Source organism: Papio anubis, chromosome 7 (assembly GCF_008728515.1).
Source record: "Papio anubis isolate 15944 chromosome 7, Panubis1.0, whole genome shotgun sequence".
Taxonomy (NCBI): Eukaryota; Metazoa; Chordata; class Mammalia; order Primates; family Cercopithecidae; genus Papio; species Papio anubis.
The window spans coordinates 161577212-161721351 of record NC_044982.1 but is presented as its reverse complement, the minus strand read 5'-3'; the positions used below and the strand labels follow the sequence as shown (position 1 = coordinate 161721351).

Genomic DNA, 144140 nt, shown 5'->3' with positions numbered 1-144140 from the left:
AATGGTTTTCATTGCTTTTCTGTAACAATGATGGCAAATGTAGCAGTGTAAATCTTCCAGATGTTCTATCAGGGTTCTCTTCCATAGAGCTGAAAATTACTCCCATAGAGCACCGTGCGCAATGAGCCTTAAACGTCCTTAGACCCCGGATAGGGCACTTTCATCGGCATTAGAAACCCGGTCAGGCAGAGGCCTTTTCTTTTCAATTATTCTTTATGGCATCTGGGTACTCATCTGCTGCCTTTGGTTGATAGAAGCTGCTTCTCCTGTTACCTAGACATTTTTAGGCCAAACTTTTTTTCTAAAATTATCAACCCATCCTTTGCTGGCAATAAATTATCTAGCTTTGATACTTCATCTTCCTTTTAAGTTCCATATAATGATTTAGGGTTTTTTCTTGAATTATATTAGAGTCTATTGTTATGTTTTCCTTATAACAATCCTATGCTAATATAAGAGCTGCATTTTTCTATACGAGCATAAGGGTATGAGATTAAAAAAACATGTATTTCATGAAAAGTGCAACGTTTCTGTACCTGCTAGCATAGCTGTAGCAATTTTTTTCTTACATTGACCATGGTGCTTACACTAGTTTCATTTATTTGAAATGATGGGCAACTGCAGCTGCAGACCTCAATCGTTGGTAGGTACCAAGCAATTCAACTTTTTCTTGTGATGCCATGGCTTTTCTGTGCTTCTTTGGAGCACTTCCAGCATCAATGGCGGCACCGCATATAGGTCAGAGTTGATGAGAATTGCACTCATTTAGTGATGTCTGCATGTTGTCTGGGATAATCAGTATGTACCTTAGTCAGCTTTTATTTTTTACCTTCTTAAAACAAACCTATGTGGCACCCACGGAGGAAAACAAACCAGACTCAGAGAAGTACTACAGGGAAAGTGTCTGCGCTATCAGAACTCTAACATACAGAAATAATTCTTATGAATTTCAACACTTATTACATTGCCCATTAAAATTTCTTAACATATACAAATTAAAGAAGTCCTAGGCAACTGTAGAATTAGCATCCCACCTCTGAATAAAAAGATTATACTTTAAAAGTAATCATTTTGAAAAATATCTGTAGAATAACTGGAAAAGCCATCCTCCCACCTCAACCCCCCAAGTAGCTGGGACTGCAGGCATGCACCATCACACTCAGCTAATTTTTTTTACTTTTTGTAGAGATGGGGTCTCGCTATGATGCCCAGGCTGGCTTTGAACTCCTGACAAACAATCCTCCCATCTCAGCCTCCCAAACTGCTGGGATTATAGGCCTGAGCCACTGCACCTGCCTGTCTATCTCTTTTCAAAGACAAATTCAAAATACTTTTGAAACACTGAACCATTTTTCAAGCTATAAAAGTAAATAATGGCTACCAGATTTAATCAATGAAAATAAAAATGTATCAACGTGACAATTATTTTCCCTAATATGACCAAAACATTTCATATTAGAACAAGAGAAAACATACTACCTAAAAACCCTATACTTTTAAAATAGAAACTTTAAATAGCTTATGAATAGTCACTTTTTACCAAAATCCTAAATACAAGTACCACATGCCCTATAGACAACACCCTCACAGTACAGGTTCCTTCTCAAAATTCAGGTTTTCTCAGGTCACCACTCCAGGTGCCCCCAGTGACTCGACACCATACCTCAGAATCAACCCATCTCCACGACAGCATCTAAGGCACCACCGTCTACCAAACCTTCCTGCACTGACAGAAATGTCCCACATCTGCACAGTTCAAACCAGTATCCACTAGACATGTGACTATCAAGCACATAATATATGACAGATGCAAGTGAGGAACAAAATATTTTATTTAAATTAATTTTTTTTTTTTTTTTTTTGGAGACAGGGTCACCCAAGCTAGAGTGCAGTGGCGCAATCTCCGCTCACTGCAGTGCCTCCCAGGCTCAAGCAATCTTCCCAACTCAGCCTCCCAAGTAGCCGGGACTATAGGTATTTGTCACGACACCTGGCTAATTTTTGTATTTTTGGTAAAAACGGGGTTTACCATGTTGTCCAAGCTGGTCTTGAACTCCTGAGCTCACGTGATCTGCCCACCTTGGTCTCCCAAAGTGCTGGGATTACAGGCATAAGCCACTGCATCTGGCCTTAATTTTTATTTTAAAAATTACCCCACAGAGGAGGGTGAGAGAGACAGCGCCCTGGGGTCATTACTCACATTTCATGCGCCTGGTCCTAGTTACTTCATAAGTAGGACCAATAACAACACATACCTCCTGTTGTTAAAAGAATCAAAGGAGATAATCCATGTGCAGAAAGCACCACTGCGTCTGACAATACATGCTGAACGAACAACTACTATTAATTTTTAATTTAAATAACCCCCATGAAGTGAATGGCTGCCACATTGCAGCAGAACTAAAATTTTGTAGTTACTTATTCATTTGTTTACTTATTTATTACCTGTCTCCGTGACCAGCCCAGAAGATCCATGAAGGCAGGGCTGTGTCGTGATCGCCACTGTGACACCTAGACAGTGCTCGGAGCGCACTTGGGCATCTAGAAATGTTTGTTGAATAAATACATCAACATCAAAAGCAAAATAAACACATTAGTAGGATAGGAATGCATAAAAGTATGACTGTACGAGGCAAACAAAATGCAAACAGGATTGCCAATGTAAATCTCAGTAGAATTCAAGGCTAAACTCATGAGAAAACGATTCCCTTTGAACTAAAAAGCGTATGACCTACAAAAGATACAAGGTGTGAATCTTTATACACCAAATAACAAAGCATGAAAAGTAAACCCATAGTAGTGGCAAACTTCAATTTTCTTCTCTTCCAAGCACAGAGAGAAGGCAAAAATGAATATATTCATCAACACAGTCACATATTCAAGTATCCTAAATAAAACTAACGAAGTCAAAGTAACAGATGTATCTATCAAACTCTACACCCTACAAACAGCGACCACCGTTACTCAGTGGGAGGCTGTATAGGGCGGTGTCTCACACTCTGGAATTCAAAGTCTTGGACCTGGCCCTGGCCCTGGCCCACCATTGGAGGTGAGGGAGACAGTGGCCTGGGATAACTACTCATCTTTCATGGGCCCAGTAGGCACAACAAGTAGACCAATCATAATATGTACCTCGTGTTGTTCTAAGAATCAGGACATAATCCACATGGAGAAATTACCACTGTGTCCTGACAATTTGTGCAAAATGAGCAAGCTACTATTACTACATTATTAGCAATAGTTGACTACATTCATGGCATACATTAAAAATGATTTTATATTAGGCCACAAGGATAAATTATTAGAATTCCCTAGGGCAGAAATTATAAAGGACTCATTTTGATGTCATAAAAGGAAAAAAGTAAAAATAACAAATATAAACCAAAACGCCTAAACACTTGTGGAGTTAAAACCACTTCTGCCGGGCATGGTGGCTCACGCCTGTAATCCCAGCACTTTGGGAGGCTGAGGTGGGTGGATCACTTGAGGTCAGAAGTTCAAAACCAGTCTGGCCAACATGGTGAAACACCATCTCTACTAAAAAATACAAAAATTAGCCGGGCGTGATGACAGGCACCTGTAATCCCAGCTACTCGGGAGGCTGAGGCAGAAGAATCGCTTGAACCCAGGAGGCGGAGGTTGCAGCGAGCCGAGATCGTGCCACTGCACTCCAGCCTGGGCAACACAGCAAAGCTCTGTCTCATAAATAAATAAGTAAATAAAGCACTTCTTTTTTTTTTCCTCTTTTTTTTTTTTTTTTTTGACAGAGTCTTGCTCTGTCACCCAGGCTGGAGTGCAGTGGTGTGATCTCTGCTCACTGCAAGCTCCACCTCCCGGGTTTACACCATTCTCCAGCCTCAGCCTCCTGAGTAGCTGGGACTACAGGGGGCCGCCACTACGCCCAGCTAATTTTTTGTATTTTTAGTAGAGATGGGGTTTCACTGTGTTAGCCAGGATGGTCTCTATCTCCTGACCTCGTGATCCACCCACCTCAGCCTCCCAAAGTGTTGGGATTACAGGTGTGAGCCACCGCTCCAGGCAAAGCACTTCAATATACCTTATACATCATATTAAAAAACGAAAACTTTGGCCGGGTACAGTGGCTCACACCTGTAATCCCCAGCACTTTAGGAGGACAAGATGGAAGGATCACTAAGGCCAGGAGGTCAAGACCAGCCTGGCCAAAAAAGTGAGACCCCGTCTCTACCAAAAAAAAAAAGTAATTTAGCCAGGCATGGTGGCATGCACCTGTAGTCACATTCCAGCTTGGGGGACCCAGTGAGACCCTATTGTTTTTAGAGTGAGTCTCTAAAAATAATAATAATAAAATAAATAAACAAAATAAAAAATAAAAGGGAAAGAAAGTGTCCATATATAACAATCATGTAAGTAACACAGATCCAAACTTATGAGACATTCTCTGTCTTTAATGATTGCAGACTAAACACTTGACACTTTTCTGATCCTTCTAGAGTGTCTAAAATACAAGTTCTTTTCATTTAAATGATAATTGGAAACAAAAAGGAAGGCTAAAAGTAGACTAGAAACTTTGAGAAAATCTCAGATGACATGCACGAACAGAATTAAGACTCACAGAGAACCAACAAAGGAGTCCCCTGTCTAAGAACCACAGGTAGACAGACGTCCCCAAGGAAGCCTCAGGGACTTGGAATAAACTAAGACGAAAAGGAAGAATGAACCATAGGACAATCATCAGATTAAACAACTGCACAAGGAACAATTGTGTCCTTGTACAAGGAACAGTTGAGCCAATCAAGTCCTGTCTCTTTTCCATCTCCCTTCCCTGGTACGTAGAATAAACCCTGCAGCCCTGGCCTCCTGGGTAGACGTGGAAAATCGTTCCTACAGTGAGCAGTCCACCTTGCTCACTGGATGGATGGATGTGGGAAGCAGTGACTATCGTCTGGTCCTCCAGATATTGAAGCGGGGAAGGGGTTAAATGAGGAAAGCCAGCTCCACTCCAGAGAAAAACTCACCCTGGCAATTGCAGAGGCCTCCAGGCTGCCTACCTGATCTTCAGCCAGCTGGAATCCCAAATTAAAGTCAAACATCAACAGGCCTCACCTACCCACATACCAGCCCTTTCTTTAAACGAGAGGCTATTGGAGAAAGAGACTTAGGCAAGAATAAAGGAAACTCGTATTGCCAACTTCTATACCAATCAATTTAATCATTTATTCATAATATAAACTAAGAACCAGAGATCTTCAGGCATTTGAGAAATAAACAGCATTAAAAAGCAGGATCATGATGAAAAGGAAGTGACCTGCAAGTTCAAGAGATAAGAATACAATGTTCATAATCCTAATTTTGTTCCCTTTTTTTCAAAGTCCGGGTTCCAGGCTTATATAATCCTAATGTTTAACCTTAAATATTAATAACAATATTTAATTCTAAATTCTGCTCCAAGAAGAGAATTTTTATAATCCTAGTACTTATCCTCAAATTCAAAAGTGTACATCAAATATAGGCAGCTATGGAAAAGGACCAGTCAGAGAAAAAGAAAATGAACAAAGAGTTTCAAATATGATTGTTGAAATTAAAAAATTAACTGGAAATCCTAAATAATAAAATGAGTGGGGATTGAGAGCTCAAAGATAAAGTCAAGGAAGAGCGATACAAGAAGAAACTCTGCACGGACACAAAGAGGGAACAACAGACACTGGGGCCTATTTCAGGGTGGAGGGTGGGAGGAGGGAGAGGATCAGAAAAAGTAATGATTGGTACTTACTAAGCTTAGTACCTGGGTGACCAAATAATCTGTACAACAAACCCCCATAACACGAGTTTACCTACAGAACAAACCTGCATATGTACCCCTGACCCTAAAATAAAAGTTTAACAAAGAGAGTCTGGCAGTTCTTCAAAAGGTTGAACACAGAGTTACCATTTTGTCCAGCAATCTCACTACTGTCAGAGAAATAAAAGCGTATATGTTCACACAAAACCTTGTAGACAAGATTCAGAGCACCAGTATTCATAACAGCCAAATATGGAAACAACCCAAATGTCCATCACGACCACATAAGCAAAATGTAGAACAGCCATACAAGGATTATTCAGCTATAAAAAGAATGAAGTACTCACACTTTCCACAATATGGATGAACCTTGAAAACATTATGCTAAATGACAGAAGCTAGACACAAAAGGCCACATACCGTATGATTCCATTTATATGAAATACCAAGAATAGGCAAATCAGCCAACAGGAAGTAGATTAGTTGTTGCCAGGGGTTGGAGAAGAATGGGTACTGGGTTTCACTGGGTGAGAAAACTGTTCTGAAATTAGGTAGTGGTGATGGTTGAACAACTTTCAGTATACTAACACCTACTGAACTGTACACATTAAAATAATGAATTTTACGGTATGTGCGTTGTATCTCAATAAACAAGAGAAAGTGAGAAAGCAAAAGAAAATTTGAAAAAGAGTCAAGAAACACAAACTCCCATACCCATCCTGTACAGGTTTCAGGAACAGAAAAAACAATGAAATAGAGAGGAAGAAATCTAAGAAATAATATAAAAGCTAAAGGAGGGATGAAGAGGCTGGGCATTGTGGCTTACACCTGTAATCCCAGCACTTTGGGAGGCCAAGGTAGGTGGATCACTTGAGGTCAGGAGTTTGAGACCAGCCTGGCCAACATGGTGAAAACCAATCTCTATTGAAAATACAAAAATTAGCTGGGCATGGTGGCACACACCTGTAATTCCAGCTACTCAGGAGGCTGAGGTAGGAGAATCACTGGAACCCGGGAGATGGAGGTTGCAGTGAGCCAAGATCGTGCCACTGTACTCCAGCCTGGGTGACAGAGCAATACTCTATCTGAAAATAAATGGAAAGAAAAGAAGGGAAGGAAGGGACGGCAGAGGGGAAGGAAGGCATGGGAGGAGGGAAGGAAGGGACAGGAAGGGATGGGGGGAGGCGGGAAGGAAGGGGAGGGAGGAAGGGAGGGAGGAAGGCAGGCAGGCAGGCAGGTAGAAGCAAGTTAGTAAAAAGAGATGGCAGGCAGGCAGGCTGAAGCAAATTATTAAAAAAGATTCCTAGAGACAATCTAGTAAAACTTACAGGCCTGGTTAATAAAAAGAAAAGCTAACTCAAACAAGACATACAAAAGAGGGTCAAAAAAAAAAAAAAAAGGTAAGGTTGACCCCCAAGTTCTACAGAGCTACAGTTAGTACAGGGAAGAGAGCTCAAACTCCAAAGCATGGCACAGAGGTAAGCCACTGAGAGGCCTTCTTCAAATGAAAACAAAACAAAAAATCTACCAGCCGGCCGCGGTGACTCACGCCTATAATCCCAGCACTTTGGGAGGCCAAAGCGGGTGGATCACCTGAGATAAGGAGTTCAAGACCATCTGGCCAACACGGTGAAACACCATCTCTACAAAAACACAAAAATTGCCAGGCATGATGGCAAGTACCTGTAATCCTGGCTACTCGGCAAGCTGAGATGGAAGAATCGCTTGAACCCAGAAGGCAGAGGTTGCAGCAAGCTGACATTGCGCCACTGCACTCCAGCCTGGGTGACAGAACGAGACTCTGTCTGAAACAAAAAAAACCTATCAAATGATAAAATATAATCAACCAAGAGGAGAACTACAGCAAAGAAACAGGAAGACTGTGTTTTTGATTCAAAAATTAATGATGGATGAGCATTTACTTTACCTTACTCAAGTGTAAAACTCTTATTTAAAAAATAGAAAAATTCTTCCTAAATTCGTATCTCAAAAAGGCACTTGCCACAGTAAAAAGTAACCTGTGTAATGAGAGAAGATATTTGCAATCATTTATCTGAGAAGGGGTTAATATCTAGAATATATAAAAAATACCTACAATTCAACAACATAAACTGAATTCAAAAATTGGCAAATGACCTGACTAGAGCTTTCTCCAAAGAAGATACACAAATAGCCAACAATCACACAAAAGGATGTTCAACATCACTAGTCACAAAATACAAATCAAAACCGTGAGATACTACTTCACACCCATCAGGATAGCTGTTAGCAAAAAACAAAAACAGAAATCACTAATGTTTACAGCAGCATTGTTCACAATAGCCAAAAAATATAAAGAAGCTAGTGCTCCAAAACAGATGAAAAGATAAACAAACTGTGGGATGTACATACAAAGGGATATTATTCAGCCTTAAAAAGGAATGAAATGCTGACACATGTTAGTTACAACATGGATGAACCTTGCAAATGAAACCAACCCAACTGTCCTATAGAACTGATGTTTACAGTCCTTTGAAATAAAGAAATTGACCCTTCCAGACTTAAAACTTGAGAAAGTTACATTTATCTTATCAGAGTTCCTTTCTTGGGTAACCAACCATCAGGCCTGCCAGATAGATATCAAGGAACTGAAACTTACCAGATCACCACATCTGGACCATAAGACACCAGACCACCTCACCCATCACAATTGCCTAACCAACTACCTGCTTCCTGTCGACCAAATCCTCTTCCTCATCCTTCCCTAACTCCTGTTTTCCCATACATGGCTACATTTCTTCCCTGCTAAATAAACCCCTGGTTTCAGTCCGTTGAGGAGATAAATTTGAGATTGATCTCCCATCTCCTTAGCTGCAGCACCCAATTGAAGCCTTCTTCCCTAGCAACACTCATTGTCTCCGTGATTGGCTTTCTGTGCTGTAGCAACAGGACCTAGACCAAACCCCTTGATGTTTCAGTAGCAATATGAGGTACTCACCATAACCAAAATTGACAAAGATAGAATAAGTAGAGGATAGGTTATGAGGACTGGGGGAGGGAAAGGGGAAGTTACTGTTTAATGGGTAAAGAGCTTCTGTTTAAGATGGTGAAAAAGTTCTGGAAATGAATAGTGGTGATGGTGATACAACAATGGGAATTAACTAAATGCCATTGTACACATAAAAATGGCTACAATGGAACATTTTCAATTATGCATAATTTACAATTAAGACATTTTAAAAATTACAGTATTAAACGATTACTATATATGAACTATACCTCATAAAGTTTATTGGCAAGGACAAAAGGATGTACAATTTATAAATACTCAATGTTGGAAGTTCTAACAAAAGGCATTTTAAACACATTGACTGGGATTATATATTGCTACAATTTTTTAAAGAGTATTTCAGCAATTTTTCGGAAGTCACAAAGATATTTACTGCCTTCTACCCATTTGTTCTAATTTGTTCTAATTCTATGAATCTTCCCTAAAGGGAAAAATAAAAAGCAGGCACAAAGATTTAATCTCAAAAATGTTCACCAAAATGTTGTTTACAACATTATAATACTATCCAAAATTAGTAAACAAAATGATCAGATATTCACAACATATAAATAGTTTACCTGAATTATTATGTATTTTATTTTTAAATATTAATAACATTTAAAATACATAATATATATGTTATGGGGAAAACAAACATAAAATTATATCATGTGATTCTAATTTTTTTATATGCAAAACAAAACTAAGGAATAAATATACCTACTTCAATAATAATTATCTCCCAGACTAAGTTAAGGACCCTTTATCATATATTATCAAGGTAATATCACCTGAGATCAGAGAAAACCTCACTAGAAGTGGCTTTGAATGGAGAAAGAGAATAAAAGAAGATTCCTACCAGAGAACTTGTCTACCTCAGTATCATTTTATTCAAATTAAAACTGTTTTACAATCAAACTTCAATTTTTAAAAGCGGAGGAAAAACAGTGAATTTTAGTATCCAAGGGGATACTAGAACCAATCTCCTGGCTGATACAGAGGGATGACTGTAGTTGGAAATGATTTGGAATGTCTGTTTGAAAATGTCAGCAGGGGGCACCCCATTCAAGGATATAACACATTTTAAATAAAAGTGTTTAAATAAATATTTCATTGATTCATTTTTAATGAGCATATCATAAGCCTTCTCAAAGTATTAAGTGCTCAAAGTATTAAATCCTACTTTCTATGACCAGATTTTCTTTTGGAGAATAACATTAGAAGATGTATAATAAGAATTACCCTTATTATTAAGCATTTTCTAAACTCCTGTTGTTTCACCCATATTTCACCAGCATAGAAGAATAATTATTATACCACTGCCACAATTCACAAAATCCCTTGACCCCCATTTCTCATGTGCCTGTCTTAACAACCATGAGATAAGCAAGCTGCATGGTAAGAATTACAGCCCCAACCCCACTGTAAATGAAACACTCACTGAGAATCAGGCACTACACAACGGATCTCATATATTTACCTCATTCAAAGTTGAATAATTACCAAAAATCTATGAAGTCGTTATCTCATCCCAATTTTACAGATGAGGAAACTGAGGCTCAGCAATTAAAGTAACTGGCCCAGAAAGCAGATCTTTGATCCAGACCCAGGTCTGTCTGAATCCTAAACCTATGCCATTTCCTTGTCCCACCCACACTCCCCAGGAAACAGAGATTGAGAAAAAGATAATCATTCGGCCAAGCCTTATAGGCAACCAGAACCTAGAGCCTTCTAACACTTGATCTACAGTGCTTTCCACCTGGTATGTTGCTTCTGTAAAAAGCAAGGACACTTCCTTCCATCGGGAGTTTATAAATCATAATCTCATTAGATTATAAATAACATCATAGGGAAGCTATGTGCTACATGAGGGACAGATAAGAGTGGCCAAGGGAAACTTTGAGGAAGTATAACTAAATTAATACACAGAGATCAGGGTTTAAGTATTTTATAACCAATACTAAAAACAGTAACAGTTAGCCTGGCGTAGTGGCTCACTGCTGTAATCCTAACGCTTTGGGAGTCAGAGATGGGAGAATCACTTGAGCCCAGGAGTTCGAAACCGGCCTGGACAACATAGTGAGAGACCTTGTCTCTACAAAAATAAAAAAAAGTACCAGTTAATAAAGTTTCCAGGAGTAGCTTAGATAATCCCAGAATTGTATTTATAATATTAGGAGAAGGGCTATTTTTAAATATTCTAAAATTTATAATTGGAATGCCCATAAAAATTGCCTATGAGTAGAGTCATGATTACATCAGAAAAATTTATGGTAGTTATTCAGGACTCTGCTTTTGATAAATATGTATGCTGTAACTACCTAATAAAATCATGAAAATAATTTTTAAAATATAAATGTTACATACATATCCCAGTTTGGAGCTATCGGCAAATGCTGGATTAGCAATTGGAATTAGAATAAAAGTTTTAAATGTAAAAAAAGAAAAAATTAAAATATTTAAGTCACGAAACACAGAAAGCGACAGCAAAGTTAACAGCTCAGATCTTTATGAAAAGGAAATTTACACTGTACACCAAAAATAGTATTTACTAAATTACAGAGGCACTTGTATATGAGTAAGATTAAAATAAAAAAATAAGAACAGTACTTTTAGTTTCTCCTACCACTTTATATTCTCTAAATGACTGCCCTTACCTGATACACACACCAACTAACAAAAAAAGTCACCTTAATACTATCCTGGAAGCAAATGAACTAAAATTTTTTCAAGCCAATTCCTAAATGAGGGCCCACTACAGGAAACACCTCCAAACCACTGTAATTCCTTTCAGAGGATGCCTTCAAACACTCTGCCAATCGATGCCAAACATGAGCCAAAAAAATAAAAAATAAAAAAAACTGACAAATTCTCATGAGTTTACCAATGGACCAAGATAGTCCAAAAAGTAATATTCCCAGAGGATAGGAAAAAAATGTCTTAGAGGGTTGATGTCTTCCGTCAATGTCACATCAGAAACTTTACAGTTTACCAGATGACCCAGTAAAGGAACCAACACCCCTAACCCATTCCACACGGGCAGTTCATTCCCCTTCCCCGCCTGGGCTCGCCCTGCCCTGCGCTGTCGCGGTCCCTGGAGCAGGCCGGTGACCGAGGGCGACCGCGGTCCCGAGAGGGCTCCGGCCCAGCAGGCTCCCACCTCGGGGCGCCGCGACGGGTGCTTGGATCTGCAGAGACGCGCTCTCCGCCTCCTCCCACCCAAGCCGCGCGCGCAGTCCCAGGCCGGGCCGGGCCAGTCGCGGGAGAAAGGGGAGGGGAAGCGGGACCTCTGGGGACAGGTGCCCCCTCGTCCGGCCCGGGAGGCCGCTGCTGGACGCCTCACCGTGATGTTGCGGTGCAGCGTGGGCGGCAGCGGCTCCTGGTTCTCCTGGAAGACAGACGCTCAGCGTGGCCTCGAACCCGGACAGGGACATCTTCCCCTCATCTCCGGCGGGAGGGGCCTGTCCAGAGCCGCTGTTATGGTCGCCACCACCAGGCCGGGCAGCCGGGCGGAGCTCTCCGGGCTCTGCCTCTCCCGCCGCCGCGACCCTCCTGTGAGCACGGCTGGAAAATGGCAGGGGGCACCGCGGACTTGGCGGGAGCCCCGCGGCGGCCTGTGGGGGGCGCCCTCGGTTCCCTCTGCTCCTCCCCGACTCCACCGACAGAAGGCGGGCTCCTGTCAAGCCGCAGCTCAAAGGGCAACAGCCCCGCCGCCCCCGCTACCGCCTGGGAAAGGGCCGCCCCTGCCCCGCCCCGCTTCTGTCCCCCTCGCCCCTCGCCCCTCAACCTGGCGCCCTGCGCGCCCTCCCGGTGTACGCGCCCCCGGCTGCCCCCACTCCCTTGACCCAGCACCTTCCTGCCCGACCCATCTGGTCCCTTCCTCACACTCGCCGACTGGGCGGCACAACCACCAACTCGTGTGTGTGTGTGTGTGTGTGTGTGTGTGTGTCTCACACACGGCGTGTCTCACGCGTGTGTCCCCCACGCCCGGCAGGGAGCCAGGGCGGGCAAATCACGAGGTCACCAGATGAGACCATCCTGGCTAACAGGACGACTGGGCGGCACAACTACCAACTCGTGTGTGTGTGTGTGTGTGTGTGTGTGTGTGTCTGTGTCTGCGTCTCCCAAACGGCGTGGCTCACGCCTGTAATCCCAGCACTTCGGGAAGCCAAGGCGGGCGAATCACGAGGTCACCAGATGAGACTATCCTGGCTAACAGGACTACTGGGCGGCACAACCACCAACTCTGTGTGTGTGTGTGTGTGTGTGTGTGTGTTCGGCACAACCACCAACTCTGTATATATGTGTGTGTGTGTCTGGCACAGCCACCAACTCTGTGTGTGTGTGTGTGTTCGGCACAACCACCAACTCTGTATATGTGTGTGTGTCTGGCACAGCCACCAACTCTGTGTGTGTGTGTCCGGCACAACCACCAACTCTGTGTGTGTATCCAGCACAGCCACCAACTGTGTGTGTGTGTGTGTTTGTGTATCCCAAGGGTGGAGGTGGTTCACGCCTGTAATCCAAGCACTTTGGGAGGCCAAGGTGGGCGGATCACGGAGGTCAGGAGATAAGACCATCCTGGCTAACATGGTGAAGCCCTGTCTGGACTGAAAATAACAAAAAATTAGCCAGGCATGGTGGTGGGCGTCTGTAGTCCCAGCTACTCCTGAGGCTGATGCAGGAGAATGGCCTGAACCCGGGAGGCGGAGCTGGCAGTGAGTGGAGATTGCCTCCAGACTGAGCGACAGAGCAAGACTAGGTCTCCAAAAAATAAAATAAAAATAAAATAAAAACTCAAAGGATCACTAGTGGCTATTATCAGCGACTATGTGTAAAGAAATAGGAAAACCTACTAAAAATGGACAAATTTCCAGACACATCCAGCCCACCAAGATTGAACCATGATGAAATCCAAAACCTGAACAGACTAGTAACAAACAATGGGATCGAAGCGGTAATAAAAAATCTCCCAGTAAAGAAAAGCCTGGGACCTGAGGATTCACTGCTGAATTCTAGCAAACATTTAAAATAGAACTAATACCAACCTTACCCAAACGATTCCAAAAATAGAGGGAGTACTTCCAAATTCTACAAGGCTAGCATTATCGTGATACCAAAACCAAAAATACATCCAAAAAGAAAACTACAGGCCAATATCACTGATGAATATTGATGCAAAAATCCTCAACAAAATATTAGCTAATTGAATTCAACAACACGTTAAAGTCGGGGTGCAGTGTCCCAGGTTCACTCAACCCTTCCCGTTTTCTTCTCTGTGTGTGTCTACTTTGCCATGTTCCCTGGTGGCAGCGGCGGTGGCAATGTTGGTGCGTGGGCCTCCAAGGACAAGGGGAAAGTGAGTATGCCCTCTTTTTGCCTCCTGCCAGGCATCTGCAGCCTGGCACAAGCTCTGGCCAGGTCTTCAAGCAAGGGACCTGGAGCTGTTCTTTTCCAATTTCTGGATTGGTAACTTGAGGCAAATTCTGGGTACTAGAGTCAGAACTAAGACGAGACTGAATCAGGGGAGTCTGGGGTCATGAGAGGCAGAGACTTGAAACCATCTAGAGCATGTGATGAGCTGGGTGTGTGTTCAGGCCAGTTGCTTCTCTCTGTGCCTCAATATTCCAGGTACCCTTGGAGGCTCTGAGCGCCTAGGGATTCCTGGAGCCTGGCTGCATGACCTGGCCACCCTGATGCCTTTGTGTTCTCCATGACAGGACAGCAAAGCTGAGGAGAATGGCTCCGAGAGCTTCATGCACTCCATGGACCCACAGTTGGAGCGGCAAATGGAAACCACCCAGAACCTGGTGGACTCCTACATGGCCATTGTCAACAAGACCGTGTGGGAACTCATGGTTGGTGTCATGCCCAAGACCATCATGCACGTCATGGTCAACAACGTGCATGCACCGCCTCTTAGGGGCAGGGGGCTCCTGTGGCACTGGGGATGCAGGTGGCCATGTTCGTCTGGGGGAGATGCCGACCAGCCCTATGGGAGCAGGTCCAGGGAGGCAGGCACGGTCCAGACCAGAGCTGTCTCATAGAAATATAGCGTGGGACTGAGGACAGTGGCCCATGCTTGTAATCCCAGCACTTTGGGAGGCCAAGGCGGGAGGATAGCTTGAGCCCAGGAGTTCGAGACCAGCCTGGGCAACATAGTGAGACCTGGTCTCTACACAAAAATTTTTTTAAATAGCTGGGCTTGGTGGTGGCACGTGCCTATAGTCCTAGCTACTCGACAGGCTGACATTGGAGGATCACTTTGAGCCCAAGAGGCTGAGGCTGCAGTGAGCGGTGATCTCACCCACTGCACTCCAGTCTTGTGACCGAGCGAGATCCTATCTCCAAAAAACATTTTTTAAAAACTGAGTGGATAGGTCCTGGTGGCGTGATAGATAGATCTGTGACCTTGGACAGGTGACTTTTCCTCTGGACCTCAGTGTCCCCATCTGAGTGAGGAAAGGGCGGTGGGGAGGCAGATCTTTGAGTCTAAGCAGTGTAGAAGCCGCATCTGAAAAGCCATACTCAGGGCTCCAAGTCCAGCACACAGTCCCAGCAGGGCCCGGCAGGAGGCCAGGGCAGCGCAGGCATCAGGTCCCAACCTCCTTCCCTCTTTGCCCACTCTCAGACCAAGGAGTTCATCTTCTCAGAGATGCTCTCCAACCTGTGGGAAGCAGAACACGCTGATGGAGGAGTCAGCAGAGCAGGCACAGCTGCGTGACAAGATGTTGCGTATGCACCACGTGCTGAAGGATGCGCTCGGCATCATCAGCGACATCAACACGACCACCGTCAGCACGCCCATGAGAGCCTGTGGACAACTCCTGGCTGCAGGTGCAGAGAGTCCTTGCCACACGCAGGTACCAGGTCTGGCCCCCACGGCCCCAAAGTCCCCCAGTCCCCATGGCTGTGCCTGGGGGCTCCTGGAACAGGCTCCGTGCCCAAGCTGGCAGACGTAGGTACTCTCTGGAACCGTCAGAGAGCTCGTGGTTTATGGTGTAAGGGCTGAGAGCTTGGAGGGGGTTGTGTGTGGGGCTGTACTCTGAGGCGGCCAGAGGCCTAGGAATGTCATCCTGGGCACGCCGTACCTGTTGTGCAGTCTGAGTCATGCTGCCAGGGCACAGTATCCAGTTCCCAGTCTCGGAGTGTGAGAGCCAAATCCACTGCAGAGCAGGGGTGAGAGTCAGGGTCCCACCTCCTCTATCTGTCGGCAATCCAGTGGTGATCTAGGATAAAACCTCGAGAGTCCCATACACATGGTCAACCCACAACACACCTCACAGGCCAGGCGGTGACACACAGCCCCTTCCCTCCCTCCAGGTACCATCATAGCTGCCAGTGTGTGATGGAAGGCAGGGTCCCTGGCCCCCGCTGAAGCACTATTGCTGGCCAGCAGGCTCATGCACCTTGGCCTGTTGCTCCTAGAGGTCGCCTCTGCTATTCAGACAAGGGGACCACAGTGCCTACTGGCCTGGCTGAGCCCACCCACCTCCCCTGCCATGGACTCTCCCTCTTCTACTTTTCCCAGCAGGAAGGACCCAGCCTCACCTATGCAACCTGCAACCCCCAACAAGCTGAGGCTCCTCTCTTAGACTTATAAGTCTATAGCCAGTGGCATCTGGCTGCCTGCCCTCCCTGCCTCCCCCACGGTCCCTTCAGAGGGTCCTGGGCCTTCTGACCACCCAGAGGGTTCTCCGGCAATCACTCCAGACATCCATCCCTTTTAGCTTCATCATCCTGGTTCAAGCAGTGTTCCTTCTCTATCAGGCCTGGTGGCTGTTGCGTTGGGCTCCCAAAGGTGAGAGGTGGCCCCGAACCAGGGGTTGGAAAACAGGGTGACCAGAAAAGAGGGAAGCCCAAGGGGGCCGAGCATTGGTCTGAACAGTGGGTGCACTGCCTGGGTGCCGTGGATGAGGCCAGCGTGTGTGGGGAGGGGAGGGTGGCCACAGACCCCAGGCACCACCTGTGAAGCTCCAGCTCCTCCCTCTGTCTTCCTCCCCTTTCTCTTCCAGCCCCGCTTTTCCAGGAATCTTGCCACACCCTCACCTGCGCCCTCCCCTCCCCCGCCCTCCCACAGCTGCTGTGGCACACCTGTGCTCTGCACTTGCCTCACCAGCTCTCTGCTCGCTTTTCTCCTGTTTTCTCTCTGCTTTCTCTCCAACCGCCAGCCTATCGGGTCAGGCAAATCCATCTGGTTCTGAGAGCCAGGCCCGCCTTTGACCTCTAAACAGATCCGTCCTCTTCTCAGAGACCTCCCTTTCCAAGTCTGCCTGGGTGACTGTTCTGCAACTTGACAGTGGCTCCCCCAGCCCCAAAGCCAGCCCCTTCATCTGTGACTTGGTCTGCTGTAGTGGTGAGCTGACACCTCCAGGTGTGACTGTGGCTGAAAACGTGTGCCCCCCTCTGTGGTATGCCCCTGCCCTGTTCTATAAATATCTATAAATACACACACACACCCCTACATGTGGCCGACTGCCTTGCCTCTAGCGCTGGGAATCAGTCACCATGCTGTCCTTCTGGAGTCCTGTGTCCCAACAAGAGAAAGCTGTCCCCTGACATCGCCCCTCCAAAGTGCAGCACCTCCAGTGAGCCTCCCTGTCCTGCCCGGCCTACGGACAGCCCCCGCCATCCCTCCCGCCCCCACCAAGCATGGGAGTGCTGTGCAGGCAGCTGTGTGGCCCGGCAGTCTCTACCAGTCCTGCTGTGCCTCGGCTGAGAATCAAACCCATTTCTGGATGGCGGGGAAATGTGTCCTCTGCTGGCTGTGTTCTCTGTGGCGCTCAGGGGAGGGGAAAGGCCAAGCCATTTCTAGGGTGCTGTTGGGAGCGGTGAAAAGGACATACCCTTTCCAAGGTTCACTTTTCCTGGAAAGCCTCTGGAGCTTCCCTGGCTCTTATCCTGTGAAGCCGGCTCTGGCCACCAGGGGGCAGGGCCATGAACTCAGCCTGGAGGGAGCCTGCGGGGCAGCCGGCACTCTGGAGGGACAGACAGAAGAGGCCACCAGGTGCAGACAGGAGAGGGAGGCACGGGGACGGAATGGAAGACGCCTGGGCTGGGTGGAAGTCAGTGCCCTTAGGTGCTGGTACCTGTCTTCCCGGCCACCGCTAGATCAGGCTTCTGAGCCTGTTGGCTGTCAGGGCCGGACTGCACCCCATAGGCACCATGGCAGTCCCCGTGGAATCCCCCAGGCGCCACCAGGCAGCATACAGGTAACAGGCCTGGAAGGTCCCCAACAGCCGAGCTGGACATGCTCAAGACACTCTGGGGCTCCTCTTTCGGTGGCACAAACTCCAGGACCCAGTGAGGGAAATGGGAGCACACCAGGCCGAGGAGTATGGCTAAATCCGTTTATTCCAAAATAAAAAGCAAAATAAACAGGAGTCACATCACCAGGGAGCCACGACCCCATCCCCGCCTCCTTCCTCTGTCCTATGCTAGCAATAAGTAAGTTTCCAGCCACAAATAATTATTAGAACCTCCTCTCCATATGCCAGTTCCAACCTCCGCTAGATATGATACAGAGGCGGCCCTACCCTCTGGGATCTATGAAAGGTTACACAGACACAGTATGTACACCAGGGAAGGGGGCCACCCCAGCAGCCTGTGCCCTCACCTGGTCCACAGTTAGCTCCACTGTCCTGCCTCAGTTACCTCTCTGAATAAGAAGCTGGGAGCCCCCCTGAGGGAAAAGTTGCTATGGTGAGAGAAAGGCCATCAGGCCTCCTCCAAACAAACCAACTCCACCAGCCTCTGGCTCTTAAATAACAATCATTATCATCATCCAGAAATGTAAGGACTCAGCCCTGGTCAAGGTGGCAAAGGGTCTGTTTGTCTTTCCCCATTAGACAGAGGTCTTGTCTTGCTACCCTAATTGTAAAGGGGTGACTGGGAAGGAGTGGCAGGGACATGGTGGCGGTGGAGACTCCAGCCCCACTTCTCCAGGCTTTGCTGACAGGAGCCTGCTTTTCATTTTTATTTTTATCCCATGACATTTTTTTAATTCCATAACTTCTTTTTCATAACTTTTTTTGGTAACTTTTCATAAAACTTTTTTCTACTTTTTTGCCACAAGTTTTTTTGCCACAACTTTTTTACATTTTTTATCCCATAACTTTCACCCCATAACTTTTTATAATCCCATAACTTTTTAATTTTGTGTTCTTTTAATAAACACTTGCATAGTTATATTGCAGTTTTATAAAAATGAAACCCATTATCTCATGTCAAGCATGCCCAGCATTTGCACACTATCAATACCTTTAATACTACAATTTTCAAGACATGCAAAAGAAAATTTTAAGGCAAAAACAGCACTTTGCAACAATTTAAGAATTTATTACACTACAGTAGCATCACACCAGCAGTCCATAATGCCACTTTAGGCAAAAGTCTTTCAGTATTTCCATTATACATTCTGTTTACAAGAATTCACAAAATGGTAAAATTCATTCTAAGAAAACTTGGCAAATAAAGCTTTGGACTGGAATTGGCATTTCTTTTTCTAATTTTCCTTGCCACTGTTTCTTTCTTTTAAACTACAGTATTCATATTTTTAAATGTTTTAACTTATTTCAGAACATTAAGCTAGCAGTTACATTTTTAAATAGTTATATTATTTTAAAATGACTCAGATAAGGTTTTAGAGAAACTATGTTATGGATAGGACTGATTTACATTTTCAAATTTTCCAAAAATCAGCTTGGTTTTAGAGCTGATTTTTTTCACTTCTGGAAAACCTATCAGGTTTAATCAAACACTTTAAAATTATTACTATATATTGCAATCTTTAAATAGGTGTTTTGATTCTTCCTACAGAAATTCAGATTTATTCAGTTGAACTCACATTTTAAAATTCTATGTTTCTGATGAACTCTAACCTTCCAATGTTGCCCTCTAAGCAAATCAAAAGCTGCCTTATACTGAATGAGGAAGAGCACAAATACTTGGCTGAATGAGGTATCGCAAAAGACTGCGTGCACTTTGAAGAAAGACTTAAGTTACTGTTATATGATTTCCATTATTTGTAGCTTTTTCTTAAATATATGACAAACACCTATGCAAAGAGTGGAATTTCAGTTAATACAGTAAATTTATTTTCCAGACTGACATTCAGCTGAAATACGCCAGTGAGTGATTTAATCCATTGGCACCTGATGAACACAGTATGGTCAGATTGGTCACAGATGCTAAACACTATCTGAAGGTCATGCCTAGTCACTGATGTTTATCAGGGTAAAAGTGAAGTGATTTCAACGATAAAAGTACCTTTGAAATAATTTATCCATGTATTAGGTAAACCCAGTTTCAGAATGATAAAGAAAAAACATTACACAAAATAATGTGGCTAATTCACACTGGTCCGATTTCTAGCCTGAGGGTTTAAAATGGACCTAAAGTAACTGTCTTTAAACTGAACTCAGAGAATGCAAAAGCAGGAAGTTCAGAAAATAAAAGGCAGGAACAGGACTGTGAGTCCATTTTAAATCCATGGGCCAGAAACCGGACCCTGTTAATTAGCCACATTATTGGGTCTAACATTTTTTATCATTCTGAAACTGGGTTTATCAAATGTATTGATACATTCATACAATTCAGAAGAGTCCGTTGAAGTCACAAGGACCCAATATTTGCACTCTTTCAGTGAATGCAGGCAAATCTGTTATTCCATCGGTAAAATCATATTGTTGCTCTCCTGTTAATGTCATATTTATAAAAGTGTCATGAGGATGCCAAATGCTGAAAATGGAGATGGTCTAGTAACTAGAAATCCCACCCCAGGGAGCACACGTACGTATCTCCCCACATCCTAATCCTGGGATGGGTTTTGGACACAGACATTAGAACCTCATGAGGTTTTAACTGTTGATTCTTTCCCAAGCATCATCAAGTTATGATTTAGACAATGTGTGACTGAAATTCATTCATTCCTCATGCATAGGCACAATCACATAAATACTGCACAAAATACGTCCCTAACTGACACCGAGAGGTACAAAAACATATTTCACTCTTCGTAAAGAAGTTTGTGAGGAAATATACCTGTGATTGTATAGACACGTTTCCTGATAATACATTGACATTCACAAACAGTAGATTGCACTGCAGTTTGTAAACATTTTAAGTTGCATAAACTTCTCCTTGATTTTCAAAGCTAGTATAATACTGTCTACTAAAACTCCTTTTTGTTTCAACTAAGTACTCTCACATATATTAGTTTATAATAATGTTTGTTATTAATTTTTAAAGTGTTTTCCATTCAAGGAAAAGAAGTAAATTCCTATGTCAGAGTAACCAAGGTGTTTGAAGAATAGGTATTAGCCAGAGAGTCTAGATGGTAAAATCAATCTTCAAGCCTCAAAGAAGCTCTGTGAACAGAGGAATGCCAGGTGTCACACGGCTTTCCTTCACTCTAATTCATTCTTGACTAGAGCCTGTATGCCTGTTCCAGGGACATTTAAACTCATAAAGGATTTCTTATGATCTTTACTACATACATTAAGAAGAATGCCAGCCAGCACCCTTTTGTGAACTGGGACATGTAGTCATGTGATTAAAACAGGTAACATGAACTCTGATTTTCAAATGTATTACGGATACAAATTCTCTAAGCTAGGAAAGGTTTTCCACATCCACAGTCAATGATGGGAGCCTTTCATTCCTCAGAAATAATCCCTTTTTAGGTCATCAGAAGAGTACAACTGCTGCAGCTCCTGATGCAATATCTTCATGAGCCCAGAGCACACACGAATCCTAAGGGAACTGCCATAGTACAGCGCTCATTCTTGGCACCGGAACAAAGGAAACACACTGTATCCCGCACATTCCTGCCGGAGCAGGCCACTGTCCTCTTCTGTGAGATTTAAAAAGCTCCCCAAAAGGTTATTACTCCCATCACCAGTACACAGAAAATGGGGGAAAGGCTGTTTCCAGTTCTCGGACTTTAAACAACTCTAATGTCAGTACTCACTGATTTGTTTTGTGCGACCACCACAGCAGGCGCCAGAGAAAAGGCAAGCAGGCAAAGTAAAAAGAAACTTTATTAGCTAGCCAATGTGAAAGAAGAAAGGGCGAAGTTCACGGGTCTCCGGCATTCTGGGGCGAAGTTCCTGGGTCCGCATATGAGGAGGGGTGGAAGAAGTTCGCGCGGCGTGTCTGCCCAGAGCGGCTTTATGTCTTGGGCCTGGCAGTGGGAGGACAGTAGGCCGGACATGGGCGGGTCCGGCCGTGTGGTAGGGGCGGCCAGGTAGGTTTCGGTTTCCTTGGTCGGACATCAGGTTGCGCCTGCGCAGTTGACCTCTGTCTTTCCCCGGCGCAGGAAAGTTGGTGATGAAGAACCCGGAAATACGCCATCTTAGTCTCTTTTGTTCTTTGTTTCCCTCCTCCCGCCATCCAGACACTCAGGTGGCATATTACAAAGTAATCAACAGTGACACTTGCAGGTAAACCACATATTGAGCTAATGAAGAGCTCACTGTGATTAAGATTAGATCTAACAGTAGCAGAACATAAGCAAATTTTATCTGAATTCTGTAATGAACATACATGCTGCAATAACATTGAAAAAGCAAGGCAGCCTATTCCAAACCAGTGAGAATAGTTTTGTGCAAACAGTGGGTCCTTGTGTGTTTGAACTCCCACCACATAATGGCAAACTCAATATACATGCTAATGACCTACAATTATGAAATTAAAACAGAAAAATGCTAAAGGATGCCAGAGTGAACCTCAGTGAAAGGCACAGAGACCCACTTAACTTTTTACAAATAAACTTAACTATAAATTAGAAACACAAATAATCATTCAAATGAAGGAAATGAATTGTGTAGGAGATTAACCCCGTAACTTTCTTTTTTAAAAAGGTCTTGAGCAGCTCTTTGATGATGGTGATGTTTATCTCCTCCTCGGCAACCAAGCCCAGCAAAAGAACTGCATGGAGCGGTTCCTGCCCAAGCCTGGGTGCTCCTGGTGCTCCTGCGTGATGGTCTGTGCAGCAGGGTTGTTGTGGGGAGATCCCTCCGTGGCCTCTCCGTGAGCTGGCTCCTCGATGTCATTGAGGCTCACCTCACAAAGATCTTTGGAGAGAGTGAGTTGGGAATTTGGAGACAGTGACTGGGGGATCTGAGCACAGTGCAAGCCCCGCCCGTCCCCCCCCACCCCGCTCCTGCCTGCCCGCCCCGCCTGAGGGCTCTACTCACCGCCATGCTTGTGGGCATCCCCAGTCTCCTGGGGGGCTGGGGCTCCTGGACCGGGCTCCTCAACAGGGTTCTGGGAAGAGGTCGGGAGTTTGCCGTGCTCGTTGTTGTGGTCAGCACAAGCCGCAACACCATCTCCTGCAGCGCCAGCAGCTTCACCTGGAGGGAGGGGTGCTCAGCCCTCACACTGCTGCCGGCGCCCTTCACGCCCACCCCACCCCACCCCCGCAGAGATGTTGCACACGCTACCTTCATCTGCTCCCTGTCCTGGGCCAGCCTGATGATGTCCTCCCCGTGCTGCATCTTTAACACTGCCTCCTGGCTCATTTATAAGGTGACGAATTTTCCTGCGGGAGGAGAGGGCTCAGACGCTGGGGCCCCTCTGAGGGCCCTGCAGCTCCCCCTGCCGTGCCCTGACCTCCCACTCACTGATGGCATCTCTCCCTCCAGTAGTGGATGAATTGAACTTCTAGTTTCTCCACATGCTCTCTCAGGTCTGTCTGCTCCTCCAGGAGGTCCATAAGGCTGCTCTGGAGCCAAAATAATGGGGTCACATCTCGGTAGCAGCCTTTCCCACCCCTGCCTTTCTTGGCCCATGCCAGCACTCACTCACCTCCAGCTTCTCCATGACTTCCCGCAGGCCCCGCTGGGGCTCCCCGATCACAGACTCGCCCCCAGTCCCTGGGGCTGGGACCACAGAGGAAGCTGGCAAAATGGGTGCAGGGGGAGTCAGGCTCACCATGGCCTCCCAGCTCTTCAGGTCCTGTGGGACGCTCGGCATGGGCCGAGGTCCCTCCTCCTCCTCACTGTCCACATGTCCTCCATCTCCTGTGGGGGGTGGCCAGAGGGCTCCTCAGACAACCCAACAAGGGAGGACTGTGGGCCCAACTCTGCCTCCACCCTCACTGGGTAACCCTGAGCCAGCCCCTCCCCAGAGAGGAATGAGCTGCTGTTCTTTATTTTTTCTTTTAAGAACCAAGATCTTGCTATACCGCCCAGGCACAGTCCCACTACTGGTCGGTGCAGGAGTTCTGACCTGCTCCGTTTCTGACCTGGGCCAGTTCAGCCATCCTTAGGCAACTTGGTGGCCCCCCGCTCCCAGGAGGTCGCCATATTGATGCCAAACTTAGTGCAGGCACCCGGTCGGCATAATGACCAGCTGTTCTAAAGGTCTCTTCCAACTCCTCAATCCTGTGCTGCTAACAGTCCCCCCTTCCTCCTGGGGCTCTGTCCTCTTCCTCTGAGTGGTCTCCCCTACCTTCACCAGGGAGAGCCGTGAGGCGCAGCTGGTCCTGCAGCTGCTGATTCTGCTGCCTGGCAGCCTCCAGGTGCTCCTAAGAGGCCAGGAAAGAGTAAGAAGGCACGGAGTTTGCCAGGTCGTCCCCCTCATGGCCCCGTCCTCAGCCGCTCCCTCCCCTGGGTCTCCTATAACTTTTGGCGGGCCATCTCGGCCACCGCTTTGCCCCAAGCTTCCTGCTGCTGCAGCTGGTTCATTAGCTGGGTCTGCTGCAGTAACTGCCTGTGCAGCGCCTCCTTCTCAGAGGTCAGCTGGTGATAGGCGGCCACCTGCTGCTGATAGATGGCCACGGACTGCTGCAGGTGACCCAGGTAATGGTCTGGCTGCTGCTGCAGACTCTGAGCCTCTTGGCTCTTCAGCTCCACCTGCAGGAAGACCCGGGGCATGACGGCACGTGGCGGCTGGCTTCCAGATTCTGGGCCCATTAATAGGGTAGTGAGGGCACTGTGGGGCTCTGTCGTCTTCCCAGGCCCCTGGCCCCTTGCTCCAGGCCTAAGTGACTGCCTCCCTTTCCTAGAACACCATGCCTCCTCCCTCAGCCTCAAATCTCATACCCTCCTTCACCATTTAAACTGTAGGCCACAGACTGGTGGAAAAGCAGTGGGAGCCAGCCGCCATCTGCTAAGCGTGTTAGAGGCCTAATGCTTTCCATGTATTATCTCATTTAATCCTCAGCACCTCTGTAAGGAAAATGCTAACTTCCTTTTGAAGTTAAAGAAACAGAGACTTAGAGATGCAAAGCACTTGAATGGTGACCAGTGGAACCGAGGCTGGAATCCAGTTTTAATCTAAGGAGCCTTTTTGTTTTGTTTTGAGACAGAGTGTCACTCTGTGGCCCAGGCTGGAGTGCAGTGGTGCAATCTCAGCTCACTGCAATCTCCACCTCCTGAGCTCAAGTGATTCTCGGGCCTCAGCCTCCTGAGTAGGTGGGATTACAAGCATGAGCCACGATGCCAGGCTTTTTTTTTTTTTTTTGTAATTTTAGGAGAGATGAGGTTTTACAATGTTGGCCAGGCTGATCTTGAACTCCAACCTCAAGTAATTCTCCTGCCTCAGCCTCCCAAAGTGCTGGGATTATAGGCGTGAGCCACCGTGCCTGGCATAAGGAGCCTCTTATCCCACTATCTCTTCCCCTATGACTGGGGGGCTCTATGCCTCTAGCTGGGATGATGATGTCCAGACCTGAGGGAGCCCAGGGCTACCCACCTCTAAAAGTCAGAGGGCAGGAAGCAAGAAACAGTCTCAGGACTGCCCTGGAGGGTGGTGGGGTCACCTCCCCCAGGCTGGAGCTGCTTCTGGCCTGGCACCTCCCATCCCCAGAGGCTGGTGCCCGCCTCCCAGGCCTTCTTGCATGGGGCGGAGGTTACCGTCTCCTTTACCTCGCCCAGCTTCTCCTGTAGCTCCTCCACTTGCTGCTCCAACTGCACTGCGCTCTTGTTCTCGTTGTTCTGGACAGAGAGAAGCAATCAGCAGCCACCCACTGCAGCTGGAGACCCCAGAACTCGGTGTCTGCCTCCCATGGCACCGGGAAGGGTGGAGGCAGGTTAGAAAAATCATCCCCTCTCTCCCACAGCCACCAGAGCGGGGCTCTGGCTCACAGGTGCCTTTAGAAGTAACATTTCACATGAGGGCTACGTTGCCCCATTTTACAGGTGAGGAAACAAAGGCCTGGAGGGCTAGGGAGGAGGGCAGGCTCCCCAGGTGGGGCAATGAACCAGCTCCTCGAAGCCACTCTGTGGCTCGGCCAGCTGCTGAAGCCTCTCCTCCTGCTCCCGAAGCTTCTCCTTTTGTGCCTGGTTCAGGAGACTTACGTGTTGATGGTTTTCCACGTGGGCCTGGAGCTCTGCTGACACCCTCTCTAGTTCCTTCCTCAGGTGCTGCAGCTCCTCCTCAGGGGGCACTGCTGGGGGCTCCGGGGACAGGGGTTCAGCTGAGAAAGGAAGCAGACAATAAGGGCCTCTGGATTCTCCAAAACCAAAAAACAACAACAAAACCCCTCCTCTCGGTGCACAGCTCCTCTCAGGCTCCCCAAACTTGGCCGCACTGCTAATGATTCCTCGCACCCGGATGGTAGCCAATCTTCCAACCACTTTCAGATGGAGAGCACTGTGGGTGGCTGACAATGGGCCCTCTGTGCTGATGGGGACACTGAGGCTCACACAGATGACAAGACTTGCCATTTCCTGGCACAGACCTCTTTCCCTCTGCCTCAAAGCTCTTCCATCCACCCACCTCCCTGGGGCATTCTAAGTCCCCCACAGCCCTCTGATGCCAGGCCTGCTCCCAGGTCATGCCAGCCCCATCTTACCCATCCGGTTCTTGAGTTTGCACAAGCTCCTCTCCAGCTTCTCTGCCCGACGCATGCCATCCTTCTTGTCCTTCTTCAAGGTGCAAACCTGCCCAAAGCACAGGGGGAAAGGGCCCTGGAGAGAGGGGCTGGTGGCTGGTGGCTGCCATCTCCCTCTCTGCCCCCACCTCCACAAAGCCCAGACCCATGACCACCTCTGGCTGTACTGTTCCCATTTTACAGATGCCCAGAAAGATTCCGTGACCCATCTAAGGTCAGGGGGCTGAAGGATCAGATCTCACCTCCTGTGCCATTTTCTTCATCCTCTGCTGCCACCGGGCCCTCTCTCCTTTTAGATGTTGAACATATTCATCCCTCTCTAGATGCGCTTGTCTTAGTGACTCCTTCAACTGCAAGAATGGGCACAGAAGTTAGGAAGGGCTGTCACTGGTCCTCACCTGCTCCTGGCCACCTGGGGTCATCTTCCTTCCCTCCCTCCCTCTGCAAAACCTCACCTGGGTCATCTGTGCTTTCAGAAGTGCCTGCTCCCGTGTGGACCACTCTAACTTCCACTCCATACGTGCTTTCCTGTGGCTCGAGGACTGGATGGTGAAGAGTGAGAAGTTTCAATCTGGGGAGCCTGGGCCATTCCACACAGTGCCCCTTAAAAGGGCTAGAGCTAGGCTCTATATACAACTCGGTCAGTAAACATCAAGGCATTTCCAAGCCCATGGTCTGGGTTTTAGAAGAACTCAGTAAAGTTGGGACAGGGAATGAGATGGAATTTACAGCTGCCTAACAGAGGCCCAGAGAGATCAGATAATATTGCTCTTGTTATTACTGTTATTACTACCACTGTCTGAACGTTTATGGAGTGCTTCACCAGGCACCATGCTAGCAATCCCCTTTACTCCTCACAACCACCATAGGAGACAGTTACTATGACGACCTCTATTGTGTAGATGAAAAACCATGGAGTATTTGAGGTTAAATGCTTGCCTAACATCACTTAGGCAGAGCTGGGATTTGAACACCCAGGTCTATCTGATTCTCTAAGCCCATTTTCTTGCTGGGGTTGAAAGCACAGATAGGAAGGGGAAAAATAATCTTTTGTTCAGTTTTTGAAACGATGAGACCTTTGCATGGTCCAAAACTCAGAAGGTACAGAAGGGAAGTATCTCCCAGCCACCTTGTTGCTCTCTCCCGAGTTTTTTTGAACTGTTGCAGACGTGTTTTATGTATACTATCATAATATGTGCACACACACGCACACACACGTTTCCTCTCTACAGAAATGGTATCATACTAAAGGTAATCTTCTGTACCTTCACAGAACAAGTACCCAATACCCCACCTAGGACTTGGCCAAGACCACAGCCAGGTAAGGGCAGGGCAGGCACTTGGCCTCCAAGCTCTGCATCCAGTGCTCACTCCCCACCGCGCCCCCCAACTCACCCACAGCAGCTGACTCAGCCCCAGGCTGCCTCTAACAACCACACACAAAAGCAGCAAGACAAGGCCATGCTGCCTCCTGGGCAGGCCACTCCATCCTGCAGAAGGGACCCTTAGGCTCACTCCTCCATCTGCGAAGCCGGGCTCCCAGGGGACGGGGCAGGTGGTTGGACTCACCAGGTTCGCCTTCTTCTTCTGTGTGGCGGTGACAGCACAGAGAACCTGCTCTAACTCTCCTTTACGCTGCAATGAACATTGCAGGCGGTCGGCCAGATCCTTGGACTCCTCTGTAATGAGAGAGTTGAGATGGGGCCCAAAGGACTCCCCCTAAAGACCTGTCAAAGTGCCAGGCTGAAGGATGACAGGGTGCCCAGATTCCCACCTTCAAAGTATCTGAGCGAGCGTTTCGTGTGATACAGGTCCGTACTTAGTTTCCCTTTCTGTATGTTCAGTCTCTGGATTTGAACCTTTGGGAGAAAAGCCAAGCAAGTGCTGGAAGAGAAGGAAAGAAACATTCCCCGGAGGACGGGAGAAACCTTCACACCCTCCACTCACCTCCAGCTCCCTTTCGGCTTTCTGTGTCTCATTGTTTGCCTTCTTTTCCTACAGGAAGAGGAAGACAGAGCTCTTACCAGGGGGAGGCGGAGATGGCACAGCAAGAGACATGCCCCAGAATGCCACCAATGCCCCAGGACAGGCCCACCCATGGGACCAGGTTATCAGGGACCCTGTGGGGATGGGGTAGAATCTGAGGGGTGAGCCTTCTTCCCCAGGCTGGGAGTGGGCGAGATGAGACTGGGGCCACTACATCTGAGTGTCCCCCAAACCCAGCAGTCATGTCCCAAGCAAACAAATCACATTACTTCTTCCAGCTGATGTTCCACTTGTTTCTTCTCTTGTTTCTGTGGGGAGAGTCAAATTAAGGTGAGGGAGGGTGGCCCCTCAACTCTATTCCCCAGGCCAGGAAGCGGTAGGCAGGGCCAGGAATGGATTTTAAAGGCAGAGTTCTTAGACCCAATGGGAACACGAACTGGTAAACTCTCCTCAAGCGCCCAAGGACAGAGGATTTGGATCTTTGCTGGTTTTTGCCCACAGCCACAGAACTCAAAGTCTGAATCTGGAATCTCTTGAGAGGACAGGAACATAAACCTCTAGAGATGGAGTTTGAGAAAGGCCCCCTCTTCTGCCAGCTTGTCATTTAGAAAAGTGTGTTCATTCAATAAGCATTCACTGAGCACCTATGGGCCAGGTACGGTTCTTCACAGCAGATATAGGCAAGAAAAGGACAGTCAGGAGCCCTTGGCCCTGAGGTTTCCATTCTAGGCGGCCTTTAAATCTCGGACTCTCAGAGCTAACAGACACCTTTGATACTCACTACCTCCTCTGGAAACGCGAGTCCAAAAAGGAGAGGCAGCTTGTCCAGAATCAAAGAGCAAATTAGGGACTGAGTCACAGCAGAAATACGGGGCCCCTGACAACCAGTCAGGCTCGCACTTCCCCGAGAGGCAACAACCCCAGGGCGTGTGTAGCAAGGACTCCAGCAGGGGTGTGTGGAGAGGAGACAGTCGGCAAAGAGGGCAGCAAAAGAAGAGCCATGCTGCGTGCTCTGGGGTCCCTCCAGGTGAGGCCTGGGCACCCCAGCTCCCTATTTGTCCTTGGCACCAGAGCCCCCAGCCCCTTTCTTCAGGGCCCCAAGGGAAAACTGGAGCCCAGGATTGGCAGCGTGGAATCAGGGGACCCCACTGGACTCTTACCAAGGATTTGATGGTCTTCTTCAGTTGGCTGATTTTGACGGACCTCGAGTCCAGGGCTGCTGGTAGTTCCTGGCACGGGCTCTGAGGCGCATGCAGAGAGGAGGAGGTCGAGGAGGAGTCATGGAGAGGTAGAGAGAACAATCATTAGGGCTGGGGTGTGTGTGGGCTGTCTCAGCTGGCAGAGGGGCACCCAGTCCCTGCTATGGGAGGAGGTTGGAGGATTGGCCTGCAGGGTCACTGCACCTCCGCCCAGAGCCTCTTACCTCCAGTTCCTTCAGGGGAGCAAATGATGTAGGGCCCTCCCCGAGGATACCCGTTGCTGACTACAAGAGATGAGAGTGCACATGGAGATGTTCTGTCCCCCTCAGTGTCAGAGCCCTCTGACTTCCTTTCTTCCCCATCAACTGGCAACATTTTCTTTTCTGCCTATCTTGGACCCTTTGTCCCGTAACTCCTTTGTGCCAACTTCTCTCATGGTTTTTGTCTCCCCACCATCCCACCCTGGGGCCCTTTCAGTGAATCCTGATGACAAGTGACTGTTCTCATTATCCTGGCTTCCCCTTGAGACTGGGGATGAGGAAAATCGAACAGCAATGACCATATCCTGGGTGTCCTGGGTGTTTACAGCAGGCCATGTACTAGGGATTAGCATAAAAACAACAGTAACAAATCTCATTTAAACTTCACAAATGGAAGTCAAACAATAATACCACCTCTATTATACAGATGTGCAAAGAGAGGCCCAAAGAGCTCAAGCAACTTGCCCTAAATCATATCCCTAACAGATGGAGAGGCAGGATTCAAACCCAGAATTCTGAACTAGTACCTAGCAGTCCATCCACAATCTTAACAATTACCCTCTACTGCCCCTTGTGCCCCCTGTCCCCAGGAGCCTGGTCAGCCAAGACTCACATCCTCAGGTGAGTGGCAACCACCAGAAGTGCCTGTCTCAGGGACACTGCCATTTGTTTTCCTGTCCTTCTTCGCTCCTGCTGGACCACCAGGGCTGTTTCTCTGCCAATATTCTTTTAACTGTGGGAAAGAAGATCAGTAATCCTCATGAGAACTATCAGCTCCTACAGCCACATCCTCCTTTACAATTGTTACAAAATGCTCTTATACACCATCTGATTTAATGACACCAATAACTGTACAAGGTGTTGTCACAATCATTTAGTGACTGAGAGGGATTGATATGGATAGGAAAAAAAAGAAGAAGAAAAGAAAAAGGCAATATTGGAACTTTGAAACTCAGTCTTCTGACTCCAAACTCTGGGTTTTTATCAAGAAACAGCAACTGCCAGGGACCATAAACCAGAGGCAGAGGTAGAAAACTAAACATTAAGTAGGCAGGAACTGGATGCCGTGTGGTTTAGAGTCATACATCCTCACACGTCTGTTAATGTGAAGAAGTGCACCAGTACCTCTCAAACTTTTATATCAATGTGTCCTCATGGCAGAAGGCAGCCTTTCTGTTAAATCTGGGAATTTATCAGAAAGAGGATAACCCAAACCTCATTTCAGAGAGAAGTCTGGTATACTCTTAGAGACCTATGTGACTGTCATCCCTAAGTACATTAATGTTTTTTCTCTTGATCTCAAGAGAATCAAGGGAACCTGATGCTTCAGAAAGATGTCCCACATTTATCCCGTGGCACTCAAAGTACCGCAGGTTGAGATAATATGAGGAAGATTCAAGCTGTCAAATTCAGTTCCCCAAGATCTATTCCTCAGAAGATGAGCAAATCTCACCTCAGAGAATACTGACTGAAGGGCAGTCTGGTCCCAGAACCATGGAGAATTAGAATATGAGGTGGAGAACTCAGAAAAAAACGTTAAAATCTCTCTGGAAAGTAGAAACCTGGGAGAAAACCAAACCAAACCCATTCTCTCATTGCCACCCAGAGATACTGTCAACGTTTTGCGCTTACAGGGGAACTGTAGGCTTTTCCCTCTGTCAATGTCGATGTTAAGGGAGTGAGGCAGCCTGGAACCTCTTCCTCCTAGGTCCCATAGTCTCCATTCCCCTTCCAGCTGGAAATTTGCGCTATGACCAGAGGAACCAGAAATGGGGTGAGAACGCTTAGGGGACTGGGTCATAAGATCAAAGGCCGGTCTTCCAGTAATGACAGTTCCTAGGTGGATTGTGACATCACCACATTCTACTCCTCCAGGTTGGGGGGAGGGACCACATCAGTAGCGTGTCCAAGTCACTTCTCCACAATGGGGGAGGGAAACAGAGGGTTGGGACCCAGGTCCTTGGAGACGCCAGTGCAAAGAGCCCAGGGAGGGTGACCTTGAGGTAGCAGGAGTGGAGGGCAGAGTCTGCAGCAGGGAGCCCCAGGAGTCACCAGCGTCTCAAAGTCCCGTAGTCCCAAAGTCACCCAGGGATGACTGGCAAGGGTGGGGCCTGGGGCTGGGGGACCCAGGTTCTTGGAGATGTGAGCCCAAAGAGCCAAGGGAGGTCAAGCTTGGGGCAGCAGGAGATGAGGGCCCATTAATGGAGTGGGGAGCCCCAGGAGTCACCCGCCCAAAGTCACCCTGGGGTGACTGCCGAGGGCAGGGACAGGGCTGCTTGCTGAAGGGTGGGGCTGACTGACAAAACTTTGGTGGGGGTAGCCCAGAGGCACTGGGGTGGGGGACCCAGTCTGGTGTGCCTCAGAAGTGGTATGGACTCTGGCAGGAGTCTTGTCATCGGAGGGCATCTGTGACTGGGTTGGGGGGCCATGACCTAGTGTGTTCTTACCTTTTTCTTGGCTGCTGCCAATTTGCTCTCTCGAGTTTCTCCTGTCATCGCAGGGTGGGGAGGGAGGCGGGGTTGGGGCCACATCAGCAAAATCCCAGCGAGCACTGATGAACACCTCCAGTCACCAACCAGGTTGCTGTGCGACTGAGCCAGAGGAGGCGTAACCAGGGCCCCAGTAGAATGCGGAATAGGGGTGTGGCCTTAATGCTCCAAGCCCATTGGTCAATGAGAAAGATGAAAGGGAAAGGGGGTGTGGCCAGACAGCAGCATGGCCAGAGGGACCTGTGGCTCACAAGGAAAGTTGCCCATGCAACCGCTGTCCCCACCCAGTCTAAGACAGGGGAGAGGCCACCCACTCTGGGAGAGGGGAGGGGCTGGCTTTTGCTTTAAAAGCTTTAAAACTTTAAAAAATATATGTGTGTGTACTTTATATGTGTGTTTTTCAGTTTTTGTGTATGTATCTGTTCCTCCAGAGTTATCTTCATGACCCAGCTTCTATTCAAGGTCTATGATTTTGGCCTATACTTTTCATACAGTACAAAAATTACCAGTATTACGTTAACTGAGATACAGATCATATAAAAATGGAAAATCCATAGCATGCTTGATGGTTAATGAAGTAGACTATATTATTCAACATTCCAATAAGATAAAATAATCACAATGGTTTCTCTTTTTTGGAAAAATGTTTCTCTTATTCTTCTATGTTATTGTTAAGATTTTTTTTTTCTTAAACAAAACACATGTTTAATATCTGTAAAAACCAAAGCTTTTGGGCCGGGTGCGGTGTCTCATGCCTGTAATTCCAGCACTTTGGGAGCCTGAGGCGGGAGGATCAGGAGGTCAGGAGATTGAGACCATCCTGGCTAACATGGTGAAAACCCATCTCTACTAAAAGTACAAACAATTAGCCGGGCATGGTAGTGGGTGCCTGTAGTCCCAGCTACTTGGGAGGATGAGGCAGGAGAATGGCGTGAACCCAGGAGGCAGAGCTTGTAGTGAGCCAAGGTTGTTCCACTGCACTCTAGCCTGGGCTACAGTGCAAGACTCCATCTCAAAACAAACAAACAAACAAAACAAAACAAGGAACTTCTATTTCTCTCACTTTCTAATATTTTAATACGTCCTCCAGGGATTTCACTAACACATACTTTAGACCTCATTCTGATCTCCCTGTCCCTGCCAAGTCCACCAACTTCTGCCCTATCATCTATCCTCATGTCTCTCTAACATACTGACTTACTTTTTGCAGAGAATCATCTAACCAATTAATTCTTTCTTCTCATGTCTAATCCATCCACTGAGTCTCTTATTTCAACAATTACATTTTTAATTTTATTTTATTCAGAGAGAGAGTCTCACTCTGTCACCCAGGCTAGAGTGCAGTACCACGAACCTGTAGCCTTGGCCTCCTGGGCTCAAGTGATCCTCCCACCTCAGCCTCCTGAGTAGCTGGGACTATAGGCAGGTGCCCCATACCCAGCTATGTATGTGTGTGTGTGTGTGTGTGTGTGTATGTATATATATATATTTGTGTGTGTGTGTGTTTGTGGTGATCGTGGGGTATATTTTGTAGAAATGAGTTCTCAGCATGTTGCCTGGGCTTCTCTCCAACTCCTGGGCTCATGCCATCCTCGTGCCTCAGCCTCCCCAAAACTGCTGGGATTTCAGCTGTGAGCCACCATACCAGGCTATGTATTTTATTTCTGTATTTCATCCATTTTCCTTTCAGGTCTTCCTCATCATTTCTGGTGGTCTTACTGCTTGCTCAATTTTATGAATGAATATATATATACATGTATTAGATTTCACACATAACTATTTTCTCACAATTATAATATTTGAAGTCTGTGTTCTGTATCTGATGATTCCAAAACCTACAGTCTTTGGGAAACATATTATTCATTGTTTCTAACAATCCTCAAATATCTTGGGTTGACTACTTGAAGTTATGATTTATCTGAATTCATAGTTGCCTGCTTTTAATCTTTGGAAACCCTACAGGCTTCAGGTAGAGATAATTTCCTACAAAAAGTATCGGTGCCTGCTTTTGATGAGAGCTGTGGAGACAACTAACATAAGCCACCAAGCTTTACCACCAAGCGTAATCCTGACATTCTCTTGAATTCTCTTGGAAAATCTCAGGATTACACAAGGTTCTCAAATTTGGCTCCACAATCTTGCTCATTTACACACAGGAGACTAGACTGCTTAGTATTGTTGGTGACTCCCTTCCTCCTACCCTGGAAAAAACAAAACAGATCTCTCATCTGAATGTGATCACAGACTAGGAAATTCTGAAGGTGAATAACGGGAGGCTGTGGGCAGCAGGGAAAGACAGATGTCTTTCCTGACCACAGAAATAGGTCAGAACCTGCCCTAAAGGCTGTGTGCTCCAGCATTTCACTATTTAGCTCAACAATCAGTCCCTCTGTAAAAGTGAACAGAAGCTTCTTAGAGCACCATGTGGCCTTTAAACCAAAAATTCTTGCTAAAAGTCACGGTCATGGTAAAAAAGCTATGGCTTTGGAAGACTTTCTCAGTAATGTCCTAGCATTAAGATTACAGCCTGCATTTCATGTTAACTGAACAGAAAACCAGCCTGAACAACATCCTTCTGTCCCATGGCGTGCTCTCAGCTCCTCTCGGTTGGGCCTTGGGCAGCCAGACTGTCTGGTTTTAATCCTTGCTCTGCCACCTGTGACCTTGGATAAGTTACCCACCTTCAGTTACCTCATCTACAAAATGCAGATATTAATAATATCCTCTTTTTAAGCTATTAAGAGGATTGAAAGAATTAATAAAAAGTAAAAATTAAAAAGACTTGGTAAGCATAGGCACAGAGGGGAAAGAAAAAGTAAAAATCAATCCATAAATAAAAAGACTAGTGCCTAGCATGTAAAAGTTCATCAGAAATTAATTCTATAATATGAACTCAATTTTGCAAAAAACTTCAAAGTATATATAACTTTTAACTTACTAGGGTATACATACCAATAATAAATGTACAACTGTCGCCATGTTTGCCTACAGTAAATATAACAAAGACTAAACAAGCAGGTACTAAATCATTAAGTGATTATCAGTTAGTATCTGCAAATTTTCTTATACTTCTATCTTTTCTAGAGATCATCTTTGCAACAAGAAGAAAACAAACCAAATGAAAATGAAATGAATTCTCTCAAAAAGAATTAAATCAAGACAGGAACAAGGCTCACAAAGTAATACAAAATATATCTTACGGTTTATGTAAAATTCTTAATGAAAGTACCTTCTTTGCTCCAAGCTGCACTCTGGCTTTGCCTTTGAGTCAGGAGGCATTTCTTTGAACAATGACCAATTATCGAGTAGGCACTGCTTCAGCCCCACAGGAAGAATAAAACATCTCTGGAACACAGCAGCATTCCTGATTCCCACTTGAGTAGGCCTAACAAAATGGCATATGCCTCAACAGCAGCAGATCGGTGTTAAAAAGTCTGGAGTCAAGGGGGAAAAGTAAAAGTGGAACATTTCTAGAATCTCACAAAAAGGAACAAACCAATGTTCTAAGTGCCCAATACGAGCAAATTAGAACCTTAAATAGAGGAAAGTCTTAATGCCTATCCTGGCATAGATTCAGCACCAAGTAAAATGTCATTTTACTGGTTTACCTTTTTCATCCTCAAAAGTAGGGGCTATGAAAAAAAAAAAACACGAAAATTTCTTTAAGAGAACCTTCTACTTACAATCTAACTTACATAATCAAAACACTCTATTGAGGGTGAAAATTGAGTATTATAAGAAAATAATCACCTGTTTTGTGAGAAGTTTCATGCATAATGCTCCTCCACCCAATACACACCTTAAAAAGAAAAAAGGAAACATACAAAATTATCTCGAGAATTATTCCTGCTTAAACAATGTCTACACATCATTACTAAGAAAGTATGCACACAGTAAAGATAAAAAGAGAACATGCAAGCATGAGCGTAATTGTTAGGGATATAGGACTATGGGCAACTTAAAAACTCTATTGGTATTACTCTCATGTAATTGCTCTGAAATTGTAGTCAATTGTTTGAAATGGCTCTTAGAACAAAATAGTTTGAAATTTTTATGATGTCAAAAACTAAGAAGTTAGCCCTAAATATTCCAAAGAATAGGGGCAGAAAAACCCATTCCCTTAAATGGCACTGGAGTTTTCTTTACAACTCAAACTTTCTCTCCCATCCTGTGATGGCCAAAAGTCTTTCCTCTGACAATGGCATTGACCTTACCCTACTGCATGGTTTCATGGTTAAAATTGTTTTTACTTATTCTGTCATGAGAATCCAATGGTTCAGACCGTGCAGCTCCTCTCTGGGAATCCTCAAGTCCTTTCTAGGTCTGAAGACTGTTTTCTGAACCAAAGACAGCTTCTGGGGATGTACCAAATCTCCCCGTAGAAAATTATTTACATCAAGATGTTTTAACCTTTTAACTTTTTCTCCAACAAAATAATTTCATTTCTCCTTTACTGTTATTTTAAATTTCAAAATACACAGATAACATGCCTGAAATAAAAATAAGGGGATAACAATTTTAGAACACAAATTGTGGTAATTTTGAAGACACAAAAGCTAAGACCACTGATGAGGGCTATGTGGACACCAAGTCCACCACAACCTGTTCTGTCCTCCGGGTCTCTGCCCACGCCTTTCCCTTGCCTGAGATTCCTTCTGCTTCCTACCCTTCCAAATGCTGCATTTCCCCCCAGAAGAGTTGCCATGACCACTCTAGCCTGCACATCTTCCATTCCAGCTAACCAAAGGCATCCTTGCATTGACTAAACCAAACTATTTTGTAGAGAAGGCATCTAAAAACTTCTACTATAGACCATTCACCTTAATAATTGTTATCGTGACATTATTCAATAACAAAATGAGGGAAAGAAGTCCTCCTCACTCCCTTATCCTGGAGAATCCAAGCCAGTGTCTTTCCCACTTGCTTAGCGCAAACCCTAGGACCTTTCAAAGTAACAGTCTAATGGAAAGGAAAGAAAATATAAAAGAAAAACTCTCTAAAAAATTAAACTTGGGCAAAGAATCATGGAATTAAAAAATTTTATTCTTTGTGTATTTGATTTCTGAAACATAGAAATCTATCTCCCACTCCTTAAATCTGCCACTGGGCTAAGAGAATATTGTATAGAATTTGCAATCACTGATTTAACAGAATTAGAACATCCAGGCACTCACTGAGATTTTGCTTCCACAATCACTCAAAGTCTAGTCATTAGTTAATGAGTTAACACCACAGTTGGTCTTCACATTTTGGAAATGTTGACAGTAGACAGGGACTTGTTTCGGGAAAGGAAGTATACAGTAGACACTGCTACCCATTACCAGCCACCACCACCTTTCCTTTAAAGCACCCCTCTCTCCCTTTAAGGTTGCAGAGTCTCAGAAAGTGGGGAGAAAGTAAGTTTTTGCATTTTCAGGTCAAAAGAAAGTACATTTGTACAACCAAATTTGTAAAACCAGACTACAGGCACCTGCCACCACGCTCCGCTAATTTTTTTTGTATTTTTAGTAGAGATGGGGTTTCACCATGTTCACCAGGATGGTCTGGATCTCCTGACATCGTGATCCGCCCGCCTCGGCCTCCCAAAGTGCTGGGATTATAGGCATGAGCCACCCCTTTTAAAAGGGGCTTTTGCTTCCCGTTGTTGTGATCTCCCATTTTTCACTTCAGCATTTTGAACTTTAGGTTTCCCGTAGCTGTTTTCCTGAGCCCTGGAGTTACCGGCTGAGAATGTCTCCACCACCTTGTCACTGCAGGCAGACACTTCTCAGCATTCTATTGGGCTCTGTGTGCTTGATGCTTAAAGTGACATGGAGATATGCTACTTGCTGAGGGGCAAAGGAAGGCAAAAGGTGATTGCCTTCCTGGCATCGATGAAGGCAGAGAGAAGGGATCTTGGAGGCACAGAGCTTAAGGCATAAGCAATAAACAAGGGTTGCCAACGAAAGAACTAACGCCTCTCCTGGCAACATTTGCAGGTGTTTTTCACAGGGCCAGTGCAATTCACAATGTGAGCACTGTCCAGCACCAAAGGGAATGGCCAACAGGCATGGAGCAGCCTGCAGGGTCCAGCACCCAGGAGGATGGCCAGCAGGCACAGAGCAACCTGCAGGGTCCAGCACCCAGGAGGATGGCCAGCAGGCACGGAGCAACCTGCAGGGTCCAGCACCCAGGCAGAAGGCCAGCAGGCATGGAGCAGCCTGCCTGTCCCAGCAAAGCAGGAGTCACAGGACACAGCTGGACCCAGGTAGGCATGTATATTAGTTTCCTGTGGCTGTTACAGCAAATCACCAAAAATTTGGTGACTCAAAACAACAGAAATTTATTTTCTCACAGTTTTGGGTAACAGAAGTCCAAAATCAGTACCACTGGGCTGAAATCTAGGTATTGGCAGAGCCAGTGCTCTCAGGGGCTTAGGGCAAAATCCATCCTTTGATTTTCCAGCTTCTGGTGGCTGCTGGCATTCATTGTCTTGCAGCTCCACCACTCCGTGCTCTGCCTCCATGGTCACAGGGCCTCCTTCTCTTCTATCTGAAGTTAAATCTCCTTTATCTCCCTCTTATAAGGAAGCATGTGCCAGGATTTAATGCCCACTGAGACAAACCAGGATAATCTCTCCTCAAGATCCTTAACTTAATCATACCCGAAAAGATGCTTTTTCCAAATAAGGTAACAACTGAGGCTTGTTTTGTATTTTGCTTTTCCAGTTTCACTAATGACACAAACATGCTATAAAATGAAAATCCAGACATTCACGTTTAAACTGTATATTCTGAAATGAAAGGCAAGAACAGCACTTTACATATATGAACACTGTTATGTTGCCAGGGTTCTTACTAAACAGAGATAGTACTACTGTGTTTTAGACCAGTAACTTTTGGGGAGGATATCTTCTGAAAACAAAGCAGTAGTCTGTACCATTAGTTTAATTTGTTACTTGTCTTAATATGTAGTTTTTTGGGTTTTGTTTTGTTTTGTTTTTTGTGTTTTTGAGACAGTCTTGCTCTGTCACCCAGGTTGCAGTGCAGTGGCGCGATCTTGGCTCACTGCAGCCTCTGTAAAAGGGTGTGGGAGAGGCAAGCATCACCTTTCATCACATTCTCTGTTTTTAAAAAGACGAGTCTCGCTCTGTGGCCCAGGCTGCCGTGCGGTGCTGTAATCACAGCTCACTGCAGCCTTGACTTCTTGGGCTCTAGCGATTCCCCCACCTCAGCCTTCCGTGTAGCTGGGACTACAGGTGTGTGCCACTTTGCCCTGGTTGCATCACAACTTTTAATAACTGGCTTACAAAGAGGAACTTTAGGCTAAAACAACTAGAGTGCCTAAAGAACCAGTATTTATTTTTGAGAGCAAAAGCTGCAGGCGGTATGAGTCAACTCTACCAAAAGCTAATTTTATAACCCAAATGGTGCCTGTTGAAAAATGTTCAGCCATTAAAAAAGGTTATGGAAGGTGCTTTGAAAGCCTTTACAGATGTTAAAGGCAGTCTCAAGAAAACTTATGCTTTCATACCTTCCTAGATAAATACATGTGTTTAAAGAGCTGGAAAGGGCCTAAAGTGATTCTCAACGTGAATGGCACATCAGAATCACCTGGTACCATTAAAAAAACACAACCCAGGCTACCCAGGCCACAGCCCTGACCAATCCATCATAATTGCTGGAGATGAGATACAGGCTGCCCAGGTCACAGCCCCGACCAATCACATCATAATTGCTGGAGATGAGATACAGGCTGCCCAGGTCACAGCCCTGACTAATCATATCAGAACTGCTGGAGACGAGACACAGGCTGCCCAGGTCACAGCCCCGACCAATCACATCAGAACTGCTGGAGAGGAGACACAGGCTGCCCAGGTCACAGCCCCGACCAATCACATCAGAACTGCTGGAGACGAGACACAGGCTACCCAGGCCACAGCCCCGACCAATCACATCAGAATTGCTGGAGATGAGAGGCAGGCATAGGGTGTCCTGGTTTTTGTTTTTAACTCTCAGGTGATTCCAATGTGCAGCCTAAGTAGAGAACCACTGACCTAAGCCGTAGGCTCCCAGGGATCATCTAATCATGTCTCTCATGACTCTTTCAGTAAATGGTAGTGGAGACACTTCAATTCCATTTCCATTTAGAAAGAACATAATGAGCCAATCCCAGCGGAAACCTTTCCCTCTACCTGAACTCAGGAATGCTCCAGAAAAGGTATCACTAAACTCAGTGCAATCTGTATTACGAGTTTAGGAGAACTCAGCACCTCATATGCCTTCAGATCTGAATGTTTAATAAAGCTCCATCCCTAAGGCATGACTAGAGTTGCATCTGAAGCATTTTCCATACTGTAAATGGGTAACCACTACTAAGAGGATATATGCAAATGACCAATAAGCAGATGGAAACATGTTCACCATCATTAGTCATCAGAGAAACACAAATCAAAACCACAACGAGATACCACACATCGCAGCCACTAGGATGGCTATAATAAAAAAGACAGTAACAAGTGTTGTCAAGGATGTGGAGATATGGGAACCCTCAGACATTACTGGTGTAAAATAGTACATATACCTTGTTAAACAGTCTGGCAATTCCTCAAAATGTTAAACGTAGAGTTACCATCTGACCTAGCAATTATATACTCCTGAAAACAGGTATTCGAACTTGTACACAGACATTCAAATCAACATTATTTATAAGAGCCAACAGGTAGAAACCCAAATGTTCACCAACAGATGGATAAACAAAACGGGATATAGTCATACAATGAAATATTATTCAGTCAAAACAAGGGATGAAGTACTGATACACGCTCCAATCTGGATGAACCTTGAAAACACTATGGTGAGTGAAAGAAGGATATTGCATGAGTCCATTTATGCAGAATTCCCTCAATACACAAATCTGTACAGACGTTCTGTAGAAAGTAGATTAGTAGTTGCCAGGGGCTGGGAGAAGAGAGAATGACTGCTAATGGGTACAGGGTTTCTTTTGGGGATGATGAAAAGTTCTAAAATGAAATGGTGGTAGTAGATGCACAAGTCTGACTATATCAAAAACCGCTGGATTGTACAACTTTAAAAGAGTGAATTTTATGGTATGTTTCACTCATAGTTCTGTAAAAAACAAAAAGAAAGAGCATATTTACAGTTCCAGAACAAGCTACATATATAATATGCTAATAATCTTGTTATCTTCCCTACATTCTAAAGGCACAATTAAGCAGTTAGCTGGCTGCTCACTACAATGAGATCACATTGTAGCCAAAGTGAAACAGTGTTTGTAGTTAAAAAGATTTTCAAATATATGATCTCCTTGACTCACATAGTTTCCCTGAGAAAAAGATGTTAACAATCGTTCCCCTTTAAAGATGAGTAAATACGTTCAGAGAGATTAAATATGGAAGAGTTTCTCAGGTTAACTGGCAGTGAAATGCCGGACTAAACTCCCCTCTCCATGTCTTTCTCACTTTACTGCTCTGCCTAGAACAGGAAAACAGTAACTGGGTGGGAAGAACCTTAGAAGTCATCTAGGCCATGCATTCTCTTTTCTTTTCTTTTCTTTTCTTTTTTTTTTTTTGAGACAGAGTCTCTCTCTGCCACCCAGGCTGGAGTGCAGTGGCGCGATCTCAGCTCACTGCAAGCTCTGCCTCCCGGGTTCATGCCATTCTCCTGCCTCAGCCTCCCGAGTAGCTAGGACTACAGGCACCTGCTACCACACTTGGCCAATTTTTTTTGTATTTTTAGTAGAGATGGGGTTTCACCATGTTAGCCAGGATGGTCTTGATCTCCCGACCTTGTGATCTGCCCGCCTTGGCCTCCCAAAGTGCTGGGACCACAGGCGTGAGCCACCGCGTCTGGCCAACAATCTTATTTCTTAGTGTTGAGTTTTTCTCTGAATATCCTATAAGCAGCACTGACGTGGAGTTCATGGAAGATACATGAAATGTATGCAAGGTCAGTGCTTCAAAACTATGGTGAACAGATAACTTGCATCAACAAATGACCTGAGTATTTTTTGAGCATGTCCTACCTGCGGCAATACAAAATCTCTCCTTCACGAACCAGTCTATCTCAATTCCACAGCATATACCAGGAAAGAAAAACAAAAGCATACCCAGAGGGTTAAAGTCTATGCCACGGTAGGTTGACATTGAAAACCCTAAAGAGCAGGTAGAAAAATAAGCAAGTGCACCGATAAGTTTCTATTACGTTGTTGCAAAAGTGATTACGGTTTTTGCCATTTCACAGGGTACTACTTAGTGTCCTTTAACACATCACTTATACTCTTATAGTGCCCGTCCCAAATCTATTTAAAAGAAAAACTCACTGAGAAACTCTAGAACTGGATATTAGAAAAGCTCATACAGTCAAACTGCAGACACATGGCTCATTAAAGGCTTATTCTGATTCAAAGATGTTTGACACATACTGTGATTAAAGGGGTTTATAAAAACCTGTCAATCACTCAGGAAAAAAATAAAAGATCACTACCTGACCCCTACACAAAACTGCCCATTTGATCTGAGACTTAAATTTTTTTAATGCTATTGTAAAAGAAAAATACCACATTCTTAAAAGTTTGTTTGATGTCATTCTATTAAAAACTTAAAGTAGTAAAAGCATAAACTCTGAGCCAGGTTTCTTGGGTTCAGATGTCATCTCTATAGCTGACTAGCTCGGTGCCTTTGGGCAATTCCCTATGCCTTAGTATCCTTATGTGTAAAGTGGGAATAACAATGCCACTCCAGAGTTGTGGAGAGATGAAACTAAAATGAGAAATAAACCCAGGTAGAACTATAAAAGCAAAGGTCAAACAGCACAGGGAAGGTGAGAAGGTGAGGCTGACTTAGTAAAAAAGGAAGCAGACATTATAACATTTCACCATAGACACAAAGAAGATGCAGCATCCATCACTCAATTCCAGGAGGTCCAGATCTTCAGGGCCCACCCCTTCCTATCACTTCCTCACCCCCTTTGGAATCCTTCTTACTTTTTTAAGGGGGCCCAAAATCCTCTGCCATGCTACTCAGGACAAACTGATATAATTAGCATATTGAAAAAACACACATTAATATTAGGCAAGGAAGTGACTGTAATTATGAGCTTTATTAACACATGACAAAATTATTTAAAAGATTATATCTTAAGTTTTATACGAGATTATATTACTTCTTAAAGATAAAATGACAGTTGAAAACATTTATCCTTACGAAGAAGTAATCTCTTAATCCTCCTTCAAATGAGAAAAATATTATACGTCAAAATGTCATACATACCTTGCGACTTTGACCATCTTTGGGTTGTACTGTCTGACCAAGGAGAGCAAAGTTTGCATTGTTTTGTCAGTGTCCATAATATCCTTTCAAAAAAGAAGACATTGCTATACCTTTAAATTCAGAGTCACTATATAAACATAAAGTACCAAAACCCCCATGTATAATTGCAATACTGCCATTCTTTTCAGTGCAGTGATTCTCACCAAAATTCACACTGAGATATTCTGGAATCTGTAAATCATCATCCCTCAGCAAACAGTAAGAATGCCTGTCCCCAGGACTGGATTTTGTAGGTGCAGAGGTCAGTGACAGCAAATTTCTATATATACATGCACATTTTTTTTAGGGAGTTATGAAGCTGTTCTTCATCATAAAAAGTATTTTAGATTTTTTCCCTTAAATTCAAGATAAAGACTCTCTCCTCCCAACTCTCCAATATAGGTGGCTAACAGAACACACTTTGAGAAACACTGCTTGATACCATTTTTAAAGGAACCCAAATTAATAAGGCTATAAAATATCTTTACATTAAAGTGAATCTCAGCTATTCAGTCAAAAGTAGGACATTAAACAAACCCATCTCTGTTAGGGAAAAGATTTTTAAAACCATAACCCTAATGCTTTTCAATAAAATACTCTTTAAAAATGGAATAAAGCAGTGTGAGCCATCAGAAACACAATCGCTAGAAACTTGGGAAAAATGCAGATTTCTGGGATGTGGCAGGTAGAATTCTGATAGCTCTCAAAATTCCTGCCTCTTTTAGGGAAAAAAGACTTTATGGGGTTTTGTTTGTTTGGTGTTTTGTTTTGTTTCATTTCGTTTGTAGGACATTACTCTAAACAAACCTACCTCTGTTGGGGAAAACATTCCTGCCTCTCAAAATTCCTGCCTCTTTTAGGGATAAAAGACTTAAAAAAAAAAAAAGAAAGAAAGAAAAAAGAAAAAGAAGAAGAAAAGAAAGAAAGAAAAGAAAAATTCCTGCCTCCTGGTGTACACAGCCAGAGGAGTTCCCTCCCCTTGAATGTGACCAGGATCTGTGAAAATAGTGGGATAGCCGCTCCTGTGACTAGGTTATGTGGCAGACTAGAGCAAGATTCTCCTGATGCTTTTGAAGAAGTCAGCTGCCATTCTGTGAGAGTGTCACGGGCTGGGGCATGAGCCTTTAAATAGCTGAGAGCAACCCCTGGCCAGCAGCCGGTGAGAAAACAGGCCCTCAGTCCTACAATCACAAGGAACTAAATTCTGCCAATGACCTGAATGAACTTGCAAGAGGACTGTGAGTCCCTTGATTCAGCTTGGTGAGCCCCCGAGCAGAGGACACAGCTAACCTGTACTAGGAAAGTATAAAACACATGCATGGGAATGATACATTTCAGCTTTAAGGATAATTGTCACACTTCTGGGAACGAAGGGAAAGAAATGTATTAAGACTTTTGATTTCTTTAAAAAAATAAGATCAGAAGCAAATATGGCAAAATGTTAATATTTTGTGGTGGGTACATAGGTGTTGAGCATGCCCTTTGTTCTGAGTTCAAAATATTTCATAATTAACATTAAATGCAAGCCAGGCACAGTGGCTCATGCCTATAATCCCAGCACTTTGGGAGGTGAAGGTGAGAGGGTGGCTTAAGGCCAGGAGTGGTTCGAGACCAGCCTGGCCAACATAGAGAAAGTCTGTCTCTATCAAAAAAAAAAAAAAATCTGGGCATGGTGGCTCACACCTGTTATCCCAGCAATTTGGGAGCCTGAGGCCAGTGGATCACAAGGTCAGAAGTTCAAGACCAGCCTGACCAACATGGTGAAACCCCATCTCTACTAAAAATACAAAAATTAGCTGGGTGTGGTGGCGGGTGCCTGTAATCCCAGCTACTCAGGAGGCTAAGGCAGGGGAATTGTTTGCACCTGGGAGGCAGAGGTTGCAGTGAGCTGTGATCGCACTACTGCACTCCAGCCTGGGCAACAGAGCGAGACTCCATCTCAAAACAAAAACAAACAAAATATATATATATACACACAAAAGAAATTAGCCAGACATGGTGGCACGCACCTGTAGTCCCAGCCACTTGGAAGGCTGAGGCTTGAGAATCACTTTAACCTCAGAGGCAGAGGTTGCAGTCAGCTGAGATCACACCACTGCACTCCAGCCTGGGCGACAGAGTGAGACTCTGTCTAATAAATCAATAAATAAATGTAAAAGATCCAAGTGAGTTGAGGAGGAAAGAGGTATCAAGGAAGGTTTTGTGGAGGTGACTTTTGAGCTGAGTCTTAAATGACTTAAACATGAAACAATAAGGGAGGGAAGAAGGACATTTCAGGTATGAGAAATAAGGAGTAAACCGCGGAAACAACCTAATATCTGTCAGCCAATGAATGGATAACAGAAATGTCATTCAGATTGTCTCCAACTTACGATGGTTCAACATGAGATTCTTTGGCTTTAGAATAGATTTATCAAGGTAGCAAATCCATTTTCAACTTATGATATTTTCAACTTAAGATGGGTTTATCAGGACACAGTTAAGTTGAGGAACACCTGTGTATCATACAATTTGGCAAAAAAAAAAAAAAAAAAAAAAAAAGGAATGAGTGCAGGTCCACTCCACAACATGAATGCACCTTGAAAACATTAAGCAAAGTGACAGAAGCCAGATACAAAAGGCCACGTATTGCATGACAAATTTTTCACAAAATTTTTGGTTTCAAGGGACCAAACTTGAATACTATACCTTCATGTTCTCAGAATCAGGGAACTTAAATAAAACTTCAGTTGCCTGACAAGGACTACATCAAAGTGAAAAGCCGTGGGAAAGAACTAGAAAGTATACTTTTGACCCTAGTTCTGTAAAGTTTCCTTATGCCACAGATAATACACATCCCCATTCCTGCCAAATTTCTTCCCTCATCTCCGTCTGTGGTCTCGATTCCATAAATAGGAGAAGGGCATGAATTTGCTTTAGGTAGGTAGGTAGATAGATAGATAGATAGATAGATAGATAGATAGATAGATAGATAGATAGATAGATACAAAGATGGAGACACAGATGAGATAGAGACAGATGTGCAGAAGATAAGTTCTGTGTAAATTAGTGTCAACATCAAAGTGGTACACCTACATCTATTCTGAAGAGAAAAGCATACCTCAAGGAAATTGACTTAAATATATGCAAAGAAAAAGTTTAAGCTGAAAGCTACTGCCCTCTTATATGAGACACTTTAAGAAATTACTTGGGGGGCAAGTGAGAAAATGGAGAGACGTAGCTCAGAGGATACAAAGTAGCAGATATGTAGGATGAACAAGTCTAGAAATATAATGTACAACATGAGAAATATAGGTAATAAAATTGTGCTGTATTTGGGATTCACACTAAATGAGATTTTAAGCTCCTCTTGCCACCAAAACAAAAAGAAAATGGGTAACTATGTGAGTTGAAGGATACGTTAATTTGCTTCACTGCAGTAATCTTTTAACCATCTATATATATCCCATAAAATCATGTTGTATACCTTAAATATACAGAATACAATTTATTTAAAATAAAAAACTACTTCAATATTTTCTGCATTTTTAATATGCTCACTCAAAGAAAGTATTAATTTGCATCTTTGATATTAAACAGATATACACGTGTGTGTGTGTGTGTGTGTGTGTGTGTGTGTGTATATATATATATATATAAAGTTATAGTTTTGGCCAGGTGCAACGGCTGACACCTGTAATCTCAGCACTTTGGGAGAAAAAGGCAGAAGGATTGCTTGAGGCCAGGAGTTTGAGATCAGCCTGGGCAACATAGCAAGACCCTATCTCTACAAACTTTTTTTAACAAAATTAGCCAGAGGTGATGGTATGCACTTGTAGTCCCAGATACTTGGGAGGCTGAGGCAGAGGATCCCTTGAGCCCAGGAGTTCAAAGCTGCAATGAGCTATTACTGTGCCACTGGATTCCAGTCTGAGCAACAGAGCAAGATCTTGTGTCAAAAAAAAAAATTTCTTGTAATCCCAGCGCTTTGGGAGGCCGAAGCGGGTGGATCACAAGGTCAGGGGATCGAGACCACCCTGGCTAACACGGTGAAACCCCGTCTCTACTAAAAATTAAAAAAAAAAAAAATTAGCCGAGCATGGTGGCAGGTGCCTGTAATCCCAGCTACTTGAGAGGCTGAGGCAGGAGAAGGGCATGATCCCATCTCAAAAAAAATTGATAATTAAAGATAAATAGTTATAGTTTTATGAACCTTGACTGCAACTGAGGGAAAATTCTGTAATTGGCAAAATGAATTCTGCCTGCTTGCAAAACTTCTGACTAATAATGAATAATAGGAAGCCCAAATTAGAGGATCCATATCAGTTAAAAAGTTTTTCCAAATAAGAGTGACTGAATTCTCAGAGTTAAAAGATTGGGTTCAAATCAAAGACTTGTGAGATCTTGAATAAGTTACTTAATCCCTCTGTGACTCACTGTTCTCAAATGTAAATGAAGACAATTTGTAACCCAAAAAAAAAAAATGAAAAAGTTTTCTCTAAGATTGCAAATCCTAAGGATAATTTCATTTTAATATCAGTCACCATTTAGTGTGGATACACCAAAATGCAGACTAATTTTCCTTCTGTTTAAGGTCCACACAAAAATATTCTCAATAAAATGTATTTGTGTGTCAACTTTTGCTCCTGAGGCTTCATCGTTTTTTTGGTTAAAAAAAAAAAAAAAAAAGCACTAGACCGGGCAAAGTGGCCCATGCCTGTGATCTCTCTTAGGGAGGCCAAGGCAGGTGGACAGGGAGAACCTCTGTCGAGAAGAGGCTCCTAGACCCGGTTCTGCCTCTACTTGCTGGGGGTCCTTGCGAAAGTTGCTTCCCCTCTTTGGTCTCAGTTTCCTCAGCTGAGAAATGGGGGAGGGGGCCAAATGGTCTAAGGTTCTGTGAACCTCCAAGTCAGAGCCCGTAGCTGGTGGTCAAGATGAGGGAGAGGACCTCAGGGTCAGCCAAATGCCTGAGAGGCAGGACAGGCCCAAAGGTGAGCAACCTGAGCACATCAGGTGGGCTCAGAGCTGGTGCATGAGCCCCACAGCCTGCAGAGCAGCCCTGGACTCAGGAGCCCGCTCACACCAGCCCGGTGGGACTTCAGAGATGTGGGTCCAGCCTCTCCTACTATTGCAGGGCTGGGGGCTGGGAGCTGCAGATTCTTACTCCATAACTGCCTTAGACATGCCAAATGGGCTGGGGCAAGACACACCCCTCTCTATGAAATGAGCAGTCAGTCCAAATAGATGCACTAAAGAAGGGCTGTGGGATGGACCCAGCTGTAGCCTGGGCTACAGACAGGCTTCCAGGGTACTCAAGCAGCTGGCCTCTGGGGTAGCAGCCCCGGGTGTGAGAGGCAGGACTCAGAATCTAGGCCAAGCCTCCACAGGAAGGTCATGTCCCCTCTGGAGTGCCCAGGCACTCTGCAGGAGGGGCAGCAGGCGAGAGGTGCGCTAGGAGCACGTTTCACAAGGTGCCCAATATTGCATCTGCTCAGATGGGCAGCAAGTTGGAAAGTGGATGCAGTAGGCATGGTGGTGGCTGCTCCCCACAGCCAGGAGTCCAGCCCAGCACCACCTGAGTCTGCCTCAGTCCTGCTCAATTGGGTAATCCATGTTCTGGTCCCTCTGGTCCCACCCACAGAGGGAGGGCTTTGGGGCGACCAGGTGAGCTGGTCCTTGTGGGAGGATGTAACCGACTCCTGAGCCTGGCGAGCCAGGAAGCCCCTCGCCAGCATCCCCAACCCCACCTCTCCAGGCCCCTCATTCCCTGATCCTCCCATCCGCCCCCTGCCCCAGCAGTTTCCTCTGCTCACGCTCATCTCTTTTCCCGCTCCCAGGCTCGCCTGGTCAGTGTCCTTCACTCTCCTCTGAGTCTCCCTCTTTCCAAGCCGCCTCCACTCTGCTTGACACATTCTCCTTTAAGACACCAGAGTACACAAGCTCAAGTCCCTGCACCTCACCTTTACTCCCAGACATGGGAGGGAGATGACATGAAGACACAAACGCAACTCGGCAAGAGATCTGGGGTATGCAGAGGGGCAGGTCTGAGGCTGTGGAAGCTCCAGGAGCTCCCTGCAGGAGGCTGCATTTCAGCTGGCTATTGAATGTGGCTCTGAGCTGACACCTCTCCTTGAAGCTCCAGACCAGGAGCCAGCTGCCAGCTGGACCCTCCATTTGGTGTCTTGGAGAAACCTTGCACTCTGTGGGTCTAACTCTGAACCCAGAAAAGCTCCGCATCTCAGTCCTGTCTCTTCTTAGGCAAAGCACCACCTCAGACCCAGTTGTGCACCACACCCACATTTGAGTCATGGGCTCCTGCCGTGCACTGTGAGCGCTCTGGATAAGCCAGTGCCGAGGGGGAAAGAGCTCTGAATGCCAAACCATGAGTTTCAACTCCACCTCCAGCTCTGAGAGCTGTGGGCAGGGAAGAGCCCTAGTCCAGTGTGCTGTAGAAAGACCAGTCTGCCACTGTATGGCACATGGATGGTGGGGGCAGAATGCAGGTGGAGAGAACAGAAAGTGGACAGGGCGGGGGAGGCAGGATCATGGCTGTAGCTGTGGAGATGGGAGGACAGACAGGACTTGGTGGCCACTTGGATGAACCAAGGGAGGAGTCTGGAAGAGACACCCAGTTTCATATCAGATGTGTGGAGCGTGGGATGCTGTTCATTGATCGAGGGAGGAGGAGGAGGAAGAGGTGTGGCATGGGAGGAGGTAGCTGAGCTCTGTCATGAATGTCATTTGAAGTTCCCAGGGAGAGCCAGGCCCGCCAGCGCCTTCACTGCTTCAGCCGGCCCTTGGGGTGCCTGTGCTCCCTGGCCCTCTCGGCTCCCACTTCATAGCTGTCAGCTGCAGTGGGGGACAGTTGCCCAAGGGCCCAGCATGTCTGTGTGTTTAGCCAGGGGACTGCCATGTGGCCCATGCCGAGCAGAAGCTGATGGACGACCCTCTGAACAAAACTCATTACAACAACCTGATCCGCCCAGCCACCAGCTCCTCACAGCTCATCTCCATCAAGACGGAGCTCTCCCTGGCCCAGTGCGTCAGTTGGTAGGTGCAGAGGACACGTGTGGCTCAGGCTCAGGTGAAGAGGCAGCTCATGCCCAAGCCCCAGGCAATCAGTGTCCAGAGGAATGAAATGACTAGAGTTGATTTAGATTCACCAATACATGGCGGGGAGGCTGGAGGAGGGTCCATGAGGTTTATAGGTTTCCAATATTTAATGAAGTCATGGTTTTGTTAACAAAAAAGAAGTGAGGGTGGGAGCGGGATCACCACTGGCTAGGCAGCCAATGGGCCTGCATAGACTCTGCTCCACTGAGTCTCCAGCACGACCATAAGCTTCTCCTCCTCATCCTCCCAGCCCCACCCTACTCTCTCCCCCAGCTTGCTCAGCAGGTGACCTTACCGGCTCCCTACTTGTTGGGGGAAATAAGAACCAGACTGGGGGAACTGATGGGTACAGAGGCCCAGGTATAGGGGCAGGACCCCAGGGCAGTGCAGCCCCTACTGAGCCAGGTGGGTGAGGGTCTGGAGAGTGGGCATGGCTGCTGCAGGCATGGAAAGGAGGCGCAGGTGGCGGCACTCCCAGGGACCACCGTCAGGGTCTCCGTATGTGGATGTGTGCAGAGGTGGGTGCTGAGGGAGGAGGTGCAGGGAATTTCTCAGCTTCTCTCCACTGCCTCTGAGTTGGAGATGTCAGAGGGAGCCATGGCCCCCTGTAAACTAACACAGTGTCCCCCCCACAGGGTTAGAAGCCCTCCCCTGGAAGCGGCTCTGAGGGGAGCAGTCACATGTGGAGAGTGCAGGGCGCTGTGTCCAGCCAGGGGAAGGAGGACACCAAGGGGGTTGACCCTCCTCTGGCCAGGTGGCTGCCTTCTGACACACCAGCCTCTCTCTCTAGCACAGTGGCCCCCACACACCCAGCCTGTCAAACCTACAGCTCTCAAGAAGGCTTTGGCCAGATTAATGAACAGCTCCATCTCCCAGGAGGAAGCACAGCTGAAGGATGCGGAGGGCAGTAGAGTTGTGGATGCTCCGCCCCCGCCCCTCCACAGTCGGACCAGAAAGAAGGGGGCTTTCAGCCAGGCTCTCCCAGGCTGGGGTCTGAGTGTCACTGCCCAGCTATTGGCTTCTTGCTTAACAGGTCAGCCCAGCTGCTCCTGTGCAGCTGCCACCCTAGTGAGGTGAACCAGCAGGCGAGTGACATGTCTGATAGTTGGGGATACAGGAAAGATTAGGCTGTGGGCTGCCGGGCCAGGAAGGGTTTTTTTTTTTTTTCAGGGTTTGTTTATCTATTGACTTGATGAGGGAGGGTTATAGGTACAACCAGTTTAAAGATGGAAATTTTGAGAGAGCAGGCAGGGACTTAGTGCTGGGTAAGGCAAGCAGGCTTGTCAAAGCAGCTCCTCTGGGGAGGCCAGAATCCTGTACCAATGTCCTCAGCACATTCATCAGCTGCTGGGGGAGTGCCGGACAGGGTTAAAGCACAGGAGAACCTTCTGGATGATAGGAATGTTCTATATCTTCAAAGAAGGTGGGTAACATGGGTAATGCATTTGTTAAAACTCATCAAAATGTAAAGCAGATCTGTGCTTTTCACTGAATGTCAATTATACCTCAAATTAAAAACATTTTTAAAAAGACAGATGGGCCAGACGCAGTGGCTCACGCCTGTAATCCTAGCACTTTGGGAGGCTGAGGAGGGTAGATCACCTGAGTCAGGAGCTCAAGACCAGCCTGGAAAACATGGTTAAATCCTGTCTCTATTAAAAATATAAAAAATAGCCAGATATGGTGACACACGCCTGTAATCCCAGCTACTCAGGAGGCTGAGGCAGGAGAATTGCTTGAACCCAGGAGGCAGAGGTTACAGTGAGCAGAGATCATGCCACTGCATTAGAGCCTGGGCAACAGCGGGACTCCATCTCAAAAAAAAAAAAAAAAAAAAAAAAAAAAAATGAAGGTTTTCACTGAAGGCAGAGTAGCTTGTTATAGATTAGCCTCCCCACAACAGCAGTTAAAAAACCTGGACAAAAATGTGTCCCCCACCAAGCAAAACTATTTGAAGGTAATTGGAGACCTTCGATTACCTTCAAGCCAGGACTTGAGTGACCAGGCCTAGGAGGTGACCCTGACAGTATGTAGCGCTTTTCCCACATTTGGTGATTGGTAAACAACAGAGGGCTAAGAGGCTAAGAAACTGAGTATGAAGTGGTAGTTAAGAGGCTGGAGAGCCTAGCTGAATGTTTGGCACTCACAGGGCTGAAATGACCTCATGAGAATTTGGGTCCCAGTAAGGAGATGGGACCTTGGTGGGAACCCTGGAAGGGTCACCCCTAGGAGTCCAAATGAATAAAAAATAGACCAGCCGTCACAAAAACTAAAGCCTGCTTTAAACCAGCTTAGTCCCAAACTAGATGAAGGTGATCTGCGCTTACTCCAATTGTGTGCCATAAAGTCAAAGTCAATACTCTCTGGAGGCAGATAAAAGTTTACTAAGAACACCGTAAGACAAGACTAAATGAGAAAGAACAAGAAAAAAAACAATAGAAACACACATGTAAGGAAGATAAGCAAGAAACTTTTGAGACGGAAGTCTGCTCTGTCACCCAGGCTTGCGCAGTGGCACACCTCAGCTCACTGCAACCTCTGCCTCCCGGTTCAAGTGATTCTCCCACCCCAGCCTCCCGCGAAGTTGATTACAGGCATGTTTCACCATGCCTGGCTAATTTTTGCATTGGCCAGGCTGGTCTGGAACTCCTGACCTCAGGTGGTCCATTTATCTCAGCCTCCCAAATTGTTGATTACAGGAGCCACCGTGCTCATTGGGGTATTTTGCCACAATTTAAAATAAATAAATTTTTCTTTTTTTTCTTTTTTTTTTTTTTTTTTTTCAGGTTTGTGTTCTGATCTATATTGTAAATAGCCTACATGGTAGCTGATCTCCTTCTCCAGGTCTCGCTGCCGGCTTTTAGATGTTTATTATTTTGCCTTCCTTTGTCATAAAGGCTGTTAGCAATGGCAGGCAGGGCTTGCTGTAGAGATCTTTGGAGGGAGAAAGGGTGTTCCGAGCACCATGAGCTCTCCCTGCTCCTGCCTGCCCCTCGCCCAGGGGCTCTACTCACCACCCTGCTTGTTGGCAGCCCTGAGCTCCTGAGGGACCGGGGTCCCTGGTGCAGACTCTTCGGCAGGGTTCTGGGCAGCTGCCCGCAATCCACCACGTCCCTGGTTATGGTCGCTCACAAGCGGAAACACCAGCTCCACCTGGAGGGAAAGGTGCTCAGTTGCCATGCCCGTGCCCACACCCACCTCCACACCCACCCCCGCAGAGATGCTGCATGACTTAGAGGGTCCGGAGAAATCAGAAGGTGGGAAACCAAGAGCTGGCAACCTGTAGGGACCACTAAGGGAGACAGCAAAGCTGGGGCAGGAAGAGTCAGGGTTCACCATGGCCTCCCCGGCTCCATAGTTCCTCTGGGATGCTTGGCATGTGGGCTGAGGTGCCTCCTCCTCCTCCACCTCCCTCCTGGGTCCAGTGCATCTCCTGTGGGGAGGGCCTGAGGTTCTGTGACAACCCAAACAAGGGAGGGTAAATGGGCCCACCCCCTGCCCCCACCCTCACTGTGCAACCCTGGGCCAGCCCCTTCCCAGAGGGAAATCAGCAGCTGTTCTTTACTTTTATTTTTTAAGAGCCAACGTCTCCCTACGTTGCCCAGGTGCCGTCCCACTACCAATCAACACGGGAGTTCTGACATGCTCCATTTCTGCCCTGGGCCAGTTCCCCCATTCATAGGCAACCCTGGTGTTCCCCCACTCCCAGGAGGTCGCCATATCTATGCCGAACTTAGTGCGGATACCCGGTCGGCATAATGACCAGCTGTTCTAAAAGTCTCCTGCAACTCCTCAATCCTACGCTGCTAACAGTCCCCCCCTCTTCCTGGGGCTCTCTCCTCTTCCTCTGAGTGTCAGCTCCACCTGCAGGATAGGCGTCAGGGTAGGCAGTGGCTGGCTTCCAGATTCTGGGCCCATAAACGGGGTAGTGAGGGCACTGAGGGGCTCTGTCACCTGCCCAGGCCCCTGGCCCCTGGCCCCTTCCCCCTTCCTCCAGGCCTAAGTCACTGCCTCCCTTGCCTAGAGGCCCATGCCGCCCTCCCCAGCCTCAAATCTCACACCCTTCTTCCCACCATTGAAGCTGTAGGCCACAGACTGGTGGAAAAGCAGAGGGAGCCAACCACCATCTGCTAAGTTGTGGTGAGGTCGTTCTGTATGATCTCCAGGGTTTGCACCCACCTCCACCTGCTCCCCCCACAGCTCAGCCTTCCACCCCAGCTCCCCCAGCCTCTCCTCCAGCTCCTGCAGCCTCACCTCCTGCTTCTGCATCTTCTCCTCCTGCTGCCACAGCCTCACCTCCTGCTCCCGCATCTTCCCCTCTTTCTCTCGCATCTTCTCCTCCTGCTCCCGTAACTTTTCCTCCTTCTCCCACATCATCTTCTCCTGCCTCCTCTTCTTCTCCTCCTCCTCGTGCATCTCCTCCTGCCTCCACATCTTCTCCTCCTCCTCCCACATCTTCTCCTCCTGCTCCCACATCATCTCCTCCTTCTCCCGCATCATCTTCTCCTGCTCCCGCATCATCTCCTTCTGCTCCCGCATCATCTCCTCCTGCCTCCACATCTTCTCCTCCTGCTCCCATATCTTCTCCTCCTGCCTCCGCATCTTCTCCTCCTGCTCCCGTATCTTCTCCTCCTGCCTCCACATCTTCTCCTCAAGTTGCTGGTACAGGCGGTTCCACAACTGGTTCTCTTCCACCTGGGCTTGAAGCTTCGCGGACACACTCTGCAGCTCCTTACCCAGGTGGTCAGCGTCCTCCTGCAGCTGCTGCTGGAACAGTGAAAGTGTCGGTTTGAACCTCAGAAGGAAACAGACTCATGGGATAGTCATATAAATGTAATCTATCAAACAATGGTTTTCATCTATGATCCTTTAAAAAATATTTTGTTAATCCCTACTCTGAGATTGTGATTCCCAGGCAGGGCACCAATTTGCAGATTTTTAGCACACTCTAGAGGATTCTATGGTGGGACCAGAACAAGGGCCCAAATTTTCCAGCTCTTGGCTGGAGCCTCCCCATATCCTGCTTGATCCCTAGACCATGGTCCCAGCCGGATGGGGATCCTGCAACCCCCGGGGCTGCAGCCACTTGCCTGTGGCAGCAGGAGCTTGGCCCTCTCCAGCTTCCTTTTTAGCTCCTTTACATTGAGCTGGATCTCAGACTTCTCAGATTCTACAAGTCGAAGTTTTTCTTGTAGTTCGGCATTTTTCTCCTTCAGCTCCTCATGGGTTATGCTATGACCAGAGGCAGTAGATAAAGGAATGAACGAAGAACAGAAAGGACCACTGTGGTGATCAGCCCTCTACTTTCACCCCACAACCACAGAACCGTGTCATTGGATGGGACCCCAGGAATTAAAAGTCCCAGGTGGCAGGCCAGAGAGAAGACATGAGTTGCCTGGAGGCTACCGGGTGATGAGTCAGTGGCACAGCCGCACTAGAGCTTCCCTGTGCACACATGAAAACCAGGCGAGCCCCTCTCACCTCATGTCACCCTGTACCCCACTCCCAGCACACTCCCCCACGCTAAGAGCCCCCCAGACCTCCCATCCCACCGCCCCCATCCCACGTGTTCCTGTACAGTTCCAGACTCAGGGCGTCCCTCTCCTTTTACACCTCAATGTACTGTAAATAGAGAGCAGAAGTCAGGACAGAGCAGGTAGAGGATGTGGGCTGGTCACCAGGAACAACAGCCACAGTGACCAGTCCACACACCACCCCCACCTCCTAGTCACACCTCACATGCTCGGCAGAATGCCCAGGGTCTCATTTGTTTTTCTTCTTTGTTGTGTTTCTTTCTTTTTATTTTTGTTTTTGTTCGTTTTTTGAGGCAGAGTTTGGCTCTTGTTGCCCTGGCTGGAGTGTAATGGTGCAATCTCATCTCACCACAACTTCTGCCTCCCGGGTTCAAGTGGATTTTCCTGCTCAGCTCTGAGAAGGATTACAGAGCGTGCCACCACACCCGGCTAATTTTGTATTTTAGTAGAGACAGGGTTTCTCAATGTCGGTCAGTCTAGTCTTGAACTCCCAACCGCAGATGATCGCCCGCCTCGGCCTCCCAAAGCGCTGGCATTACAGACGTGAGCCAGAGCACCCGGCCCTCATTTGTTTTTCACAGAACTCAGTAAAGGTGGAAGAGACAGGGAAAGAGACTGAATTTATAGCTGGCAAACAGGGGTGCAGAGAGACTGTGATAATATTGCTGTACAGCATTGTTATTAAGCAACACTGTTGAACCTTTACTGAGTGTTCAGGCACTCACACTAACAATCCCATTTAATCCTCACAACCTCCATAGGAGACGGTTACCATTATTACCTCTATCATGTAGATGAAAAACATGGGGTATTAAGGGTTAAGTGCTTGCCTAAGATCAGGTAGAGCTGAAATTTCAACACCCAGGTATATCTGATTCTCTGTTCTTTCACTGGGGGTAGCAGCACAGGTAAGAAGGAGGACATTAATCTTTTATTGACTTTTTGAAAGGATGATACATTCGCGTTGTCCAAAACTCAGAAAGTACAGAAGGGAAATATCTCCCCCCAACACTGTTCCTCTCTCCTGAGTTTTTCATGATCCTTACAAATATGTTTTATGTATATTACCATAATACACACACACACACAGGCTCCCTCTCTCAACACAAATAATAACATACTCAAGCTACTCTTCTGTACCTTTATGGTACAAGTACCCTAACCGCCACTTAGGACTTGGCCAAGGCCACAGTCAAGTATGGGCAGGGCGGGCACTTGGCCTGCGAGCTCTATGTCCAGTGCTTGCTCCCCACAGCACCCCCCAACTCACCCACAGCAGCTGACTCAGCCTCTGTCAGCCTCTAACCACCACACACAAAAGCAGCAAGAAATGGCCATGCTGTCTTCTGGGCAGGACACTCCATTCTGCAGAAGGGACTTTTAGGCTCACTCCTCCATCTGTGAAGCCGGGTTCCCAGGGGATGGGGCAGGTGGTTGGACTCACCCTGTCCGCTTTCTTCTTCTGTGTAGTGACAGCAGAGAGAGCCCGCTCTAAATCTCCTGCAAACTTCCATGAATCATGCAGGCGGCTCACCAGATCCCTGGACTCTCCTGGAATGAGAGACATTCAGATGCGGCCCAAAAGTCTCCCCATAAAGGCCTGTCAAAGTGCCAGGTTGAAGGATGACCGGGTGCCAGATTCCCACCTTCCAACTGCTGGACAGCATGCTGGCTGTAATAGAGTGCCGTCTGCAGCTCAGCTTTCTCACATGTAAGGATTCGTATGGTATGAACCTGGGCCTTTGGGAGAAAAGACAAGCAAGTGCTGAAAGAGAAGCAAAGAAACCTTCTCCAGAGGACAGGAGGGAACTTCACACCTTCCACTCACCTCTAGCTCCCTCCTTAGGGCATCCTGATGTTGGTGGCTTGCCTTCTTTTCCTATAGAAAGAGGAAGACAGAGCTCTTACTGGGAGGTGGGAGGTGGAGGGGAAGACATGGCACAGCAGTGTGTCATGAAGGACCTGTAGTGTCACATGGAAAGCTGCCCATGCAACTGCTGTTCCAGTCCACTCCAGGACAGGCGCGGGGCTGGCTTTCACTTTAAAAATTGTATTACATCAATTGAGGTACAAATCCTATTAAAATAGAAATTTTATAGTGTGCTTGATGATTGATAAAGTAGACTACATTATCCAACATTCCAATGAGATAAAATAATCACAATCATTTCTCTTTTTTGGAGAAACTTTCTCTTATTTGCCTACATTATTTTTAAGGTTTGTTTAAAAAAAAAAACAAGAAACCTGTCTAACATCCTTAAAAACACAAAGCTTTTGAGACGGGTGTGGCGGCTCACGCTTGTAATCCCAGCACTCTGGGATGCTGAGGTGGGTGGATAACCTAAGTTCAGGAGTTCAAGACCAGCTTGGCCAACATGATGAAACCCTGTCTCCATTAAAAATACACAACTAGCTGGGCACGGTGGCAGGTGCCTATAATCTCAGCTACTTGGCAGGCTGAGACAGGAGAATCCCTTGAACCTGGGAGGTGGAGGTTGCAGTGAGCCAAAATCATGCCACTGCACTTCAGCCTGGGCTGCACAACGAAACTCTGTCTCTAAATACATACCTACATACATACATACGCACACACACACACACGGAAAGCTTTCTTTAATAAGCACTCAACATTCTTTACAAGTTTAAAACAAATACAGGATCGTTCTAAAATAAGGCTAAATGTTAAGTGATGGGGGAGAGAAAAAGGACATAAATAACTCCTACTCTCATGAGGTTAATCACTAAATCTTATTTTTCTAGAATCACCTGGCGTCTCTAAGCCCTGAAAATGAAACTGAATTTCTCACTCGATACTTGGCTATGACTTGCAATCATGAAAACCAAGAATTGTGTTCTGTCACTGTGTAGTGCTTGTTACCTGGGATCAAGGGTTGACTTTTTCATGATTTGCTCCATTACCTGTGTGCTTCTTATCCCAGACCAAAGTAAGCTTTTCTCTAGGGTTTTACAGTTTATAGTTAGTATATAAGAGTGGTTCTCAAAAACATAGTCTCTGGACTAGAAGCACCTGGGAATGTCTTATACGTGTAAATTCTCAGAAACTCTGGAGTAGGGACCAGCAATCCACGCTACAATAAGCCCTCCAGGTGTTCAGGAACCGCTGGCATACAGCAGGTAGAAAAATGTGTTTCCTTCTGTAGGTCCAAAGCCAGGGATACTATATGTTCTGTCTCGATATGAAACAATGACGTGCAATTAAAAGACATAAATCTCCTTCCTACTTCCACCCTTCAGCCAATGTGTTTTATTTTTATGAGTTAATAAGAAAGCAGGTGGCAATCAGAGATTTAGTCTACAAAGTATATTTATAGGTATCAGTTCTCATCCAGCCTGATCTCATCCAATATCATTTATATCCTCTTACATCCAAAGTTTTAGAAAAGGATCTTCACAATGTAAGACTCAGGCACACTAGGAGTTCTATGATAAAAGACCAAGTAGATCTGAATGTCCAAACTTCCTAGAGAAGAAAAGTGGAATCACTGGCTATATTTTCACATTGCGTTCAACAGGAAATTAAAGTTTTGAATTGTTTTCACCTTCATCCTTCCAAGTTAATAGAATTCAACCAGAAAACTCCATTCTTCCAAAGCCTCTAGCCAGGCAAAGTTTTAATGTATTATTTCTTGCTTTCCAATGGATACAAAGCAGAGTCCTGGTAGGCACATTTTTGTATCTGCAAGATGCAGAACTAAAACAGTTCTCTTGTTTGATATTAAAACAAAAGTCCTGTAAACCTCAGATGGTGAGTGTAATACTCAGCAATAGCAATGAAAGCCTCAAATACAAAAAAAATGCTCAAGAACACCCTAGCAAAACAAAGTGTAAGCTCTGGTCGGGAGTAGTTCAACTCCTGTCTTCCCAGCATATTGGCAAGCCATGGGTAAGTCAGGAGTTCAAAACCAGCCTGGCGCGAGCATAGCGACCCACATCTCTACAAAAATTTAAAATTAGCTGGGCATGGCGGCACACACCTGTAGTCCTAGAGCCACTTGGGAGGCTGAGGTGGGGAAAATTGCTTGAGCCCAGGAGTTTGAGGCTGCAGTAGCTATGATCATGCCACTGCACTCTAGTCGGGGTGATAGAGTGAGATCTAGACACATTCTGTCCTGCTCCTGTCACTAAAATCACTAAGTTAAAATGTTTTCATTCAGCAGGATAAAAGTGAAATTGACTTTGTGCTTTGGTTAGCAAAAATAAATAAATAAAGTGAAATGACAAATTACTTACTGGGAAAGTCTGTAACTTCAATGACAGATAAAAGGCTTGTATCCTTAGCCTATAAAGAAATCTTTTAAAATTACTCAGAAAATGAATGATTTCCAGCAGGAAATGGGCAATGGAGAAACCGGCACTTCCCACAAGAAAAAAAAAAAAGGCCAATGAGCATATGAAAAAGATTCAAAAGCACTAGAAATCAAAGAAATGTAATGAAAACAATGAGATGTTCTGCTTAAAGACCAGCAAAGATGACAAATGGAAGGGGGAACCTGGAGCTCTGTCCCTGTTGGTGGGAGTATAAACTGAACCAATAATCCTACCAGATCATTTGAACATTTCTTTTAAAATTCCTAAAACTGTTTTATATTATTTTCCTCTAGAAATTCTACTTCTATGAATTTGGTGCAAAAATCCTTACTCGAGTCCATTAAAATGTATATGGAAGGAAATTCACTCTGGGGTGGCAACGATTCACTTAACATACATGCAGCTATTAAAAATGATGATGCTAGGATATATTTCTCCCATAGAAACATGCTTAAAATATAGTCAGTGACAAAAGACCATATATTACAATTCTCCTTTTTAAAATGCTTCTAGGCGTAAAAAGTGTAAAAAGCAACAAACCAGAATGTGTTGAGTGGCAAAATTGAAGATTATTCTTTATATTTTGTCATCCAAATTATTACAAAAAGAATGTGATTTCCTTTATAATCAGGGAGATTATATTTACATTTCTTTTCTTTTTCTTCTTTTTTCTCCTGTATATATCCCATGTAGGCTAGAGAGCTTAAATCCCTGCCTCTTGAGGGAAATCAGCCCATTTTCAGACCATGCAGTATGCAAAGCTGCCCCATCCTCCCTTTATTTTATTTATTTATTTATTTATTTATGTTGAGATGGAGTCTCGCTCTGTTGCTCAGGCTGGAGTGCAGTGGTGCATCTCAGCTCACTGCAACTTCCATCTTCCGAGTTCAAGTGATTCCCCTGGCTCAGCCTCCTGAGTAGCTGGGTCTACAGGCATGCACCACCATGCCCAGCTAATTTTTGTATTTTTAGTAGAGAGAGAGTTTTACCATGTTGGACAGGCTGGTCTCAAACTCCTTACCTCAAGGGATATGTCTGCCTTGGCCTCCCAAAGTGCTAGGATTACAGACATGAGCCACTGTGCCAGGCCTGACATATTATTTCTAAAAATTTCAGTGACATTTCAATTAAGTTACATTTAATTCTTACTGACCTGATCTCTTATCCTGTTTAATGATATCTTCCAGTTGAAAGGTGTTTCCTCTGTAATCACAGGTGCTAAAGGAAATACAGCATGTATTCATTAGGTAGATATCCACTAAACCACTAATTCTTGCATTGTAGTCCTGAGACCCTCACCATCAGCAACACGTGGGAACTTGTTAGACATGCAGATTCCTGGGCCAGCCCCACACCTCCTGAGTCAGAAAGTGGGCAAGAGGGACAGCTATCTGTGCTTTAATAAGCCTTGAGATGCTCCCTGGAGTTTGAAAATTACAGAACTAGAATACGTAGGGTAGTAAGTGCTCATACTTTATCCCAGGTACCTAGGGACTCTTCCCCTCTTTTCCATTGAAATAAGATGAGAGCTCATTTTAACTTAATGGGTATAAGAAAGAAGGCAGTGAGATGACGAGGGTTACAAATTAGAGTTCAAAATTTAATCAGTGGATGGTGACAGGATGCAAGCCTTCTGAACAGATTACTGCAAGAAAGCTGATTATAATCTACATGTCATGTATCATTAGTGTATTGATGTTAAATTTTTTGGGGAGATCAATGGTATTGTGATTATATAGGAGAATGTCCTGGTTCTTAGAAGATATCCGCAAAAGTACCTAACAGTAATGCTCTGATACTGGCAATTTACTTTGAAATGATTCAGGGGGAAAAAGGGCACATATACAATCTTTCATACACGGAAGAGAGAAAACAAATATGACAAAACGTTAACTAGTGAATCCAGTTGAATAGCATACAGATGTTCACTGTATTATTTTATCAACATTTCTGTGTTTGCAAGTTTTTAAACTAAAAAGTTGAGGGAAAAGAAACATCACCCCAAATCTTTCTATGAAATGGAACCATAGAAAAAGCACAGAATTGAACACTCTGCAGAAGAGGGCCCCGTACCCATCCGGACAGCATGGTCACAGCGCAGGGTCTCCTCCAGGAGGCTATTCTCTGGTCTCTTCTGTACTGTCACTGTCCCCTGACGCTGCCGAGGCTTTATTCTAACAACTCTTTTTCAAAAGATATAATTTCTTTCATTCATCTAAGAAAGAGACAAAAGAATGAGTATACACTTAGAAAATAATATTACACTTATACTTGTGTAAAAGCAAAAAATACTTTGAAAAGTGGGGAAGCAAGAAATGTACTGTTCCACAATTCTGTTCTTACTGTCTTTTTATTCTGCCAGTGATTTCCTATTCCTGCTGCCTATGGTGGGGTGAGCTGCAAATGATTTCTTCTCCTCATTGATTTAAAATGTCATGTTTATAATATACTAACCTCCCGTAGAAGCATTTGGGTTTATTTCTAGGCTCTATTCTACTCAAGTGATCTATCCGTTCACAAGCCACTATCAGTTTTGATTATTAGAGCATCCTAAAGTTAAGTAATTTTTTTTTTTTTTTTTTGAGATGGAGTCTCTCACTCTGTCACCCAGGCTGGAGTACAGTGGCATGATCTAGGCTCATGGCAAGCTCCACCTCCTGGGTTCACGCCATTCTCCTGCCTCAGCCTCCTGAGTAGCTGGGACCACAGGCGCCCGCCACCACCCTCAGCTAATTTTTTGTATTTTCAGTAGAGATGGTGTTTCAGCATGTTAGCCAGGATGATCTTGATCTCCTGACCTCATGATCCGCCCACCTTAGCCTCCCAAAGTGCTGGGATTACAGGCATGAGCCACCAGGCCCGGCCGAGTAATTCTTTGATTAGGATATTAGTATTTGATGGAGCCTGAACCTTTTGACTCTAAATTCAAATTCTTATTATCTCTAACTTCTAAAAGACAACAATTATGACTTCAGTGTATAAAATCCCAGCTTTTTTAGCTACCTTAGAGAATTCTCTTATTTTCCCCATATAGAATCAGTTTATCCATTCAGTTTTCTCTCCAAACACTAATATTTTCATTTTAGTATCCCTAATCTTTTTTTTTTTTTTTTTAAAGTGGATTATCAGCGTCTTGCCCTGTTGCCCAGGCTGGAGGACAGTTACACCATCTCAGCTCCTTGCAGCCTCTGCCTCCCAGGCTCAAGCAGTCCTCTCAGACTCCTGGGTGAAGGACCGTGCGCCACATGCCCAGCTCATTTTCTGGATGCCACAGAGATGAGGTCTCACCATGTTGCCCAGGCTGGTCTCCCCAACCCTGAGCCTGGCGGCCAGAGCTCCTGAGCTCCCAAAGTGCTGGGATTACAGGCGGAACCACCGCCCCCTGTAGTTTTCCTAATCTCTTATCTTTATCTTTTGTAGTTGCACTGGCTTACGTGGCAATTAACTGTTAGTGTTAATTAATGGGGGTAACTGTAATACTGGACATTTTGTCTTATTCTTGATCTTTAAGGGATGTTTGCAGAATTTCACCTATCATGCATGATGGCAGCTGGCTAGATGTGCTTTATAATCCACTAGGTAAAAAAAAAAAAAATTAGGAAATAAATACTGAATTTTTTATCAAATGTCTTTTCTAACATATATGGAGGGAACTGTGTATTTTGTCCTTAACGCCTTGCAACCAGGAATCATACCCAGATCTTCTAAGAGTGATTCCAAAGAATAAGGTTCATGTGGTTGTGTGGCATAATTTTTTCCACTGTGCCACGCCTGCCAGAATCAAGAATATGTGTGTATGTGTTAATGCTACCCTTTGTCAGGTTTGGGTTTTCATATTCTAACAGTTTCAAACGAAAAAAGCTTGAAAGTTCTACTTTATATGTGGAAATTGCAATAAATTATTTGTGATTTACTGAAAACTTCACTTGAAGGTCTAATAAAATTTCAAAGCAAAACCAAACCTTTCTTTCTTTTTTGTGGGGGGAGGGTGGGAGGAGTGGGATGGAAGGACACTAACTTATTAATACTTTATGGGGTTTTTGTTTTTTGTTTTTTGTTTTTTGCCTTTAGAATTTATCCTCTAGGGACAATCTGGCAATGATGAATTTAATTTAGGTTCGAATATTTTAAAAATAATTCTTTTGATATTCTTGGTATGGCTTATTTGCCTATTCTCCAGCTCTGTTGCCCAGGCTGGAGTGCCATAGTCCAATCATAGCTCACTGCAGCCTTGAACTCCTGGACTCAGGCGATCATCCCGGATCAGACTCTCGAGTAGCAGAGAATATAGGCTCACGCTACCACCCCAGCTCATTTTTAAAATTTTTAGTGGAGACGGAGTTTCACCATGTTGCCCAGGCTGGTCTCGAACTCCTGGGCTCAAAGAATCCTTCTTCGTCAGCCTCCCAAAGTGCTGGGATTACAAGTGTGAGCTACTGTGCCTGGCACTATTCTCATTTTTATTATAATACAATTTTAAGATTGGATAAATAATATAGCCAAATTATTGGAGCCAGACTACATCTACTAAAATTAAATGAAATTTCACTTGTCTGAAATCAGACATACTTTGGAAGATAAGTTTGTTATGGTATTAATTAAAATTACGGCTATTTTTTGCACTCACCAAAATCTGTGGAGCACCTTAAAGACACAGGCGGTATCCTCCAGAGCAGTGAAAACAGTTACAAGAGGCTCTCAGGACAGCTTTGTCAGGAGAGACATGCTATACATATAAAGACATAAGGAGAGAGAAAAATTCTTCTTTTATATGCCTAATGCAATCAAATACTCAGAACTTCCAAAATCATCCAGGTATTAAGGAAGAGAAGGTATCATTTCAATGAAATGCTATGTAAGAAACAGAACAAGGCCGGGCGCGGTGGCTCAAGCCTGTAATCCCAGCACTTTGGGAGGCTGAGACGGGCGGATCACGAGGTCAGGAGATCGAGACCATCCTGGCTAATACGGTGAAACCCCGTCTCTACTAAAAAAATACAAAAAACTAGCCGGGCGAGGTGGCGGGCGCCTGTAGTCCCAGCTACTCGGGAGGCTGAGGCAGGAGAATGGCGGGAACCCGGGAGGCGGAGCTTACAGTGAGCTGAGATCCGGCCACTGCACTCCAGCCTGGGCGACAGAGCGAGACTCCGTCTCAAAAAAAAAAAAAAAAAAGAAACAGAACAAAAAGTGTGTAATATATAGAAAATAAATCATTCATTGATCTATAATACAAACCTCCTATCTCACAAAAATAACAGGATTTTGGGGGCACAAAACCAAATCAAAGTTCCTGGTAAGAAAGGTTTGATTGCTACTGCCAGTAATATTTTTCTTCATTAATTGATCTCTAATGTCCCTTTAAATCCAGAGACTTTCCTCTGGCTATCTTGAAAATATCTGATAGGAGAGAATCTAACTTCTTAAAACAAACATACGTGCAAACCACAAGTACAAATACATGAGTGGGCAATTCCAGCTCACCTTGTAAAGGATGATTCAAAATAGATTTCAGAAATGCTTAGTTCTTCTGCTGCTTCTTCAGCAATTTCATCATCTTGTTGGAACCCAGCTCATCATCATGATCACTTGCTGTATCTTCATCACTTTCAACTGGATCAAAAAAATCTTTGTACTTCACATTTCTGGAACTTTTACCTGACTAAGATAAAAAGATTTTTAAAACTATTAATTAGGAATAGAAAAATACATCATTAACACATGCATATATATTTGTATGTGTACTGCATGTTTACATTACTTTCTAACTGAATAACACTACAAGTCAAAAAATAGTTACTAGGTGAAATTGGCAACTAAAAACACTACCATAAAACTATTACAGGAACAACTGGAACATAAACTGAATGGAAGTATAGATTCATTTTAACTGATAAGATACAGCATAATATTTATTAGCTCTACATCTTCTGACTACAATTACATCTCTACTAGAAAAACAGAACAAAAGCTAATTAGAGGAGGAGGAAAGGGCTCTGTCCTCTCTCATAACTTTACCTTAACTTTCTTACTTCCAGAGAGTCCCCCTTCATCTTCATCAGCATGAATATCTTTAAAAAGATCAGTATCTTCCACCTCATCATCATCATCTTTTTGTTCCTCTTCTTTTTGTCTGTTTTCTAAATAGGCCTCCATCGCAGAGAGTTGGAGGAATATCTCGTCTACTATGGACTTTTCTCTTGGTGTTCCATGTCCTTTGTTTTGCACCTTGCTCTGCTGTTCCAATTTGTTGATACCAAAGTCAAGATCAGAATCCTTAGCACTGAAAACTGGGCTTTTCCTCAGATCGCATTTGCTTGAGTTTGCTCTCTCACTCACTTCAGGATTGTCACCACCCATATCTGACACTTCCTCTTCCTCCTCTAAATCTTCTAGGTCCTCCTGGCCACCAGCCTCTGTCTCTGAACCATCCTCTTCACACTCCTGTTCTTCACTCTCTGAGTGACTGATATCTTCATCTTTGTTTCACTAACTGCATTTTGGAAGCTTTGTACAATTGGGTCATTTTGCAATTCCAGTTGTTGCAAAGTCTGCTCATCATCAAAATTTCCTATCACAAGTTTTTGTAAAGGGCTTCCATGGAGTCTACCATTCTCTAATATTTTATTAAAGTCATAAAACACTTTTGTTAAAGAAGTGAACTTTGATGCCAATCCGTCTTACATCCTATTGGGAGGAATTAAATGAGATTTAGAATTACAGATAATAATTTCACAGCTCTATTAATTAAATGAAAAATGAAAACCCCAATTCTTCGGTAAAATCAAATTTGAATGAAGTGTAAGTATAGATTCTGGCCCCAGCAACATACAAGCTGATGAGCCACACTGATCTATAAAACCTGTCAACCAAGTATTTGTGAATCAGCTGTATAGATTTTAGGCAGGAAAAGCATTACAAATCTCTTTGCTTGGAGATACATAGTGAATTAGCCTTAAATTATCAACTCTGCTACACTACACACCACTCCATTCAGTCATTCCCTTTTTCCTTCCGTGATCAACATTTGCTTTGGCTACAGTGGTCAAAGAAAACCTCTCTTAGATGTGACATCTGAGATGAAACCTACAGATAAGGATAGTATTATAAAGATTGGGAAACACGTATTCCAGGCAGAAGAAAAAGCAAGAACAAATTCTCTAAGATGCAATTGAGCTTGGTAAGCCTGAGGAATGAAAAAGTGAGCGGGGCTAGAGTGTGAAGGAGGCAGAAGGTGAAGTGGGAGAGACTGATGGCAGCCAAATTCCGCAGGGCTCAAGGGTAAGAGTTTGCCATTTTAAGTGTAATAAGAAAACACGAAAAGATTTTAAGCAGAAGGATGAAATGATAATTTACACGAAGGAAGAAGAAAGGGAGGAAGGAGGGAGAGGAAAGTAGAGTGATTAGAAGGTTGATGCAGCATTCCAGGAAAAGGATGATGGTGATTTAAGCTGGAGTTAGAGCAGTGAATATGCTGAGTACAGTTTGGAGGTAGAACTGACAGGATTGCTAAGGAATTAGATACAGAATAGAGAAAAATGAAGACATTAAAATAGCAGCCTCGTTTTATGTGTAAGCAACTGGAAAGACAGAACTGCCATTTGCTGCGATAGGCAAGGGTTGAGTGGTGGACCATGGGGAAAGGACTTCACGGGATGGCAGAGTATAGGTGGGTAGAAACAACATTCTACTCTATTTTGAACACTGAATTTGCCATGCTGACAGTATCAAAATTTTAAAAATCGTTAAAAGCTGGACAGTGCAGATATCCCAGTTGTGTGCTACTGAATTCCAACTAAGCTCAGTCTGTAGTTGCTGTGAGCCAGGAACTCAAGGGAGAGGTTGGAGTTTGAAATATAAATGAGTCATAATTTTATAGATCATATTTGAAGTTCTTCAACAAAATACGCATGAAACGCTTGTGCTGGGAAGAGATGAAAGTTCTAACTCTCAAGAAGCTTAGTTGGGGTGGACAGACAAGTGACAAGTTTGTACTTTCAATGAAGCATGATGACAGGTAAACACTGAGTGCTTTAGGAGCACAAAGGCGAAGGAGAAACCAATACAGTTTGTGTGTAGGGGGATGGGGCCGTAACAAGCCTCAAGGGGAGCTTCTAGGCGTTAATAACTGAGGTTCGGTTGATTTCAATAACATTCAACGGACAGAGCCATACTGTAAAAACTTCAACAATTTTTAAAATGTTGATAGCCTAGGTCCTCTGAAATGTGGGGAAAAGTGAATTACATTTCCCCTTACCTTCCCCCAGCTCAGCAATTTGCCAGGGGCCTGCAACCCGCGTCCACGTGCGACCCCAGTCGCACCTGAGCCCGGGATCTGCGCACTTATGTGAGGATGTACTGGGGCAGCCGGTGGCTTTGCCCACCCCCGACCCCCGTCAGACACCGCTGCAGGGTCTGTCAGCGCCAGGCCCGCGGGGCCATGGCTGTCTCCAACTCCCCACACAAGCGGCAAGCGGGGCCAGAGAGCCGCTGGGAAAGCGCACCGCAAGGACGCGCCTAGCGGAAATCGGAGCTCAGAGCCCAAAGTTCCGTGGCTCACAGGTTCCGGACTCACCCCCAGCCAGAGCCGCTGGCAGCGCGAGGGCTGTCGCGTGTGCAGAGAGACGGGAAACAAAAATTGCCACCGGCCAACCCAAGCGCCTTTGAACTGTCTCCAAACTTGGTTTTGTAGTTTTCAGGGGCCCACAAGGGGTGGTGCCTCCTGGCTTTAATTTCTGCTTTAGGTGAAGCGGGTGTGTTGTTTGTGGTAGGAAATCAGCAGCCTTCGCCACGCCCCCTGCCGGGTCGCCCCGCCCCCCACCGCGCACCTGGTTCCGGTCAGCGGCTGACAGGGACACAGCGGAGATGGCGCGTGGCAAAAGTTTTAGGTAAACACAGGAGCCAGTGAAGGTCCCCGTGGGTCAGGGCATGTGGGAAGGAGGCCAGGGGGAGGCCTCAACGTGGCCAAAGCACCTTAATGATGCGCTCTGTCCCCCGGGGCGGGTTCCGCGGCCACTGCCGGCACCTAGGCAGAGGGTACCTTCCAGAAACGCCTCAGCTTAGCGCGGGGATGGCCTTCTTGTGCATGAGTCCCACGGCCACCCGGGAGCTGTGCGTCCTGGGCGCTGCACCTTCCAGTTTGTGGGCCGGAGAGTGGGTGATCCTGTCCAGCGGGTCTGGCAGGGCAGGGATGGAAGTAAATGGAAGCCGGTGGGTAGGTAAGTGTTATTTTACCACGCACCCATAAAAAGGCTGGGAAGAAACCAGAAAGAATAGCAAGTAGTGTTAAAAAAAAATAATAAAAATAAAAATAAAAATTCAGCTGAACTGCAAGAATGACCAGCATCCTGTTGGGACCACTCAAAGGTCAGTGTTGTAAGGAATACAGGAGTTACTTTTCCACGTGCCCTAATAAGTTTATCATCGCGTGCATAAATGGAAAGGTAAAGCACGTGGATTTAGCAACTTCCTTGATTTCTCTCTCCCTTCATTTTTTTAAATTGTCTAGATAAAATCATTTATGACTGAAACTTGCGTTTTCTGACTCTGACTTTCTTTTTATCCTTTTTTTCCCTCTTTCTCCTTTTATAAGAGAGGCAAGTGTTTCCATTAATCTGAGAATAAGTGTCAAGTGGTAAAGCCCCAGCGTTACTCTGGGACATTCGTGATAAATCTTTCTAACACCAGAGCCCACATTCTTAACCATGAGGCATACTCACTTAGGTGATACACAAAATCGGAAGGTGAAAATATTAATAAAAAATGAATATTCGGGAAAAGGTATTTTTATATCTGTATTTTTAGAACTGCACACTTTAATGATTGATGGTTTGGGAGGAGTATGACTTCCAACAGGCCATACACTTACTGCAAGTACTGAATACAGTTAAAGATGCATTTTTGTTTTGTAACTTACACATCTTGGCATAAAGTAAAGGAAAAATGAAAATAGTATATTCCAAAGACTGGTTTTGATTTGTCCTATTAAGATACTTGAAACTTCGTGGCTCCATTTTGTGTGTGTGTAGTTGAATGTATGTAAAGTAAAATTTACCATTTTAACATTTTTAAGTTATAGTTCAGTGGCTTTGACTACACTCACTTGGTTGTGAAACAGTCACCATCACCCCTCCCCTGAGCTTTTTCATCTCACCAAAACTGAAACTCTGTACCCATTACACAACACTTGCCCATTCTCCTCTGACACAGCTCTTGGCAACCACTGTTCTACCTTCTCTGTGAATCTGACTACTCTAGGTACCTTGTGTAATGTGGAATCACATACTGTTTTTCTTTTTTATGTTTGGCTTGTTTCACTTAGCATAATGCCCTCAAGGTTCATCCATATTGTAGAATGTGTCAGAATTTATTCTGCTTTTTTTTTTTTTTTTTTTTTGAGAATGAGTTTCGCTTTTATTGCCCAGGGGTGGGATCCTGGCTCATTGCTAATTCTGCTGCCCCAGTTCAAGCCATTCTTCTGCCTCAGCCTCCCGAGTAGCTAGGATTATAGGCATGCACCACCATGCCTGGCTAATTTTGTATTTTTAGTAGAGACAGGATTTCTCCATGTTGATCGGGCTGGTCTTGAACTCCTGAGCTCAGGTGATCTGCCTGCCTCGTCCTCCCAAGTTGCTGGGATTACAGACATGAGCCACCGCACCCAGCCTACACTCTTAGTTTATTAACACTTCTGTTCTTAAGTATCTCATCCATTTATCCACACATGGTTGTACACTGTAGTTTATTCATGCAAAGCAATCTTTATTGTAATAATTGGAATAATCACAAATTATACATTACAGTATTCAAAATAATGCAATTCTGCTGCACGATTCTGAAATGGGAGGCAGAGAGACCTAAAACTGAAGAGTTGTGAATTTCTACCAATTGGGGGCCAACCTGAAATAAAAATATCTTTAAAAAATTAGCTTAGAGAGGGGCGCCCAAGATGGCCAAATAGGAAAAGCTCCAGCCTCCAGCTCCCAGCATGAGCGACACAGAAGAAGAGTGATTTCTGCATTTTCAACTGAGGTACTGGGTTCATCTCACTGGGGTGTGTCGGACAGTTGGTGCTGGTCAGTGGATGCAGCCCAACCAGCGAGATCTGAAGCAGGGCGAGGCATTGCCTCACCTGGGAAGTGCAAGGGGGAAGGGAATTCCCCTTTCCTAGCCAAGGGAAACTGAGACACACAACATCTGGAAAATCGGGTAACTCCCACCCTAATACTGTGCTTTACCAAGGGTCTTAGCAAACAGCACACCAGGAGATTTTATCCCACTCCTGGCCCGGAAGGTCCCATGCCCACAGAGCCTCCCTCATTGCTAGCACAGCAGTCTGAGATCTAACTGCAAGGTGGCAGCAAGGCTGGGGGAGGGGCTCCCACCATTGCTGAGGCTTAAGTAGGTAAACAAAGCCACCAGGAAGCTCGAACTGGTTGCAGCCCACCACAGCTCAAGGAGGCCTGCCTGCCTGTATAGACTCCACCTCTGGGGACAGGGGATAGCTTAACAAAAAGCAGCAGAAACCTCTGCAGATGTAAATGTCCCTGTCTGACAGCTTTGAAGAGAGCATTGGTTCTCCCAGCATGGAGGTTGAGATCTGAGAACAGACTGCCTGCCTGCTCAAGTGGGTCCCTGACCCCTGAGTAGCCTAACTAGGAGACATCCCCCACTAGGTGCACAGACTGACACCTCACACTTTGCACGGCTGGGTACACCTGTGAGACAAAGCTTCCAGAGCGAGAATCACACAGCAACACTTGCTATTCAGCAATATTCTATCTTCTGCAGCCTCCACTGCTGATACCCAGCCAAACAGGGTCTGGAATGGACCTCAAACAAACTCCAGCAGACCTGCAGCTGAGGGTGGACTGTTAGAAGGAAAACTAACAAACATAAAGGACACCCGCACCAAAACCCCATCAGTACATCACCATCATCAAAGACCAAAGTCAGATAAAACCACAAAGATGGGGAAGAAGCAGTGCAGAAAAGCTGGAAATTCAAAAAATCAGAGTGCATCTCCGCCTCCAAAGGAACGCAGCTCATCACCAGCAACGGAACAAAGCTGGACGGAGAATGACTTTGATGAGTTGAGAGAAGAAGGCTTCAATTGATCAAACTTTTCAGAGCTAAAGGAGGAACTATGTACCCAGTGTAAAGAAACTAAAAACCTTGAAAAAAGAATGGAAGAAAGGATAACTAGAATAACCCATGCAGAGAATTCCACAAATGAACTGATAGCGATGAAAACCATGACACAAGAACTATGTGACAAATGCACAAGCTTCAGTAAACAGCTCAATCAACTGGAAGAAAGATTATCAGTGATTGAAGATCAAATGAATGAAATGAAGTGAGAAAAGAAGTTTAGGGAAAAAAGAGTAAAAAGAAATGAACAAACCCTCCAAGAAATATGGGATTATGTGAAAAGACCAAATCTACATCTGATTGGTGTGCCTGAAAGTGATGGGGAGAATGGAACCAAGTTGGAAAACACTCTGCAGGATATTATCCAGGAGAACTTCCCCCACCTAGCAAGGCAGGCCAACATTCAAATTCAGGAAATACAGAGAACGCCACAAAGATACTCCTTGAGAAGAGCAACTCCAAGACACATAATAGTCAGAGTCACCAAAGTTGAAATGAAGGAAAAAATGTTAAGGGCAGCCAGAGAGAAAGCTCAGGTTACACACAAAGGGAAGCCCATCAGACTAACAACAGATCTCTCGGCAGAAATTCTACAAGCCAGAAGAGTGTGAGGGCCAATATTCAACATTCGTAAAGAATTTTCAAACCAGAATTTCATATCCAGCCAAACTAAGTTTCATAAGTGAAAGAGAAATAAAATCCTTTACAGACAAGCAAATGCTTAGAGATTTTGTCACCACCAGGCCTACCTACAAGAGATCCTGAAGGAAGCACTAAACGTGGAAAGGAACAACAGGTACCAGCCATTGCAAAAACATGCCAAAATGTAAAGACCATCGATGCTAGGAAGAAACTGCATCAACTAGTGAGCAAAATAACCAGCTAATATCATAATGACAGGATCAAGTTCACACATAACAATATTAACCATAAACGTAAATGGAATAAATGGTCCAATTAAAAGACACAGACTAGCAAATTGGATAGAGTCAAGACCCATCAGTTTGCTGTATTCAGGAGACCCATCTCACCTGCAGAGACACACATAGGCTCAAAATAAAGGGATGGAGGAAGATCTACCGAGCAAATGGAAAACAAAAAAAGGCAGGGGTTGCAATCCTAGTCTCTGATAAAACAGACTTTAAACCAGCAAAGATCAAAAGAGCCAAAGAAAGCCATTACATAATGGTAAAGGGATCAATTCAACAAGAAGAGCTAACTATCCTAAATATATATGCACCCAATGCAAGAACACCTAGATTCATAAAGCAAGTCCTTAGAGACTTACAAAGAGAGTTAGACTCACATAGAATAATAATGGGAGACTTTAACACCCCACTGTCAACATTAGACAGATCAATGATACAAAAAGTTAACAAGGATATCCAGGAATTGAACTCAACTCTGCACCAAGTGGACCTAATAGACATCTACAGAACTCTCCACCCCAAATAAACAGAATACACATTCTTCTCAGCACCACATCGCACTTATTCCAAAATTGACCACATAGCTAGAAGTAAAGCACTCTTCAGCAAATGTAAAAGAATAGAAATTTTAACAAACTGTCTCTCAGACCACAGTGCAATCAAACTAGAACTCAGGACTAAGAAACTCAATCAAGACCGCTCAACTACATGGAAACTGAACAACCTGATCCTGAATGACTACTGGGTACATAATGAAATGAAGGCAGAAATAAAGATGTTCTTTGAAATCAATGAGAACAAAGATACGACATACCAGAATCTCTGGGACACATTTAAAGCAGTGTGTAGAGGGAAATTTATAGCACTAAATGCCCACAAGAGAAAGCAGGAAAGACCTAAAATTGACACCCTAACATCACAATTAAAAGAACTAGAGAAGCAAGAGCAAACACATTTAAAAGAAGCTAGCAGAGGCAAGAAATAACTTAAGATCAGGCAGAGACTAGAGGAGATAGAGACACAAAAAAACCCTCAAAATTCAATGAATCTAGGAGCTGGTTTTTGAAAAATCAACAAAATTGATAGACCACTATAAGACTAATAAAGAAAGAAAAAGAGAGAGAAAAGAATCAAATAGAAGCATAATAAAAGATGATAAAGGGGATACTACGACCCCACAGAAATACAAACTACCATCAGAGGGAATACTATAAAACACCTCATAAAATAAAACTGAAAACCTAGAAGAAATGGATAATTTCCTGGACACTTACTCACAAGACTAAATCAGGAAGAAGTTGAATCCCTGAATAGACCAATAGCAGGCTCTGAAATTGAGGCAATAATTAATAGCCTACCAACCAAAAAAGTCCAGGACCAAGATGGATTCTGGCGAATTCTACCAGAGGTACAAGGAGGGCTGGTACCATTCCTTCTGAAACTATTTTAATCAATAGAAAAGAAGAATCCTCCCTAACTCATTTTATGAGGCCAACATCATCCTGATAGCAAAGCCTGACAAGAGATACAACAAAAAATTTTTAGACCAATATCCTGATGAACATCAATGCAAAAATCCTCAATAAAATACTGGCCATTCATTCAGCAGCATATGAAAAGCTTATGCATAATCCAAGTGGGCTTCATCCCGCAGGATGCAAAGGCGGTTCAAGAATACACAAAATCAATAAATGTAATCCAGCATATAAAGCCCGGAACCAAAGACAAAAAACCACATGATTATCTCAACAGATGCAGAAAAGGCCTTTGACAAATTCAACAGCCCTTCATGCTAAAACTCTCAATAAATTAAATTTATTGATGAGTGCATTATCTCAAAATAGCCAGGCTATTTATGACAAACCCACAGTGAATATGTACTGAATGGGCAAAATTGAGCATTCCCTTTGAAAACTGGCACGGGCGAGGATGCCTACTCTCACCACTCCTATTCAACATAGTGTTGGAGACCTGGCTAGAACGTCAAGGCAAGATAAAAGAAATAAAGCGTATTCAGTTAGGAAAAGAAGACATCAAATTGTCCCTGTTTACCAGATGACATGATTGTATATTTGAAAACCCCATCATCTCAATACAAAATCTTCTTAAGCTGATAAGCAACTTCAACCAAAGTCTCAGGATACAAAATCAGTCTTAAAAATCACAAGCATTTTGATACCAGTAACAGACAAACAGAGAGCCAAATCCTTGAATGAACTCCCATTCACCATAGCTAAAGAGAATAAAAGTACCTAGGAATCAATTTACAAAGGGATGTAAAGGAGACCTCTTCAAGGAGAACTACAAACCACTGCTCAGTGAAATAAGAGGACACAAACAAATGGAAGAGCATACCATGCTCATGGATAGGAAAGAATCAATATTGTGAAAGCCCATACCTGCCCAAAGGTGAATTTATAAGATTCAATACCATCCCCATTAAGCTACCAATGACTTTCTTCACAGAATTGGAAAAAAATGCTGAAAGTTCATATGGAACCAAAAAAGACCCCGCGTGCCAAGACAGTAAGCCAAAAGAACAAAGCTGGAGGCATCACACTGCCCTGACTTCAAACTTATACTAAGGCTACAGTAACCAAAACAGCATGAGTACTGGTACCAAAACAGAGATATATAGACCAATGGAACAGAACAGAGCCCCTCAGACATATTACCACACATCTACAGCCATCTGATCTTTGACAAACCTGACAACAACAAAGAAATGGGAAGAATTCCCTATTTAATAATAAGTAGTGCTATAGGAAAATTGGCTAGCCATAAGTAGAAAGCTGAAACTGGATCCTTTCCTTACTCATATACGAAAATTAATTCAGATGGATTAGAGACTTAAATGTTAGACCTAAACTCCATAAAACCTGGAAGAAAACCTGGTGGCCACCATTCACGACATAGGCATGAGCCAAGGACTTCATGTAAGCAAAACACCAAAAGCAGTGGCAACAAAAGCCAAAATTGACAAATGGGATCTAATTAAACTAAAGAGCTTCTGCACAGCAAAAGAAACTACCATCAGAGTGAACAGAAACCTACAGAATGGGAAAATTTTTGCAATCTACTCATGTGACAAAGGCTAATATTCCAGAACCTATAAAGAACTCAATCAAATTTACAAAAAGAAAAAAACAAACAACCCCATCAAAAGTGGGTGAAGGATATGAACAGACACACCTCAAAAGAAGACATTTATGCAGCCAACAGACACATTAAAAATGCTCATCATCACTGGCCATCAGAGAAATGCAAATCAAACACAATGGGATGCCATCTCACACCAGTTAGAATGGTAATCATTAAAATTCAGGAAACAACAGGTGCTAGAGAGGATGTACTTGGAGAAATGGGAACACTTTTACACTGTTGATGGGACTGTAAGCCTAGTTCAACCATTGTGGAAGACAGTGTGGCGATTCCTCAAGGATCTAGAACTAGAAATACCATTTGACCCAGCCATCCTATTACTGGGTATATACCCAAGGATTATAAATCGTGCTGCTATAAAGACACATGCACATGTATGTTTTATTGCAGCACTGTCTAATAACAAAAAGACTTGGAACCAACCCAAATGTCCATCAGTGACAGACTGGATTAAGAAAATGTATTTTATAAACACCATGGAATTTTTATGCAGCCATAAAAGGATGAGTTTGTGTCCTTTGTAGGGACATGGATGCAACTGAAACCATCCATTCTCAACAAACTCTTTCACAAGGACAAAAAAACCAAACACCATGTTCGCAAGCTCATAGGTGGGAATTGGACAATGAGAACACTTGGACTGGGAAGGGGAATATCACACACTGGGGCCTGTCATGGAGTGGGTGGGGGGGGGAAGGGATAGCATTAGGAAATATACCTAATGTAAATGACAAGTTAATGGGTGCAGCACACCAACATGGCACATGTATACATATGTAACAAACCTGCACATTGTGCACATGTACCCTAGAACTTAAGTATAATAATAATAATAAAACCTGAAACACACCATTGTAACCTGTACCTAGATTAGGAAACTGAGCATGACAGCACCCTCCGAGCTCCTCATGACCTCTTTACCATGATTCCCTCCCCTATACTGACCACTGTCCTGAATCCTATGCCATAGATTAGTTTTGCCTGGTTTTGTATTTCATATACATAGAAATATATAGAATATAATCTTTAAAAAATCAACATACAAAAATCAGTAGCATTTCTATATACCAACAGTGAACAATCTGAGAAAGAAATTTTAAAAAGTAATTCCACTTACAATAGCCATAAAAATGTTGAACACCTAGGAATTAACTTAACCAAAGAAGTGAAAGATATCTACAGTGAAAACTATAAAATACTGATGAAAGAAATTGAAGAGGACAACAAAGAAATGGAAATATATTCCATGTTAATAGACTGGCAGAATCTATATGGTTAAATATCAATACTACCCAAAGCAATCTGTAAATTCAATGCAATTCTTACCAAAATACCAATGACATTCTTCACATACATGGGAAAAAAGTCTTAAAATTTATATGGAACCACAAAAGACTCAAAATAGCCAGTTATTTCAGCAACAAGAACAACAGTGGAGGAATCACATTACCTGACTTCAAATTATATTACAAAGAGAGCTATAGTAACCAAAACAGCATGGTACTGGTATAAAAACAGACACACAGACCAATGGAACAGAATAGAGAACCCAGAAACAAATGTAAACACCTACAGTGAATTCATTTTTGACAAAAGTGCCAAGATCACACACTGGGGAAAATACAGTTTCTTCAGTAAAAGGTGCTATGAAAAGTGGCTATCCGTATGTAGAAGAATAAAACTAGACCCCTATCTCCTGCCATATACAAAAATCAAATTAAAATCAATTAAAGACTTTAATATATCAAACTATGCAACTACTGCTAGAAAACATTAGGGAAACTATCCAGGACATTGGTCTGGGCAAATATTTCTTAAGTAATACCCCACGAGCACAGACAACCAAAACAAAATGGAAAAAATGGGATCACATCAAGTTAAAAAAAACTCCTGTACAACAAAGGAAACAAATTTCAAAGTGAAGAGACAACCACAGAATGGGAGAAAATATTTTCAAACTACCCATATGACAAGGGATTAATGACCAGAACATGTAAGGAGCTCTAATAACTCTATAGGAAAAAATCTAATAATCTGATTAAAAATGGGGAAAATATTTGAATAGGCATTTTTCAAAAGAAGACATACAAATCACCAACAGGCATGTGAAAAGGTGCTCAACATTATTGATCATCAGAGAAATGTAAATGAAAACTACAATGAGATATTATCTCACCCCAGTTAGAATGGCTTTTACTCAAAAGACAGGCATTAACACATGCTGGAGAGGATATGGAGAAAAAGGAACCCCCATACACTATTGGTGGGAATGTAAATTATACAACCACTATGGAGAACAGTTTGGAGTTTCCTCAGAAAAATTAATAACAGAGCTACCATATGATCCAGCAATTCTACTTTTAGGTATATGCCTAAAAGAAAAGAAACCAGTATATCTAAGAGATATTTTTACTCTCATGTTTGTTACAGCACTGTTCACAATAGCTAAGATTTGGAAGCAACATAAGGGTCCATCAACAGAGAAATGAATAAAGAAAATGTGGTACTTATCACAATGGAGTACTATTCAACCATTAAAAAAATGCAATCCTGTCATTTGCAACAACAAGGATGGAATTGGAGGGCACTATGGTAAGTGAAATAAGCCAGGTGATATGGTTTGGCTCTGTGTCCCCACCCAAATCTCACTTCAAATTGTAATGCTCATGTGTCGAGGGACAGACCTGGTGGGAGGTGATTGGATCATGACGGCAGATTTCCTCCATGCTGTTCTTGTGATAGTGAGTGAGTTCTCATGAGATCTGATAGTTTAAAAATATAGGACTTTCCCCCTCATTCCCTTTCTCTCCTGCCTCCATGTAAGATGTTCCTTGCTTCCCCTTCATTTTCCACCGTGATTGTAAGTTTCCAGTCGCCTGCCCAGCCATGTGGAACTGTGAGTCAATTAAACCTGTTTTCTTTATAAACTACCTGATCTCAGGTAGTTCTTTATAGCAGTGTGAAAATGGACTAATACACCAGACACAGTAAGACAAACTTCACATGTTCTCACTTATTTGTGAGATCTACAAATCAAAACAGTGAACTAATAGAGACAGAGAGCAGAAAGATGGTTATCAGAAGCTGGCAAGGATAGTGAGAGGGTGAAGGGTATGTAGGGATGGTTAATGAGTAACAAAAAAAAATTAGAAAGAATATAGAAGATGGATCATTTACATTTACTTGGTTACTGAAGACATTGGTCTATTTTCCAGAACTCCTCTCAAGTTATTTTAGCCAGTTTCAGTTTTTTTTTTTTCAATACATCTGTGGGTGGTATGGACTGGGAGCATCCTGGTCTTCCATGTTGCTGATGCCACTCTTCTCAAGTCAATAAATTGATGACTGTCAACTTCTAATCTCCAAGGAAGTCTTATCCCCTGAATCTCAGAGTCGTATCCAATTGCCTTTCTGTCATCTCATTTTAAACTTAACTCATAATCTGCTTCATTGTCTCAAATTTACTCCTGCCACCTTCTTTCCCATCTTACTAAATGGTAACATCATTGTTTTATTTGCTCAAACAAAAACTTTGGAATCCTCATGAGTTTTCATGCAAAGTCTCAGCAAGTCCATTAGCTGTTTATCAGAAATATATCCTTTATCTGACTTTTAAAAAATCATCTTCATTGCCACAACTCAGGTGTGAAATTATTATCGTCTCCAATTTGGATCATCACAATAGTCTCTTGTCTTTTATTATCTTTCTCCCTTCCTTGCCGCTCTGTCAGAAGAGTCAGAGTAATACTTGTAAAATGTAACTCATATCAAGTTACTTTGGCGTTATTGAGAATCTAGAGCAGTGCAGTCCAACCAAACTTTCTGTGATGATGTATACTGTGACAGTTTGGAATGTGGAAAGTATGACTGAAGGACAAAATTTTTATTGTATTTAAGTTTAAATAATTTTATTTTAATATTACATAGTCATATGTAGCTACTTGCTATCTTATGGAACAGCACCACTACAGATGGACAAATATCAAATCCCATGGACTGGTAAATATGGAAAATGCTGAAATGGTACGCAGAGCTGAACTGGAGCCATCAATGCATACACTTCGCTGAACAGACAAACCAGAAGTGTTTTCAACATGCCTGTCTACAAACTTCTATCAGACACCCAATCTGCTAGCACATTGATCTTGGACTTCCCAGCCTTCATAACTATGAGAAATAAATTTCTGCTATTTATGTTTCCTGATTTATGATGTTTTGCTGTAACAGCCAGAATGTAATAAAACAAGGGGTAAATTCTGCCCACATTTACTCCACCTTGGCCAGAAGCAGGCATCCTCAGTTTATTTAAATTGATGCTTTGTAAATTTTTATCTAGCTTTTAAGGTGTTTATAGAAAAGAGGATGAGTAAAAGTCACCTTAGGCTTCCACAACTACTTGTATTCTATTCCTGATATTGTATTTTCTTTTCTGACTAACCGTCATTATGTGCTATTAATCATAACTGGCAAATTATTTTTATTAATAACTTGAAGTCTAAAATGATGGTATATTCCTCTAGAATGACATACTATTTTCTGATAAATTTTTATTGATACCATCATGTTTCTTACCAGTTTAATCTGGGTGACTGATGAGGGCCAGCTTTCTGGTCCACAGGTGCTATCTAGCTGTGTCCACACATGGTGGAAGGGGCAAGGCAGCTCTCTGGGGCCTCTTTTTAAAAAGTACTAGTCCTGAGGGCTCCTCTCTCATGACCTAGTCACCTCTCAAAGGCCCCACCTCCCAATGCCGTCACATTCATATGTTGATTATGTTTCAACATATAAATTTTGGGAGACACAAATGTGCGGACAATAGGACCCTCTCATGTTAAACAAGAAAATAAGCAGAGAAAAATATAAAATAATGGTTTCAGACACTGGACCTCAGGCACTGTATTAGTTTGCTAGGGCTGCCATAACAAAGGAACACAAATTGGGTGCCTTAAACATCATACATGTATTATCTCCCAGGTGCAGATGCTAGAAGTCTGAAATCTAGATCCTGGCAGTGTCGATGGCACCTGTGAGGGAAGCATTTGTTCTCAATCTCTCTCCTTGGCTTTTAGATGGTTGTCCTCTTCTCCTCTGTCTATTGAATTAATCTTTCTTCTATGTGTGTCTGTCTCTGTATCCAAATTTTTCTTTTTTATAAGGACATCAGTCATAATGCAGTAGAGCCTACCCTCATTGTATCTTGATTAACTCTGTAAAGATTGATCTCTAAATAAGATTACATTCTGGGAGTTAGAATGACAAACTTTTTTCAGCAGACAAAAATCTATCCTGTAACAGGCACTGAATAACTATGATTCCCTGAGCGACAAGAAACAAATGCTATGATCCCTATAATTTTCCTCTTTTACTGCTTGGGTTCCCAAACCATGGTGCAGGCAGGGGTAACCCAAGTGTAGGATGGCAGACTACCAGATTTGGGGATATGGAACTTAGTCTTAGGAGACTAAGAGGACTATAACTCATGTGGGAGAGTATCAGAAAGGAGACAGCTGCACAGAAGACAAAGCCAGAGATTTCCAGAAGGTTCCCACCAAGTATTCAACTATATACATGCAGGCAAGAAAACTGACTACTTGAGGTCTCACATCAAATCTTCAGTTTAAAATTATCATACAAAGAACCCTGCTGCAGAACTCAGAAAAGCTGTTATGTTCATAGTTAAAATTTGTCCCAGCAGCGACATATATAAACCCACAGGAAAAAAATATTGATACTACTGCCAGTGCCTACCAACCCCACTTGGAGGATCATGTGGGTGAGACACCTACAGGAGATGTGAGTGCACCAGCTGTGTGGGATGCTATGAATTCTCATTCCAGTGGAGGGCTAGGTATAGTTTCTGCAAGATGCCGAGAGGTCAGAAGAAGAGTAAAGATGGTAAACGCCCCTGACGCATGAGCTGCAGATGTCCATGGCCGGGCAGCAAGACCTGCTTGGGGTATTCAGTGGCAAGTGATTCTGGAGTCCTCCTTATCCCTTTTTTTTTCCCATGATGCAGCTTAATGGCCAAGGGTGTGGTCTCTTTGGTAATGGTCCAGCCTGCGCGTCACCTGCAATGGTGGTGCTTCGCTTTGGCGGGTCGGATGGTATTACCCATGGATCGGTGAGATGGGGCCCGGAGCGAACAGCTGGCATGGATGAGACGACCCAGGCCCCGTACAGCACCAGTGCTTGAGCACTGCGGCACCTTCAGCTGCAGCATTGGTATTGGTGTGAGAGAGCGGGCACCAGCCAGCAGTGCGAGCCAGTCGGTTCAGCATGGAGCTGCGACTCCGGAGCCTTGGAATGTGGGCTAGCCATCCATGGTAGTAACTCCACTGGTCGATGCACAGATATACATAGAATGGTTGCAGAGCTGAGTGAAGTCCAGGGCGCAGACAGCAAATGAACGCGTAAGGGTACAGGGCCTGCATTATTTGGTGGGCGATTGTCCCATTTCTGTGTGCTAATAACAGTTTCTCCTTCTTTGTAGGGGGATGATATGCAGTGTTTTCCTCTCCAGGGTTCCTGTGGCAGCAATGGCCATTGGTTTAGCTCGGTAGCAAAATGCCTGGAATTCTCTGTGGGGCAGGCCACTGGGTTTGTGCTCATAAACTCTAGGGAGTCCTCTGTGTGAAAGATGCGGGGAGTCTTCAGCTGCCACTGGGCTGTTAAGATCTTCAGTAGAAAAGGCTGCCAGATTCTTCTGTAGGGCAGACCATTCAGGATCAAGGTGGTACCCACTGTCTGTCTGATATTGATAGCCTTCCTCTTGTTCCTAGCTGTCTCCAGACAGCTCAAGTTTGTAGACCTCTCCAATAATATTTTGTACGCAGTTATTTTCCTTTTATTGTTAGATGTATGGCTCCCCTTTCTTAATTGGACTTTTGAGCCCTCCCCGGGCTATGTTTATTTGCAGATAGTTGTCTGATTTTTATTTTTGCAGGGGAAAAAGGCTGATGTTTCTCACTGTGTCATCTGGCTGATGTCCTGCAAAACCACAGAAGTTTGTTTTTTGTTTATTTATTTGTTTGAGACAAGGTCTCTCTTTGTCGCCCGGGCTGGAGTGCAGTGGTGTGCAATCACGGCTCCCTGCAGCCTCCAACTCCTCAGTTCAAGTGATCCTCCCACCTCAGCCTCCCGAGTAGCTGGGATTGCAGGTGTGCACTACCATGCCTGAGGATTTCAATTTTAATTTTTGTAGAAACGGAGTCTCACTTTGTTGCCCAGGCTGGTTTCAAACTCCTGGCTGTAAGTGACCCTCCCATCTTGGCCTCCCAAAGTGTTGCAATTACAGGCACAAGCCATCATGCCTGGCACACAAAAGTTTTTAACTAGAAATTTTCATTAACAAATCAAAATATTGGCTGGGCACGTTGGCTCATGCCTGTAATCTTAGCACTTTGGGAGGCCAAGGCAGGAGGTTCACTTGAGGTCAGGAGTTCCAGACAAGCCTGGCCAACATGGTGAAACCCCATCTCCACTAAAATACAAAAATTAGCCAGGCATGGTGGCGGGTGCCTGTAACCCCAGCTACCCAGGAGGCTGAGGCATGAGAATTGCTTGAAGCCAGGAGGTGGAGGTTGCAGTGAGCTGAGATTGAGCCATTGCACTCCAGCCTGGGCGACAGAGTGAGACCCCCTCTCAAAAAAAAAAAAAAAAAAGAAAAGAAAAGAAAAATAAACAAGAAAAAACAAATCAAAATATTTATTACATTTTTTTTCTTTGAACTGTTATTAATATAGAAATATGCATATTGAGATTTAAATGTCAAATGTAAGAATAATTTTCTAGTTATTGTTTGTTAGTGATGTCTGACAATCTCAGATTATCATTAGAGAATATATTCTGGATGATGTCAAGTCTTTGAAATTACTGAGATCGGTTTCAAGCTCAGCATGTTGCCAATGTGTACTTGAGAACAGTGTGCCATCTAGATCGGGGGCCTGGTGTTTTACATACATTAGCTCAAGTTCACTGATCATGTCGGTCAAACTTTCCAAGGCTTGCTGATTTTTAAAAATTATTCAATCCCTTGCTTACAGGGACACCTAGTGGTTCAAAATACTCATAAGCTAACCCAAGTTATTACACACTGGATATTCAATGAAAATCAATTAGTTTGGTTATTGGTAATGATTTTTCTCCCTTTTGAAAAATAATAGCCACAAATATTTTGATGAGGAAAGGGGACAGAAAATGCACTAGGATATATTTTACAAGTATTTTAACCTCTTATTTTAACAAGAATCTCCCAGGAGGCACAATATGGATTAATTCTGTTGATTCTTACTCTGTGGCCTTTCCAGTGCGTGCTTCCATGCAACACAGTTTCCAGCTTCTATCACTGCCAATATCTTTCTTACTTGACATCTAAAGGAGGTATCTTGGCTCAAATGTGTGTGTGTGTGTGTGCGCGCGCGCGCACGTGTGTTCTTTATCCCTGTCTTTCTCTCTCGGTAACTCTCTCTCTCTAGTTTGCCATACATTTATTAAGTTCAAACATTGTGTTTGGTCTGTATGGTTTCCTTAAGAAAGCAGAAAGCAATTTTGTAAAAAACAACAACAAAAAAAGTAATTTCACCTACGTTTCTTCATTACAGAAACACATCACCCAATTACCCATTATTCCTCTCACAAATGTTTAATACAAACTTTCCATTGAAGCATAGCATATATATAAACATTTATTCTCAATAAGCACACAGCTTTATAAATACTCACAAATTGAATACACACATGCAATCATATCATATTTAATGAATTATAATTATCATAATTAACAGCCCAAAGGAGTCCCCTTCCAATCACTAAAATTGTTACCTCCTTTTATGTTGGTTTCTAACACTATAGATTGATCTGGACTATTTTTTTTTTTTTTTTTTTTGAGATGGAGTCTCACTGTGTCACCAGGCTGGAGTGCAGTAGCAAGATCTCAGCTCACTGCAATTTCCTCCTCCAGGGTTCAAACGATTCCCCTGCCTCAGCCTCCCGAGTAGCTGGGACTACTGGCACATGCCACCACACCTAGCTAATTTTTTGTATTTTAGTAGAGACAGGGTTTCACCATGTTGGCTAGGATCCCAATCTCTATGTTAAACCAAGGGGTATCCAGCATTTCCAGCTTGCTCACAGAGGTCCATCTTTGATCCATATTTTAGCCAACCAACCCACCAGTTAGAGCTCTTTCTAACTCCCTGAGCTGCAATGATAAGTGCAGAATTTCTGCTTAGTGAGCCTGTATTAATAAATTAATACAGATTCAACTTTATATTTCTTCCCTCATTGAGCCACACCCTTAATATCTATTCCCCTACACACTTGCTGGATTTCTGCTTGTGTAAATTAGAAAACCACATTCTTGGGGATCGTTAGTCCCTACTGCAGTTAGATATTCTATTTTGATGGTTGTTTGCATGCGTGTGTGTGTGTGTTGTGTGTGTGTGTGTGTGAGAATATAGTCATGGGAAATCAGAATTCAATCCCAGAATGCAGCTTGCTTGGGTACACTCTTCAAAAGTAGCCTGAATATAATCAGGAGCCAGTGGAACAAAGGAAAGTGATATTCTTTTGTAATGCTGTTTGGCTGAAGTGTTCTTTGCAGTTCAGAAAGTTCTGGACTCTCCATGGGTCTTTGAAATGTCGTGCTGTGTTACGATTGGGTTCATTTTGCTGCTGAACAGGAAAGGGAGGTGGAGCTCTGCATATCCAGGCTTTAATGCTGCTGTTCTCAACAGGGTCAGGCCTGGTGAGTATGTGATGTCCTTCTTTAGTGTATTTGGCCCCAGTTTTCTTTGGAGTCTGAGGAGGTTTGGCCTTAAAAAATCAAACTACCATGGAAACTGCTTTACCCAAAATTTTGTTTCCCAGCCTTCACAAGATTGCCTACTGAGGAGAGTTTAGTCATGTGAACATATTCATAAACTGGTGAGTTTGTAATGCTACCTTACGGCTAGAATTCTGAGGCCAAAGGTATTGAATCTTTGTAGGTGTGTATATGTTTCTGGATATTATGTGTTGTTTACATAAGGTACCAAATTGACTTATAAGTAGAAGATCACTCATAAATTAAGTAAATAAGTCCAAGCATTTAAAAAGTTCATTTGACGTAAGTAAATCTTTACTAAACAAGATGCCTTTAATATTCTTGGTAAAATAAAAATGCTTTTCAAATTTTTGGCATACATTTTTGCCTAGATTTTATATTTGTCTCTGCCAGGTATTTTAAGGTGTCAGAGTTTGGTACAAAAGTTTGTAAGATTGTAAACCCAGCCAAGAGGAAAATGATCTGTGTTTGTGGGATTTTTTTTGAGAAATAAGTCTAATTTAATGTGGCTGGTTTAATAAAAGCAGCTGAATCTTCAGAGTTATTAGCAATAATGTCCACATAGTTAATTTTAAGCCCCTAACTTGGGTAAACATTTAATATGTGCAGGTTATAAGGATGGTGAAGAAGAAAATGACTACATTTGTCTGATATCTCAGTTCTCATAAATAATCTAGATAAACTGCTAAAAATAAATAAAATATAGATGAGGTAATTACTGTAGGTGACCTTTTTGTGTAATTTAAAGTCTTGAAATTGTTTTGGATGCTAATCCAAACATGTCTGGGTCATTTCAAATTAAGAAAGTTATGATATGGGGAAACATGTTTTCTTTAAAAAATTGTAAAATCATCTAACCTACAAAATGCTAATATCTGACAGACATTTCAGGGTTTCTTGCTTCCTAAGTATTGCAGTAAAAATTAAGGTTACTAAGAATAAAAATTCTAGTTATTATACAATCCTATATATAAAATATGCTAAAAAGGTACGTTTGTATTTTAAAAAAATTGTCTAATTCAAAAGTTATCTGAAGATTCATTTAAATTATAGACTTGGAAGGGTTATTTATGAACCCAGGTAAAAAGGAAGCTGTAAACAGGAGAGAGAGATGTAAAAAGGTTAACACTGGCCCTTTATGTTAGAACAAGGCTTCCTTAAAATATTTATTTGTTCTTAATAAAATTACAAGGAGTTTTTATTTTGATTCTATAATATGCTACTTTTTGAAAACTTCTCAGATTCTTGTCTTAGAAGTGCAACTTTGCTGTGTCTTGCTGCTTTCAGCTTTTATTCTCCACTTGAAGAGGCCTCGGATGATGATAAATATATATATATATATTTTTTTTTTTTTTTTGAGAGGGAGTCTCGCTCTGTTGCCCAGGCTGGAGTGCAGTGGCGCGATCTCGGCTCACGGCAAGCTCTGCCTCCCGGGTTCAGGCCATTCTCCTGCCTCCGCCTCCCGAGTAGCTGGGACTGCAGGCGCCCGCCACCACGCCTGGCTAATTTTTTGTAGTTTTAGTAGAGATAGGGTTTCACCGTGTTAGCCAGGATGGTCTCCATCTCCTGACCTCGTGATTCACCAGCCTCGGCCTCCCAAAGTGCTGGGATCACAGGCGTGAGCCCCCGCGCTGGGCCAATAATTCTCTCTTACAAAGGTTTCACAGGCTTCTGTAATGTTTTTCTTCTGGTTCTAGCTGCTGTTGTGGCCTGATGCTGAAATGTTTATCTTGAATGCTTATCTAGAAAAGCAATGGTTTCCTCTAGGATAACTTGATTCTGTACTCTTGGCTTTTCTTGATATGTCTAAATTTTTTATCAGATATTGAGACAGCCAAGTGTAAAGGGGTCCCCAGAGAAATTCCAACTAGCCCGTGCGCTGGGAGGACTGCGCACTGGGCTGGAGTCACACAAGTTTGTGCCCTTCACGGTGGGGAGGAGCCTGGCCCCTCCTCTTCCTGGGTAGAACCCGAGATTCATCTGCAAGGCAGGAAGCACACTAGAAGGACTCTGGCTTTGTGGAGGGTCCCTGTTTCCCCTTTTTTCCCAATAAATTCCATTTTTTTCTCACCTTTCAAAGTGTCTGCAAGCCTAATCTCTGATGGCTGTGTGACAAAAATCCGGCTTTTAGCTGAACTAAGGAAAAACTCTTGCAACAGTTTTGTTGCCCAGAACATGGGGCTTGAGAAGGGGTGAGGGAAGTGGGGACTCAAAACTTCTCACTGTTGTTTCTGAGCCTTTTGGTCCTGTGGCATTCCTCTTCTCTTTTTTAGTAATGGCACCTCTTTTTTCTTTTACAATACTGGAAGGGGTTCACATCCACCCCAACATCCACAGGAGTGCACCTGAGATGGGCAGGGCAGCTCTATGCTCCCGCTTTCCTATCAGCTGGGGTGCACGGCCTTATCTGCCGCATGTATGCATGATGTCCAAACATGGCCACGCAGCGTGGGAATCAGCCACAGTGGCTGCCTGGGCCCCAAGGTGCCCCACGTGGCTGGCTAGCATTCCCTGCTGCATGCCCACGGAATCTCCTCCCCTGGCCAGGGAGGCCAGCTCCTTGTCACAGCAAGTGAGCTTTTCTCCCTGATGGAGGAACCAGTTGCATGAGAATAAGAGGTTCTTCCCCCAAGAATCCTTTTTTCTTTTCTTTTGGTTTCCTTTTCTTTATTTTTACTTAATTATTTTTTGAGATGGAGTCTCGCTCTGTTGTCCAGGCTGGAGTGCAGTGGCACGATCTGGGCTCACGGCAAGCTCCACCTCCCGGGTTCAAGCCGTTCTCCTGCTTCAGCCTCCCGAGTAGCTGGGACTACTATATTTCACCAAGAGATTGGTGAAATATTCAATCTCTTGGTTGTTGTTATCCATAATAGCTAAAATAAAAGTAAGAGTGCTGAGTCGGACCCTGAAGGGAGACCAAATTCAGACATGGGTTGGTCTGAGCCCAGATCACTAGTTTCAAGGCTACCCTCAAAAGGGGGAAATCATGTCAGGGAACCAGAATGTACCTCTGAGACCTGTGGTTTCAAAGAAGGTAGTCAATGTGAGGGAAGGGCAAAACCAAGTAACTGCTGAAACCAGAGGGTATAATGTTTTTTTAAAAATGTTCCATTTTTATACATTGGTGTCATCAGCTTCCTGAGGAACCTTTACTAAAATTGATTGTAATATTGGAGCAATGTCTTTGGTTTTAAACATTGTAGAATGGAAGAGTATGTTTTGGTTGATGCATGACCTGCACCTCACCAGTGAATTGTTGTAGATGGAGATATATGTATATGTATGTGTGTGTGTATATATATGTGTGCATATATATGTGTATATATGTATACATATAAAATTTGTATACTTATAAAATACATGTGTATACATATAAAATTTGTATATATGTTGCAGATGGAGATGTGTGTATACATACTGTAGTATACATACTATATATACTATAGTAGTATAGTAGGTATAGTATATATAGTATATAGTATATATGTATATATGTATATATAATATAGTATACTATATATACTATATATGTATATATGTACACTATGTATATAGTATATATAGTATATATGTATGTATATATACTATAGTATATATGTATGTATATATGTATAGTATATGTAGTATGTATACACACATATATGTGTCTATATATAGTATGTATACACATATATATGTGTATATGTAGTATGTATACACATATCTCCATCTGCAACATATGTATACACGCACACACACATATATATATATATATTCATTCCAGACACACAGGAGCTTATTTCTGAGAGAAAGCCAGCCTGGTGAACTGGATGAAAGTCACTGTAAGATCTGTTGATCCTGAGAGGAGGAATTGCACAACTCCACCTGTCCATGCCCAGTGGAGCACCCAGATGACACAGCTGATAGACTTCGTACGCAAGCCAAGGGGGCTTAGCTTGATGACAGGTATCGGGGGAACCCACCCCCGATAGTTAACGTGGGTTCTTTTCTATTTCCCTAAGCATCAGCAGGTGTGAGAAATAAAGGGAAAGATTATGAGAGAGAAATTTTAAAGCTGGGTGTCCAGGGGAGACATCACATGTCAACAGGTTCCATGATGCCCCCGAGTCATAAAACCAGCAAGTTTTTATTAGCGATTTTCTAAAGGGGAAGCAGTGTATGAACAGGGTGTGGGTCACGGAGATCACTTGCTTCACACTGTATAAAATATCACAAAGCAAATGGAGGCAGGGCGAGATCACAGGACCACAGGATGGGGCAAAATTAAAATTGCTAATGCAGTTTTGGGCATGCATTGTCATTGATAACATCTTATCAGGAGACAGGGTTTGAGAGCAGACAATCTGTCTGATCAAAATTTATTAGGTGGGAATTTCCTCATTCTAATAAGCCTGGGAGCGCTACAGGAGACTGGGGCTTATTTCATCCCTTTGGCTTCGACTGTAAAAGAGAGCCACCCCCAAGGGGGCCATTTAGAGACCTACCCTCAGAGGCGCATTCTCTCTCTCAGGGATGTTCCTTGCTGAGAAAAAGAATTCAGCGATATTTCTCCTATTTGTTTTTGAAAGAAGAGAAATGTGGCTCTGTTCCACCGGCTCACTGGCAATCAGAGTTTAAGATTATCTCTCTTGTTCCCTGAACATTGCTGTTATCCTGTTCTTTTTTCATGGTGCCCAGATTTCATATTGTTCAAACACACATGCTCTACAGTGTGTGTAGTTAACGCAATCATCACAGGGTCCTGAGGCGACATACATCCTCCTCAGCTTACGAAGATGACTGGATTAAGAGATTAAAGTAAAGACAGGCATAGGAAATCACAAGGGTGTTGATTGGGGAAGTGATAAGTGTCCATGAAATCTTCACAATTTATGTTCAGACATTGCAGTAAAGACAGGTGTAAGAAATTATAAAAGGATTAATTTGGGGAACTAATAAATGTCCATGAAATCTTCACAATTTATGTTCTTCTGCCGCAGCTTCAGCTGGTCCCTCAGTTCGGGGTCCCTGACTTCCTGCAACAGACAGGAATATTAACCTTACTTTTTGACTTTTGGGTTTTGGCTATTAAGTTGTTTAAAAGGGTTTTAAGAATCAATGAGTGCCTACCCACCTTCATTCCTGTCTGGCCTAACATGTTTACTTGGATATAAGTCTTTTCACTCTAAGTCTCTTGGCCATAGGTGGTCTCACTGAGAGACAGGTTGGACTCAGGCCAGGTAGCCACAGCAACCTGGCAATAATATGCTACAAAATAAAAGCTTTGCCATTGATGGGCTCTCTTGCATGTCTTGACTATAAGGGGTCAAACTAAAATAAATTCCTAAGTTTGGGGAAAAGAAAGAGAGATCAGACTGTTGCTATGTCTATGTAGAAAGGGAAGACATAGGAAGTTCCATTTTGATCTGTACCTTGAACAATTGCTTTGCTGAGATGCTGTTAATTTATAACTTTGACTCAGCCACTTTGCCTCAGCCACTTTGCCCCGGCTTTGAGCTCACAAAAACATGTGTTGTAGGGAATCAAAGTTTAAGGGATCTAGGGCTGTGCAGGACATGCCTTGTTAACAAAATGTTTACAAGCAGTATGCTTGGTCAAAGTCATCGTCATTCTCTAGTCTCCATAAACCAGGGGCGCAATGCACTATGAAAAGCCAGAGGTACCTCTGCCTTGGAAAGCCAGATATTTTCCAAGGTTTCTCCCCATGTGACAGTCTGAAATACGGCCTCGTGGGATGAGAAAGACCTGAATGTTCTCCAGCCCGACACCCGTAAAGGGTCTGTGCTGAGGTGGATTAGTGAAAGAGGAAAGCCTCTTGCAGTTGAGATAGAGGAAGGCCACCGTCTCCTGCCTGCCCCTGGGAACTGAATGTCTCAGTATAAAACCTGATTGTACATTTGTTCAGTTCCGAGATAGGAGAAAAACTGCCCTATGGTGGGAGGCAAGACATGCTGGCAGCAATGCTGCTTTGTTATTCTTTACTCCACTGAGACGTTTGGGCGGAGAGAAACAAAAATCCAGCCTACGTGCACATCCAGGCATAGTACCTCCCCTTGAACTTAATTGTGACACAGATTCCTTTGCTCACATGTCTTCTTGCTGACCTTCTCCCTATTATCATCCTGCTCTCCTACTGCTTTCCTCTTGCTGAGATAATGAAAATGATAATCAGTAAAAACTGAGGGAACTGAGAGACCAGGGCCGGTGCAGGTCCTTGGTATGCTGAGTGCCGGTCTCCTGGGCCCACTGTTCTTTCTCTATACTTTGACTCTGTGTCTGATTTCTTTTCTCAGTCTCTCGTCCCACCTGACAAGATATACCCACAGGTGTGGAGGGGCAGGCTACCCCTTCAGTAAGTGCCCTACTGGCTGAATGGACCTACTTGTGACCAAAGGGACCACAGTTATCAAGACACAACCTTACCTAGGAATAGGTCTTTTCTCTTGCTTTGCTGAAGACACAATAGCCCCACTAAAGTGAGTTGCCTCTTCCCCTTCAAAGTATTTTCTGAGAGACTACTTCTCTGAACTCCCCGAGACTTGTGGATTTTTATCATATATAAAACAATTAAAAATAGTCTTCCTGAATTTGCTTCCAAAAGGCTCGAGTTTCCTATAGATGTGCCTCTTCACTCTTTAACACCAGGAACCAAGTCCTGCTGAAGACCTGAAAATCCCACCTGGGTGAAGGCCAGCTGCAGCCACAGTGGTCCAGTCCTTTTGAGATGCTGCTGATCACCCCCTCATCTATCAGGTTAGCCAGTGTTAAGCCATGGATTCATCACACTTGGTTAAAACCTGTCCCTCTGGGATCCCTACAGGAAAAACAATCACAGTCTTGTAAACCTCAGTGATTGGCTTTCTGTAAGGCAAATACTCACAAGATTTGTGTATGTGATTTTTAGCAAGTTCAGCCCTGTAGCTCCTGCAGATCAGAGTCTTTTTAAGAGTACAGATAAATTTTTCTGGCCATTGATGCTGCACTTGAGCTGGGAATTCTAATCCCTGATGTCACTCTTTCAGCACTCTGTCCAGTAACTTTAGAAGCAACCAGCCAACCTTGTTAATCATGTGTCACTTAACAATGGAGATACATTCTTTCAAATGTTCTAGGTGATTTTGTTATTTTGTGACATCATAGAGTGTACTCACACAAACCCGGATGGCATAGCTTACTACAAACCTAGGCTGCACAGTATAGCTTATTGCTGCTAGGCTACAACCTGTAAAGCATGTTACTATGTTGAATACTATAGGCAATGATAAGTATTTGTGTATCTAAAAATATCTAAATATAGAAAAGGAATGCATTGCACTATGAGGTTATGACAGCAATAGAATTTTTTTCAGTTCCATTGTAATCTTATGGGACTAGTCATATATATGTGGTCTGCTGTTGACCAAAACCTCATAATGTGGCACATTGCTGCATATTTGTCACTTCTCCAAAAGTGTTCAGAATTATATGCACATTCATACCGCTTCTTGCTTCTTCTAAGTGTTTGATTAGTAGTATCCAATGAAGATATTTTTATATCTCTATTGCCAGATCATGTCATAGACTGTGTTTTCTTTACTACTATAAATAGAGTGATTGGTGTCTTTAAATCTAATCAGATTAGAGGGTCAATTCCAGAGACCCCAAAATCCATTCAGAGAACTCATTCTTAAAATTCTGTTCCTCCAGAACCACTCTTTTACAAAAACCAGTGTTCTCCACAGAAACAGAGCCAATAGGAGACAGATTGGATAGATGGATGATAGACAGATAGCTAGATAGAGAGATAGAGATAGATAGATAGATAGATAGATAGATAGATAGATAGATAGATAATAGATAGATGCAAGATTGCAATCCTGGGTACTGGGAGACCTGATGGTATAAATTCCAACCTGAGCCTGAAGGCAGAACAAGACTTATGTCCCAGCTTAGAGACCTGCTGGGAGAGAGTGAATTTGCTTTTGATCATCTTGTTTCTGTTCAGGACTTCTTGGACTGTTATCAGGCTCACCCACACTGGAAAGCACAATCTTCTTAGTCACCAATTCAGATGTTTAGCTCATCCGCAAACATGCTCACAGACACACCCAGAATAATGTTTAACCAGAAGTCACAACCCATGATTCAGTCTAGCTGACACATGAAATTAATTCTCACATGCATTTCAACCACTTTATTGAATATTTGGTCCCATGCTGGAATAATTTTGCATTCACCTGATCATTACTGACACTGAGTGCATTTTCATAGGTTTATTGACCATTTCAATATGCTCTTTTGTGATTGTCTACTGGAAAGTCTACTTTTTCTAATTGATTTTAGGAGTTTTACAAATATGCACATTTGTGGATATATGTATTATAATTATTCTCTGTCACAATGTGTCTTGATGGTTTACTTTCTTTTGATGAACAGTAGTTATTAATTTTAATAAAATCTAATTTAGCAATATTGTGTCTTGATAATGTTTTTGCGACTTTTAAATAAATGTTTGACAAATCCCAATGTCATGAAGATACTCCTCAATGTTTTCTGTGGAGAGAGAAGTTAAAACATATATCGCTGTGATGTGTAACTGCACAAAGAAGAGAGAAAACGGAGTTATATGTGGCAAAGTTGCTGTGTTTCATCAGACAGACATCATGATAAACCTGAAGAAGTTTGGGATAAATATAGATGTAGAAATATTCCTAGAACAACTTCTAGGAAAATATCTTGAAAAAATAGAATTAGAAATCCACAATCGAACTAAAATAATACACTATAAATATCAGTAAAGAAGGAGAAAAGAACAAAAATACATGAAAATTACATAAAACAGCAATATGGAGATATAAATCAAATATCAATAATTATATCAAAAATCATAAATGTTCAGACAAGATTTTTTTAAAAACGAAGATGAAGAATATGCTGTCTGCACAAGAAATCCTTCAGATTAAATGGCACAAATACATAAAAAGTAAAAGGATAGAGAATGTGGACCATGCAAACAGTAATGATGGGAGAGATGAAGCAACTATATGAATATCAGACAAAATATAGTTTAAGACAGTAAATACAACTACAGACAAATAAAGACATTTCTTAATGATAAATGGTCACACATAGAAAGATAACAATTACAACATCATACATGCTTGAACAAGAGAGTCCCAAATTACATGAAGCATAACTGACAGAATTGAAAGAAGCAATAAAGAGTTTAACAATCACAGTTAGATATTTTAATATATATCCTCTAGGAGTTGATAGAAGAATAGAAGTAAAATTAGTAGGGATATAGAATATGTGAACAACACAATAACCCAACTCAATTTGACATTTATAGCTCACTACATACCAAAACGGCAGAAATACCCATTCTTTCTAAGATAGCATGACACATTCTCTGGATAAATCATATCCTAGGTCATAAAACAAGTCTCACTATATTTAAAAGGAGCAATTGTACAAAGCATGTTCTCTGATCACAACACAATTATATTAAAAATAACTTTAAATTTATTTTGGAAATCATTATTTAATAATTTAATTATACAGATTTTAATAAAATATCACAAGTAAATTAGAAAATATTTTCACCATAATAAAGATAAAAACAAAATATTACAAGCTGTATGAGATACACCTAAGTAGTTGTCAGAGGGAAATTCGTAGCTTTAAATGCTTAAATGAGAACAAGTAAAACATCTAAAAATCAATAATATAAGATACCATATTATGATGCCCCAAAATAAGTAGAAATTAACTTGAATTAAGTAAAATAAAGGAAAAAATAAGTACCAGAACAGAAATCATCAAAATAGAAAACAGAAAAACAATTAAAAATATCAAAAAATATCAATGAAACCAAAAGTTTATTCTTATCAATTTTTTTTTGGAGGGAGAGGTGGGATTAAAATCTATATAGCTGTAATGCATATGTCAATATACAGGTAGCCAAAAAAATGAAAAAATGTTCAACATCATTAATCATAAGGGAAATGCAAATTAAAACCATGATGAGATGTCATCTTGACTGAGATACCAGTCAGAATGGCTATTATTAAAAATAAAAAAACAACAACAGATGGTGAGGATGCAGAGAAAAGAGAATGCTTATTCACTGTTGATGGAAGTGGAAAGGAATGCAACCTTCATGACAGTATAGAGATATCTTAAAGAACCAAAAACAAGACTCCCATTTAATCCAGCAATCCCACTACTAGGTATCTACCCAAAGGCAAAGATGTCATTATATCAAAAAGATACCTGCATTTTTATGTTTATCACAGCACTATTCACAGTAGCAAAGTCATGGAACCAACCTAAGTGTTCATCAGTGAAGGCCTGGAGATATATATATATATATGCAAACACACACACAGAGCATGGAATAATATTCAGCGATACAAAATAAAATTATTCATTTGTAGCAACATGAATGGAACTGGAGGCCATGATCCTAAGTGAAATGACTCAGAAACAGAAAGCCTAATACTGCATGTTTTCACTTATAAGCTGGAACTAAACAAAGAATAAACATGGACATACAGAGTTAAATAATAGACATGGGAGACTACAAAAGGTGGAAGCATGGAAGGGGGTGAGGGCTGAAAGACTCAAGCATGAGTGTTCATAAGCATTATTCATAGTAACCAGACATTAGACACTATTCAAAGGTTTTTCCACTGATTAATAAACTATGTAGCATGCTTATACAATATAATATACTATTTAGATGTAAATAAATTGTGCTAAAGGAAAGAAATCCGACAAAAGGACAACTCATTGTAAGATTCAATTTATATTGCATTTTAGAAGGGCAAATCTGTAGAATAAAAACCTATACATTCCCGAGTCTGAGAATGAGAGTGGGGATTGACTATAAACAGCCATGAAGAAATGTTTTGTGGTGATGCAAATGTTCTAGAACTGATTTATGGTAATGGTTGAAAAACTGCACCAATTTACTAAGATTCATAGTAATGTACATTTGAAATGTGTGGATTTGATGGTATCCAAATCATACATCAATAAATTTGTTTTTTTAAGTGCAGGCAAGAAGGGAGTGACATCAGCAAGATGGCGGAGTAGGAGACACAGCCTTTGCTCCCCACAAAATAAACAAACAACAATTATCTAACCATGAGCAAAATTGCTCTGGTAGAGCTCAAATATCCAGTTAAAAAGCTTTACTAACACAGTGGAGAAAAAATTTGAGAAAACTGCACATAAAGATGCTGGAAGTGGAGTTTCATTTTGCCTGCATCAGTCGATGTCCCTGGTCTGCATAGCTCAGCACTGAGAGCAATTTCCTTGGCCCATGAGTTCCCCTCACAGCAGAGAAGGAGAGCAGGGAGAGTGACCAGCTTCCTCAGCTTTTGGGGGTACTGCTTGAAGGGCTCACTTTGGTTTAACCCTGCCAAGATTGCTGGGGAGACAGGCATACCCAAGATGTCTACAGATGGCTAGGGACAAAGACGTGAGGTTATCAGCATCAGCCGCACAGTGAAGCCACCATGGCCCCCAGCCTGCTCTACAGAAGACCCCAGCAGCCTTTGCCACTGAGGACCTCAATAGCCACAGCAAAGGCTTCATCTCTCACCACGGAGGACCCTGCAGTAATCACCTTAAGAGACTCCCGTGGCCTTCTCCTGGAAGACCCCAGCAGTTTTCACCTTTGAGAAAACCAACAGCCTAATCTTGTTTAAATGAGAAAACCAAATTCTGCCTTTGCATTAGTGTATTATTGAAGCTAAAGCTAATTTTAATAAAACCTTATAAACAAGTCCCTCCAATATCTTTCAATTGTGACCACACAAGAAAAGGTTTTCATAAACCTTTTATAAACTCTTACACCTTTTTTTTTTTTTTTTGACAGAGTCTTGCTGTGTCACCCAGGCTGGAGTGCAGTGGTAAGATCTTGGCTCACCTCCGCCTCCCAGGTTCATGCCATTCTCCTGCCTCAGCCTCCAGAGTTGCTGGGACTACAGGCGCCCACCACCGCGCCCGGCTAATTTTTATGTATTTTTAGTAGAGGTGGGGTTTCACCGTGTTCGCCAGGATGGTCTCGATCTCCCGACCTTATGATCCGCCTGCCTCAGCCTCCCAAAGTACCGGGATTATAGGCATGAGCCACCGCACCCGGCCTAAACTCTTACATTTTTTATTAATGAGCAGATCCACGCTCCAAGAAAACCCTGTTACTCCGACACAAGGGTCCCGGCTCTGGCCGTGCCTTGGTCTGCTTTTCATATTTAGGTTTAATTTCGAGAAAAACTAAATGACCTCTTTTTAATTTCAGCCAACATGATCATATACAAAATTATTTTCACAAGATCCGTCTTTCACAAACTTTATACAACTTGCTTAAACCTTCAGTTGTGTCTATTATGTCTTACCGTTTTACCCTAGGACAAAGGTTTGCTTTATTTTCCCCCTTATCATTTTGACCACACAGAATTCTCTCTCATGTAAATGAAAAACTACTCTCTCTCAAACTCTCTCACATTTTACTTTTCCTTTAACAAAAATCACATTCTCTTGCCTTCTTATAACCTTCTTAAAATTAAAAGTGCATTCTATTTTTTTAGAGCCTTTGGATGTAAAATTGCTTTGCTTTTCTTTTCCTTTTTTTTTTTTTCTGAGACGGAGTCTTGCTCTGTGGCCCATGCTGGAGCCAGTGGCAAGATCTCTGCTCACTGCAAGCTCCGTCTCCCGGGTTCCTGCCTCAGCCTCCCGAGTAGCTGGGACTACAGGCGCCGCCACCACGCCCAGCTAATTTTTTGGTATTTTTAGCAGAGACGAGGTTTCACCGTGTTAGCCAGGATGGTCTCGGCCTCCTGACCTCGTGATCCTCTCCTCTTGGCCTCCCAAAGTGCTGGGATTGCAGGCGTGAGCCACTGCGCCCGGCCAAAATTGCTTTGTTTATGTCTAGTAGTCTTAATTACATATATTACTTACAATGTAAACTCTTAGTAACCCTTATTTTCAGTGACAAACCCAGGAAGTAAGCAGTTTTAATTATGTGTCAGGTGTGTAGCCCAGGCCAAAAGACCAGACTTGGGGATAGGTCTCATCATGGCCTAACAGCTCAAATCTAAAGGCATAAGTTTATTGAAAGTTTAAGCAAGTATCAAAAGCACTACAGAAGCAACCATTCTATGATCTTAAAACATATAACAGAGATAGTATCTGATCAATACATCTAGGCAAAAATGTCCAAATTCAATTCTGAAGATGCTTTTATTTTAAGAACAATTTTGAAATTATCTTTTTTACTGAATGTCATTATTAAAATCACATTAACCTGAAAAGCATTTAAATTTATGTATTTAATTTATGAATACTCTTTTATTTATAAGCCAATTTGCTATTATAGACAACATACAAAGACATACACGCGTGCATACATAAAGATCAAAACAGACATAAACAAAGCCCTAGACTCTTGATTTTAAAATTCTAGCTATTAGACTGGCAAAGCTCGCCCGTCCAAACACGGCAGTTGGATTCCAGTTATGTCTCTGTAAATGGAACAAGTCAAAATCCACCTGTTCCACATGGCTCAAGCGCTCCCCAGATCCCAGAGGAAACAAACTGGCAATCCATAACTCAAAGCAGAGAGAGGGAGACAATTTATTCTCCTTCAAGAAAGAGTTTAAGGCCGAGGCAGTCAGATCAACTGAGGTCAGGAGTTCGAGACCACCCTGGCCAACATGGTGAAAACCCGTCTCTACTAAAAATACAGAAAATAGCTGGGCATGGTGGCATGTGCCTGTAGTCCCAGCTACTTGAAAGGCTGAGGCAGGAGACTCTCTTGAATCCGGGAGGTGGAGGTTGCAGTGAGCCAAGATCACGCCACTGCACTCCAGCCTGGGTGACAGAGCAAGACTCCATCTCAAAAAAAAAAAAAAAAGAGTTTAGGCCTTGTTAGAGTTAGACTCAGAATTGACATGAAAGCAACACAAAATCACAGGAATTTACCATAAGATTTTATAAGGCAAGTTTTCTCATAATACGGAGTCATTTCTGGTACGGCAAAAGCCGAAGAGATAAGGTAGAGTAATTTTAGATCTGGGAGGACTCTGTCCTCTTGAGATTCCCTGAGGAAAAACAGAAGTTCCTCCCCAAGAGAGGAATCCACCACATCTTTTTCTATTTCCCTTAAGGAATTTCAGTCTGTTAGAAAAAAATTTTTTTGTCCCCTCATGTGGCACCGAGGGTGGCAAGATGCAAAAGGGGCTGACAGAAGGAAATGGAGAAACAGGCAGAGGGAGCACATATGGCTGCCATGGGTGCAAGGAGAGAGAAATTTACCCAGTGGAGAAATTGTTACAGACAGAACAGAGGCCTTAAAACAAAGACTCTTATGCATACATACATGTGCACACATGTGTACGTGCACACACACACACACACACACATAACCTAAATAGTAGCTTCAATGAAGTTGACTTCTGACTATCAAGCTCTTTAAAAATCCTTTCAAACTTCTTATTAGAGAATTTTAACCAGGACAAACAGTTGATATTTAAGACTTTGTATCCTTTTTATTTCTTTTTTTCTTTTTTTTTTTTTTTGAGACAGAGTCTCGCTCTGTCACCCAGGCTGGAGTGCAGTGGCATGATCTCGGCTCACTGCAAGCTCTGCCTCCCGGGTTCACACCATTCTCCTGCCTCAGCCTCCCGAGTAGCTGGGCACCCACCACCACACCTGGCTAATTTTTATATTTTTAGTAGAGACAGGGTTTCACCATGTTAGCCAGGATGGTCTCGATCTCCTGACCTCGTGATCCGCCCCCCTCGGCCTCCCAAAGTGCTGGGATTACAGGCGTGATCCACTGCGCCCGGCCGTATCCTTTTTATTTCTTAAAGACACCATTTAAATTAAGTTTCACCAAGGTTATAATTTAACCAAGGACGTATGAAGTGTCTCCAGAGAGGTGAAAAGCAGTATTCACAAGATCCAAAACCACCCCGTCTTTTGACAGTTCAAAGAAATGAAAATTTTGCTAGCTACAGATGGAGTATAATCCACATTCCTGTTTCACAAATTCCCTAGGGTCTCAGGTTCTTAGTTGACTATGTGCACACAAGGCTCAAAAGCCTCAGATGCCCCCACAGATGGAAATCAAAAGCTGTCCATGAAAGAAAAATGCATTACCAAATGGCAAAAATCTCACAAATATCAAACCAAAAGGACTTGTTCCTTGGCTGGGAATCAAACTCAGGCTATCACAGTGAAAGGGCCGAACTTTAGCTGGTGGATTATAGCATGAGACTGCCTTCCCTATTGTTCACAGAGAGGATCTGAAGTGGGCAGTTCTAGGCTTGCAAATAATTTTTAACTTTGTTTTAGGTCAAGAGAATTCCTAAGGCTAACCATGGCACTATTACATGTCCTTTGTAAAATTTGATTTTCCCATCAATTGTTTAGAATAAGAGATCTCTAAAATCTTTTTAAATTTAGGAATCTAAAGGATCCCATTTTCAGGCTGTTTTCCTTGGGAGTCTAAAGAATATTGTGGCCAAGTAGTGCTGCAATAAAAAAAAAATCTTAGTCCTTTTTATGTGTCCAAAGCTAAAATGTTTTGCACCCTGCAAATAAATATCTTCTTTTCTCCTAATGAAAACCTTGGTGTTGATGTTTGGAAATAATACATACCCTGGGCAAATAGACCTCAGTTTAGTTTGATAACAATTGGTGACTGCAAGGTACAAAAGTCCTGAGTGGGCATCTCATTTGTGGCACACTGACCCCTGGCTGCAGCATTGTATTCTACAGAATGCACCCTCATGGGCTACAAGGAGGAATAGAGCTCATGCTTTCTTTTTTAGATGACAAAGCCTTAGGTGACAAACCCTTAAGGACTCAGCTGGGCTTTGGACAGAATTTCAAGAAAGCAAATCAAAATCGAAACGCAATTTCTCAAGGTCTGGATCCCTCCAGTTCTCTGCGGAGATTCCCCACTAAATATGCCCTCATTCAGCAGAGGCGTGGGCCTTTCCAAAGCAAGGCCGGGTGTCCCGCTGAAGCAGAACCCAGCACCTAAAGGAAAAATTGTTTGGGGCCATTGTTCACAAACTCCACTTACCAAAAGCAGTGCCTCATTTCTGGCACTGCAAAGAGTAAAGCACCAACAGATGCTGGCAAATATGTGGAGAAAAGGGAAGCTTCAAACACTGTGGGTGGGAATGTAAATTAGCACAACCGCTATGGAGAATAGTTTGGAGGTTCCTCAAAACTGTAAATAGAGCTGCCATAAGATCCAGCAACCCACTGTTGGGAATACACCCAAAAGCATGGAAATCCGTATATCCAAGAGGTATCTGTACTCCCATGTTTGTTGCAGCACTGTTCACAATAGCCAAAGTGTGGAAGCAACCTAGTCCGTTAGCAGATGAATGGATGAAGCAAATATGGTACATACACACAATGGAATCCTATTCAGTCGTAAAAAATAACTAGATCCTGTCATTTGCAACAACATGGCTGGAACTGGAGGTCATCATGTTAAGTGAAATAAGCCAGGCACAGAAAGACAAAAATTTGCATGTTCTCACTCATTTGTGGAATCTAAAAATCAAAACAATTGAACTCATGGAGATAGAGAGTACAAAGATGGTTACCAGAGGCTGGGAAGGGAAGTGGGGGTGGGGTGGGAGGGAGGTGGGGATGGTTAATGGGTACAAAAAATAGAAAGAATAAGACCTAGTATTTGGTAGCACAACAGGGTGACTATAGTCAATAATACTTTAATTGTACATTTTAAAACAACTAAAAGTATAATTGGATTGTTTGTAACACAAAGAATAAACACTTGAGGGAATGGACACCGCATTTTACATGATGTGGTTAACACATGTTGCATGCCTATATCAAAACATGTCATGTACCTCATAAGTATACACACCTACTATATACCCACAAAAATTAAAATTAAAAATTGAAGGCTGGGCACAGTGGCTCATGCCTGTAATCCCAGCACTTGGGGAGGCCAAGGCAGGGGATCACGAGATTAGGAGATTGAGACCATCCTGGCTAACACAGTGAAACCTCATCTCTACTAAAAATACAAAAAAAAAAAAAAAAATTAGTTGGGCGTGGTGGCGGGCACCTGTAGTCCCAGCTACTTGGGAGGCTGAGGCAGGAGAACGGTGTGAACCTGCGAGGCAGAGCTTGCAGTGAGCCGAGATGAAGCCACTGCACTCCAGCCTGGGCGACAGAGCAAGACTCCATCTCAGAAAAACAGAACAGAAAGCACCATAGGCCTTTCTTTCATAATGGTGGTCAGTTGCCAGATGCAAGAATCCATCCCTGAATACTATCATTCAGGCAGCTTCTGGACAGGGTTTGAGCATGGCTGTGGCCAGCAGCCAATGTGCCACAAGTGAGATGCCCACTAGGGACTGTTGTTCCTTTGCAGTTAAAATTGTTATCAAAACAAACTGGGGTCCACTGCCCAGGACAGTAAGGCTAAATGTCCACACTGAGGTTTTCAGCAGGAAAAGAGGAGGGTGTTTATTTACAAGGCACCAAGCAAAGAGACTCAGGCAGGTCTTGCTTAAGTCCTGACCTCTCTAGTTGCTTGCAAGTGAGGGATTTTAAAGGTAGGGGTAAATTTCAGGAAAGCAGAAGTACAAGGGGAAAATCATAAATCCATATATGGATGTTACACATTGGTTTGGCCTAAAAGGGTGAGATATGTTGAAGTGGGGGCTTACAGGTCATAGGTAGATTCAAAGATGTTCTGATTTGCAATTCGTTAAGAAAAGAGATCTTTTGTTTAAAAATTTGGAGTCAGCAGAACAGAATGTTAGCTCTAGCTCCTGGGTATGACTTCCTTCAGGCCTCTCAGGAAGAAATTTAGAAAAAAGAATGGTGGTCACAGTTTAGTCCTCAATTTTCCCTTGATTGAGGTCTGCATGCCAGTGGAGTCATTTGGTGGAAATCTGGGTTTCTGAAAAACTATACCAAATGTTAAGATGGAACCTTAGTTTCCATAGGAGATTCCAGCTTCTTTGGATGTTGTTTTAAGCTATAATTACCTTCTTGCTTATCAAGTCGCTTATATACATCTCAGGGCTACCTTGAAAGAACTGAAGATTTTCCTTAATTTTCATGCTTGAAGCAACTCACAGGCCCCTAAGAGGAGTCCAATCTCCATCTTATATACCAGAATCATTGTCTAGCAAAAAGTGAGCTCAGAAAATGTATTCGAATTCCTAATATCAACGGAAGAAACACAATAAATATCCCATTTCCAATTGGTTAGTGCCTTAGGAAGAGCAGCCCATGGGCATTGTTGGGAAGCTGTCTAAGTGTCCAAGGTAAAGTAATCTCCAATGCAGGAGGTGAAGTCATCTCCATTGGTGAAGTGTTGCTCTGGGGCAATGTTCTCTGAAGCTAAGTCATCTCCAGCAGTGAATTCCTGGGCTAGACAGACCACTGTCATCTGGGATGTGAGACTGGGGTATCCTTCCCAAGTGGATAGCCACTAGGGTTGATGTGAATCATGTTTTTGTTCCTCTATTGTATTATAACAAAGCTGAGCCACTTGTGGAATTTGAAGGCAATGTTGTACCTGGAAATTTGACTTGCAAATATTCGTAAGGTCAAGGTGCTTTGTGGGTACACAGCTAGCTAAGGTAATGTCTGCGTCTAACATGCTGCTGTACCTGTACCAAAGTGCTAGAACTCGACTGGCACAATTAACACTATAATTAATAGCATCTAAATCTGAATCTCCCAATAGTGGTGATAAGAAACATTTTACTACAAATAGGGTTTAAATCGCACAGCCAGATTTGCATGTATGTTGTTAATAAGGTGTCAGGATTTTTGCCAATTAAAATCCTGAGGCTGAGGTTGGATATCCATCATTAGATTGTAGGCAGGTCCTCCAATTTAGCCACTTAGTATGAACCCTTTTCTCCAGTTGTTGGTTTGTTGGTGATAAGCAAGTGGATGAGGTTTTTCTTTTTGAGATGGAGTCTGGCTCTGTCCCCCAGGCTGGAGTGCAGTGGCACGATCTCAGCTCACTGCAAGTTCCACTTCCCGGATTCACGCCATTCTCCTGCCTCAGCCTCCTGAGGAGCTGGGACTACAGGTGCCCGCCACCACGCCCGGCTAATTTTTTTTTTTTTTTGTAGTTTTAGTAGAGATGGGGTTTCACCGTGTTAGCCAGGATGGTCTCAATCTCCTGACCTCATGATCTGCCTGTCTCAGCCTCCCAAAGTGCTGGGATTACAGGCGTGAGCCACCGCGCCCAGCCGTGGATGAGGTTTTAGGTTGTATTAGCAATACTTGATGACTTGTGGACCACAGCGTTTGCTATGTCTGTTTGAAACAATGGCTTACTTGGAGGGTTTGGACTACCAGATTGCAAACCAATGAAAGCACCCAAATCAATAGTAATAAACCCAATTGTCAACATAATAGTGCACAGCGACACATGACGCTTTGGTTATCTAATGATGATTATTTTTCTAGCATATATTATTACCAGGTAGGAATATGCAAACCTGCCCTCAAAGGCTGAGGGAGCTGAAAGACCAAAGAAAGAGGCTGACAAATCCAGTTTCTTAGAAAGAAATATTTAATATGAACAGAAGCTATGTTTCAGGCGGCCACTAGAGGGCGAATCCTTGCACTGGCCCTCTGGAAAGTATTCTTTATACAGCAAGCCTCCTTTGGGTAAAACATATGCAGCTGGTTATGTCTGAGACCCTTTAGTGAAACTGGTGACTATTGGGGAAGTTAGATAAGCATCTTTATGAAGGGTTAGCTATGCTGCAGGCATTGTTCCTTTAGGAGGGGTTAGCTATGTTGCAGGCATTGCTTCTATATGAGGAATTAGCTATGTTGCAGGCATTGTTTCTTTATGAGGGGTTAGCTATGCTGCAGGCATTGCTTCTATATGAGGAATTAGCTATGCTGCAGGCATTGTTTATCAGGGGTTAGCTATGTTGCAGGATTGTTTCTTTATGAGGGGTTAGCTATGTTGCAGGCGTAGTTTCTTTACAAGGGGTTAGCAATGCTGCAGGCATTGTTTCTTGACCTTGCTGCTGGAATGCCTTGGTATGCTGGAGTGAAACATCTGTCCTTACAGCAGTTTTGCTGCAAGATGGCATTATTCTTGCCATGCAACAGGCTGTTTTCCCACAATAATTTTGGAATATAGTGTTTATTCTCTTAATATCTGAATGTGAGTTTAAGTTACTAAGTGGAGTTTTCTATCTTTCATTCTGCCATTTTTGGGACTGGCTTTTGTTCAGTAATTTTAATTTCTGAGTGTAATCAGAGGATGAGCTCAGATAAATTATCCATCCCTTATAAAATGAATATTGAGGAAGATTTGGGGGAGTAAGTTTAGGTTCAAGTGAGTTCTATATCAGATGAACAGGTGCCTGACCTGTGAAACAATCTGATTAGCAAAAGTACCTAAGAGAGTGGTATCCTCAATCTGGGATCACTTTGAATCTGCCTTTAAATATAGACAGTGGTGATGGGAAGATTTTTTAAACTTGCTATAAGCCAGTTCCACTTCTTTAACTTAAGAGAGATTAAGGTCTGGGGCAAGATAGAGGCCGTTTAGGAATTCATTTAGTATTTTGTAACTTAAGTAGGAGTAATTTGAAGAGCCCACAAGACTTCCCAATTAATCCAGCTTCCTGGGGTCTACTGGGAAAATATAATTTCATTGAATGTTGTCTCTATGAGCCCACCATTGTTTTTGAGAGTAAAATGTGTACCTTGGAGCTATAGACCGAATGTCTGTGTCCTTCCAAAATTCATGTGTTGAATTCCTAACCCCAAGTGTGATGGTATTGGGAGGCGGGATCTTTAATAGGTGATTAGGCCATGAGAGCAGAGCCATCACAAATGGAATTAGTGTGCTTACAGAAGAGTCCCCAGAGGGCAAGCTTGACCCTTCTGCCGTATGAGGACTCAATAATATAGTACCACCTACGTGTGGGAAAATTAACCCTCACTGGACACAAATTTGCTGGCACCTTGATTTTGGACTTCCCAGGCTTCGGATGGTGAAAAGTACACTTCTTTTGTTCATAAACTATTCAGTCTATTGTATTTTGTTAGAGAATCTCCCAAAGGCTGAGACGGAATATTGGTTCCAAGAAGTTAGGGTGTTGCTGTAATAATGGAAATGTGGTAGCAACTTTGAAACTGGGTAATGACTAGAAGCTGGAATAGTTTTGAGGTGCATGCTAGCAAGCACCTATGTTTCCACAAGTGGCCTTAAATGATTAATTCCAGCGAGGGCTCAGAAGGAGAGAAGGAGAGCTGCAGAGAAAGGGTAAATCTTCTTTGAGAATGCCAAGATGGCCATAAACCCAATGTTCATAGAAACATGGATGATAAAAACCATTTTGATGAAGTTTCAGACAGAAATGAGAAACATGTAGTTGGAAACTGGAGGAAAGGAAATTCTCATTATAAAGTGACAAAAAAATTGGATGAACTGTGTTCATATTCTAGTGTTTGATGGAAGGTAGAACTTCTGAGAAAATGAATGGATAGTTTACTCAGGAAATTTCTAAGCCAAGTGTTGAAGGTGGAGCTTGGTGCTTCTTGAAGGCTTATAGTAAAATTCAAGATGAGAGAAATGGTCTAAAATGTTGTTAATCAAAAGGGAAGCAGATCTTAAAATTTTTGATTCTCAGCCTACCCACATTGAAAAAAAAGAAAAAAAAGAAAGCTGGCCAGTTGTTGTGGCTCACACCTGTAATTCCAGCACTTTTTGAGGCCAAAGTGAAAGGATCATATGAAGCCGGGAGTTCAAGATCAGCCTGGTCAACAGAGCAAGACTCTGTCTCTACAAAAAATTTTAAAATAATTTAAAAATTTAGTCAGGCATGGCAGCACACACCTGTAGCCCCAGATATTTGGGAGCCTGAGGCAGGAGGAAGAGCTGAGCCCCGGGGCTCAAGACTGCAGTGAGCTATGATTGCACCATTGCACCCTAGCCTGGGCAACACAGCAAGACCCTGTCTAGAAGAAGAAGAAGGAGAAGGAGAAGGAGTCATCCTCCTTTTAGGGAAAGAACAAGGGCATGGTCAAGTGACCATTTGATAAGGAGACTGATAAGGATTGGGCATGTAGCACAAGCCAGGTGCTCTTTCTCAAAACAAGGAAAGAATAACCAGGAAGGAAGTTTGGAGATTACGGAATCCGTCTCTCTCTTTACAGGCTTATGCAAGGACCTGGAGGGAAGAATGATTTCAAAGCTCTGCTCCCTGAATTTGAGCACAATCATCCTTGGCCGCACCGGGTGGCTCCAGTGGGCCCAGGTGCAGCACAGGCCATGGTGGTCTCCCTCCACACAGCATAGATAGTAAACCTCGGCAGGGTAGATGTGGCGCCATCTCCAAAGAAGCACAAAATGCATAAACCATGGGGGTATGGCTACCCCACCCCCTAGATTTTGAAGAATGAAGCCAGGCAGAGCCTCAGGCTCAAGGCTCAAGCAGCAGGCTACTGTAAGTTTGGGGCCAACACAGAGAGTCACCACTAGGGTTATGCGTAGCAAAGCCATGGGGCCCCTCCTCCAAAATTCGTATATTGAAATATTAATTCCCAATGTTATAGTATTAGGAGGTAGAGTCTCTGGGAGGTGATTACACAGAACTCTCGTGAATGGTATTAATGCCCTAATAAAACAGACTCCAGAGAGCTAGCTCACCCTTCTATCATATAAGGACACAACAGAAAGGCACCATGGATGCATCAATAAATGGGCCCTCATCAGATATCAAATCTACTGGCACCTAAATCTTGGACTCTCCAGCCCCTGGAACTGTGAGAAGTAAATATCTATTCTTTATAAAGTACTCAGTATTTACTATTTTGTTATGGCAGTCTATACCTCTGTTTCTGGAGAAAGCTGGATTTAGTTAAGATCTTTCCTGCAAAGATTGTGTGTGATGAGGAAGCTTTTGAGGTACCACACCGTAGTCTGGAAGGGCTTATTGTATCCCTTCCAGGGTGAAGCCAAACTGAGGCTGAGAAGTTTTTGAAATAGATACTGAACAATACGTATTAGTCACTTCCATAATAGGAAAATATGTATTGGTTGTCGATTGAATAGAATCAGAAATGTAAATACATACGGTGATGGGCCCCCCACCAGGTTACTTAAGGGTGTAGGTCCTCTGCTTGGCCCCTGAAGACCAAGTGGTGAGCCAAGGCAATGGTTTCCAGCAGAGGACCAGGTGTTCCTGGGAACCCAAACATCCTGGAGCGTACAGGTTACCTACCAAGAAAAACTAATCCATTGCATGCAGTAGGCAATGAGCCAAAAAATAGCTTAAAAGCAGCTTAGAAATATGTAGCAGGGAAGGTCTCTGGAGTTTTCCTGTTGCTGCCCAGGAATGTCCTGTATATAAGTCCTAAAACCCTCATGTACTCGTTGAGTTTGGTCACTTAGCTCCTTCCCAGGGTGTGGGGACATTCTTCTAAATATTCCTGTTTTTTTTTTTCTCATAACAAAATAATATTGGGTATTGAATATGGGAGCCTTAACAAATGGGACCACAGCATTTTAGCTGTAGTAGTCTACCATGAGGCAATTTTCATTCTTCCCAGGGTTAAGAATAGGCAAAATCGGGCTGTTAAATGGAGAAGCAACGGGAATGATCATTCCTGTACTAATTTTCTTTTATATAAGAGATTTTAATCCTTGAAAAGTCTGTTTTTAGTTATATTAAATCTTATAAACTATTTTAACTGGGGGCACGTGGGGTCCTGTTTAATCGATCCAATTTGTAAATGCCAAATAATCGATTTAAGTTTAATTTGTTATTTATTGTGTTGGAACATAATTTAGAACAATGGGTATTATGATTGGGAAATTTAGGAAAAGAAATAAAGTGAAATATATCTATTTTTCTCTATTTTATATTTAGCTATTCTCATAAGATGATCAGGGTGTCTTGTTTAAATCTAGCAGGATCCCCAAGTGTAACTCTAATTTGAGCTCCAGTATTAAAGCCATGAACTTTTGTCAATTGCTGTATTGAAGTCAATACTAAAGTTAATTCAGGAACTACGTTGCAGAGGTATGAAAGCCAATCAGTGCATTTTTATCTGTTATATCAATTATTTTAGTACATTTTGGATTTCCAATTGGGTTAAATTACAAAACTTTGTTTCATCATCATCATCATCATCAATGAATTATTTTAGGAGTATCAGTAGTATTTCTTCCCCTTATATAATTTTTCTTTCTTTCTTTCTTTTTGTTAAGGGCTTCTAGCCAAATAAAGACATGGTTTTTTTCCTATTTATGTCTGATAACTCATAGTACTGAACTTCTAGGTGGTTAGAGAAAAGGGGAGTGGGAGAAGAGTAAAAGTGGACCGCCATATGAGTATCTGTCTCTTGTTCCAAGGCTTCCTAGTTCACTTCACAGAGACTGGAGTTTGTACCTTGAGATTCATAGTGGTCTCTCACTGGGACAGCACAAGTTAGTTCCTTTGTCCAAGGTGTCAGTCTGTTAGGTTAATACGCAGATCCATTTACTAAAACCCAAACAAATGGTTAGAGGTCTTGCAATATTTAAGCAATGGGGTAACTTTATTAGGTGTTCTGGTAGGGGTTTTAGACATTAGATATTTTTTCCTTGCCCCTTTGGGTTAAACACTGGGTTATTGGTCTCCAAGGGTGTGACCAATGCTAGTCCTCAGGGTCTGGGGAGCTTGAAGATTGCTGCTGATAACGATGAAGTACACAGCAGCAACAATGATAGGTAGGCCACTGCCTCTATCAGAGCAATACTGATGAAATCAAAGTGTCATTTTTGTACATTGGGTGAGTACAATCAATACCTTCTTCCACAGGGATTAACTGAAACACAGGGGAAAACTAGAGTTCTTCACTCAGATAATGATTGTCTTAGTCTGTTTTGTGCTGCTGAAACAGGTCAGGGTTATTGGTCTAATTGTCTAAGGTGTTATCTGAGCTCATTGTCTCATGACTGAGAAAATTAATGAGCGTCAACACAAAAGGTGAGGTTGGAGTGAAAGTTTAATGAGCAAAAGAAGAAAGCCCTCTGCAGCAGACGGCGGGAGCCCTAGTGGGTTGCTGTTTTTATAGTTGAATCCAAAAGCTTTTATAAGAAACTCCTGTCATCTCTGTAGCTGTTTGAGTAACTTCTCTTATCTGAAAAGCTGTCTGCACAACTCCCCCTTACCTATGTAGTCGTGGGTATGTCTCTAGGCGAGCACAAAGCACCGCTTTTCTTGTTTGTGTAACTGTGGTTTGTGTGAGGTAAGCCCCACCCCTCCCTGTGCAAGTTCCCATGGAGCCCACCATGTAAATATCTGAAAAGAGGAGGAAATTTTTTCCTAGGGGCCTGCCAATTACACAAAGAACAAAAAAGGCTTTTATACTGGACCTGCCTGCTTATCGCTGCAGGTGTGGCCTGAGTTTTCAGGATGCTCTGTTTTTGCCTGTAGCTGTAATTTTTCAGGAAGACTGCTTCTCTGAGGACCAGCCTCACCTGTTTGCTTAATTGATTTTTCCTTTTCTTCTCCCTCATTCTATGCCCCTTCAGGGGTGGAGACCCTAACTGCTGTTAGGAAGATTGGGTGTTGATCTTTCTGGCTAGTTCGTGCTGGAGAGGGGCGTTGTGTGGGGAACAGCAGCCGGGATTCCTCCTGGGGCTGGTGTACAGGTTCTCAGGAGAAAGGCACATTTATGTATGGTTCCATTTGCATTGTCGTTTGGAGCTTGATAGCCTCGAGGTGAAAAGAAACAATTTAGGTTATTAGAGGACATGTATTAAAATGAGAACAGGAGGGGAAGGACAGCTTAAAAATCTCGAGGTTGCTGAAATGCCCTGATTACTCATTGCTATAGTTACGCTTGTTAAGATTTGGGTGAATGGGGTTTGGCTTTGGTTAGCTTCCTTTGTCTTATCCTTCCAAACAAAGAGACCTCTGGGTTATGGGCACTCTATTTACTCTTATTACCTGGCAGTATTTGTAGGATAATTGCCCAGAACTAGAATACTGTTCCAGATTTTTACATCACCCATTCCTTTCCGCCTCCTCAGAGCTGCAGCCAGAGATTGCTGGTTGGTTCACAGGACTAAGTGGGGTTCGTTTTAAATGCAGGCAAAAACTTAAAAACAACTAGTGAGAATAGATGTTAATGACAGATATGATAAGTTTTGAAACACAATTTCTCTCTCTCCATTACACATTTTTGTTAAAAACAAATCAAAATAGGACTGAGTTGTTTGCAAAATGGACTTTAGTCTTATCCTGGGCCTGATGATTTGCGTAAAGTGCAGCAAGAATCATTCTTTTCACATACACCTTTTAGATTGGCTTTGATGGAACTCTGTTCTACAAGGAATCTGAGACAGGATTTTCGGAAGCTGCACCCAGCCATGGGTTTGTGTCCTCAGATACCTGGGAGTTGGGTAAATTCCTCTTTTTTTGAGGTCCCAAGAGCATGTGTTTCCTGGGCCTGTCAGAAAGTGACATTCTTTACTCACTGCAGGTTAGGAACCAGGTACGGGGACCGTATAGACAAGGTATGAGGTCAGTTTTCCCAAGGGGCTTTCATTGGCTCTGCAAATGGAGCTTGACTCCTTAAAGAGAAACACACCCTTCCAGTCAAAGACTTGGTAAAACAACCAGTTTTCCCCATTGCATCTTGTTGCAAAAGAAAATGAATTCTTATTGGACTGATGCAAACAACTATATTGTTGTAAGTCAAGAATACTCATAACCAGTTTCTGAATTCTAGAGGAACCAGAAAGAGAGAAACAAGCATGTTTCAAATTTTGTTCACAAGAGTATACCTTACTTAATTGTTAAAAACTGTAGCTAGTTCAAAAGAAAGTTCCCTCAACTCTGAAAAACAAAATAAGGATCAGCAATGTTCCAATCAAAAGTGAAAAAGCTTAGTTCAGTTTTCTATTACTTCAATCCATTCAGTTAACTCTTGTTCTGCCGGATATTCATAAACGCTTCAGCTTTCCATGAATCCTGTGCATTTTTCTGTTGTCACAAACCTGCATTTGAAAGTACCTGTTAAAGTCCTACAGCTGATTATAAACCATCCTGTAAAGGGGATTAAAACAAGACAGCAATTGTCTGTAAACAACAAAATGTCCAGGGTGGTTACAGTCAGAAACACAATTGACAAAGAAATTTGGTTACTGCTGTGGTTTACAATAGCTTAACATAATAATTTTAATTATAATTGATAGCACATGTTCAGACATTATAACCTTAGCTATTCCATATGGTTTTGGAACATATTTTTTGTTTTCCATTTTTGTTTTTGAGACAAATTCTTGCTCTGTTGCCCAGGCTAGAGTGCAGTGGTGTGATCTCAGCTCACTGCAATCTCTGCCTCCTGGGTTCAAGTGATTTTCCTGACTCAGCCTCCCAAGTAGCTGGGAATACAGGTATCTGCCACCGTGCCCAGCTAATTTTTGTATTTTTAGTAGAGACAGGGTTTTACCATCTTGACCAGGCTAGTCTCAAACTCCTGAGCTCGTGATCCACCCACCTCGGTCTTCCAAAGTGTTGGGATTACAGGCGTGAGTCACTGCACCCAGCCAGAACATATGCTAATATTGTGCACTGAAATATATAACCTGAGGATGATTAAATATCATTTTGGCAATCCCACATATCCAAACATGTCAAATAATCCTATTTACCTCTCTTCTGGATGCTCCAGGGGCCCTCTGTAGCACTCAAAAGCTAGGGGTCAGGAAAGACAACTTTGAGATTGAAGTTTGATTTGGGGAAGCCTGTTGAATATATTAGAAGTTTAAAACAGTTGATATTATGAAATACAATTTTAGATTACCATAAGTCATTTATTCTGACAAAATGATGACTCAAAAATTTGAAAAGGCAAAAACCTTTTATTAGCCTTTACTATTACATGAAAATCCTGTTCAAGACAGAGAAGGCCAAATTTCACCATTGCATTAGCCTACTGTTAGTGTTAACCCCAATTTTTAGTGAAACCTTCTAGACAATTCTGTCTAATCTTAACAAGTTTCACCATGAAGTGAGATTTTCACAAACCTTTTATAACACTTCACAAGTTTTGCTAAAGAGCAGATTAGCGTCTTAAGATAAACTTGTTGTGCTTTTATTTCAATGCTCAATTTACAAAAAAAAAAAAAACCCTTTTGAATTTAGTCAATATATTCACGCAGAGTTTTCTTTGCAAGATTAATTGTTACAATTTTTCCCCAATTTGCTTAAACCTTCACTTTATCTCATTTAAGACAATCCTTTATCTCTAAGCAAAATGTATACTTTCATGCCTTCTTTTTTTTTTTTTTTTTTTTGAGATGGAGTCTTGCTCTTTTGCCCAGGCTGGAGTGCAGTGGCACGATCTTGGCTCACTGCAAGCTTTATCTTCCAGGTTCACGCCTGGGAGATCACAAGGTCAGGCAATCGAGACCATCCTGGCCAACATGGTGAAACCCCGCCTCTACTAAAAATTAAAAAAAAAAATTAGGTGGGCATGGTGGCACGTGCCTGCAGTCCCCAGCTACTTGGGAGACTGAGGCAGAAGAATCATTTGAACCCGGGAGGTGAAGGTTGCATTGAGCTGAGATCATGCCACTGCACTCAAGTCTGGTGACAGAGTGAGACTCTGTCTCAAATAAATAAATAAATAAAATTAAAAACAAATAAATAAATATACCTATAGCTTGGATTCTACTTTCAATTATGCTGAACACTCTTTAAGAAAATCCTTTTTCGGCTGGGCGCGGTGGCTCACACCTGTAATCCCAGCACTTTGGGAGGCCAAGACTGGCGGATCATGAGGTCAGGAGATCGAGACCATCCTGGCTAACATGGTGAAACCCCATCTTTACTAAAAAATACAAAAAAAATAGCCAGGCAAGGTGGCGGGCACCTGTAGTCCCAGCTACTCAGGAGGCTGAGGCAGGAGAATGGCATGAACCCGGGAGGTGGAGCTTGCAGTGAGTTGAGATGGCGACACTGCGCTCCAGCCTGGGTGGCAGTGCGAGACTCCATCTCCAAAAAAAAAGAAAATCCTTTTTCATTGATCAGAACTTTATAGAGAATATAAAGTGATCCTTATTATTTCTTTTACCAGTTAGCACCACTACCTGTTCACAATCATGTTCAGGTTCTCCAGCTTCCTCTGGGAGGAAAGTGGCTGGGTTCAGGCGAGGACAGATTTTCAATGAACTGTAGATCCCTCTAGCAGCACAGCTTGATATTTGAGGAGGCAATTGTTAACCAGAGACTTTCCTTAGAGGACAGCAGTCCTGCTGTGTGGGGTATAAACAGGTTATTTTCCCATGGTTAACTTGGTGGCCTCTGGAACCAGCAAAGCCACTGCTGCCACTGCTCGGAGGCAGGCTGGCTGTCCTTTAGGTACCAAGTCACTTAGGTAAATGATGGCTGCTGCGCTGGACCTCGAGCCTGAGTCAAAACTCCCAGGGCCATTCCCTTCCTTCCTGGTAGATAGAGACTGAATCCTTTCCCTATGGGAAGACTGAGGGCTGGTGTTTTAAGTAAGGTTTGCTTTAGCAGGTTAAAGGCTTTCTGAGCCTCAGTTTCCCGGGTCAGAGGGTGAATTTTAACTGCCTAAATTTCTTTTATGAGGTGCTATAAAGGGCAAGCTATTTTACCACAACCCAGTACCCATAGTCTGCAAAAACTTTTAATGCCCAAAATCCTCTTAGCATTTTATGAGTTTTGGAAAAGGGAAAGGAGGAAATGGGCTTAATCTTTTCCTCACCAGGTGCTGTGGTCCCTTTTGATAAGACTAGATCTACATACTTTATTGAAGTCTGACAGAGCTGAGCTTTAGATTTTGAGATGCTACTTCCTCTCTCAGCTAAGAAACTGAGGAGAGCCTCAGTGCCTCCCTGACTTCCTCCGTTGGGGCACAGAGGAGAGTGTTATTTACATACTGCTAAGTTTCAACTTGAGGGTGAGAAAAATTAAATAGATTTTTGGACAGGGTCTGCTTCAGCAACTTCCTTCTGATGTCAGGGGCTACCTAATAAATCCATTCCTTATTGAATTGGGAGACAGGGAAGTGTGTTTCACTAAGTTCTCTCTCAGCCTTTCCATAAAGGCCATGAAATTTTCATCTGTTTTTTTTTTTTTTTAATCTATCATGGATAACTTAGAGTAATTAAGAGGTTTGGCACTGGTTCTTTGCAAGCCTTTTAATATGCACATCAGAAAGTGTTTCCTTTCCCTTGCAACTATGGGATTACTAGACTCCAATTAGGGTTTTCAAGGGGGCACTGTCTCTCTTCCTATTGGGAATGAAGATGCTGTCTCTTTTTCACCCTCTTTCCCGTTTTGACTGGGTTTCTTTTTTTTTTTTGACTGGCTATAGGGGACATGCTATTTGTCTCTGAATTTTTCTGCTGAAGTTAGGGTTTGGTGTAGGAGTAACATAGCATGTCCCCATGTAAGATCAAACACTTGAATTAGATTTTGGAAAGCCTCTCTATATATCTACTGGGGTCATCGGAGAACTTGCCTAGGTCTCCCCTTTGTTTGTCTAAGTTTTTACAATGAGAAGGGAACTTGAACTCTAGTAGCACCATGTCCATTGGACATTTCTTGCAGGGGCAACAGCAGAATTGGGGGTTGCTCAGAGTGAACTTCAGGGTCTGAGACTTAAAGATTCAAGCTGTACTTGAGGGAAGTGCAGGGTTGAAGACAGGTTGTTACCCATCTAAAAAAAAGAGTAGGAGACAAGGCATCCCTAAGCTTCCTTTTTTTTGGAGTGACCCACGGTAGAGAGAAAGATGAAAAGGTGTCCCCCTTCACTTCTTTCCTCCCATCCTCTGGGTCCCAGTGACCATCATAGGTGCTGCCCATGGATGCAAGCATGGTTTTCACCCATGGATCCAGAAGAGCTATTTGGCGGGAATAGTCACACTTAACTGTTCATAGCCCTAGTCTTCCTCTGGTGCTTCCCCTTTAACTTCCTAATCTTGCATAACCAGTATAGCCACTAGGTCACCCACATAAGGGGAGACAAATTGTATGGGTCCTGGGAAAAACTGTGTAATAGTTGTTGCTGGGAAAGGCCCCCTAATGAAGGGAGGGTTCTGGCTGTACCTCCATATTCCACTATTATGGCCCAGACTACAGTATTCATTCCTAGAGAATAGGCCCGACTGACTTCCAAACATAAAACCCTTCTTTGTTTAAATGCCAACGTAGTTGGACACAGAACAGGTGTCTCAAAAGAACATAAGGATTAAATGGCTGTCATCCCTTTAATGGGGACAGCACTGAGGATAGAATTTGTCTCTCACGGATAGCTTCCTCCAGATATTGAAGGACGAGTTTTTCTGTCTACAAATGGGACATGGAGCCTGGTACCCAGTAGAGGGAATAGGAGGGAAATGAATTGGGAAACTAAAGGTTTTGGACAAAGGGAAAAACCTTTGTTTTTTCCGTGGAGAAAAAATTCCCATTCCAATAGGTGGCGTGGCAGAGATTGGAACACCAAGTATTAGTCTCCAAATGCTCTCCAGACGAAGGTTAGAGAGGGAAGTTTGAGGAGTGATAGGCCATCCCTGCAACGTGCCCCCAGTAAGAAAACATTAGTTCATCTCATAGAGAGGCTGTCTAGTTCTTCTGGCCAGTGCTGGCTTCTCACATGGAAAATAAAACAGCTTAAATGGATGGTTGGCGGATAGTCACTTGGGGAGAAATAACCCCCCATCCAACACCAGTGAGTACTATTATTGGGAAATAAATAGGTCTTAGAATCCCCCCAATTTCAAGAAAATCACAGAGACAGCAAGGTTTTAAATTACATTCTTGATTACTCAGGCACTGGCTGACTTTACCCAGTAAGATTATATCCCCAGGTTGTAGAAACACCCACAACATTGCATACAAAGAAGGGATAGGAGATATAATAGCCATGAAAAGAATGGAAGAAAATGTGATATAAAAGTCTGGAGGTCCTGTTGTCAACACTCAATGGGCAGTCAGGAACTGGAGTTAGTCCAAGGGTCTTCAGGTAACACTGAGGTGTAGCTTCAGCCAGAAACCTTCAGTTGCCCCAGGACCTCCTTCCAGCCCCACACAATGGCCAGGCCCTGTGTGAGAGGAAACTGGATTGGAACAGAGCCAACATTCCCAACACTCAAGGGCAACTGGGGGATTGACAAAGTCCTCTCCAGCAAGTTTGTCCCCTGAATTTTAAGGCTGGCAGCCACACTAATTATATCTAAATGGCTGACAGGGCCCCAGTGTTTTTTCACTCTTGAGAGGAAAAAAAGAAACAGAGGGCAAGAAACTTTGAAAATAAAACTAGAGTTAAGGTTCTGCTCCTACTCACCCTTTTGATGATCCCAGATGAGCCCCCACTAATGAAACAGATCAGGGTCACTGACCTTGTTGTCTAAAGTGTTGTCCAAGCTCATTGTCTCATATACAAGAAAATTAAGAGGCGTGATTACAAAAGATGAGGCTGGGGTGAAAGAAGAAAGCTCTTCAAAGCAGAGATGGGGAGCCAGAGTAAGTTGCCACCTTTACAGTGAATTCAAAGCTTTTATAAGAAACTCCTCTCATCTCTGTAGCTATTTAAGTATCTTCTCTTATCTGAAAAGCTGTCTGCACAACTCCCCTGTGCAGGACCCTGCCTGCTTATCTGTGCAGGTTCAGCCTGAATTTTCCCTAGGCTGCTCAATTTTTGCCTGTAGCTGTACTTTTTCAGGCAGGCTGCTTCTCCAAGGACCACCCTTAGCTATTCACCTAACTGACTTTTCCTTTTCTTCTCCTTCACTGTTGTAACAGAATACCAGAGATGGGTAACTTATAATGAAAATAAATGTATTTCTTATAGTTCTGGAGCTAGTAAGTCCAATATTGAGGGGCCAGCATTTGGTGACCTTCTTGCTACATAACATGACAGAAAAGATCACATGGACAAAAGAATGAGGAAGAGATCAAACTCGCGGCCTCAAGCCCTTTATAATTTGCATTAATCTATTCATGATGGTGGAGAGCTCATGACATAAAAACCTCCCAACACTTGCATTGGGGATTAAGTTTCCAACACATGCTTTTGGGGAACACATTCAAACCATAACATTTTGTCCCTGGCCTCCCAAATCCATGTCCTTTTCACATATACAATATACTCCTTCCACCCAATAACCCCCAAATCTTAATTTATTCCAGCATTAACTCAAAAGTCTGAAGTCCAAAGTCTCATCTGAATAAGATATGGGTGAAACTTAAGACACAATACACCCTGAAGCAAATTCTCCTCTAGCTATTGTCTTGTGAAATCAAAGCAAGATAAGTGCTTCCAAAATATAATTATGGGACAGGCATGGGCCATACATGTCCATTCCAAAAAAGAGAAATGGGGAAAAAGAAAATAACAGACCCTGAGCAAGTCCAAAACCCAACAAGAAAGATAATATTAAATGTGAAAACTTCAAAATAATTTTTTAGTCCATGGGCTGCCTTCTGTACACTTTGGGGTAGGCTGGGCCTGCAATGTCTTGAGCAACCTCAGCCCCATGGCTTTACTGGGCTCAACCAATGCTTCAGCTACCTGAGGTTAAAGTCTCGTTCTGTTACAAACTACAAACTGTTAGGCTCCCTATGTAATGGAAGTTAACACGAGGCCAATCAGATTTCCCAGACAAGGCTTTAATTGTGGGGCTTGAGCTCAAGCGCAAGAGAGAGAGCAGAGGCACAAGGACCTTCTGGCTGGCCCCTTTAAAAAAGTGAGCAGGAATTTTTTTATCAGGCAAAGCATAGGCATTGAAATCAGGAGTGGGTTTGCAGTGGGCATTTCTTCCCCTTGTATACAAGGTTGAACAAAACATGTGAGGGGTGGGGTATGTAGGTCAGCATACCTGGTTGTGATGGCTATCTTAGGCAATGGTCCACTTAGTGGTCTGGATGGTGGCAACAAGGCTATAAATCAGTTGTTCAGCATTCTTTCCTGAGGTAGGACACTCCACAATCTTGGTTATTTCCTAAGGTATGTTCCTGGAATTCTTTGAGCAAAAGGACTATTAGTGGGTATGGCATCAGTGAGGTAGTGGTGTGGGTTTTCTGATCAGTAGGAATGCATGAAAGAATGCCCTAGTGGGGCTGAGTTGAAGCCGGTTCCCATCCCTACTCTGTTTCAACCCTCCCTGAGAAATGTTATCCTGCTTATTTTTAAAGACAAAGGGCTGAAGGTCTCCTCTTCTGAGTCTGCTTCCCGCTAGTCAGGGACATCATCGCTGCCTAATTTTTGAGGTCATAAAAAATCCCTTGCTGACTAATTTAATGTGTTATAGGGGCTTAGCTCCTCCCCATAGGATGCTAGGGGTTGAAATCCTTGCACCACCATCAGCGTGGACTGCTGAGACCTAGAAGACATAAGCTTTAACAGTCTGCACCTCTGTTGAATATAACAAATAATTATTTTAAAAATCAAATAGCACCCAATGATCATTAATAAAATGTTTAAGCCTAGTTTAACAATGCTTATAAAAATAGATCAGATGTCATTTAGAATCTAAGTGAATAGGCTGGAAAACCAGTCTCTTGTTGTCTGAAATATAAGGCAAACAGATTTTTAGTAGAGGTATTTCTATAGAAACAGAAGAAAAACAAATGTTAATGGTGGGCATAATGTATCCAGATGTTAGACTCAATGCATTTTTAGTTACAGAGGAGGAAATCAGTGGCATTCTGGCACATTACTCTCATCTCTACTAGAAGGAATAAGCTTCAGGTTGTGGGGTCTTAGAAAAAAAGTAATAGCAATTCTATTGAGTTTAAGTCAGAAAACTGGAAGGTAATTTTTAAAATATTAGTGTAGAGACTCGTAGCCCAGAAAGAATTTAAGATTCAGTCCAAATTGCAGAAAATCATAAAAACCAATAAACAATGGACAAGGCTGGAATCTAATAACAGGTGTCTTATAAATTATTGTTGTCGCATAATTTTTATCTCTGTAGCCTCTCACTTTTATCAAAGACAAATCATGATAGGACTGATTTGTTTGCAAAATAAATTTCAGTGTTATTATGTATGGCCTTATTAGTTGCATAAAGACTGGCAATAATAATTATTTTCCTTATGGGTTCTCTTCTTAATTGGCTTTGCTAGAACTTTGTTCCATAAAGAATCTTGGATAAGACTTTTTAAGGTCATGAGGTCAGCCACAGATTTATCTGTGCCTGCAAATACTTGAATAAATTGGGTAAATTCTTCTCCTCTCAATGCCTCAAGATAATCTGAGGCTCTTGGACTTGTTAGAAAGTGACATTCTTTACTTACCAAAAGTCAGAAACCCTCTACAGGACCACATAGGCAAGGTATGAGGCCAGTTTTGCAAAGGGACTTTTATTGGCTTTATGAATCAATCACATGTTTTAAAAAGTAGTTTGAAAGCAGGCTACTCCAGTCACACAACCTTGGTAAAATAAACAGTGCTTCCGATTGTTTCCTGTTACCAAAAAAACACAGATTCTTATTGCACTCATACAAGTAACCATATTCCCATAAGTTAAGAATAATCACAAATTTGGGAGAAATCAAGTGGAGAGAAAGGAATATGCTCTAAATTTTGTTTGCAGGAGTATATTTTACTCAACTGTTACAACATATAAATACTTCAAAAAACTGTTTATTTATTCTGGAAAATAAAATAAAAAAGATAAGCTGCATTTCAGGAAAAAAGTGATAAAAATTATTTTAATTTTCTATTAGTTTAGTCCATGCAATTAATTCCTGTTCTGCTTAATGTTTATGAAAACACTAGCTGCCCCAGAGAGTATTGGAAGTTGTTTTCTCTAATCTAATGGCTCGATTTCCAAAGTTATCAGAAATCTGCATTGAAAAGTGCCCATCATAGTCCTATATCTGATTATAAAACTGCCTTTTGAAAAGGATCAAAGTAAAACAACAACTGTGCATGATGAGAGTCTCAGAAAAGCCATGGTTAATAACGCAACTAATAAGGAAATTTGATTATTTTTGTGGCATCCAAAAATTTAACATAATCATAATGAGTTCTGGTAACATATGGAAACATATCAAAATTATCAGGCTTGCACAGTTCTGGAACACATATATAAATAAAAACACATGGATACACATATATCACCACCCCCAAAAAAAGCCAAACTCCACTTTATGCCTGATGATGCTTTTTGTATGATTTTAACATGCTAAATAAGCCACATGTGTCTTTGGACTTCAGGAGACCTAATATCTAAAAGGTTAACAACGTTGAAAGGGAGGCCAAGGCCTTGATTAGCTCAAGCCTGTAATCCCAGCACTTTGGGAGGAGGCGAGGCAGGCGGATCACGAGGTCAGGAGGTCAGAGACCATCCTGGCTAACCGCGATTGAAACCCGTCTTTACTAAAAAATACAAAAACCCGGGAGGGTGGCGGCGCCTGTGGTCCCAGCTACTCCGGGAGGCTGAGGCAGGAGAATGGGGCGTGAAGCCCAGGAGGTGGGCTTGCAGTGAGCTGAGATCGGCCACTGCACTCAGCCCTGGAGCCCTGAAGCGGAACTCTGTCTCAAAAACCAACGTTGAAAGGGCTATATTTACAATATTATTTTGGAAAGCTTGTCAAATATTAAAACACTTGATATTGGCTGCTCTGCCTAAGGAGTAGCCATTCTTTATTCCTCTACTTTCTTAATAAACTTGCTTTCATTTTACTTTACGGACTCACTCTGAATTATTTCTTGCAAAAAATCCAAGAACCCTCTCTTGGGGTCTGGATTGGATTCCTTTTCCAGTAACATCTTTCTGGCAAATCCTGAAGGGACTATACTGAAGAGACCCCTGACCCAAAGGAAAATCATCTGCACACAACACCAATTGGCCAAGTTTGGGTAAGTGGGTGCATTTACATGGGTAAAGAATGGGATTGAGTTAGACACCCAACTTAGGGGAGTTAGAGTCTCTCCTAGGACAGATGGGGTTAAAGGCCCATCTTGATAAAAGGCAAGGACGCTTTACCGAACCTGGGATCAAGGCCTAACTTAGGAAGGTTAGAGTCCTTCCTAGGATTTAGGGAGTTGGAGGCCCCTCTCAGTAAATTCCCTCTCAGCTAAGAACAGGTTTGGCACTACAGGATGTTAACTGCTATTCTCTTTGGATTAATCTCTCTTGCATTCTTTGCTGACGGCTATGGGTGACAGGATTAGGCATGTACAGGATTGTGGGACATGGGGTGCTTTTTCCACCCTAAAGGGGAAAGTTGAGAGCTGATGGGACTGCTGGAAAAGATTCCTTTGTTACCAACAAGCGGCCACCTGAGCTTTTGAATCAGTGTTGCTGCAATGGGGTGGGGGGTCTTTCTCTGGCCTCCTGAGCTCTTCGCCTTCCCCACCCCACCACAGGCAATGTTTTTCTCCTTTCCCTTTCCTTTCTTTCTTTGTGTAAACTGTTGAATGAATAGTAAAAATCACTGTCTACATCTGTCAGAAAGAGGAGTTCCTTAGGATAGAAGCTGGGCTTGGGATCCCATAAGCCTGCTCTTCAAGATGGCCCAGCAAACTGATCAGTTATGTCCTTGGGACCTTGACCTTGTAACCACGTGGTGGTACTTTCTCTTAGTCTCCACCTTCCAGGGGACAGAAATGTTGGGATTCATGTCATATCTCTAAAAATTATCTTGAGCATTTAAAACCTTTTGCAAGCTCAAAATTGGCTGCTCTAGACTCCCTCTGGGAAGAGCAAGGAAACCAACCCAATGCTGTAGCTCAGCAGCTAAAGCTTTGCCATTTTACAACGGTGACCCGGGTTCACTTCCCAGCTTAAATAATAAGTCCTTCCTGCTGGTTTGGTACCTGCATGACTCATACCATTTGTTGATTATCTTCCCCTCCATGAACTATCTTGAATTTTCCTTTCTCTGAGCCAGAAATATTTGCTATGTGGCCTAAATTCAGGTAATAAGAGATTTAAAAGAATTTTTTAGAGTGCTATAGTTAAAAGTCAGCTTAATTAAAAGTGGATATTCAAGCTCTAACAGCTTGGGATTCATTGGGAAAATCAGAGGAGGCACCAAAGACCGTTTTGGGAAAAACCTCTGTTTTCCTCATGAAACCCCAGGAATTGGAAGTGGATAGATCCTTCTCAAAATCTAAGGCTCTGTTCTGTTTTGCATTGCATTATCTTATGGTTTTGACTTTTGGGGGTATCAGAAATTACTTCACATTATGAGAGAGATTTGGTGTGTAATAAATAGGTAGGGAATATACTTTTAGGGATGGCTAATGTCAGTTATCGGGGGATACTCATATCTTTGCATGTTTGGATCAGAGAAGCATGCTCTTGGCCACCTGGAAAGTATGAAAATATCCCCACCTCCCACTGAGAGATAAGACTTTCATGGGAGATGGGCTGATTCCCTCCTTTGGGGTTCCATGATCTGATATAAAAATCAAACCCTTAATTTTTGGGAATCTCGTTTTTGCCTTCCAGTTGTGCCTGTTTATTAGGCCATAAAAGCTACATACTTTCCTGGCCCTGTTCCTCCAAGGGCTCCATCCTGAAGCCAGTAATCTAATTAAGAAACTGGCTGTATTAATCTGTTTTCATGCTGCTGATAAAGAAATACCTGAGACTAGGAAGAAAAAGAGTTTTAATTGGACTTACAGTTCCACATGGCTAGGGAGGCCTCAGGATCATGGCAGGAGGCAAAAGGCACTTATATGGTGGCAGCAAGAGAAAAATGAGGAAAAAGCAAAAGCAGAAACCCCTAATAAACCCATCAGATCTGGTGAGACTTAATCCACCATCACAAAAATAGCACGGGAAAGACTGACCCCCATGATTCAATTACTTCTTACTGGGTCTGTTCCACAGCACATGGGAATTCTGGGAGATGCAATTCAAGTTGAGATTTGGGTGGAGACACAACCAAACCATATCACTGGCAAATGAAAAATCTTTCCAGTACTGTATCTTTTGTCTGTCTGTGTATTTATATGTGTTGTATATGTGATGTCTATATATGAGAGAACTTTGATTAGTTGGCTTAAAAATAATGAGAGCTTAAATCAAACATTTTTTCAGAAAAGTAAAAACTGTAATGTCTTTTAGGTCATGTGACTTTAGTAATCTTTGGGAAATTAAAACAGCTTTAAAGATTATTGGTAAAATAAAGGCATTTTGTCTAAATTAGGCAGGTACTAAATGCTTTAAAAGTCATAAATTGCTTGACTTTTGAAAATTATTCAATTTACCTATCTAGGAGCCATTAGATTCTAGATAAGGCCTGGGGACATGTGGAGTTAGCTATGCCCCATAGCTATGAAAAGAAGGTTAATAAAGAAAAGATATTTTATACAAGAAATGATCTTGTATGGCAAATTCTTGATTTAAAGTAAAATGATTCATTGTTTAAAAAGAGGGATGTTTAGGACAAGTCAGAAAGTCCAAGCATGTCTTTTTAAGTCATGAAAGGATTCGTGAAAGGAAATTTATGCAAGAAATGTACAATGTAAATGTTATTAGGCCTCTTACATGTTCCATAAAATGCCACTATGACTCGTAACTGTATAACTTACCTGCTTTACAGTGAGGCAGAGCCTGAGGACATGTGAAGTTAACTCTCTAGGCATTTCGGAAAGAGTCAGTTATCTGCACTTCTCTCTGATGTCCTAGGCTCCACACCTAGTACATAATTAACATTGCTTACTTATCAGGTTTTTCACCAAAAACAAAAGTTTCTAAGAGTTAACATTGTAACATGTAATTGAGACTACTGGAGGAACAGTTTTATATGCAAGGTATGTAAGGAAAGTGAAATGTGTTTTTGGTAAAAGATTATAAGAAGGCATGGGAATTTGGATTTATTTTGCCCAGTTTAAAGGTTTTAAGTGAGACAGAAAAATCTAAAGGTTTGAACAAGTTGTGAAAGGTTTATAAATAATTAATTGTAAAATAACTTCTGTGTGTGAATATATTGGCTAATGTTAAAGGTGTATTATTCAGTTTTTCTGTAAATTGAACATTAAAATAAAAGCACAATAGGTTTTTCTTAGAGCACTGATCTGCTCTTTAACAAAAATTGTAAGGGATTATAAAAGGTTTATGAAAATCTTACCTTATGGTCAAACTGATTAAGATTGTTTAGATTTGTCTATAAGTTTTAATAAGAATTGGGATTGAAATTAATATTACACTAATATAATGGTGAAATTTGTCTTAGTTGGTATAAAAATCATACAGGAAACATTGTCAAATATGAAATAGTGTTTGGCTTTCTTTGGGCTATATTTGTGTAAATATGTTATTGGTATGTGTCCTAAAATTATGGGAAACTCATATAATTGTGATATAACTTAGTGTATGTTATTAATAGTTGTAATTGTCATGTAAAGTTGTTGTATGCCACAGAAGTAACCTACATTTCCTTATCAATTGTGGCTTTAATACTGGCCGTCCTAATTAAGACTTTTTGTCATTCAGATAATTTTTGCCTTGTTTTGATCCCCTTTAAAAGCTGGGTTTATAATCAGCTACAGGACTTTCACAGGTGTTCTTAAATGCAGGTTTCTAATAACTATGGAGACTGTGACATTGGAGTAGAGGAAAACCTTTCAAGACTTATGGAGAGCTGAAATGTTTGTGAATATCAAACAGGACAAGAGTTAACTACATGGACTGAACTAATAGAAGACTAAAGTAATCTTTTTTACTTTTTTGCTTAAAATGTGGCTTATTCTTTGCTTTATTTTTCAGAGTCAAGAAAACTTTACTTTTGAGCTATTGAAAGCTTTCAACAATTGACTAAATTATACTCCTGTGAACAAAAATTGGAGCATATTTGTTTCTCTCTACCTGATTTCCCCAGAATTTGGAGAGTATTTGTGAGTATTCTTAACTTATAGTTAAGGCAATATAGTTATTTTCATAGGTATAATAGGAATTTTTTTGGGGGGGGGCACAGGATGCAATTGGAAAAATTGGTTATTTTATCAAGGCTTTGACTGGAATGGCATGCTTTCCTTTAAGAAATGAAACTTGGCCGGGCGTGGTGGCTCACACCTGTAATCCCAGCACTTTGGGAGGCCAGGGTGGTTAGATCTCAAGGTCAGGAGATTCAGACCATCTGGCTAACATGGTGAAACCCCGTGTCTACTAAAATTACAAAAAAAATTAACCATGTGTGGTGGCAGGCGCCTGTAGTCCCAGCTACTTAGGAGGCTGAGGCAGGAGAATGGTGTGAATCTGGGAAGCAGAGCTTGCAGCGAGCCAAGATCACACCACTGCACTCCAGCCTGGGTGACACAGTGAGACTCTGATTAAAAGAAAAATCAAACTTGATTTATAGAGCCAATAAAAGCCCTTTGTGAAAATGACTCATACCTTGTCTATGCAATTCCTGTTCAGGGTTCCTGACCTGTGGTAAGTAAAGAGTGTTACTTTCTGACAGGCCAAGGAGGCCCAGGTTATCTTGGGACCTCAAAAGGAGAGGAATTTACTCAACTCACAGAGATTTTATGGAACAAATCTACAGCTGGGCTTGGCTTTGAAAAGGTCTTATCTGGATAGTTCCATCAAAGCCAATTTAAAAAGCTTATATGTAAAATAATTATTCTTGCTGCACTCCATACAAAAAATCAGGCCAAGTATAATAAAGTAAATCAGTCTTACCATGATTTGTCTTTAGTAAAAGTGGGGGACTGGAGAGAGGAAAAAAATAATGTTTCAAAAACTAGGGTACACCCGTTATTAGATTCTAGTCTCATCAGTTATTTTTAAGACTTTTTCTGCAATTTAGGCTGACTGCTTGTGTCTGTAAATCAACTGGTGATCTCCGACTATAGCTCAGAAGAAACAAGAGTGATGAGTAATGTAAAAAAAAGAAAGAAAGAAAATTGAATCAACATTCCAGTTCTGGGCGCACATTGGAATCAGCTGATGACCCCATGTCAGCTTGGTTCCAACCCCATGTCTGCTTGGTTCCAACGGTTGCTGAGTTCATGGAAAACCTTATTTCGTTTACTTGGGAAAATTTTACTTATTTTGCTTTACTATTGTGAAATATATTGCGTTTGTACTCTGTGTAGAAATGCAAGATAAGCTTACCGAATGTTTTCTTAAATTGAACAATTACTAATCTTCCAGTTATTACCTATTGTCAGAACTCAGATTTATGAAGGTCCCTCACCATACTGATGCTTTCTGACTGAGCTCCTTTCTATCCCAAATACAAGAGACCCTAACAGTTAGTCAGAAATAGCATCACCCCTATTCAGCCTGAAGAAGTTACAGAAGATGAATCTTTGTCCATCTACCATCCCTAGGATTAAGGGTTCTCTTAAAAAAGGGAGGGAGGAAATATTAGAGGCCTTTGAACTGGAGTGCCCCTATCTTGATAAGGAACTGGGTAAGATAAGGCTAGACCTCTTGGGCTGTGTTCTCAGTAAGTTTGGCATTCTAAATCACAGGATGAGATAGAAGGTTGGCAGAAGATACAGGTCATAAAGACCTTGCTGAGAAAACAGGCTGCAGTAAAGAAGCCAGCTAAAACCCACCAAAACCAAGATGGTGATGACAGTCTAACCTCTGGTTGTCCTCACTGCTCATGATGTGCTAGTTATAATGCATTAGCATGCTAAAAGACACTCCCACCAGTGCCAAAACAGTTTACAGATGCCATAGCAATGTCAGGAAGTTGCCCTATATGATCTAAAAGGGGAGGAACTCTCAGTTCCAGGAATCACCTGCCCATTTCCCAGAAAACTCATGAATAGTATACCCTTTATTTAGCATATAATCAAGAAATAACTGAGACCAGCCTGAAAAACATGATGAAACTTCGTCTCTACTAAAAAAATACAAAAACTAACCAGGAGTGGTGGCTGGCACCTTTAATCCCAGCTACTTGGAAGGCTGAGGCAGGAGAATCACTTGAACCTGGAAGGTGGAGGTTGCAGTGAGCCAAGATCACACCACTGCACTCCAGCCTGGGTAACAAGAGCAAAACTCCATCTTGAAAAAAGAAATAACCATGAAAATGGCAGGCTGCTGCTTTACCTATGGAATACCCATTCTTTATTCCTTTACTTTCTTAATAAACTTGCTTTCACTTTAAAAAAAAAAAAACAAAACTTGATATCAAAAATATTAGATCACAGATCATTCATTCAGCCTAAATTATTACTCAAAACTTTTCAAAAAGGCTAAAACCTTTTAAAATAACAGCACCCAATAAAGACAACATGAGGCCAACTGAATCTGTCTGTTCTTTCTCCCCTCTTTTTCCCTTTGCTTCTGCAGTTTACTCTAAAGGCAAACAGAAATGTTTCACTATTTTTTAACATTATATTAAAAAGAAATAAATCTATTCAATTTAATTAGTTTGATCATAAGGTAAGACTTTTGTAAGCCCTTTATAATTTTTTTATTAAAAAGCCAATTAATACTCTATAAAAATGCTGTTATTTAGGCAGAGAGGCCCAGATTCTGGGTCTGCATCAGTGTACTTTTTACATTAATGTGACGTCCATAGAAAAACTAAATTATCCCCTTTATATTTTGGCCAACTTGCTCATATACAGGACTTCATTTCTAAGATCAATATTTTATAGTTTTTTTTATACACTCTGTTCCCCAGGATGGAGTGCAGTGGCATGATCTCAGCTCACTGCAACCTCTGCCTCCCAGGTTTAAATGATTCCCCTGTCTCAGCCTCCTGGGATTACAGGTGCCCACCACCACGCCTGGATAATTTTTATATTTTTAGTAGAGATGGGGTTTCACCACCGTGGTCAGGCTGGTTTCGAACTCCTGACCTCAGGTGCTCTGCCCACCTTGGCCTTCCAAAGTGCTGGGTTTATAGCATGAGCCACCGTGCCCAGCCTTAAATCTTAAATTTAATCTTATCTCTATTTTCAAATTGTATTTTAGGTCTGGGGCACATATGCAGGTTTTTATGTAGAAAAATTGCATGTTGTGGGGTTTGGTGTACAGATTATTTTATCACCCAGGTAATAAACATGATACTAGGTAGTTTTTTGATCCTTACCCTCCTCCCATCCTCAAGTAGATCCTTGTGTCTGTCGTTCCCTTCTTTGTGTCCGTATGTACTCAATGCTTAGCTTCCACTTACAAATGAGAACTTAACATCTCCAAACTAGACAAAATTCATTCTCTTTAAAAACTCACACTCTTATGCCTCTTTATAATATTTTACAAAAAGCACATAACTCTTATTTTTAGTGAGAAACATAGGAGGGAAATTATTTTAGTTATATGTCAGGTGCAGAGCGTAGAACACAGGAAAGAACTGCAGATAATAGTTGACTCTTTTCAGCACAGCTAGTGGACATGGCTAACTCCATATGTACCCAGGCCTTACCTGGAATCTAGTCACCCTAATATAACCAAGTTGAACAATTATCAAAAGCCATAAAAGCAGTTTATAAACATAAAGCATCTGGCAAAGACAATATCTGATCTGCCTAATTTAAACCAGATGTCTAAATTTTGAAGACTTGTTATTTATTTTACCAATAATCTTTAAAACTGTCTTTATTTACCAAAGATTACTAAAGTCATGTGAACTAAAGGCACTAGTTTCCATTTTTCTGAGAAAATATTTTATTTAAGTGCTTATTTTTCTTTAAGTCATTAATTTTATATAAATATTCCACATACAACACATGTAAATAGACAGAAGCAGAACTAGTAGAATTATAATTTTTTTTTTTTACTTTCCAGTGTTTAAGTTTCTATTTTCCATTTTAGACCATCAGTCTCTTGATTACCTGTTCCTTGCTGTAAACAATTGTCAGCTAGAAAACTTTAAATTTGTATTTCTAAATGAAAACTTTTAGGTAAAACAGGACAGAGGATTTATATTTTACCCTAACTAAGAAAAACTTGTGTGAGTGAAAGTTCAGCTAAGATGTCCAGGAAAAGCAGACATTCTAATACATGAAGATTCCCTTAAACATGTAAATGTTTTCATTGTATTATTGGCTTTAGGGCAGAGCCTTTCAAGGAACAGGGCCAAGAAAGCATGCAGTTTGTAGGGCCTCATAGGCCAGCACAGCTGAAAGGCAAAACGGTTCCCCAGGAATTAAGGATCTGATTTTTACACCAAATCCTGGGTCCCCCAAAAGAGGGAAATGCTACGGGACAAGACAGTGCAATGCTTCCACAATGTATATCATCTCAAAGACATTTCTCCAAGGCTGGTGGGCAACCCAAAGTCAATCAGCCCATCCCCCCATTTCATGCCTTAAAGGGTGCCCAAGTGCATGCTTTTCTCATTTAAATGTGTGAAGAAGGAATTATTAGCCTGTAATAACCACACACTGTAAGCAACTGCCATGAGCCATTCCTAGAAGTATATCTTCTACCTATATATCAAGACTAAAACTTCTTTCATAATGAAAAGTCATTTCTGATGCTCCCCAAAGTCAAAAAAGTTCAGTATCGATGAAAAACAGAGCAGGGCCTTCAATTTTGAGAGGGATCTGTCCACTTAAAATTCTTGGGGTTCCATGAGGAAAGCAGAGGTTTCTCCAAAAACAGGGTCTATGGCACCACCCCTCTTATTCCTAAGGTCGCCAGGCTGTCAGAAAATACCTGAGGTCCTTTTGTGTGGGCATTGAGGATGGCAAGAAAACAGACAGAAATCAATGGAGAAATTATTCAGCTGACTGAGAAGAAAAAAAAAAATTTTTCTCCAGAAACAATATTCAATAAGAGAAAAAAGCATAAAGTTCTTTTAAATATATATATATAACTTGGATATCTTTCTTAAATTAAGCTGGCTTTCAACTATAGAGCTCAAAAAAAAAAAAAAAAAAAAAAAACTTTTAAATTGCCCATTACCAAATTCTAGCTAGGGCAAATAGCTGACAGCTGACACCTCTGGCTTTTAAACTGCTTCATGCTCAGATATTCTCCCCAATGAAACCAATAAGCCTTAACTATGATTAGGACATAACCACAGACACATGAGGTTTTTCCAAAGACAGAGCAATGGTTCTCGCAAGATTTATAATCACTGTTAATGTAGCTCAGAAAAAAAAAGTATTAAGACAGTAAATTAGAAGCAGTCCATGGAGGGAACATGAATCAATAAATGGCAAAAGTCCTACATGCATCAAACCAGAAAGAATTCGGTTCCCAAGCCAGGAATTGAACCCAGGATGCCATCATGAAAAGGCAAAACCTTAGCTTCTGAGCTACAGCAGGAAGCAGTTGCTGGTACCTTTCCCAGAAGGAGTAAGAATAGTCATTTCTGAGCCTGCAAAGAATTTTTAACTGCTTGAGAGAATTCTTAAGGCTGGCCATGACATTATCATGTGTTCTTCCAGACAGGACGTCCGATGTCAACCTGAAAATTCCCACCCTCCAGATGGCCGAGACCAAGAAAGAGGACCTCAACATGGTCACAAAGTCAATTTCTCAAGGACATAAAACAAGACAGAAGGGAAACCTTACCGGTTTTTGTTTCTGGGACCTGAAGCAAAGTTTGAAACTAATCAGACTGCTGGGCCAGCTTGAACAGCAGGCTTACAAGGTCCTAGGCCCACGTTCTATCCTGTGGTACCCCTTTCCATGACAAAACAACACAGAAACACAATAGCATAGCACAAAGCACACCGGATTTGCTACAGCCTCACAGTTTGGCTCACGGTTTTGTTTTGTTTTTTAACCATTAATTAAAATCTTGCTGAGGAGACAAACAATGTTTTTTACTATTCACTTAACTGGCTTGCACAGAGAAAGGCCAGAAGCCTGGCTGGTAAGAAATTCTTACTGTTTTGCCGGCATTCCAGGATTCCAGGTTCCCTTTCTCTGCAGCTTCCAGAAAAGTAGAGCGGCTTTTGATGATCCTGCTCACTGCACCATAGCTGTGGGGGCCAAGCTGTGTTACAAAGGAAAATCATCTTTCTCTGTTTTAAGGAACCATAGGCAAAAGTCTCTCATTTTTGCAAGATGCTGTCCAATGGGTTGCATGGACACACACACAAAAAAAGGGGGGGGGCGGGCACGGTGGCTCAAGCCTGTAATCCCAGCACTTTGGGAGGCCGAGACGGGCAGATCACAAGGTCAGGAGATCAAGACCATCCTGGCTAACACGGTAAAACCCCGTCTCTATTAAAAAATACGAAAAACTAGCCGGAGGAGGTGGCGACGCCTGTAGTCCCAGCTACTCGGGAGGCTGAGGCAGGAGAATGGCGTAAACCCGGGAGGCGGAGCTTGTAGTGAGCGAGATCCAGCCGCTGCACTGCAGACTTGGCGACAGAGCAAGACTCCCTCTCAAAAAAAAAAAAAAAAGGGTGTCAAATTCAACACACAAAAGGAAAAGCAGATCAGGACGTGAGCGATGCAGACTTCAAACCCTGTCAAATGCTGTCAAGTTCTCTCCTCACAAAGACAGCACAGAGTCAGTAGGCTTACAGGCTGGAACAGACAGATGACAGAGCAGCCCACGGACTTCCCTTCTCCACAAAGTGTGGCAAAGGGAGGAAAAGAACTCAGAAGACTTAAAGAAGATTGCAGAGTTCAAGCCAGGGTGCCAGACAGCTTCCTCTCAACTGAACCAACTGGCCGTTTCAATCCCTCCTGCACGATGTCTATTGAGACAGAGCCAACTGTTTCAACCCGTCCCACACGGGGACTTTTCAGGTCAAGCCGACGAAGTTAATGCAAAGCAAAGAAGAAAGGGAAGCTGGAAGAAGAAGGAAAAAGACACAACAAATTGGGGACAGGAGGGGAGGGAAAGTGTTGTCTCCAGGGTTGGCAAGGAGTCTCCAGGAAGCTGGAGAAAATCTCACCAGTTGCCACAACGCTGAATCAAATGTTTTGCCAGCATTCCAGGCATCCACTTCTCAGCGCGAAGGGGTCATGTCTGGACATCCCACTGGCTCATGAACCTCCCTCTCCAGGGAGGAACTGCTCCTCACATCCCATGGTCTGGCTGCAGTCACCAGAGAATCACCCACATAATGGAAATTAACATGGGGCCACACAGGTTTCTCAGACAAGGTTTTCATTTCTGGGCTTGTATTCCAGTGCAAGGGAGACAGTGGAGGTGCAAGGATCCTTTAGCTGGCCCTCCAAAAAGAGACAGTATAGAATTTTTAGTAGGCAAAGCATGGGAATTGACATCAGGGGTAGGGTATGGAGGCTGGGTCAGGCACCGCACGTGAGGAGTAGGGTACACAGGTCAGGATATCTGGTTGCGATGCTTGTCTTAACCAGCTGGTTTGGTCAATAGCAGCAAGGCTGTAAATCAATTGTTCACCATTCCTTCCCAAGGTGGGACACTCAACAACCTTGGTTCAATATTTCGGATCTCCTAAGGCCAGGTCCTGGAATTAAGTAAAGGGACTATTCACAGATATGGAATCAATGAGGTGGTGGTGTGGGTTTTGTGATCAGTGAGAATGCATGAAAGAATGCTCCAGCGGGGATGAACTGAAGCCGAACCCCATCCCTGCTCTGTCTCAATTCCTGTGTGTCTTCCAGGTTGGCATGGCACACTGGTAGTTCAACAGTCCTGGGGTCTCAGTGGCAGCCCCACCCCTGTGGCTACACAAGGCATTGCCCTAATGGGGGACTCTCTGTGGTGGCTTTGCCCAGTGGAAGGTTTCTGCCCCCAAGTTTTCCATAGCATCCTTTGAAATCTACCAGTCAAGCAAAGTGTGGCATGGTTGTTTTTTTTTTCCTCTTAGAGTAAAATGAGAGAAGGGAGAAATTATTTAAAGACAGAATTTACAATTAATAGGGAATCAGAATGGAAAGATGAAAACCCTAAGCTTGGCTATCGGGGGAACCCCACCCCCAATGTTTAACACAGGTTCTTTTCTATTTCCTAGGTGTCTCGGCTGGGTTGAAAAATCAAGGGAAAGAGCACAAGAGAGAGAAATTTAAAGCTGGGTGTCTGGGGGAGACATCACATGTCGGCAGGATCCGTGGTGTTCCCCGAGCCATAAAACCAGCAAGTTTTTATTAGCGATTTTCAAAAGGGGAGGGAATGCACGAATAGGGTGTGGGTCACAGAGATCACATGCTTCACAAGGTAATAAAATATCACAAAGCAAGTGGAGGCAGGGGAGATCACAGGACCACAGGATGGGGGGGGGAAATTAAAATTGCTAATGAAGTTTCGGGCACACATTGTCGTTGATAACATCTTATCAGGAAACAGGGTTTGAGAACAGACAACCTGTCTGACCAAAATTTATTAGGCGGGAATTTTCCTCGTCCTAATAAGCCTGGGAACCCTACAGGAGACCAGGGCTTATTTCATCCCTTCGGCTTCGACCATAAAAGACAGCATGCCTTAAAGGGGCCGTCTATAAGCCTACCTTCAGGGCGCATTCTCTTTCTCAGGGATGTTCCTTGCTAAGAAAAATAATTCAACGATATTTCTCCTATTTGTTTTTGAAAGAGGAGAAATATAGCTCTGTTCCGTCCGGCTCACCGGTGGCCAGTTCAAGGCTACCTCCCTTGTTCCCTGAACATCGCTGTTAGCCTGTTCTTTTTTTAAGATGCCCAGATTTCATATTGTTCAAACACACAAGCTCTACAAACAATTTGTGCAGTTGACACAATCACAGGGTCCTGAAGCGACATTCATCCTCCTCAGCTTATGAAGATGACAGGATTAAGAGACTGAAGTAAAGACAGGCATAGGAAATCACAAGGATATTGATTGGGGAAGTGATAAGTGTCCATGAAATCTTCACAATTTATGTTCAGAGATTACAGTAAAGACAGACATAAGAAATTATTAAAGTATTAATTTGGGGAACTAATAAATGTCCATGAAATCTTCACAATTTATGTTCTTCTGCTGCGGCTTCAGCCAGTCCCTCCGTTCAGGGTCCCTGACTTCCCGCAACACTTGGCCATGTAAAGAATAAAGAAGTATGTTCAGGAGAGAATGCTAATGGTGTGGCAAAGTGACCATTTCCTAAAGAGATTAATATGGATAAAAGAAAGCCAGGTTCTAGTCATCAAGCAATTGGAAAATGAGCTTGAAGGTAGTTCAGAAAAATCTTAGAGGCAAGCTGGGACCTGGAGGCCACTAGGGAGCCACAGCTCTTGGGTGCTGCACACCTCTAGAATTAGCACCACGTGCATGCTGCAGAGTTTACTGCTCCTACTTTAGGAAGCAGTAGGTTGAGCAGAACTCAAGCCCAGTTGAGCCAAGGCTGGGGTGACCAAAGAGTGCTGCACCAGAATGTGGGGAGCAGAGTCTTGAGGTAGCCCAGGGTAGCCAATTCTGAGATCTTGTATATGCCTCTTTTTGCAAATGTAGCCCTCAAGGTCCTAGCTTGCCAGAAATCCTATTTCTCCAAAGTTCTGCCTTCCAGAAAGTCCTAGGATATGAACAAAATTATGACAAGTTCTTTGCAACCATTTAACAAGAATGGCCTTTAACTCCAGCTTCCAATGCCTTGTTCCTCAGTTCCATCTAATACTTTGTCAGAATAGCTTTTACTGTTTATATTTTGACCAGCATTCTAATTATTATCACTCAAGTGATACCTAAGAAATTCCAGATTTTGGCCGGGCGCAGTGGCCCATGCCTGTAATCCCAGCACTTTGTGAGGCCAAGGCAGGCAGATCACCTGAGGTCAGGAGTTTGAGACCAGCCTGGCCAACATGGTGAAACCCCATCTCCACTACTAATAAAAAAGTCTCCAGTTGTGGTGGTGTGTGCCTGTGATCCCAGCTACTTAGGAGGCTGAGGCAGAAGAATCGCTGGAACCTGGGAGGCAGAGGTTGCCATGAGCTGAGATAGTACCACTACACTCTAGCCTGGGTGACAGAGGGAGACTCTGTCTCAAAAAAAAAAAAAAAAAAAAAAATCCAGATTTTCCCTCCAGTTCTCTTTTTCTGAGCCCTCAACAAAATGGGTCCCTAATGCTCTGTTCATAGTGATAAAGGCTTTTTCTAGCCTATTTCTCCAAATTCTTTCAGCCTCTGCCCATTATCCAGTTCCAAAGTCACTTCCACATTTTCAGGTGTTTGTTGCATCAACACCCCCACTTATTGGCATCAATTTTTTGTCTTATTCCATTTTGTGCTGCTAAGTCAGAATACCACAAACTGAGTAATTTATAAACAATTGAAGTTTATTTGACTCATAGTTCTGGAGGCCAGAAAGTTCAGGGGGCTGGCATCTGGTGAGGGCCTTCTGGCTGTACCATAATGTCTCTCACATGGTGAGAGAGATCAAACTTTGATCTCTCTCAAAAAGAGCCTCAAGCTCTTTTATAATCCACATTTACCCATTCATAAGAGTGGAACCCTCATGACCTAAATACTTCCCATTAAGCCTCACCTCCCAAAACTTTTGCATTTGGAATTAAGTTTCCCTCACATTCTTTCTTAGAGGACACATTTAATCCATACAAATAACTAAGAAATACTGACCCCTAAAATAGGTCTTTGCCAAACACAGGCTGTGACCAGAAACATACCAGAATGCCCAGCCATGGAAACTGTGGCTTCAGTGACCTGTCATTCAGCAGGTGGCCAACTGAGCCAGTATCTAGCTCCCAAAGTTTAGCCAATTAGTAAAGTTCATCATTAATATTGCAACAACTAGAAAACTTGGGCAAAAAACAATGTGGCAAACACCAGAAAGCACAGAAATAAGCAACAAGGCTAAAGCACAAGATTGCCATAGGTGGAAGTTCTGTACCAAGCCTCTTTGACGGTGGGCTGGAATTGATTGACAAGCCAAGTGAAGTCCCTCCCCACAGCCATGCAAGATTCCGTGGTCATGGCCTAGCCATCCTGTTTGAGATGCCAACTGCTTTTTAAGATTAAATCGTTGTTTTGATGGCAGGACGCAACACAATGACACTCAAATAGAAGAGAATTAGAAGTTTTTGTTATATACAGCTCCAAAGGAGAGGAGATTGCCAGGTAGAGTGAAACAGGGGATTGCATCAGAAGACAGAGTAAGGTATCAGCAACCTGGAACTGTAGGGGGAATCTTATATGGCAAGTAGGGTGGGGTTAGCTAGGTTTTGTGAACTCCTTATGGATTGTCTAATTTGAATACCCTTTTAGGCCCCAGGGTATAGGAGGTGCCCGTGGATGTCTGGTACTTGAGTCTGGTGCAATTAAGGCTGATGCATGATCGTCCTGAGTGTGAGATTCTAATAAGGAAAGTGGTTGGGGTATGGATTTACGGAACTGTTTAAGAAGAGGAACTGACCAGCCTCTAGAAAGAACCTCAAAATTGAGTGAAGATTAAAAACAGGCAAACAAATGAAAACCCCACTATATAACAGATATTCTGTCCTAGCTAACTCGATGACACAGGATGAACCTCTCACCCAAAATTTGGTTTGGATATCCAAATTGACAAGACACACACAACTCAAGAGGGTATAAATATGTTTATGGCTCACATAATGAAGATTTCTGGGGAAAGCAAGGCAGCTCCAAAGCAGGTCCAAAAATGGCTTAAGAGAATGGAAAAAGAAAATGGACTTGTAGTTTGAAGGTAGTAAGGAGTGTGGCTGGGATGAGGATTCCAATGCATGGTTTTAATTTCCTCCACCTGTACCAAAGGAAGGAGTATCCAAATTTTCTTATCATATTGCCTATATGTGAGGCACAAAAGGAAGCGTGAGCTATGGAACTTGAAAGCTGTCAGAAGTCAGATATCAAAAATGAACGACGTCTTTTAGACACATAGCTTGAACTACAGAATATGACTGAACTATGATGCAAGATAAACACCTGACTTCAGTCGTCCAAGATTAAACAAAGTATCTCCTTTAAGGTATTTCAGGCCCACATCAACTATAGCTTCTAGAGGCCATAGCTTTCTACCAATCTTTCATCTGTTGCAAAAAAGTAATTGAGAGATTGAGAAGCTACATAGGGACTGCAAGATAGCAAGCAAGGCCTTCTGGAATATAAGCTTTTAGGTGTTAAAGCTGTATTTTAGCTCTTAGGTCTGAAATCGCATTTATTAGTGTACTTAGGCAAATGTGATGTTGAATATGAATTAATATTACATTTTTATATCTGTGGTTACTGTAGTTTTTATTCTTTATCCTTTCTAATAAGTTTCATAGATTTTTACAAAACCAGTTATCAATTTTGACATTATTGACAGGAAATGAATAATAAGCAAGTTTCTTCTATTTGAATTTTACAATCTTTTTAAAAAAAAATTGTTTTCTGCCTGGGTGTGGTGGCTCACGCCTGTAATCCCAGCACTTTGGGAGGCCAGGCAGGCAGATCATGAGGTCAGGAGACTGAGACAATCCTGGGAAATACAGTAAAACCCTGTCTCTACTAAAAACACAAAAAATTAGCCAGGCGTGGTGGCGGGTGTCTGTAGTCCCAGCTACTCAGGATGCTGAGGCAGGAGAACGGTGTGAACCCGGGAGGCGGAACTTGCCATGAGCTGAGATCGCACTACTGTACTCCAGCCTGGGCGACAGAGAGAGATTCTGTCTCAAAAACAACAACAACAACAACAACAACAACAACAAAAACAAACAAACAAAAAAACTGTTTTCTACTACTATATCCTCAACACAGGTCACTTCTGATATCAGATATGTGGGGATCTTTCCCCATATACCAAGAAATTCTCTAGCAAACTCACAGAAGCCAGGAAAACAGTTTACTTATTATTGCCAGCTTATTACTTATTTTTCTTTCTTTTTTTTTGCTGGATGGGTCATCACATAGGCATGATCAATTATTAACTCAATTTCAAGCCCAATTAGTCATTAACAGTCAGTCCAGTTCATCATACAGTGTGACCAGAATGTTTCCTAGAGGGAAACCCACTCAAGTTTGCAGGCTGCCATTCAACTTTGTCAGTTTTCATAAGCAGGGGTGGTCTTAGAAAACACATTGCTTCACCCTTCTGGGCATCTGGTATAATTGTGCTAAGAGATAATATCATTCTCTTGCTCTGAGCCTCTTTTGAGGTATTAATACAACATTAGGCTTCTCTCATTGCATAATCCACTTATTTATTCTTTTATCCTCAGCTATTATTTCTCCTTCTCTCCCTTTCACATTTATTTTTACTCAAACTCTCCACCTTTGGGAGGGATGCTATGCTCAACCCATCTTGATCTATAGTACTGCTGGCAATACTGTTCTACCAAGTGCCTTCCTCTCAGCTCAGTCCCACTGATACAGGCTGAGGTTACATAGAGATAAAAATACAGAGCTATTCTAACCACGAGGAAACATGGTAGCATTCACTGTCAACCCCAACGGTGCCAGATGAAGTGAAGGGCACAGTCCATCCCCCTGGTCTTGGAATCACTTCATCAGGTAGGAAAAAAGACAACTGAGGAGATATGGGGAAGAATTGTATAGCTGTATTAGAATCGTTCCCCAACCTCTTGATATGGTTTGGATTTGTGTCCTCTCCAGATATCATGCTGAAATGTGAGCACCCATGTTCGAGGTGGGCCTAGTGGCGGGGGTGTGGGTCATGGGATTGGATCCCTTATGAATGGTTCGGCATCATACTCTTGATGATTAGTGAGTTCCTGCTCAGTTAGTTCACACAAGATCTGGTTGTTTAAAGGAGCCTGGGAGTTCCTCTTCTCTCTCTTGCTGCTTCTCTCACTGTGTGACATGCTGGCTCCCCCTCACCTTCTGTCATGACTGTAAGCTTCCTAAGGCCCTCACCTGAAGCAGATGCCAGCACTGTGTTTCCTGTACAGCCTGCGGAACTACAAGAAAAAATAAACCTCCTTTTCTTTGTAAATTACTCAGCCTCAAGTATTTCTTTATAGTGTAATCAAAATGCTGGTTCAGTCACTCACCACTTGCAGAGTCCAACTACTAAGAGTGAGGTTTGGTATAAAGAAAGTGACTTTGTATTTCAAAGCTAGCTTAGGGGAAAAATTGCCAGCTTCCTGCTTTCAGGGTATCACTTCACTTTTGGAGAAGAATTTGAGCACATTTAAAGCGTACCTAACATGAACAGCATGTGGGTGGTGGGCAAGCAAGCAGGTGAGGGGTCTGCATGTTAGCTTAGTGTCTTATCTACAGGGAGGTCAAGCTGGTGACTGCTGGCATCTTCATGGGCAGGCATACTACTGGTTGTAAATTGACTGTTATCTCTCGAGGCAACCTGCTGGTGGGTTAGAATTCCTTTCGGGATCTCCTAAGCATGTAGTTAGATGAACTTGTTCTGTAGGGAGTGTCTGGTGAAGGGCAGGTAAAAGGCTATATCTGTAATCCTAAAGGGCTAAATAGAAATTGGGGAAAATGAGGGAAGAGAAAATGAGAGAGAGAAACAAAATAATTAAACTCTCTCTTTGAAAAATGGGGGCACTGGCCGGGCGCGGTGGCTCACGCCTGTAATCCCAGCACTTTGGGAGGCCGAGGCGGGCGGATCACGAGGTCAGGAGATTGAGACCATCCTGGCTAACACGGTGAAACCCTGTCTCTACTAAAAATGCAAAAAATTAGCCGGGCGAGGCGGCGGCGCCTGTAGTCCCAGCTACTCGGGAGGCTGAGGCAGGAGAATGGCGTGAACCCGGGAGGCGGAGCTTGCAGTGAGTCGAGATCGCGCCACTGCACTCCAGCCTGGGCGACTAAAAAAGAAAAATGGGGGCACTTGGTTACAATTCCCTACTGCCAAGTTCCATTTTATTTCTGCAGGACTTTTGTGGCATATGCGTTCTGGCTGCTTCCTGCTGAAAGAGGGTATACGCATTGGGTGTCAGGATGAAACTGCTCTCTTTGGAGGTGGAAATATTCACAAGACCTGGACTCACAGACGATATGTTTGGACCATTACGGTGCAAGCTCTAGAAAGTCTCTGGGAAAGGCTGTCTTGTATTCTCACTACAGAGGGCGCAACAGCAGAACACTTCACAACACAGGGAAATGTCCACTTCTGCAACCAGGGCCAAGGTTACAAGCGGCTTTTTCCACCTTGTCCTGACCTGACCAGGACGCTAACCATTGGTCAAGTGACAATGTGGGATAAGGCATAGCTTTCTTTTATTGGTGCATATCTTGCAGGGCTATCTGAGACATTTTCCAAATCGTCTGGGATGTATACACAGATGTTAGTTTTAATTATAATGCATGCCCCCCATTTCTAATAGTAACTGGTTGTGATGAAAGGTTGGCTACGTGTCTATTCAACAGGTTACAGGAAGAACTGTGAATACTTATGAAAGCAGTCATAATCCTGTCTAGTTCTTGAGAATAGATTAGTTTTGTTAAATAGTTGCATCTCATCTAGGAAGTGATATTGCAGATGGGTGAGGCCTCTGTATATAATAAAGGCAAACAGATTTTTAATAAGAGACATTTCTGTGGAAACAGAAGAAAAACAAAGTGTAATGTTAGGCACAATTTATCCAGATGTTAGACTCAAAGCATCTTTAGTTACAGAGGAGGAAGGTAGTGGCAGTCTGACATGTTTTTCTTGCCTGTATTACAAAGAATAATGTAGTAGTAATTTCATTTAGTCAAAATCAGAAAAAAGGGAGAAAAATTTAAAAGTGTTAATTTGAGACTTATATCCCAGAAAGAATTCAGGATTCAGGCCAAATTGCATAGAACAATAAAAAAACAGTGGACAAGACTGGAGTCTAACAACAAGTATACTATAGTTTTTACTGAAACGTATTATTCTCTCTTCAGTCCCAGTTTATACTAAAGACAAATCATAGTAGGAGCAATTTATTACAAAATAAGTTTTAGTCTTATTACGCTTGGCCTGAGTATGTGCAAATAGTGCAGCAAGAATGATTATTGGCCACATCGGTTCTTTTTAAATTTGGCTTTGCTGAAACTTTATTCCATAAGGAATCTCAAATTAGACTTTAAAAGCATTGAGCCCAGCCATGGCTTTATCTGTGCCTGCAAATATTTGTATGAATTGAGTGAATTCCTCTGCTTGTGGTCCCAAGATAATTTGGGACTCCTTGACCTGTTAGAAAGTGACATTCTTCACTTACCATAAGCCAGAAACCCTGTGCAGGGACTCCCTAGACAAAGTATGAGGCCAAATTTCCCAAGAAGCTTTTATTGGCTTTATAAGTCAACTTTGTTCTTTAAAGGAGTCTGTTTGTATCTGAAAGTGTGCCATCCCAGTCAAAGCCTTGGTAAATAACCAGTTTCTCCAATTGTGTCCTGCTACAAAAGAAAACAGATTCTTACTGGATTATGCAAATAACTATACTGCCATAAATTAAATATGCTTATAAGTAGTCCTTAAATTCTGGGGAAATCAGGTAGAGAGAAAGAAATGTCC

General features: G+C 42.9%; 3 protein-coding genes, 1 long non-coding RNA gene and 2 pseudogenes across 6 annotated transcripts; 2 read left to right on the top strand and 4 right to left on the bottom strand.

Annotated features, from left to right (window-relative positions):
* Positions 1–21811: 21811 nt before the first annotated feature.
* On the bottom strand, positions 21812–33300 carry LOC100998064 (golgin subfamily A member 8S-like). 3 transcript variants are annotated; one of them, XM_031668969.1, is made up of 19 exons: positions 32521–33300; positions 30687–30806; positions 30038–30097; positions 29775–29855; positions 28884–28922; positions 28576–28623; positions 28403–28487; positions 28198–28307; positions 27084–27170; positions 26871–26978; positions 26590–26677; positions 26093–26211; positions 25661–25729; positions 24243–24318; positions 23598–23812; positions 23414–23514; positions 23234–23331; positions 22988–23143; positions 21812–22864 (listed from the first exon to the last, which is right to left on the bottom strand). In XM_031668969.1, exons 1-19 carry the CDS (start codon positions 32602–32604, stop codon positions 22683–22685), a joined length of 1926 nt encoding a protein of 641 aa, XP_031524829.1. In that variant the 5' UTR covers positions 32605–33300; the 3' UTR covers positions 21812–22682. The 3 variants fall into 3 exon arrangements, with proteins under 3 accessions (XP_031524829.1, XP_031524827.1, XP_031524828.1); XM_031668967.1 differs by lacking the exon at positions 32521–33300 and adding an exon at positions 31527–31986; XM_031668968.1 differs by lacking the exons at positions 30038–30097; positions 32521–33300 and adding an exon at positions 31527–31986.
* On the bottom strand, positions 24328–25156 carry LOC103875504 (annotated as a pseudogene).
* Positions 33301–48681: 15381 nt separating the features above from the next.
* Positions 48682–49953, top strand: LOC110742343 (annotated as a pseudogene).
* A 4513-nt stretch (positions 49954–54466) lies between these two features.
* On the bottom strand, positions 54467–63431 carry LOC100997361 (golgin subfamily A member 6-like protein 22). Its single transcript, XM_031668966.1, is given in 8 exon segments — positions 54467–55726; positions 56053–56194; positions 56529–56584; positions 57941–58047; positions 58143–58236; positions 58325–58375; positions 61979–62043; positions 62899–63431. Coding segments are annotated over 8 exon segments (1263 nt in total). The 5' UTR covers positions 62903–63431; the 3' UTR covers positions 54467–54982.
* Positions 63432–64653: 1222 nt separating this feature from the next.
* Positions 64654–69268, bottom strand: LOC103885655 (U3 small nucleolar ribonucleoprotein protein MPP10-like). Its single transcript, XM_031668965.1, has 4 exons — positions 69080–69268; positions 66841–67509; positions 66307–66484; positions 64654–65551 (listed from the first exon to the last, which is right to left on the bottom strand). The coding sequence occupies exons 2-3, from the start codon at positions 67180–67182 to the stop codon at positions 66344–66346; spliced, it is 483 nt and encodes a 160-aa protein (XP_031524825.1). The 5' UTR covers positions 67183–67509; positions 69080–69268; the 3' UTR covers positions 64654–65551; positions 66307–66343.
* A 174-nt stretch (positions 69269–69442) lies between these two features.
* Positions 69443–133307, top strand: LOC116275892. The gene is made up of 4 exons (XR_004185342.1): positions 69443–69710; positions 93488–93639; positions 127622–127749; positions 133219–133307. It is a non-coding gene; the product is annotated as an uncharacterized LOC116275892 (long non-coding RNA).
* The last annotated feature ends 10833 nt before the right edge of the window (positions 133308–144140 follow it).

Coding starts and splice junctions, on each gene's coding strand:
- LOC100998064 (XM_031668967.1), bottom strand. CDS start 31,874: ATGACCCAGTCCCCTAAGCGTTCTCACCCCATTTCTGGTTCCTCTGGT. Junction 28,624..28,883: donor TGGAACATCAGCTGGAAGAA/GTAATGTGATTT, acceptor CTCTTCCTGTAG/GAAAAGAAGGCAAACAATGA. Junction 23,144..23,233: donor AGGACAGGGAGCAGATGAAG/GTAGCGTGTGCA, acceptor CCCTCCCTCCAG/GTGAAGCTGCTGGCGCTGCA.
- LOC103885655 (XM_031668965.1), bottom strand. CDS start 67,182: ATGGGTGGTGACAATCCTGAAGTGAGTGAGAGAGCAAACTCAAGCAAA. Junction 66,485..66,840: donor CTGGAAGTAAGAAAGTTAAG/GTAAAGTTATGA, acceptor TTTTTATCTTAG/TCAGGTAAAAGTTCCAGAAA.